The sequence below is a fragment of the Ursus americanus genome, chromosome 8 (assembly GCF_024610735.1).
Source record: "Ursus americanus isolate L20-20 chromosome 8, mUrsAme1.1.p, whole genome shotgun sequence".
Taxonomy (NCBI): domain Eukaryota; kingdom Metazoa; phylum Chordata; class Mammalia; order Carnivora; family Ursidae; genus Ursus; species Ursus americanus.
The window spans coordinates 13,572,996-13,717,174 of NC_142134.1; the positions used below are offsets into that span (position 1 = coordinate 13,572,996).

Here is a 144,179-nt window from a genome sequence, read left to right on the forward strand (position 1 = left end):
AATCATGGCCTACCCCTTATTGTACTTAAGAAGTCGGGCAAGTAACTTGAAATTCTGCAAACCTCAGAAATAAAACTTTCCATGTAATAGAACAGTGTAAAGATGAAGCAATATATATAAATTTCATGACCTGATACCCGGCACCCTTAAAGGAAATCAAAGGTGTTGGTTCTCTTTTATTGTTATTTACATAGCATTTTGAAATATGCTATTACTTTAACATTTGTACTTTTTAAAAAATCTTTGTTCGTTATCTTCTCCTTACTAGCCAGAAATGTCCATTGCCTCAGAGAAGTTAAATGTCTTTATAGCTGGGATACAAGCATAAACAAAAAGTTTATATCCATTTCTGGACTTGCAAAATAGTCGCTGAAGTCCATCTCTGGACTTTTCATGGTAACATCTGAGCCTTTTTTTTTTTTTTTTAGTGTAGGCTCCATGCCTAATGCTTGAATTCATGACCCTGAGATTAAGAGTCGCATGCTCTACCCGCTGAGCCAGCCAGGCACCTCTGGGCCTTTTTTTTTTTGGGGGGGGGGGTGTTATAAATCCCAAAAGCTTCTCTTTAAATACCAAGGAACAAAAGCTTGGAGACTAGAGCGTAGTGTTTTTAATTTAAACCCCAGACCAGAAAAGATGCAGGATACAGCACAAGCGTATACACTACAGTGAGGAGATTATAATAGCTGAGAAAGACAATTGTCATATGGTTGCACTCATTTATGGAACATAAGAAGTAGGAAGATCAGTAGCAGAAGAAAGGGAAGAAGAACGGGGGGGTAAACAGAAGGGGGAATGAACCATGAGAGACTATGGACTCTGGGAAACAAACTGAGGGCTTCAGAGGGGAGAGGCGTGGGGGAATGGGATAGGCCGGTGATGGGTATTAAGGAGGGCACATATTGCATGGTGCACTGGGTGTTATACGCAACTAATGAATCATGGAACACTACATCAAACACTAGGGATGTGCTGTATGGTGACTAACATAATATAATAAAAATATTATAAAAAAAAAGAAATGAAAAAGATTATAATAGCTGAAACATATGCATTTTGTATTCCAAGTACTTTAGATATGTTAAGTCCCCTCACCCTCATAAAAATCTTTTGTCAGGATAATGAAACTGATGCTCAGAGAAGTTAAATAACTTATCAAGTTTACAGAGCCTGTAACTGATGGCTCTGGTATTTGAGCCTACACTACTTGACTCCATCTTGTGTGCTCTTATCTATTGCCTGTGGTGCTATGCAAACTGATGCAGAAAACCACCAGGTGATGTCCCCTGGAGCCAGGGAGGGGGCCCTGTGGCTGGATCCCCTCTGCATGCACGCCCTTCTGGGGACCCCAGTCCTCACTGGCAGGGCTCAGTCCATGGCTGCCCTCCAAAAGCAGTGGCTTTCCTAGAAAGAAAGAAAGAAAGAAAGAAAGAAAGAAAGAAAGAAAGAAAGAAAGAAAGAAAGAAAGAAAGAAAGAAAGAAAGAGAAAGAAGAAAGAAAGAAAGAGAAAGAAGAAAGAAAGAGAAAGAAGAAAGAAAGAAAGAAAGAAAGAAAGAAAGAAAGAAAGAGAAAGAAGAAAGAAAGAAAGAGAAAGAAGAAAGAGAAAGAAGAAAGAAAGAAAGAAAGAAAGAGAAAGAAGAAAGAAAGAGAAAGAAAGAAAGAAAGAAAGAAAGAAAGAGAAAGAAGAAAGAAAGAAAGAGAAAGAAGAAAGAAAGAGAAAGAAGAAAGAAAGAAAGAAAGAAAGAAAGAAAGAAAGAAAGAAAGAAAAGAAGAAAAAAGGAAAGAAAGAAAGAAAGAAAGAAAGAAAGAAAGAAAGAAAGAAAGAAAGAAAGAAAAAGAAATGAGGGAGGAAGGGAGGGAGGAGGGAAGGGAAGGGAAGGGAAGGGGAGGGGAGAGAAGGGGAGGGGAGGGGAGGGAAGGGAAAAAAGAAAAAAAGAAAGAAAGAAAGAAAGAAAGAAAGAAAGAAAGAAAGAAAGAAAGAAAGACAGAAAGAAGAAAAAAAGGGGAGGGAGGAAGGAAGGAAGGAAGGAAGGAAGGAAGGAAGGAAGGAAGAAAAGATTGCAGTAGCATACAGCGCACCTCTGCTTCTCACTCCTAAATACCCCTGCATGCCAGTGGGGCATCAGGTGCTCCTGGAATTCAGAAACAGAGGAGGTATGCTGAAATGCACATGCTCAGGGAACACTGGTCTGGAGAGAGCTGGGGTCTGGGCAAGGAAAATGCGGAATTGCTGGCCGGGTCCCTATCAGGTTGGCATACTGCATACAGTGTTCACCACTCAAGGAGCATAAGGACAGCCAGATAAGGTTTACAGGAAACCCTGAAGCTTGTAGAATTTGGGGGGCCCTTGAGAGAAAACAATACAAGATGATAAATATAATGTTAAGAATGAAATTGAATATTTTTTTAAAATATTTGGGAATAGAGAACAAGTATATGAAAGCTAACAAATATGAGTACCATAAAATCTAGATAATAACAACACCTTTTTAAAATTATTTGTTAATATCTCAGTAAGACATTCCACATAAATTATGTGGTACACATTCGTTGGTCACTTCTTCATATGATAATTGTTTTACAATATTTTTTATAGAGGCAATGAAAAGGTAGATAGTTCAGGCTCTCATCAAGGATATTGGATTGACTTTTCAAAATTTTATTTGACAGAGAGAGAGAGCACAAGTAGGGGGAGCAGCAGGCAGAGGGAGAGGGAGAAGTAAGGCTCCCCACTGAGCAGGGAACCCAACTTGGAGCTGAATCCCAAGACCCCACGATCATGATCTGAGCCAAAGGCAGACACCCAACCAACTGAGCCACCCAGGTGCCCTGATTGACTTTTTTTTATAAATGATAGTTGGAAAGCATGAATCATGTGTCCACACACACAGTTGTACCTCCTTTTTGTGGCTGTACCTTACAAAAACAGGAATTCTAAGTTCTATTTTGCGTGATTTCCATCAAAAAACAATATTTATATGTCATAATTATCACCGTATATGCTGCATTACTGAGTGTATTTCTGACCTGAAAAATTTCTATGTTGAGTTGTCAATGAGAATTAAATCCTCTGCTTACAATTTTACCCCTCTGGTAACTGGAAGAATCTTCCAGAGGCTTTTTCCCAAGTCTTTTTCTCCTCCACTCCCCATACACTTCTAGTGCCAGGCATTTGCAGGCACTGTATCCTGATACCAGCCCAGCCCTGCGCGATTTTTTTGTTTTTTTAGATTTTATTTATTTATTCGACAGAGATAGAGACAGCCAGCGAGAGAGGGAACACAAGCAGGGGGAGTGGCAGAGGAAGAAGCAGGCTCATAGCAGAGGAGCCTGATGTGGGGCTCGATCCCATAACGCCGGGATCACGCCCTGAGCCAAAGGCAGACGCTTAACTGCTGTGCCACCCAGGTGCCCCCAGCCCTGTGCGATTTTGACTTGGTGCAGTAGATGATAGGGATATTTCTAGAGGCCATTTCTACCCAAGGTTGACCAGCATACAATTGAACTATTGTGTATCACACTAAATACAAACCGAATATATCCTTATCTCGATTTTCCCTTAGTCAGATCCACAAAATTCCTACAACCACCCCAAAGCCACTTATAGGAGGGAGAGTTTGGTGGAGTGGAAATCAATGGCAAGCAACAGTGGTCTTACTTGCTATTAAAATATTTTACTTCTGCAAATGTTACAAAATCAGTGAGCATGCGAACCCCTCACTGTATCCCCCTCCAAGGGCTCAAAAGAAGCTGAATGAGAAGCCCTGAAGTTTAAGCTTCATGATCTGTATTGTAAGTTCAACACCTCAGGCGACACCAAGGGAGACAGGATGTCAGAGCAGGACCCAGTGGCCTTCCCTGGAGTTCTAGATCCCATCCTGGGGGCAGGGAAGGGAGCTGTAACACTGCCTTACAATGGAAAAGAGGGAAATTTGAACTGAGAGTGGCTAAGAAAACGAGAAAGGACAACTTAAAGTCTGCCCAGTTCCCGACAAGACTGGGGAGCTCATGGGCAAGTTGAGTTCAGCCACAGAAAATAAAATTACATTTCTGCATTTCTCAGCGGTGACTTTAAATATAAACCCTGGGACATATGAGAAGAAAATGACTGAAACAGAGCAAAGCCAAAGAATTTACCCCTTTGTCCTAAAAGGATTGTGAATTAATATGAAATGCTAAAATAAGGAACAGATAACAGCTTGGATGGCTTTAAATAACTTTCTGTGGTAACCTCTAAATCCCCAAGGTTTTGAATGATTTTGACAGAGACATGGACCCAGAATGGGTTTATCTGGTCTTGGTTTGAATGTGACGTAACTGGTGACTGCTCCCAGTTGAGAATGGTGACTGGCAAGGACCCTTACTTCTAAGTTTACCCTTCTCTCACCAGGAAGAGTGACGGACACAGCTGGAACAAATTACCCCACCAAAAAAATAATGTAAAAGAATAAATTCAATCAGTCCTTGTTATGGGCTGTCTTGCGTTCCTCCAAAATTCGTATGTTGAAGTCCTAACCACCATTACCTCAGAAGGTCACTGTAGTTGGAGATGGGGCTTTTAAAGAGGTAATTAAGTTAAAATGAGGACGTAAGAGTGGGCCCTAATCCAATATGGCTGGTGTTCTTATAAAAAGAAGAGATTGATGAGAAAACATAAACAGAGGGAAGACCATGTGAGGACACAGTGAGAAGTCAGCTGTCTGTGAGCCAAGGAGCGAGGCCTCAGAAAAAAACTAACCCTACCTCCACCTTAATCTTGGACTTCTAGCCTCCAGAACTGTGAGAAAATAGATTTTTGTTGCTTAAGCCATCCCGTCCGTAGTCCTTCGTTATGGCAGCACCAGCAAATTTACACATTCCCCCACTGGGGTCTGGGTAGAATAGAAGGTGCCCTTTATGCTCATAGATGACCTTGATATGCAAGGAAGTTTTTATAATTTCACACCTACATCTACCCTCTCTGCCAAATTTTTCTCCCACATCTACCAATCCCTTCAGGGCACCGATGGGTCATTTTAAGGGGGAAAATGTCCTAAAAACTGCCATTGCAATAGGACCTATCCCCCACACCGTGGATCCCAGGGACTAAATTTCTACGTAGGAATTATCCTTTTTCTGTGATTTCTCTTGCTTTCTCTGGCAATTTAATTTTTCTCTAAGAATTTAATATTTTTATCTTTGAAGTAAATTTCTGAGTCTATATTTGGGATGGGTTTTCTTCTGTTTGTTAAAAAAAAATGTGTGTTGTGTGTGAGTATATTTTATATAAAATATCAACACTTCATTTTATAGCCAGAAAGAGTTGTTGGCATTTGAAGATGGGCACATATTTTAAACATCCTAAATCCTATATTTTGCAAGCTTTGGCATAATGTGAAGTCTCCTTATCTAGTAGTAGAGTTATAATTTAAGCACAGTTAGTAGGACCGTGGTGCCACACGTGCCATGGCAACAATGAAGATTCTCACTGGAAGACACCTACGAGGCCAGGCTGTCAGAGCCTGCTGTTTCCGCTGCATGAGCTTGCCCTGCTCCACAAAGCAGGGAAGAATACCCTCCCAAAGGAGCCCACCCCAGGACCTGTTACTTAACATGGTAAAAGGGACTTTGCAGAGGTGATTAAGAATCTTGAGATGGGGAAATTACCCTGGATTATCAAGTGGTAGGGTGTGATCGCAAGTGAAAGAGGGAGGCAGGAGACTCAGAGATGTGACCAAGGAAACAGGCAGAGAGAGAGGCAGAGAGACAGAGATTTGAAAATTTGTTAACTTTGAAGATGGAGGAAGAAGCCACAAGCCAAAGAACACAACTGGAAAGGGCAAAGAGGTGGATTTTCATGTAGACCCTCCCAAAGGACCGCAGCCCTGCAGACTTATTTTAGACTTCTGACCTCCTGAACTGTAAAATAATAAATGTGTGCTGTTTTCAGCCATAAATTTGTGGCAATTTGTTACAGTAGTAATAGAAAACTAATACTCATATGCTACAAGATCCCCCTGCGAGCCCAACCCCTTACCTGGTCCTGAAAATGACATGGAAAGGCCAGGAAATGTGTGAAGACCCTCAGTTCCACTCTCTACTAGAACCTGAATTAAATTGTGCCCTCAGCGTGACCCATTAAAGGCTCACTGGAGAGAAACCCTATGATTTTATAGCCTTTGAATCCATAGCACTTCCTACCCACTCCTTCTTCCTCCCCTAATCCATGTGGACCTCCTGTAAACCCTGAGCTATCTTGACCCCCATTGGTCCAATCTTGACCAGCCCCCAGCTTTCAGAACCACGACTGCTGTCACTTGTGTAAATCCTGCCACAAAACACACTGCAAAAGAGGGCCCCGTACTGACAGAGAGCGGGGTCTGAACAAAGATGAACCGAGAAGCCAAACCCTTTTAGGGAAGAATCAACATCACAGGCCACAAAGCTGAACTTCTTACGATCTAGTCTAGTGGAAGGACAGAAATAATAGCTAACATTTCTTTGAGTGCTCAATTTATGCCAGGAATTTACCTGCATCATCTTATTTGATCTTCGTGGCAATGTCGATGAGGGGGTATTTTACTAGCCTCATTTTACCAATGAGGAAACTGAGGATTCAGGAACGTAATTACTTGGCCTATCGTTACACAGCTGGGACGTGAGCCCAGACAATCTAACCCCGAACCTTTGCAGAGACTTCTGTCCAGCAGTGCAGTGAGGTCTTGGGTGGGTTTGTTTCAAGGCTACACAAGTAATATTGTCAGCAGTTATCACTTCCTAGGGGAAGGAAGCATTAAAAAGCTAAGTGAAGAGAAGGTGAGAGTTTTAGGGCCTCAGCTAATGGGGAGGGAGTCCAGGACAGGGCTCCTGTCCAAGAGAAGCAAAGAACAAAGGCAGAAGAGGAAGCAGCAGAGACGCCATCTACAATAGGACCTGGAACAGAGTGAGGCTCTTCCAGTGGGACCAAGGGGGAGAGCGGGAGAGGGAGCGGCAAACTTTTTAAGATTTCAAGTACAAGAGAGAAAGAAGTTCCCCTATATTTTCAGTGCTGTTTTCATTGACATGGGGCTCAAGAGGGGCTGAAGCTTTTGGTGTTTGCCCAGTTTTTGCCGTCCAAATGAAAGAGCTAGAATAGGACAAGGGGAATAAGAAGGTATATTGTGTAGGGATGATGAGGGTGGGCAGTGGAGCCCGTCTGCCTGAGTTCAAACTCTACACTAGTGCTTACTAGCTATGAGACCTTGAGCAAGTCACTTAGTCTCTCTGGCCTGTTTCCTGACTGCAAAATATAGGGTATTACAGAACCTACCTGACAAAGCTTTGGAAGGATTACATGAGAAAATACAGATAAAATGTTTACAACTGTGTACAACACATAATAAGCTTGCACTAAACGTTAACTATTACTATTACTTGTCCCTTGGAATGTTTCTTCTTACCTATTCCACCCCTCCTTATTTACACGTGGAATATCCCGCACCAGCGAACTCCTCCTCCCAGGTGCAGCAGGTAGGATCAGGTTAATTCTCTCATTCTCTACTCCCATTGGGTCTGGCTCAGCCAGTCTGGGCCGTTTCCATCTTTTCAACACCTGTGTTCACCAGTCGCCCACACATCAGTTTATTTAGGTAGCATGCTTCTCCGGGCTCCTCATTAACAAGGCTAGTCCCAGACAACAGAAGCAATATGAACTCTCAGATTTAGAATCTTGAGCTAAGTATTTGATAGGCAAAGTGCAAACTCTTGACCACGTTACACTTCTTTTTTTTTTTTTTTTTAAGAATTTATTTATTTATTTGACAGAGATAGAGACAGCCAGCGAGAGAGGGAACACAAGCAGGGGGAGTGGGAGAGGAAGGAGCAGGCTCCCAGCAGAGGAGCCTGATGTGGGGCTCGATCCCATAACGCCAGGATCACGCCCTGAGCCGAAGGCAGAAGCTTAACCGCTGTGCCACCCAGGCGCCCCTACACTTCTTGATTATAGCATGGGCTAGGACATTCCTACAAGCCTTAGGGAACATCGGATTTATCTATCACTTTAGGAATCCTTTGAGGGGAGGAGGGTTGTTGATGTGCAGGAGAATTTCCTCTGTCCTTCAGCCTCTAAAGAAAATCTGAATAACAATATAAATCATTTGAAGGGCACTTGCCAAGATGATTTTACGACATAAGATCCTTGTACCCTGCCCTGTAACGCCAGATTAAAAAACACCCCTCCTGGATAGCTTGTGTGTTTATGAAAATCCTCTGCCAGAAAACATACACAAACATATGCTTGAAATTGTCAGAATGTCAGAAGGTTCATGACACCCCCTGAAACGGGCCATGGACCCCAAGTTGATTTCTAATTGTTAGTTTAAAATCGTTTTCCTTTTTATTATCATTCTCTAATATTTCCTTCATTTTTCTCCCACCCCAGTTCACTTATACTTACCCCAACTTCGTAATCGAACCACCTACAAACACATACATGTATATTGTGCATTCTTACTTCTAAACAAGTATCCTAGAAATTCTTAGTGAGCAGCTAATTGTACGCTCAGCACAGGGCCCCTGGACAGATAAAACAGTGAATAAGAAACACTCCATGCCATTAAAAAACTTACCGACAATCCTATATATCAGTAGGAGATGTCCCTCTGTAAGGAAGAGGGATTGAGAAGGGAGTCATACAGGTTCAGGATGCTATCCATCCTGGCTAAGAAAACGATACTTGATTTAATGGAGAGCAGCAGGGAAAGAAATCTCAGAAGGGTGCAAATTTCATGTTGGCAACATCGCTAGTCTGACCTCACTTTGCCTTTGGTTTATGTTAAATTAAAATTAACTTCAGCCAGCATCCATACATTTAAAACTATTGGGGTTTTCCTCAGAGCTGAATCAATAAGAAGGTCTAATGGCTTCAGAACAAATTGATCAGAATTTCATTTAAAGTCTGACATTTAAAGCGGAGCATTACAAGTAACTTACTTGCCCTCAAGGAAGACTTAAATGTAGAAGTGCTGTAACTTAAACTGTTCTTCTGACAGTGAGAAAGGATGAGATTTATTAAAATGATGGTGATGATACCTATATCTGCCATTCATTGACCATCAACGAGACGCCGAGACAGAGACGCCGGACACTGTGGTAGATTCTTCACATGCCTTCTCTATAGTCCTTGCAACAACTGTGAAAGGGAGGGGCTATTATTTTATTTTACATATGAGAAAGGAGATGAAGTAATTTGCATAAAATCATACAGATAATATATGGAAGGGTACCCATAAATGTGCAATATTTACCTGAAAGTTAAGTCACTTTGATTTATTCACATGAATATTTTATAATGTGCATTGTATAAAGATCACCTACTTCTGTTTTTTCTTTCTCCTGCAACTTCTATTTTAATCTTTAGATTTTAAATCTTTATGTAGTATTTCCCCAAAATTCTGAGAAAAAATGGTAGACATCTGTTGTTTTTTCCTGCCCAGGATTCACACCCCCTTTGAGCATTAGCACCTCCTTCCACTCCCTTCCATGTGATTAAGGTGGGCCTGACTCCATGCTTAGCCAATCAAAGCACTGCATTATCCTGGCTACAGCGTAATGGATTCCAATCTTGGATTGGTCATATGACCAAACAGAGTAAATGAAGATTATCCTCCCAACTTTTGTTGGAACCCTGAGAAAGAGAACTTTCCTTTCCACTATGGTGCTAGAATGACAGGACAAAAGCTTAGAGACAAAGAAACAACCTGCTTGAATTTGTAACTAGCAGAGGAATGGCATATCACGTGATAAAGAAAGACCAATTCCTGGATCCATCTGTATCTGAAGCCGTTTGGATTTTTCCTTTTAATAACTTAATGAACATCCTCTTCCCCTCTTATCACTATCTCTTAGTTCAATCAAAAGACTTCTAATACAGAGTATAATCTGAGTCTATAACTTTCTGTTAGGTGCTAGTCAAGATTTCGAAAACACCAAGACAAGAATCACTGAGCAGATCCTGTGGTAAACAGAAAGATGAGCTCCCCCCAAAGAGGGGCACATTCTAATCCCTACAACCTGAGAATATGTTAGTTTACACGAAAGAAAGACCTTTGCAGATGTGATTAAGGATAAAGACCTTTGGATTAGATGGCCCAATCTAATCACATAAGCCCTTAAAAGCAGAAGAGGGAGGCAAAGAGGTCAAGAAATGGAATGGAAGAAAAATGAGGAAAGATTCTAAGCATGAGGAGAAGTCACCTCTGTTGTTAGCTTGGAAGATGGAGGAGAGAGGCTATGAGCCAAGAAATGTGGTGTCCTCTAGAAGCTAGAAATGATCCCCAGGAGACAGCAAGAAAAGGAGAAACTCAGTCCTATGACTACAAGGAAATGTGTTCTGCCAACAGTCTGAATAGCAAAGGTGTTCTCCCCTAGAGCCTCCAAAAAGAGACAGCCTGCTGGCACCTTGATTCTTGTCTGGTAAGATCCATGCCAGACTCCTGACCTATGAGCTATGAGGTAATGAATTTGTGTTGTCTTTGTTACAGCAGCAATAGAAAACTAATACAGATTCTGATCACTCTATTTGCCTTGCAGAGTCTGGGGAATCAGACCATACCACCAGAAACTCTATTAGCAGGATCCCCTGGGCATTAGGGGAGGAAACTGTGGGCCTCATCTTCAAGCTAATTACATTAGCACACCCACACAAAGAGGGAGGATGGGAGGAGAGAAATACAGCATAAAGAAGGCAGAGATACCGGTCTGACAAAATATGTGCCTCATTTTATGTCACTGAGGAATCACTGGCAAGGAGTACATTTGCTGTGCTACCATTGGGCTCTGGCAATCGTGTTCAAAATTCCTAATTTAGCATTAGTAAGGTTGAGCCTTGGGGACCTAGAAAGCACTAATCCATGATGGAGAAACCTCTCTCCATCATTGTTAGTACCAATGGCAGAGGTTCCGAAGGCAAGGGAAAGTAGTGACCAGAAAGGAAAACAATGAGAATGTTGAATGAGAACGACAGGAGAAGTAACACTGAGGGGCCTAGAATGATCTGGGCTTCTGTAGCAGCAAAGTTATAGCAGCCACTGGGGAAGAACATGAAGTCCCCAGAACACTTAAGTGAGGGTGGAAAGAAAGGAGACAGTCGGGGTCCCACTGAGAATTCTGCGGAGGGGCAGAGAAATCAAGGAATAATAATTGGAATTATTATACAGGTCCTCAGTGCCCTCCGTGATCCCAAGCCCAGCTGCATATGGGTTTTCACGCACACTAGTTCATATTTATGGAAACTCCTCAGAATATTCTAAATGAGCTCATGCATTTTTTTTTTCAATGATACCCTTGCCTTCGGGATGTCTTGGAGGCCCTCTCAAGGTCCACCATTCAAGGCTCTGTTAATAATGGTTTTATGCTGCAAGGGCGAGACAGGCATGTTCCCAGCTCACGACCCATTTGTGCTGATCTGACACAGTGAGAAGAAGGCCTCGCTTCTTTCTGGCAGGATGTTGGTCCACTCTCAGTTTACCTGGCGTCAGATGTCTTCTGAAGAGAATTCATCAGGGAGTGATTTAGTCATAAATCTCCAAAGAAAGTACTAGAGAAAAAGACACCAAGTTTATGAAGTGGAAATCTTCAGCAATATTTTGTTCATTCAAGGAAAATAGCTTTTGTCACTAAAGCATCCAAGCCAGCTTTCTGTCTTAGGTAAATCATGATTTTATTTTCTCTCTTTTTTGTAGTGTGCTATGAGTATACTGTTAAAATGAAAGGTTATGTTACATGAAAATGTTATGTTAGATGTGAAAAATCCTAAGAATTTTGAATTATTCATTTAACTTTTAAAAAATATCGAGACCTTACTTAAAGACACTTCTAGCTATTTGGACTTTGATGTTAATGGGCCAAGAACAAAACAACAGAGAAATTAACAATAGTAATAGCAACAAGAATTCATTAGGCTAGTGCTTGCTATATGCTGTGGAATCATAGGAATTCATAATGAATAAATACCATATTTTAAAAAGTCATAGCCTAGAGATTGTATCCACGTATTCTTTTGTTTATTTACTCATATACAGATACGATGTCTTTATCCACTAATGACTCAATTGAGCTGATCCCAGATAATCTACAAAATGGGAGCTAGTGACTCTTGATACACAATTTGGAAGAAAGCATTCGAGTTTGTATTTCTTACAGTGGTCTGAGCTTGGGAAATTTTAAAGAAGATGACTGGAAAGTGTTTTTTTTTTCTATAAAGCTATATTTAGTTTTATTTGTTTATCTTCCTTGCTGCTTAATTGAAATGTGAACATAAAATAATCTGATTTCTGGTTTACCAATCTCCATCTACTAAACAGAAAACAGTGGCATGTCCTCTCTAACCTGCAGGATTTTCTGAGTTGGGAAGGGCAGTTAATCACATTCATACAAATTACCCCATGGTAAAGGGCAATGCATTGCATTTCTTTAATCATTAAGATGAATTTTCCCCTGTAATTCTCAGAAATAGCAATCTGTAAGGTTAATAATATACAGTACCACAATGTGGGTTTTTCTGCCCTTTGTTGTTCTTAACAAATAAGGGCAAGAATTTGAAGTAATGTTAAGTGTTGCTCAGTAAACTCATGCACTCAATATAGTTGAGAAAGAAAATAATTTTGTGGCTAAATCCTGTTTTTCTATAAATCATTTTGATTCCTTGGCTTATAAGAAATCTATATTATCAGGACACTGGATTTTTAAAATACTTTTAGGAATTGTGTTCTTCTTACTAGTCAGTCTTTAAAAAAAAAAAAACCTAACAGAACAAAAAACAGGAATTTAGATTCCATAAAATCCTCTCACTTTAGCTTTGCTTGAGTAATGGTAGACAAAAATGTCTAAGATAACTCAGAGAATTTAAGAGGTGGAAAGAATCTTGACATCATCTGCTCTATGCTCTTTTGCTCATGCCCCTCAGCCCTGCTCTGTGGGCAAGAAAGATGCCTGCTTTGCTCTCCACTGAACCCCATTTCAGAAAAGAAGGTTGAGGCCCAGAGAGTGGTAGCCATTATCACCCCACTTAGCCAGTAAGAGAGCAGGACTCCTAACTTCCTGTCCAGTTTTCATTTCCTCCACCCAGAGTCCCTGGAGGATGTGAAGGATCAGAACAATAATTCAAATAACGATGTTGATATAATGTTAGGACTAGAAGGAATGCAGTCATCTAGTCCAACTCCCATATTTTCTAGATGAAAATTGTGAGACCCAGATAGACTTTGAGTTGTCTGAAGTCATATGCGTTGTCAGAGGGAAAACAGAATCCAGTGGTGTTTCTCCCTTACCCCCACTGTCATCAGAAGTCAACAAGCTCTCTGTAGCAGGACCTGGGAAAGTAAGGCCAACTACTGAGGACTCAATGGCTCTTTCACCTCTTTGTCTCTCAGACAAAGTCCTGTGTAAGTAACTTTCTCCAAATGAAGTGAGTAAAACTATTTAAAAATGAAGATCCTCAAGCCATTCCTAAATTCCTTGAGTTAATGATGGCCACCTAATTAATTGGCCTTTCAAAGAAAACACACTAACCTCTTCTCACGTCTCCCTTCCTGTTGCACACGAAGGAACAGAGCCATATTCTGCGTTTGGGGCAGATGTCATAAGTACAGCCTAGTACTCCAGCTGAAAAGTAGAGGTTATCAGGTGCCTTGGTGCATAGCTCTATGTCACTCTTTAGCTAAAAAAGAAAACATGTCCTAGGGAAGGAGCAAGTAGTACTTAATGGACCAAGAGAAAGACACCATTGCTTTTAGCTGTACTTTTTACTTAACCTATCTGCAGTGGACTGAATGTTTTTTTCCGCTAAAATTCGTATGCTGAAATCTTAATCCCCAATGTAATGGTATTAAGAGATGGTGACTTTGGAAGGCAACTGGGTCATAAAGGCACCTCGCAAATGGGATTAATGCGCTTATACGAAGGACCCCACAGAGCCTTCTTGCGTTCTCCACAGTGGAAGGATACAGCAGGAAGATAGCTGTCTGGAAACCAGGAAACAGGCCCTCACCAGACATTGAATCTGCCGGCACCTTGGTCTTGGATTTCCCAGCCTCCAGAACTGTGAGAAACAAATGTTTATTGTTTAAGGTATCTCATCTCTGCCCAAACTAAGACCCACGAGCCCTATGCTTTCAACAGAAAAAACCGTGAGACCCATATTAGTAGACTCTCAGACGTGGCAGGGCGTTTGGAGAGTCAGTGAGAAAAGCATTGAGTGGGTGTGATGCTGATGGCTTTCCAACTGTGTGCTGGAAAACACATCTTGTCACAGCCAAGCCCTTGAAACTCCTCTCACATTCACTTGATACTGCAGGATAAGGATGTGTTTGCCAGTGTCTCTGAAAAACTTAACTCTTTCTCAATTCATTGATAAGCAGGAATCTCTCCAAAGTAAAAACTAACAACACAAACTGCCATTACGTGAGTTCCACTTACGTGTTAGGTACTGTGCTGTGCGCTTTACATACATGACACCCAGTCTCGTGACAAACATACCAGATGGATCTCATGATGCTCCCTTTACAGATGGTGCGTCTGAGAAGCCCAGAATTTGCCTAACAGGTCAGTGAACAGGTAAGTCAACAAAATGTGACTTAACAGGTAAGTTAAGGAACGAGATTGCTTTCACTCGCCTCTCCACAGAGCCAGGTGGTCTTTACACATTCCTCTCCTCAGATCCTACTCCACTTTACAGTCCCCATGCTCTCACTGTATGACATCTAAACTGGAGGTGTGGAAATGGTGCCCAACCTCGGAGAGATGGCGCCTGCTCTGGCAGTTGGAGATGCTTTGCTCACCTCCTATTGTTAGGGCCCCCATAACAAAGAAGAATTGGAGAAGGCCAAAATGAGACTTGTGTTGAGTCGTGCTTTTTACCTAACCTGTAGTCAACATTTTCAATAAGAAAAATAGTGGAATCCACATTACTCGACTCTCAAAACTCAGCAGGGCATTTGGGGACCCTGGTGAGATAAGCATTTGAGTGGGCTTAGGAGATGTTTGAGCAAAGGAAAATTTGGAGATTGAATCTTGACACTTCTTAATCAGAATAATATTCAATCCAAAAAGTGGAGCAAAAATAAGTACTAACTATGGGATAGAGTGGGAGAAGGAAACAATAAGATTAAAAAGGTTTTAGAAATACTAAGTAAGATAGAAGGAATGTAGGAGGTGATGAGGGTGATAGTGTGGTTGGCGGGGTGGAGTTTTGGCATAATTTTAAGTGTATACCTAATAAGATTTAAACATGAGCTGTCAGCGGAATAGTTTCTAGGTTAGAACAAGGTATAGACAGAGACTCAAAAGATCAGAGATTTGTTACTGTTTCTTAACTTTGTAAAATATTACATAATTATGTTGATTCTTCCAGCAATAAAAACTGACCCTCTTCATATTAACATGGACTCTTCAATCTTGTCCAGGGTTGTTCAACAATCTTGTGACATGGAGTTATTACTCAAAAGGAATTAGGCTTTATGTTTTGGGTGAGACTATTGATTGAGTTGGTGTATATATAAAATTTGTGTAAAACTAGTATTCTGAATCCAGTATCTTTTTCCTATGATAGTGACGAATTAAACTCTCATCTTTACCCTAATAGGAGTGGCACATTTATTCTCAAAGACTATAATGAGCCATCGTGGACAAAAAGGTGACGAGTATATACATTGTAATCTGTAAGGAAAAAATGTATTGTTTTGATTTTCCAGGACTCAGTTATGAAGCAACATATAAAAGGAAATATTGTTACTATTCACACTGTCCTTTACAGATGTCGTCACTATTGTAATTATATTTTTAAAACTATACATTTTTGGCAATAACTGTTCTGGCCATTTGCTATAGAGCAATACATAGGTAGACGATCAACAGAGAGAGAGAGGTGGGGGCAAACATACGCACATGTCTGTAAGTATCTCTGTGTGATGCATGTGCACTCTATTATTTTCATCAAATTTTGGTTAACTGAAATATTTCTAGACTTCAGAATTTTTAAATACCCATTACCAGGCTCATCTATGACTATTTGTAATCTTGGGGAGGAGTGGTATTAAAAGATCTTATAAGTTACAAAATTAATCTGTGTTGCTACAAACAGAGAAGGAAATATCAAAAAACCCCCCACAGAAACGATTACTCTGCCCTGTGTCACCCCGACAGACCATTCTCACCCTGAGATAACTTTTGTTGTCTTCTCACCTCTTTGTGCGGTGGTCAGGTGGCTCAGGTTTGGGAGGAGCTCGTTTTTCTTGATGCACTTGGTAGTTGTTAATGCGATTTTGTAGCCCCTGGCTACAATGTGTCCCACATGTCCCAAGGCTTGCAGGCGTGCTTAAAGTGCTAAAGTTAAACATCAAAGAGGTGTCTGTCCACTTCAGGAAGCCCTGTGAAAGCTTAGATTTCTCTGTCATCAGGTCAGTAGAATATTAGGAAATATCCGAGTTGGATATCATCGGTTTTATGTCTTCATCCAAAGACAGTGTAGAGGTTGAGGAGACCAGCTCTTCCAGCCAGAATCTGGGGAGGCTTCAGAAAAAGAAACATTTTAAACCCTTTGATCTTGGGGCGCCTGGGTGGTTCAGTTGGTTAAGTGATTGCCTTCAGCTCAGGTCGTGAACTCAGGATCCTGGAATCAAACCCTGCATTGGACTCCTCTGTTCAGCCAGGAGCCTGCTTCACCCTCTCCGTCTGCCCCTCCCCCTGCTCGTGCTCTCTCACGCTCATTATCTGAAACAAATAAATAAAAGCTTTCAAAAAACAAAAACAAAAAATATTTGATCTCATCCATCTTAACCTGTGTGGTCAGTAATGCACTCAGTGAGTCCAGAATAAGAGAGGTCTTTCTTACCAAGCAACGTTGTGCTGTACTCATTTTCATATTATATATATATATATATATATATATATATAATTTTAGGTAAAAGATGAAACACAAGATACCACTCCATGCTTCATAGATTTTTCTTCTCTTATTATTGATTATTTTGTTGCTAGGCAATACACTTTAAAATCACTAAAAGGACAATAGAAAACCAGTAAGTACTTTATTCTTACCCCTTTGCCTAATTTTCTCTGTTTTCCACAATGCCATTTTTGGGCCTTTTTGCCCATTGGGCATCCTCTCCTTTAATGAGCCCGGAAAAGCTGCAGGAACCTGCAGGTAGGATCTGCTGAAGTTCTTGTCTCTACACGGAAAATCTACGTGAAAGCCTAGAGAAGATCACAACTTAAGACTTAAGAAGGGTTCGACAACAGGTGGGGGTTGGTCTAAGTGGGGATTGAGGAGGAGATGGGGAAGAATCTGTGAGACGAGGCCACATTTAAGAAAGTAGTATGGACAGAAATCTTTCCCACCCCAGGAGATGACTTGTTGGGCATTACCACATAAGTCAACAGCTCGCAACCATGTTTTGTAAAAGGCAAACGAGTAAATACTTTAGGCTTTGTAGTCCATGAAGTCTCTGTCACAATGTCACAACTACTCCACTTTTCAATGTTCCAATTACACCAGAAACAGGTGGCAGCTGGATTTGGCCCAAGGGCCATAGTTTGTAGACCCCTGATATAAATAATCACAGTTTCAAACCTGGATGTGGTTTAGAGACTGATATAACTAATAGAGAAAGAAATAGAAAGAAATGTGGGTTTCATGAAAATAAAATGAGTTTGGCATCAATAAACATTTGATTTAAAATGACAAATATTTCCTGAACACTTACTGTGTGATGTTAGGCATAAGGGATGAGGAAATGGATAAAATATGAGCTCTGCTCTCAAGGAACTCATGGTCTGTCATACAACGGATAAGATCATGACATGGAGTCATGGCTTTAGGAAAGTACTGTCCTGAAACAAGCAAGCCATGTGTGTGGGCTCAGTGACGTGCCTCATTCAAATCACATTAGTTCACAAAACACACTCATGGTTCAGTGAGCTGGGCTGAGAAGGATAAACTGAAAAAGCTGCAAGTGCACGTTGACAAAGGAAGTAAGTTCTTTGGTTTCAAATACTGAAAAAGTGTGGCAGGCTGACAAGTGTGCCCCCTCACGAAGATGTCCACATCCTAATCCCTAGAATCTGTGAATATGTTACCTTGCGTGGCACAGGGACTTTCTGATGCGATTAAATTAATAAACTTGGGATGGCGGGATTACCCTGGGAGGCCCAATAAAATCACAAGGGTCCTTCTAAGAAGGATGAGAAGCCATACAGAGGAGAAGGTACTGTGATGATAGAAACAGAGTTTGGAGTGATTTGGCTGCCAGGAGAGGAATGCCAGGAACCTCTAGAAGCTGGAAGGGACAAGGACCAGATTCTCCCCGAGGGACCCCAGAAGGAGCTGGCCCTGCCAATACCTTGATTTTAGTCCCCTAAATCTCATTTTAGACTTCTAATCCCCAGAACTGTAAGATTAAATTTGTGTGGTTTTAAGCTAAATTTGTGGTAATTTCTTAACATAGCAACTGTAGAAACTAATATAAGTAACACCAAGCTAAGTTATACTGTAATCAAATTTCATTTCTTCCCCAAGCTCTGTGAGAGCAGAACTTTTACTTTTTTTCAAGATTTTACTTATTTATTTGAGAGAGAGTGAGAGCATGAGCACAAGCAGAGTAGAGGGGCAGAGGGAGAAGAAGGAGAGAGAGAAGCAGACCCCCACTGAGCCAGGAGCCTGATGCAGGGCTCAATCCCAGGACCCTGAGATCGAGACCTGAGCCAAAGGCAGATGCTTCACTGACTGAGCCATCCAGGCGTCCCCAAGAGCAGAAGTTTTATATTGCTAGCACCTAGAATAGTGCCAGAAGCAGAGAATATGCTTAATTAAAAAACAGTGAAATAATGAGTGTCTTAGTAGTGATATTTCAGAAAGATAAGAGAGTTAAAAAACTACAGGAATGTTCCTACAGGGAGAAAAAAAAATATTTAAAATGCTGTTGGGAACTCTAAAAATAGCCACATGTTTACATCTGAATTATTATATAAATTTTAAGGTAAATTAATTATTGAGCCAAATTCTCCAATACGCAGTCCTTTTCTCATATACACTTTTGTTATTTATAAATGAGGTGGTCTAAACTTCAGTTCTGTTTAATAAATAACTAGGTTTTCTTTTTCTACACTTCTGATCTCTCCTGCCATTCCTCTTGAAACTGGGCAGGGAAAGAATTAGGGGATCATTTAGGGTTTGTTGTGGGAAAAAGGCTGAACCTGATGATTCCTACAAGCCTTGAAGTTCATGGCCACATCCCTCAGCAACGCTATGCAAAGAAGGGTAACTATCTCCCCTCTCTTAAAAACAAAAGCCTTTGGGGGCGCCTGGGTGGCTCAGTCGGTTAAGGGTCTGCCTTCGGCTCAGGGAATGATCTCAGGGTCCTGGGATCGAGTCCAGTGTTGAGGGTCCCTGCTCAGCAGAGAGTCTGCTTCTCCCTCTCCCTCTGCCCCTCCCCCTGCTTGTGTGCTCTTCTCTCTCATAAAGAAATAAAATCTTAAAAAAACAAACAACAACAACAAAAGAACCATCAGACTGATCTTCTATGGCCACTTTGCTTCTTTAAAGTTTTCCTAATTTGAGGGGTGGTGGATATAAGATAAAGAATGAAGAAAAGAAAATGGACTCAAATATCAAATTCAATAGATGCCTTTTTCTCAAACGCCACCAGCCAGCAAAGCTGTATTAGTGAGAGTCAATGACTGCTGTAACGTACCTAAATCTTGGTGGCTTAGCAGAGTTAACTGAAGTTTGTGCTTACGGAAAAAAAAAAAAAAAAATCCCAAGTAAATGTTCCTAATCAGTGGTCAGTCTTCTGTGTGGTTAGTCAGAGGCCCAAGACTTCCCAGGGCCTTGTAGTCCCCCATGAAATCAATAGAAGAGAGAGGCGTGCGGGGCGTTCGTGTGAGTAAGTCTGGAAGTGGTAGATAGCACTTCCACCATTCGCTGGGAGTCAGAACTCTTTCTTATGGCTGCATGCCTCTAACTGCAAGGAGTTCTGGGGACCACAGTAGAGCTACAGAACTGGGAGGTAGAAAAAACAGATTTGGTCAAGATAAAGGCTCTATGGAAGTGAGCCTCTGGCCACCCCCACCAACTTATTTCCTGTCGTCCTTTCCCTCATCTGGTGTACTCCAGCCATTTTGGTCTTCTTGCCTATGTTTAAATGTACCCAGCCAAGGTCCTGCCTCAGAGCCTTTCTGTCTGAAACGCTGTCTAGCTATTCCCTAGATATGCACACAGCTTGCCCCCTAACTTCCCTCTGCTCCAAACCACCTCGAGAGGATTTCCCTGACCACCTCCACCCATCTAAAATAGCACCCTGCCTCTCCGTCTCTTACTCTGTTTTCCCCCCTTTATGACACTCATCACTATCTGCCATTATAATGGGTATTTGTTTATTCCATTTTTATCTGTTTCCCTACTAGAGGGTAAGCTCGTAAAGTTGGAGATTTTGTGTTTTGTTCATTGCTGTATTTGGAGCATCTAGAACATTGCCCGATGCATCATAAAACACTGAGTACGCATTTTATTGAATGAACTATGTTTCTTAATAAGGACCTGAAATAGGTAAACACCGCAGAGGCTCTACCCTCTAAGCACAGGCTCTATCTTTGAGCACCGGCCAGGGCACCCTGTCTTTGAAATATCTCTCCTACATTCCACTTCTTCATCCCACTACCTCCTCTCCATCTTGAATTTAAGACTCATTTCACGGATCTTCTCTTTTCTCAAAACGCCAGCTGCCCCGTGTTCCATAGTCCCTCCTGCTAGCTCATGCCTGTGTGGAAATCAACTGCTTCTGCATCTGTCTCCCCCACGGAACCATGAATCCCTCCTGGGCGGGGCTGTGTATTATTCAACGGTGTGTCCTCATGGCTTTGTACCGTGTCTGGCATATGGGAGAATCTTAACAAATATCTGCTTGTCAGGACTGTTCGATGATTTTGAAGACTTCTTGCTTCAGAAAAACTTGAGAAAAAGGAATATCCACTCAAACTTCCCTAAGCAGTTTTATTAAGAATTTGGCAAAGCATTATTCCTCCCAACTCCTTCTGAATCGTAAGAATGCAAATAAAATTATTCCTTGAGGGGCGCCTGGGTGGCACAGCGGTTAAGCGTCTGCCTTCGGCTCAGGGCGTGATCCTGGCGTTACGGGATCGAGTCCCACATCAGGCTCCTCCGCTATGAGCCTGCTTCTTCCTCTCCCACTCCCCCTGCTTGTGTTTCCTCTCTCGCTGGCTGTCTCTCTCTGTCAAATAAATAAATAAATAAAACCTTTAAAAAAAAAAAATTATTCCTTGAATCATCTTTAATTAGCGCAATGGCTATTAGAGCTGGATTATTTGTTTTAAATAAGTCATTATGATACAGCAATATAATAGAGTTGTAATATGCTGCTGTATATGTACCTAGTATTTTGAGATCCCTTGAATAATTGATGTGCTCATCCATAGTTTGGCTATTGTTGATAACGCTGCTATAAACATCAGGGTGTATGTACCCCACGTCCTATTTATGTCATTTTATAGAATTTAGAACATAATCTTATTTTAAGTGATTGTAGAGATTTTAGTATTCATTCGTTTTTAATTCTGAATCATTTTGTTGTTAAATTCATGATTAGAGAAATTAGGCCTAATGGTAGTTTTATTGCTATGTGGAAAAAAGATCCATTTCATACTAATATGCGTTTTTTTTTTTTTAAGATTTTACTTATTTCTTTGACAGAGGGAGCGAGCACAAGGAGGCAGAGCAGCAGGCAGAGGGAGAGAGAGAAGCAGACTTCCCACTGAGCAGAGAGTCTGATGCAGGGCTCCATCCCAAAACCCTGAGGTCATGACCTGAGCTGAAGGCGGATGCTTAACCTGACTGAGACACCCAGGCGCCCCTCATACTAATATGCTTTCTGATATGACTTTTAGAACTGTCTTATATAGAAAAAAATGGAGAGATTCCTTATAGTAAATGAATCATTAGGGAGATAAGTCATCCTGGAAATTACATATAGAAACAGTGAACAATTTGGTGATTAGGAAAATCAAATATTTTTCTTAACTAGAAAAGTCTTGGTAATGCTTAGAAGAATGTAATCTTATCAGTGATACTTTCAATCTATAAAAAATAGAACATATTATCAATATATCTAGGCTTTATGGATCCCTTGTGTATATGTATATATTTTCTGTGATACATACACAAATATATTCTTACATATATACACACATACATTGTATACATAAGAATATATATATATATGTAATATATATCACTATATATAGAAAATAACTTTGTGTGTGTGTGTGTGTGTGTGTGTGTGTATAAAATTTCTTCATGTTTACCATGGTCAATAACCATGTCTCCCAGGAAAGGGAATCATGACTTTTAGAAGTTCTGTTCTACCATGTTATTTGCACTTCATGGGCTAATTAGGTGTTTGGTCCCATCTTCCCCCATGCCAAAAGAGCGGGTTTAAGACATGGCAACCAAACTGGATGTGAATCCATAAAATGGATTCGATTTAGATCCTCACCTAAAAATCAGTAACGTGTAAGCTATCACATCATGGTGAATACCAGCCATAGACAATTAAGTTAACTGGCTATTACAATGTTAACATAGCTATCAATGAATATGATTCCATAAGAGCCAAAGATAGCCTAAATCTCTCTGGCATCTTGAATAGGCATCGACACAACTGACTTGTCAATAATGAGTACTATAGGGACTTCAGGTTTCAGGAAGTGAAGTAAGATACATGGTACAATCCTACTACTTTAGGTGAAGTAAGAGGAAAGATAGGATATGAGGACCCATTTTTCCTTTGAGGTTCCAGGTTCCACTACCATTCTAGAAGAGCTGTTAGATAAATCAGATTTTCCATTCTGCACAAATCCAGGTGTCATTTGTATAGAGTACAAGTCATATTCCTTGAGTTGTGCAATTTTATAACTAGATCAATTTAACCAGTCTGGAAAAACTGAATACATTCATCAATCCACAATGTGATTATAACGTGAGTTTATTCATTCATTAATTCAGCCCTTATTAATGACTGATGTAATGGTGATGCTAAATCCCAAGTCACTGTTTATTCTTGCAAGGGCTTCATATCCATCACGGAAAACAAAATCAGGAACTATATCTTATTTTTAATTTCTTTCTGTTTTATTTTTCTTTTGTGATGCAATACTGCACATTTCCAACAGGAATCTTTATAGTTCGGCATTGAAAAATAATATTCCATGCAATATATTGTAGGTTAGAGCTGTCCAAAAGAAAGAGCAAGAGGCCAGCTGGCTGACCGGTTGGCTATTTTAGGCAGGGTCTCTTGGGGCTATCGTACCTGTATGAGGCTAACACAGGCCAGGTGTTTAGCTTTGCAGTTTGCTAAAATCAATTCTATCTGTTCACCCCAAGTGACTGACTTCTTTCACTTCGCATTTTTTCAGAGTTTATCCACGCTGTAACCTATATCAATACTTTCAAATTCCAAATAAAATTCTATTTTATGGATATATACAGTTGATGGGTATTTGGTTTGTTTCTATTTTTCAGCTGTTACGAATAATGCTGTTATGAACATTTGTGCACAAGTCTTTGTATGAACATATGTTTTAATTTCTCTTGGGTATATACCTAGGGTGTAATTGCAGGGTCATATGGTAACCCCATGTTTAACCTTTTGGGGACATGACAAACTGCTTTCCAAAGGAGCTGCACCATCTTTATTTCCCTTTGGCAACTATAAACATTCCAATCTCTCCACATGCTTGCCAGGATTTTCTGTTGTGTAACAGTAGACATCCTAATGGGTATGAGGTAGTATCCCATTGTGGTTTTGATTTGCACCTCCATTAATTGTGGCTAATGATATTAAACGTCTTTTCATGTATTTGTTGACCATTTGTATTTCTTTGGAAAAATGTCTATTCAGATCCTTTGCCTGTTTTTTTTTTTTTAATTGGAACACATGTAAGTTTTTTATCGACAAGTAATATTACATTGTATAGATATACAACATTATATGTATCCATTCATCAGGTGATGAGTATTATGAAATAATTTTTGTGTTTTTATGGAGAATGTTGGTGATCTCAGCGGATGGGGAAGGGTAAAAATTTGGGCTAGGGAAACTAACTTGATTTATTGGTCTGACTCAGAAAAAAAGTAATGGTGTTTGAAAGAATGGGCAAATTTAATTTCATAGAGCTAACATCATTAAGGTGGGAGGAGGGGAGAGCAGACTTAGAAGTGAATGAGGCAGGGCAGTCAGTCTCTAGATAGTGGTTGTATTTGAAACCACATGCTAGTTGCTTCCTCTTCCTAGGAGGGCCATCCAATTTAGAGCTGGACTCCACCCAATTACCAGAAAAAGTTGTACCTAAAAAAAGTTGCCACGTAGAGGGGCAGCCCACTGCTATTGGAGAAAAAGGGCTGGCAGGAGCTAAGAAGGGTCAGGGTCTCAGACAAGCATGTTGGAGTAGCAGCAAATGAAGCTTTAGTGAGAAAGCAGAAGTAGGACCATATGAACCAAAAAGAACGTAATGAAGAACAGGGAGGAAGATTGATCATCATTGCAGATATGGTGGTTTGTGACCCACCTCAGTCATTCCATGTCAGACATGGAAATTCAGTGAGGTTATTTCCATATGCCGTCAGCTGCAGGATGTGAGTCTAGCTTGGGGACTGGAAATCTTGAGGACGTATAGGGGAAAACCTGAGGTAACATGGAGCAAGAGAAAGGCAAGGACATCCAAACCTCTTCAGTCAAAAGATATATGCAACACTAGCTTATCTGTCTATCTATCATCTGGGTTTTGTTTTTTCTTTTTCTTTCTTTCTTTCTTTCTTTCTTTCTTTCTTTCTTTCTTTCTTTCTTTCTTTCTTTCTTTCATTAGTAGAAAGTACTAACTCCTCCTTTGGACCCTTCCAGCATTAGAACAGATTTGTGAACCTTTGATTTAATACCAAATGAAATGGTTAATTTGTGTTTAGGGGTCATATTGTATGGAAAACAAAGTACCTTTAAATACCAGAATCATCCCCAGCCTGCTGAGAAGACCCCATTATGAGAGCCAGTCTTGAGGGAACAGCAGGGATTTGGCTCCCAGGTCAAATGTAAAATGGTGGAATATCATGCCAAATGCATACTATATGCATTGTTATTTCTGTATTTTTCTCACTACCTCTCTGCAATACTGTGCATTTATATCGACGTAAGTTAAATGTGTGTATGAACTTTTGGCACTCTACTGCTATCTTGGCATTAGTTATACTCTAATTCCTTTCCCCGATGTTACACCCTAGATAAATTGAGAGAACCGACTCTGGAGTCCCATTGCTATTTTGGTCAATGAAATTTTTAATAGAGACTTAGGATAGACCATAATCTCATAGGCAAATATTTTATTCAGAACTTAGCCAACATTGTTTTTTGTATCTACTGTGAGCTAGGAACTGTGCCAGGTGCTAAACATAAACCAAGAAAAAAATTCCTAGCCACAAAGAAATTACAGTCTAAGAGTCTAGTAAAGAGGCAGACAAGTAAATAAGCAATGAAATTCCCAGCGATGAACAGGTAGGTGCTTTATGAACACAAAGCGGAAGTACTTAACTCAATCCCAGGGACTAGAATAGCCTTTCCAGAGAAAATGGCTTTACCTGAGACTTGAAAGTTAAATGGGTTTAAGCCAAATGAAGGGATGAAGGGGGTAGATATGGAGTGGTAAATCATGCCAGAGGGAACAATTTGCAAGAAAGCACTCGATACCTTTAAGCACTCGATACATTTAAAATACATTTAAGGAAATGTATGAAGCACTCGATAGAATGTATCAAGCAGTCAGATTCTCTTCCCTGGTACGTTTGAACGCAATGTGTGCAGAGAAAAAAGAAGGGTTCAGGTAATAGTGGTGAAAGCAGAGGGGCAAAAAAAAAAAAAAAAAAAAAAAAGTATTTCAAAGATTGTTCAGAGGCTTCAGAAAGAGAAGCACCAGCAGATGGCTGCTTCTAAAGGGATAGTGTGACCAAGTCACCAGAGAATTTCTCACTGGACCGTAAGCGTCACTGTCGATCATAGGTCTGCAGCTGTATCCTGAACAATATATAAAGTTTTTCCACGCAGCTATTGAGCCTATAAGAGCCTATAAGAACTCTTCAGTTGTGGGAGACAAACACAATTTGAAAATGATTAACCAATGTAAAAGTCAATGGCGGAACTTGAATTCAAGGATGACTGAATGTAATGGTTTAAATTATATCACCAGAAAAAGAAGCGCTTCACTTTCTCTCCATCTCCCAGCTCTGCTTTCCTTTCCTTCGTCTTCGTGTCTCCCTCATACAATCTGTCTGAAAATGGTCCCGATTAACACCTCCACTTTTACACTTTACTAGCCAGGGGACCCCATCTTTCCCAAGAGGTCCACCATTAGTTTGGGTCTGGCATCCATCCATGAACCAATCATTGTGGCCGGGGACACGTGGTTTTCCTATCGCTCCACCCTAAGTCACATTATTTACCCCCGGGGTCAGGGTCAGCCCCATCTAATCACATGGACTGAGGTATGCGGCTCTTCTATGTAAAGTTGATAAGCAGTCATCAGCAAGGGATGAAAGGACACCGAGAGGACAAAAACAACAGGTGTCTTCCCTAGACAGTTCCCTGTGCACCCTTATTTCCCTTTAAACAAGTTCTCAGCAGCGAAGGTGAACTGAGCCTGATTTCTATCGCTTGTAGCCTACAAATACCTAGCAGAAATAATCATTTGAAAAATGGTCCTGTATGAAATAGACTTTCCATGTATGTCGTGCGGTTTTTAAGCAGAAGGTGAGGGTTATCTGCAAGTATATATAACTAAAATGGCCAAAGGTAAAACCCGAAATGCTTCTACATTGCATACGCATGACAACAGTGTAGACACAACCCGGGTTTCCGAGCCTAAAGTCCTTTAGACTCCTCCTTTGTCTTAGAGTTAGCTAGAATCTTTTGTTATGAAATGATTACTCTGTCTTCTCTCACTTTAATTAGAGTAATTGATTTTAAAATGCCTAGCACAACAGCTGGAGCAGAGCCAGTTCTTTAAAAAAGTGTTTGCCTTAAACTCCACAAATGTTAACAATCAACAGGCAAAGTGCTAAGTTTGATAATAGAAAATAGTATAATACAGGGGCGCCTGGCTGGCCCAGTCAGAGGAACGCACCACTCCTGATCTTGCAGTCGTGAGATCGAGCCCCACATTGAGGGCAGAGATTACTAAAAAAATTAAATTAAAAACTTAAAAAAAAAAAGAAAATAGTATAGTACAAAGACTTGGTCCTCACAGAACTCTGAGTTTATTAAGGAGACAGACAGACAAAAACACAAATTATAGTACAGTGTTCTATTAACTACAACAAAGACTGATACTTGATACAGGCATATCACAAAGGAGGAAATAATTAAGTATGAGAATGGGTGGTTTTGGCAAGTGTTCCTGTAGGAGGTGAAAGCTAAACCGAATTTTGACAGGTGAATAGGAATTTGATAAGTGGCTATAAGGAAAGGACATTTCAGGGGGAGGGTGGGAGTAGGGCACAAATAAAAGCAAAGTCCTTGTGTTGTAGGACAGTATACTAGTGTGTTCTAAAAACTATTACAGGAATAGAAAATGTGAGTTTAGGGAGCAGCAAGAGATAATGCCAGTAGGACAAGCAGTGATTTGAGTTTCTCTTATCCAATCAACTGAACAAGACTAGTTTAAGAATATTCGAGATAAAGACAATCTAAACATTTGGCAAGAGGATATTGATTAAATATACAATGGAATACGAAGGACGCAAGGAATAATGCTACAGAAGGCTATTTAGTATCAGAAGAGCCTGGACAGAAAGAGGTGGTTGGGAAGGGAGGGAGGGTGGAAAGGAGGGAGGAAGAGAGGAAAGGAGGGGAGGGAGGAAGATAAGTAGGAACCTGACTTCTGTGCCTTGCTGTGATCATTCAGAAATCCAAACGCAGTCAGGTAACATCAAAATGGACCTGAATGTGAATCTTCAGTGTTTCTATACTGATTCTCTGTGAAAGACACTGCTAAGTGATGATCCCAGAGACGATCTTCCTTCTCTCTTACTGACAGAACCTCAGTTTTGATTGGAGCACCAGGATGTTTAGCCTTAAAAAAAAAAAAAAAATCAAGGGGAGCCCATTCCTCCCTCCTAGGTGCTCATTTTTAGACCCCCCCCTGGGTGATCTTGTGACTGAATTCTGGCCAAATACTAGGAGAGTGGGTTCTGGAAAAATTATTTTTCTTGCATGAAAAAAGTAGACATTCCCTTTTCCATAGGAATTGTTTTCTTCCTGTTGTAGAGGAGGAAAAAAATCCCGTCCTTCTACCCTCCTAGCTTCTCCAGCAGAGGCCCTACAAATGAGACTTCAAAGACAAATTAACAAGGGAAAAGGAAACAGAACTTTTTGCATGTGCACTCTGCATCGATGCAGTAGAAACTCAGTGGTGCATAACCCAAACCAGGGGGCTTATCGTAACACAGAAGAATGAGTTTATAGAGAAGTGACAAGACAAATGAAAAGGCAGGTATAGGCTTTTAGGGACAGCAAACTGTGGGAAGGTGAGTATATGAGGGGAGCCTAATGAAAGACCAGGGTTATGTTAGTAAGATTTGTTTGCAGACCCATCTTGGAGTGGGTTCTCCATCTTCTCCATGGCCATAAAACTTCCCCAGGAAAGCGGGTTTATGGCATTCCTCATTTCTCAGAAGTTTGCTTTTTGTCAGATAAGGAAAGCTCCAAGAAGCCTTTCTTTCTGCATCTGTTGATTCCCATTGGCCTCCAGCTCAAAATAATCCTTATTGCCAAAGGGGCATATTCTGCAGTGGCATATTCGGATCCCCTACAGTGTTCTGAATGTAGTTTGTAATGCTAGAATTCGCGTAGCTTTGGCAGCCTTCTTGTAGCCACGCAGCAGTAAGTCTCATTAGAGCCCAGTACTGGGCCGAATGCAGGGATATAAAAGAAATTGAAGTTGTGGTACCTGAGACCAAAAAGTCTATAATCCAGGGTGTCAAGACATGTACCTGAATTAACAGAGAACAATTAGAAAACAACTTAGAGTGTTACTCAGTGCCGACTAATGTAGCACTCACTGATGGCAGCCCTCCAGAATCTACTGTCGGTAACTTGGTCCTTCCAATGCTTCTTGCCAATCCAGCTAAACCGACGAGGTTTTTAGGAAAGACGTGACATTTAGAGAAGATTCGAGTCTCAAATTCTCATCTTTTAAAAATACATTGCTGCTCCTGGTTAAACACGATTAACAGCTTTCACTCAGAAAGGAAATATACCATCAGATAAGCATTGGGCTAGACGTTGGGCTTCAGTCTTGGGAAAGGCACTTTAGCTGTGGGACATCGTGAAGGTTATTTGAACACCTGATCTGTAAATTGGAGATAATGATCCATCCAACAAATATTTCCTGAGCACTTAATAAGTGTTGGAAACTATTTTAGGTGATAAGGATATAGAAGTAAACTAGAGACGAAGTCCCTGCCCTCATAGATAATAGATATCAATAAACAAATATAGACTCCATCAAGATGCAGTGGTAAGCCCAGTGGAAAAACCTAAAGAGGGGGGGCGGGTAAGAAGGATTAAAGAGTGGCAGGTAAGTGGGGAGGGGAGCTGCAATTTTACATAGAATGGTCAAGAACATCTCTTGGATAAGAGGCTTACATTTCCTTCCCTGTGGGTGTTTGTGCACAGGCGTGTGGGGGGGGGGGGGGGGAGTGCGCTTGCATGCGCATGCGCAGGCCTGCTTTTCTGGGGGCTTAGGCGAGGAAGTCAAATGACTGAAAACATGTAAAAAGTGCTTGGTAAATTACTGGGCACTATGTGAGCATAAAATGTTATTATCATTGTTATATTGCAGGGGAAGTTTAAACTCCTTAGTTTAGCATTTAAGATCCTGAGTGACACAACCTTCCAACCTACCTTTTAGTTTTTATATCCACTCTCCTGTATAAACCTAACTTCCAAATTTACCTAATGCATTTGGTAATTAATTGTGTACCATCTCCTGTTGCTTCTCCATTATTTCTTCTGTTGAAATCCTTTATTATTCCACTTTTCATAAATTCTGTGTCCCCAAAAAAAAACATTTCTATATCAGAGTGTTTTTGTAAATGCCTTGAGCATAAAAGGTGTTCAATAATTTTTTTGACCTTGTTTGACATACTGGTTTAAAGTATCTCATCACTTTGAAATCTCATACTCAATTTTGCATCAGTTTTGACTTGCCTTGTTTATCCTGGAACGGTGTATTCTTTGAGAAGCGAACTTTTGAAAAATTCTCTATTGCTAAAGAGGGCCTTTCATGGTGGTTAGGACGTCCCCTAGGGATTACCTCAGTGTCATTCAGACCAATAAGCATGCCCTAATCCTCTATGTCCTTTTCATGACCATATTCTTATGGATCTTCATGGCCTTTTCATGTTCTTGGGGTGTTTCTTGCAACTACACATTTTTTATGGTCCCTTGAAGGCTTTCAAGTGAATTTTTCCACTGAAAGAAATTTCCAGCAGTTAGAGAAATCAAGCAGAAGAGAGGGATGAGTAAGGCATAGTGGAAACTATAGGATAACTACTAAGTGAGGTTTTGGTAGGCATAATAATGATCCTCCAAAAACATCTACATCCTAATCCCTGGGACCTATGAATATTTTACCATACACGACAAAACGGCCTTTGCAGATGTGATTAAGTTAAGGATCTTGCAATGGAGAGATTATTCTGAATAATCTGGGTTGACCAAAAGTAATCACAGTGGTCTTTATTTAAGGGGTGCAGGAGGATCAGAATAAAAGGAGGTAAGACAATAGAAATCAGGATCTGAGTGATGTGGTCACAAGCCAAGGAATGTAGGCTGCCTCTAGACGCTGGAAACCATAAGGAAGGAAAAGATTATCCCGTCAGTGCCTCCAGAAGGAATGCAGAGCCCTGCTGATCCTTTGATTTTTAGCCCTATAAAGACCTATTTTTCAGGCTTTAGACCTCCAGAACTGTAAGATAATACATTTGTGCTGTATTAAGCCACTAAATCTGTGGTAATTTGTTACAGCTGCAGAAGGAACCAAGGCAGTGGTTTAGTAGAAACAACTCCTGGACTCGAAATCAGTCACGGTCTAGCCCCTACTGCCTGCATGTTAATTGTTAATCTCAGGAAAAATCACTCTACCTCAGTTTTCTCTTCTGTAACATGAAATTATCCCCGCCTTACAGTGTTGTTATGAAGACAGATAAAATGGTTTATGTGAGCACTTGTAAAGTGTTTCGTGCTACACAAATGTTAGGTGTAAAACTTTGACAAAGCTTTTCTTAGTGAGGGTGAGAACTAGAAGAAAGACATCTGTCCTTGGTGCACCAATACCTTAAATGAGAAAATGTAAACTATAACCACCATAAAAACATAACCACCCTGTTGTTTCAGAAGGGGCCTACTGCAGGGATGGCCACTCTGCTCACTTGTCACAACCCTCTCTCCATCAACCAAATTGAACATGATGAACTGATTACTGCATTGTTTGACCAAGAGCCAAGACACAGTCTTAGAGATCTTCTTAATCCACCTTAAGAAAGCTGCTCTCGGGCACGAAATAATTTATTTCAAAACACTGGCCTAGTATTTTAGAAAATTTGGTCCTTTGGCCAGCAGCTTGGACATCACTGTGAGCCTCTTAGAAATGCAGATCCCCAGGCCCACACAGGACCTGCTGAATCAGAATCCACCTTTCAACAAGATCCTTGGGTGAGTCCTGTGCAGTGGTTGAGAGGATATATTTTGGAGTGGTTTGAATCTCAGCCGGGCAGGTTACTACGGTGTGACCTCAAGCAAAGCGTCTAAATCATGGAAGCCTGTTTTCTTGCAGTGGAGAATAATAATCCCCTCACTGAGTTGTTGTGGGAATTAGAGAAGGCACATATAGGGCATTTTGCATAGTGCCTGCCAACAATATTCAGTTAATAATAGTGCTTTTCATGGTATCATTTACACCATCTACAGCTGCTAACCATACTACACATCCATTTAGTATTACTGAAGCCACTCAGCAGGGACGATTTTCAAAGCCATCCACGCCCATGGATGGGGGCGGGGGAGTGAGGAAGGACAAGAAAACTGTCCGCAATGCCATCTCCAAATACGCAGGACACTGTACATTTTGCAACACATATAAACGTCGGGGGATTCCTTGCTTTCAGATCTGCACTGCACGTGGCTTGATTAGAAACCGTCTGCTGGAGTCTAGACACAGCCATGGAGTCTGGTGACCTGTGGGAAGGAGCAAGGGCCAGATTTCCCGCTGAGTCGCTCTCGGTCCCATCCTCTACCTTAATCTCTTTCTTAACTTCCATCTGCCTCTGGTCACCTTGCAGCAGAACCGTAACCCTTCAGCCTGTACCCAGCTACGCCCCTGGCGCGCAGCGAGTCGCCGCCGCAAACCCTTCCCGGGGGACCTGGAAGGCTGGGCTGGGGTGCGGCGGGGGCGGAGCTCGGCGTCCTGCCGCCGCCGCCGCCGCCGCCCGCGAAGCTGCAGCCCCTTCCTCCGAGGCTCTGGCCGGGCGGCGCTGCCCTGCGTGGACAGGTGGGCGCCTGCCGGGCCTGACGGAGGAGCAGTCGGGCACGTGAATGCCCACCTCCAATTTGGCTCCGTGCCCGGCAGCGGCAGCGGCGGCTGCAGCCCCGCGGTGGGGGCGGCCCCCGCGGTCTCCGCCCGGCTCCTGCGCGCCGCCTCTGCTCTTTGCATAGTAATTTCAGTTCCTGCAAGCACCCAGCTCGCTCCCGGAACGGGTCTGAAAAGGACCGCCGCTCCAGAGCCCGCCGGAGCCATCCGTGTGGCGCCGAGAGCCGCCGCTTGGGATATGCGACGGGAATTCCAGCCCCGCCACAGCGCAGGCAGTGGCCCCGCCGCGCCGGGGAGAACCGGGCGAGAGCAGGTAGGCGACCGGCGGCCGCGGGAGGAGACGCCCCCCCGCGCCACCTCTGCCCGGCGTCCAACCCGTGGGACCGGCGCTTTGCGGTGTGCTCCGTACTGACGGGGGGTGGGTTCAGTCCCACATTTTGCCCGGTGATCGTTTGCCTGTTGCTCTTGTCCCCATCCCATCCTGCGCTCCAGGAGCGGCCGTCTTTCTCGCAGGTGATGAATTTCTCTGCAAGGTCATTGCTCCCTTAGGCTCTGGCTTTGAAGGTAAATGGGAGCAGATGCCTGCTGTTCTCGTTCTTGGGCGGGGGGGTTTATAATCAATCGGGTCTGCACACTGTGAATATCCAAATAGATGTGTGTGTGTGCGTGTGTCTGTGTGTGTTTGGTAATACTATACTTGCATTTTTCTCATTTTCTGATGCATATTCTCTTTAGGGTCAAAACACTATAGTTTGTGTGTGTGTGTGTGTGTGTGTGTGTGTGTGTGTGTGTGTGTGTTAATACACGCACACATTTACATATATAGTTTTTCTTGAAATAAGTGGTGAGAGAAGGAGGGCAGGCAGAGGTTGAAAAAGGGAAATCATTGTAGAGACCTGTTCAGTATCTAGAGGTGAACTTTGGAACCACATTAAATCAGGGTAGAGACTAGAGGCTATAAATGGTTCTTTGGAGATGGATTTTAGAAAAGATCTGAACAGTGCCAGCCAATACACACAACAGATTTTCATCCTATCCAGGCAGATCGAAAAGATATACGCAAAATTTCAGACGCAACAATGGACAATGAAAGGGGGGGTGCAGGGGAAGCGGGGGGGGGGGGGGGGGGGCTTGGCCACTGGGAAGTGAATTTTGGGTGGTGGGAAGACAGAAAATCACTGTTGGATTTAAAGGGCCTCCTAACGAAGCATTGGGAGAAAGCACTGCTTGAAGTGTAGGCAGTTCAAGGTTAAGATGTGAGTGTCCAGAAAGCAGCAGAGGCAGTGGGGAAAAGGCAAGCAAGGGTTTAGGGGAGGAGGGGAGAAAAAGGCTCAGAGTCACCAAGAAGCAGCTCCCTTTGGTTAAGGTATCTTCTTCCAGCTAAAGCAATACCTGGTTATGGCCCATCTGAATATTTTTCACAACACATTTGTTAAAGAACCATCGGTCCATATTTTCATTTTATTTTTGCGAGGAATCTGGGTCATGATGGGACTGAAAGAAACTGAAGTGTTTACAACACCAGCAAGATTTGGAGAGAGAGTTGATTAAGGCTTAGCTTCATGAAATATTTACACATCTCTTGCGTGGGCTTTTGTTTGCTCTTGTTGGTGCTGCTGCATATTTTACTTTGATAATGCTTTGAGTGTACTTCTCTCGAATGTGCTTATTTTCCAGTTATAAACTATTCTTTCTTTCCATTGTGTTCACCATTGGCCTGCCCTGAGTCTGGGAATAAAGACACATGAGTCACAGCATAGAGAAGAAAATCTGCTCTGTCGCTATCTGCGAATGACAGGAGTTTGTATTAGAGAATGTTCTTTAAATAGAATCACAAAGAGCACTTTTCAAGTTTGTATGTGTTGGGGGGGGAGAAATGGGTTGTTGATTCATAAACAGAAAAAAAAAATAGTAATTGCCATTGCAAGTCTAGATGTTATATCCCTGGGATTTATTTTGGAAACAGAGCAGAGGAACTCATGGTGATCCGTGCAGAGTGTGTTGTGTTGTGGCGAGACTTCCCCTAATCACTAACTAGACTTGGATGGAGATGATGAGGACAAAATCAAAAGTGCAGAGCTTCACATGGGAAGTGGAGGCCTGAAGCCTGGCCGGACTCAGATCTGTCTCAATGGGAGGTCGGGGTGGGGTCCAACAAGCTGTTTTGAAATTTGGGTGTTTTTTCATTGCCTCAATACACTTGCCTAAATTATTTGATCCTGCGACATTTTCTTGGTTGTGCCTCAAATATACTTGAAAGAATATATTAGACACAACTCTCCTTCACTGTATGAATTTCCAGTCAGAAAATGTACAGCTGATGGGGAAGGCTTAAAATATCAGTCATGGAATCTCACATCCTAAAAGATGGGCCTCCGAGATTCAGGACACGGCATTCCAGCCCCAGCTCACACTTGAGTTCCTTCAGTGGTAACGGTTTCTGCCCTCTGGGCACTCACTCACTCATTCATTGATTCATTCATGCATCCAGCATTTGTTTATCCAGAACTCACCGTGGTCCTAGACTGTGGAATAGAAGAGTGCGCGAGACACAGCCTCTGCTGGTAAAACTTGGGAGACCGGGAGTACCAGCTAGTTAGGTGCTCTGACAGGGCCTGCACAGGGTGCCGTGGAAGCCAGGTTGTGGAGGTAGAGGACAAGGACAGCGCCCGGAAACCGAAGGACCAGAGGAGCTGGTCTGGTAAAGAGAGAGGAGCAGTCCTGGTACGGGGACCAACGGGTGACTAGGCCCGGGAAGAGCAAGTAGCTCTAGGTGGGTGAAAAACTGCGAGGAGACAAAGACGGAAAGATGAGGCTGAAAGGAAGCTGTGCGACCCTCAGACTGAAGTCCGGCCGAGCCGCTGACTCGTCTGCCCAGTAAACCGTTCGGCCTGGCCAAGTAGGTAGGAGCATTTATATGGAGGCGCTCCGTTGTTCACGTCACCCAACTTTATACCCTTCAAATATCTAGAAACCTCCTGTCTTAATTTGTAATAACCTGACTGAAAGACAGACGTGCCCTTGAGAGAGTCGTAATTCTCTGAGCCTCCATTTCTTCATCCACGAAATGTCTACTCCCTACTTCGCGTATTGTGAGAATAAAAGGGAATGAGAGAATGGAGATGGGAGTTTTATAGAAATGCAGAGAATCTTATTTTTATGATAACAGTGCTCAGGGGGAAAAGGTGGAAAATATGGTATATGCCAAGGATTTAATTGTCCCAGAGGACTCCAAAAGGCACAAGCATGATGGTCTGAAAAACTGAATGGAAAAAAAAAAAAAAAAAGTAACTCAGAAACACGTGCTAAAGAGAGCCAAAAGGTCTCCTACAAGTTTCAAATTATATTTTAAGTGAGGGAAATATATACAGTGGTCCCATAGTAATCAGTAAGCGCCCTTCCAGAACTGGTCACAACCCATTGTGAAGTCAGTTTACTGGGTCTGTTGGCATTTTCATTTTCAAAAACATAAAATAGAGTAAAGCAGAATGGAAGGGTAAGTAAGTATAGTTCATGGAACTTTTTAATTAAATATATATTTATTTATAGGTGTATATACACATAGGACTATGATGTAGAATGTATATCTGATTATGCATCATGTTCCAAAAAGTCCAAAAGCTACTGCTTTAAGTGACAAAGAAGAGATGCTCCCAGTTTGTAAGACCCCAAGAGACAACCGGGAGATCTGATACCCAACAAGCATTTACACAATATTCTGAAGAGCCGAACTGCCTTGAGAAAGGCAAGACATGACGACGTACCAGTAATTCACGGCAGTAAAGTCAGGTGAGAAGGAGACCTTTCAGACTGCATGAATCTAGAAAGCCTTCAAGGAGGAGGTGGAATGTGAGCTACTTTATGAAAAGTGAATGGGTCTGGGTGGGCCGTGAGGAAGGGGTGCTGTTCTAGGAGGAGGAGGTAAAAAATGAGGTGGGGTGATGTGAGCTTTATTTAAGAATCGTTTAGAAAAGAAAAAAATACTATCGAGTTGGGGAGAGAATTGCAGCAGAATTTCTGTTTAGACTCTGACTCAAGAGTTGCTATTTATTTTATATCTAAGATTTCTCTTCCTAATACTACTGCTTTAAGAAAATCTAGACAGAATGGCCATCACGTCATACATCTGTCATTTCCTGCCTTTAAAAAAATCTCTTTTGCAATAATTTACTGGCTAGACCTCGTTTCAATTGAATTTAATAAACAATTGAAATCACGTGATACACCACGTGGTAGCATGAGCATTTCATTTCTCAGAACACAAGTACCATCATTGGCACAGAGGGTCAAGGGTGATCGAGTGACTGTCACAAATCGGGCAAACCTTTCTATTGTGTTCTTTCTCTAAGTCTCCTTTCCCGCGTTCCTCGTGGGTATAAAGCCCTGTGCTAGAAACCCACAGCTTCATGAAGATGAAACAGACTGCTTGGTACTCACAACCCCAAAAGGAAGGGCAGAACCTGGCAGATTTTGTTTTTCAGTTGCTCTATGACTTCTTCATCATTTTAGTTAAATATTTAAATATGATCGTATGCATTTTCAGAAGTTAACATAGTGTGTTTTGCTGCAACCTGATAGCTATTTCGAGGAGATAAAATCTGATGCGGAAGTGTTTTTTAAGATGTTTGGTGGGCTCCTTTCAGCTCGTGCTGTCTTTCCTGTGGACTCAAACAATGTTATGATATTGATACCCTTTTGAATAAGAGCTTTAACCAGAAGAAGAAACCCAGGTACCTAAATTAGTTGATTTGGAGTTGAGTCTAATATAGAGATTCACTTTTTTATAAAGATGTCCTGGACTCCTCTTTCATCTTCCTTCTCCACATCAGAATGTTTAGATCAGTGAAAACCTAAGTTTTTTTGCATAAGAGTCAAGTCCAGAATAATAAAAACGTTTAGAGGCTTCATTTGAATTGAAAAGACATTTATTGAATTTCATGGGGGAAAATGTAAACGCGCGTACCATTTAGATTACTTACTGTCTTGAATGCCAGTGAGGAAAATTTTCACAGCTTTTTATCTGGGCTTATTGGAGTTGGCAACACAATAACAGCTTTCTAATTTTTCATGTCTGTAATTAGATTGTCGGCTTTATTTTAAAGCTAGCAGCGTAATTGGGGGGCTGAACTATTATTTTCAGGCAATGATAACTGACCCTTAGCTGGAAAGTTAAATGCTATGACCCATTGACTCTAAATCCGAATCTGGAGGTAGGGCTTAGAAATCTATATTTTATGCTGGTCCTAAAGTGATTCCAATACCCAGGCTTGAACACCCCTGTTTAGTCCTGCCTTTGCTTACAGGGAAATAAAAAGACAACGGGTGAGACCCAGATGAGTGAATAACTTGTCCTAATCATTGTTAGAGCTGGGGCTAAAATCTAGACCTCTTCTTTCTAATTCTCTACTGCTTTTCTGCTAAGGGCAGAAGGAACAGGGTCTGAGGGGAGGGTTTGAATGGTTTCAGAGTGGTAGGGGGAAGGGAATCTAATTATTCCTGCAGCCCTTCCTCCCAAATTGAGAGTCAATGCAGTGAGCCTTTCTAAGTGACAGTGCAGTGATCTCTGTCCCAGGGGTCTGATGTGGCAGGAAAACTGTGGGCATCAGCTGTGTGATCTGAGGCAAGGCGCTTTCTTGGCCTTACACACCAAATTCAATTTAAAAATGTTAATTCTTGGGTCTTAAACCCAGTGGATACTCAAGCCAGCCCTGGAAAGATTGCTTTAGTCAGTAGTCACAGCTGGTGACACTTGCAGACCCAAGCAAACCCTGAAAAAACTCAAGGCTAGAGAATAAAAATTCCCGAAGTCACAGGCACCTCCAGGGACCTCGGCGCTCTTGCTAATTCAGTAACAGACAGCTGGACAGAGAGCTCCAGAGCTCCTTAAAAAATCACATTTGCATCTACTAATTTTCTGGGGAAAAGGAGTTGCAGAGGATCCTTTTTTAAGCCTGAATTGCAAATGGTCCAGCAAAGTGGGAGATCTGGTTTAGGGGGAATAATCAAGATGTTTTATGGGGATAGACTCTTGATTGTTTTTTTCAGGATCTTGATTTCTAAATAACCTAAAATTAAAACAATCATATTAGGTCTATGGGAGACTCTTCTCTTTCTTTATAATGTACAAATTTGGGTAAATTAAATGCTTGAGGGAGTTAAGCATTTGTGTTCCCTGTATTTTCTCAGTAATCAGAGCATCTTTTTTGTTTCAATTCTGTTGACAGTTTGTCTAAAATGTAATAGTCTGTGACTATACGTCTGCCTTAATAAGTACAATATGGCAGATATCATCAGGATTCAGAATTTTGCATCAGTTCCAGATTTTTATTCTGAATTATGGCCGTGTAGGACAGGGCTGCTGAATATTATATAGAATTATTTCATTGTTTCCCTTCTTTTTTCCTCTGATGTGAATTTCCTTTCTCTTGATACACTTTTTTAAAACTGCTGCTGTTCAAAAATGCAAGAGGTACTTGACTCGTTGTGGATTCCACTTTGTTGGATTTTGGTCATTGCCTTTGCCGTTACATCATTTTGGAATGCTCAGTCCTTCATCCTAAATCAGCTTCTCAAGCCCGTCAAAACATGGTTTAAAGATCAATTATTTCAGCAAACCCTCCGTGATTCTTATGCCCTGTCTCTAACGATTTTCTTAAACATAGCAAGAATTTTTAATTTATACTTAGTTATATTGTTTCCTAAGCATGCCTTTCTTTGAATCCTTAAATTATTTCTCCTTGAAAAATGCAGGTAAAAATGAAGTGACTAGAATTTTAATGCTAATGAGAATTTTAATCAGCGCTAAGGTTAATAAATGGATGTGCGTTTTCCCTTGCATCCTTGAATGAGTCAAAATTGCTTATGACAAATGGGTGTGGAGGGTTGGTCTTGTTTCCATGTTGAACATGTTCTGAAAGCAGTCAGAGAACAGAAATCGGTCAATGTCAGGGTCAGGGGCTGAGCTCTCATTAAGTGAGTGAAATGCCTATGCAGTCTCCTTTCACATGGGGATGATTTCATGTCTATACATACAGACTCTCAGAGCAGAAGAATCCCTGGCTGCGAGCATCTGAGAGACCTGATGCACTTCACTTAACCTGTCCAGTCCTCGGGTTTGAAGATGTATGTACCAGATCAGAAATTAAAAGCTAGCAGTTTGTGGGCCCAGCAGGAAGATCATGTTTTATTTGGCTTGCAGGTATTTCTTTTTAATTCAGCCAGTATTTAAAAATCAAGAGCTATATTGTACAAAATGAAACACTGATGCTTATTCTCTGGGTAGGAGCTAAATAAGTATGTGCTATCTCTTTATTTCACATTAGTCCCCACCACTTCCTACCGTCTCTCTGACACTGAGGCTTCATATAAGTCACTTGTATTCAACAACTTCATTTCATAGGAATTGAGTTTGTGACGTCTGGACTAGATGTTTCCTAAGTATCATCGAGCCCTCCAGTGCTGCGACTGCACTCAGGAAACGGATGTGCCTCTACCAAGTAGAGAGATCCTTGCATGAATGTGGTTAACTCCCATAAACTATAATGAGAGTCTAAAAAGTTTCCATCATCAAAATATGTAGATTCTGTGAAAGGTTAGGAGATACAAACTGAGTTGACCCCGTCTGTTAGTAAGAGAATAGGGAATTTTGTTTGTTTGCTTGTTTGTTTACCATCCACATTTGGCAACAAGCAAACAAAAAGAACTGTCTAAACCACAATTTATTTATTCTTTAACTTAACCTTTAATTTAACCAACAACTACAATTTTACATCAGATTGCTTTATGTATTTTTATTATTATTTTTTAAGATTTTTAAACAGATTTTATTTATTTATTTGACAGAGAGAGCGTGCCAAGCACAGGCAGGGGGAGTGGCAGAGGGAGCAGCAGGCTCCCCGCTGAGCAGGGAGCCCAATGTGGGGCTTGATCCCAGGACCCTGGGATCATAATCTGAGCTGAAGGCAGACGCTTGACCTACTGAGCCACCCAGGTGCCCCTAAAGATTTTATTTAATTATTTGTCAGAGAGAGAGAGGAGTGGGCGCGAGCGCGAGCACAAGCAGGGCGAGCGGCAACAGAGGGAGAAGCAGGCTCCATCCCAAGACCCTGGGATCATGACTTGAGCCCTTGAGCCAAAGGCAGAGGCTTAACCACTGAACCACCCGGGTGTCCCAGTGTATTTTCAAATGCACCATATGTTTATGTTATATACACCTCTTCCGGTGTATACCAAACGTGCATAGCCTCCTGGAAGCCCAAAGCATATCGCAATCTTTCAAGTACTGGTGCGTTCCATTCAGTCAGCTTGGCGGTTGAGAACCAACTGTCAGAAGTAGTACCAGCTCCTATCCCCACTTGTGGCGCCGTCTGTGCAGCTGAGAAATGCTCATCTAATGATGACAGTTGGCTGGGCTCTCAAGCCATCGCCCAGATCGCCGCACAGTCTGGCCCCTGGCTCCCGTGGAACTGCGCTGCCGACATGGCCCACCGCGAGCTGACTGTGGCGGAGTTGATCCATTCGTGTTGTAAATAAAGACAGATGCCCTTTTGAGACAATAAGATGAAAAACTCAGGCAGAGCTCTACCGTAGAGAAAGCTCTTAATTAATAGCTCTCTGCAATCTCAGTCTTTCTCAACAAGTGCTGCCACTTTCCCTCCTCGTGCACACTTCGCTGCGTGCCACCCCCACATCGTGCCTCCCACCTCGCTTCTAAAAACGTCCTCACATCGAATTATTAATCCCAGAGTGCCGCCGTCTTGGCAGCTTCACTCCAAGAAGACGGTGCTGAGAATAGTAGCCGTGGAAGCCAACAGAGGACACAGCGCCACCTCGACCCCATGCTTGCTTTGGACAGGGTGCATTTCCCTGTAGGATGATGTCCACGTCTGTAAGTATTAGGCCTCCTATCACCTAAAATGTATTGGTAATATATAAAAGACCACGGGTGTTAAAATTTTTTAGGGATAAAGTTCATTTTTCCTCAGTGATTTTAAATAACATAGATTTAGTGACACTGAAACTTTCATGCTTGTAGGAAGAACCCTTCTATTCCCCTGGTGGTTATATGGATGTTTAATATTGTAATGATGAGTTTTTAAAGATCATCCCTCTGGGGTTTGTGGCTTTTGAGTAGTGAGTCTAACTCTCAGGGAGGGATGATAAAAGTTGATAATGTGAGCTTGATGGATTGGGGATGTATCAGTTACTTCTGCTTTGCAAATGAAATAAAAGCAGTCCTCAAACTGGAAATAGGAATTTACTTAAGAGATGAACTATAGAATGTGAAAGGGGGGCTGGCTGAAGCTCTGATTTAAGAAAGGCAGATGCTTGGATCACTTAATAGATTTGTATTGAGTACTTGATATATATGTTGGGCCCTGCGCTATGTGCTAGGGATTCAAAAATGAATAAAATATAGCCTGAACTCTGAAATATCTCCCAGACTCCTGGCCTACATACACATGTTCATAAATATGGCTCAGCAAAGTTAGAGTGGGCTCTCTTCCTGGGAATTCCCAATTCCCAAGGATTTGGGAATTCCCCCAGCAGCCTCACAAGCAGGCTTCTTTCTCTGTCCCAAACAGACACCTCTGAACCTCTCTCTTCCTTCCTCGAGGCCCTAGCAATTCACTTACTTTCCGTTCCTCTTCGCAGCTTCACCACCTGCTCGCCACACCTGGTTCCTTCCTTCCCAGCCAGGCCAACTTGAAAACGAGAGGAAGCCTTTCCCACACTATACTTCCTTAATGTCGTCAAAAATAAAAATGTAGACATATGTACTTTCAACTTCATTCCGCTAAAAACAACTAAGACACAGAGGGTCGCAAATGGGACCAAGATGGGGCAGGTGTAAGATTAAGAAAATTTGTAAGTTTCTGCTGGCAGCTGGTTTATATGCTATAGGAAATTTCCTGCCTGTGAGTATACCAGAACCTCAATGTAACTTCATTCCCTCCCTTTTTCTTCTATTCGAGAAAACATCTACAAATGCAAGTGAGATAAATGAGAGTAACATTTTTATAGAAATTACTTTATCATTGAGATTAGCGTAGCTGACATTAGAGAAAACTGCTCTAAATTAGTCTTTTAATAAATCACTTGCTGTCAGTGGTACTTTACTATTGCTCATAAATGGTTTGTGATAGGCTAGTGTATTTTAAGACAAAGGCCACTGTTTTGGATTATTGCTGAGACCCTCGATGATCACCTCCACCCTTGGAAAATGATCTTGAATCAGATCATTATTGGATAACGTGCCCATTTCAGGGTACTGAAAACACTTGGGTGTTTTCATAATTGCTCCGTGAAATACCCCATGTCCTCATTCTGTCCTTTTTTTCTAAAGTGGTCCTTACCCTCTTCCCTGGTCTTTCTCTTCAGCGCGTTAAGACCCTGGAAGGTCAAGCGGTAATTCATGTCTCTAGAATGCTTGGTGAGTGATTCTACCTTTGTGTATTCACCCCCCACTGTGAAGGGACCTTTCTTGAGGCAGAGGGGAAATAAGAGAAGAGGGTGGCACCTAGATTTCCAAACTAATGATGATAAGTGGAAACCAGCCAAACACATGGGGGCAAGGATGTAAAGTGGGGTAAAGGGGAGAGAAGGAGCCTAAGGGAACCACTCAGGGAACTTTTGCCATCTTGGTTCTAGGACGTAAGAGAACCCTAGTACATTTCTCTTCATCCATCTACTTTACACTGTAAGGACACAGGAGATGGAGAGACTACAGATCTGTATAGTTAATGAATTCCAACTCTTTCAAAACTGGATTCTTTAGGCTTTTCTGTTAGTGATATCCTGCTAAACCCATTTCTCATCGAGACCAATCTATGAGGTTTGTACTATTACTTCCCGCATTTTAGAGGTGAGGGAACAGATTAAAAACCTGCCCAAGGTCCCTCAGATAGTAACCAGCCGAGCTGTGTGAACATTCAGTTGTCCAACTTCAACGGTCACAGGCTTCACTACTGGGCCACACTGCAATGCATTAACATTATTAATTATTATCACCACTGGGTCAAAAGAAGCAGAAAAGGTTGGATTTTATAGACAGATTTCTTTTATCTCGGATTGCAAGTGCTGAAAAACCAAATTGAAAGCTTCTAAATCAGAGATAAGTCATTCTTTAAGTAAACAGAGTGAGTTCAAGGACAAACATTTTAGGTTAAAACTTTACAAATCATTGTATAGGCGGTTAAGATGAAAAACAAAAATTTTTATCAAAATATCCAGGTGACACATATGTTGAGCAAACAACGTTTCTTTGTTTCTCGAGAGAAGAACCAAATACATATCAGATAGTCACGTGTACACACACGTTCGCAGACACACAGAGAACAAGAACAACGAAGCATGTGCCTGTGTTTAGCCCTACCTATGGACTTTGGACTCAGACACTATTTATAGAACTAGTGTTTCCGTGATTGATGTTTTAATCATAGATACTCATTTACTTATGAAAGTTGAGCAATTCCTCATTATAGCTTACAGCTAAGTGTTCTACTTGCAAATTAAAGGCTGAAAAAAAGGCAGTCTATGTACAGAAGGCTCATTTGAGACAAGTTCCTTCTTAAAACTATATTTCTAATAATTAATGATACTTGACAGGAGGATGAATAGATCATCTCTGTCCATTTTGAAGATGAAAATCCACTAATTGTTTTTAAAGCCATGACTTCTGATTTAATTTATTTTTAGTTCCTTAATAAGCAATTGATTTTTTTTCTAGTTAAAAAAAAATGGGCCAAAGTCACCTACGGGCATTGGTCTTATTACTGGACTCTTGTCATCAATCTGGAATGTCTTTACCACTTCGTGTGGTTGCAAAATCCGAATGCTTTGTTCTGAGGGATGGCATGGTAAAATGCACCAGTTCTCAAAATGTGGGAGTTTTTGATCGGTGCCCTGCAAGACGATCTGAGATAGTATACAGATATACTTTTTACTTTGATAGTTATGAAATTGTTTTAATATAAATATATTAAGAATACATTTAAAAGTATATTTTTAAAATATGCTGTATTTTGAAAATATGCTGTATACTAAGAATACTATGTGCTTTATGAAAAATACATTACTAGCACATCAAACATGTGGTTTTACCATTTTTTAAGACCAGGCTAATATTTTCAACTAGTGCACCAGTTAAAGTCAATTGAATAAAGAAGGTTAGGTAAAAAATAGTGTCTGTAGATAAGAAGCACCATAAGGCAAAAATCATGAAAGTGGCACACAAATGTCGCAATCTGGGAAAGAGGTACTTGAAGTCATGTCATTGCCCAAGGCACCTCCGGTTTTCTCTAGAAATGGAAAGCTTGGTCCAAAAATTCCTAAGAACAGCTCTAGTTTTAATGTCTGGGTTTTTAGGAACGGTCTTTCATTTTTTTCCTTCTATCTTGGGCCTGTTTTCAGCATTTGGGGCCTCTTCAGCCTTTTCTGATACTTGGAGATGCTTCTCTTATCCCCCCTCTCCATCACCACCGAGAACTTACGCATTCATTTATTTACACATGTACTCATAGAACAAACAGCCTGTGGGGACTTTCTGTAGTAGGTGTTGTAGACATGCAAGGGGGCTGACTTCTGTGTTTAATGGGTCTGGATGTCTGTGATTCCCATTGAAGTTAAAGTCGTTGGAGCCCTGAACTTCTGCCATAATCTTTTCTTTGTACTTCCTAAACAACTAAGAGATCTTCATTGGAAAGTCCCTTCATTGATAAAACACATTGTCAAGGCTCATATTACAAATTTAAAACATGTGCGGTGCAGCTCCTGAATGGAATGATACGTGAGAATGGACAAAAGGGGTTTGTACATTTCACTGATAGAGAGGTCTAATTCTTGGGCTCTTTTGAATATAAAGGGAAAAATTAGTACTGTCATGATTTTTGAGTACAGAATAATGCATCTTTGGCTAATTAGAAATTGTTACAAATTTGAGTGAAATGAAAAAATTTTAGCATTTATCAGTTTTTTAAAAAAATCAGTAACATTGAGGGAGGAGTTGCGTTTCAATGACGTTTGTTGTTTTTCTATATAATTTACCCCTAAACAAGTGGCTACAGTATAAGGTTGTTATGACTCCTTTTTCCTGGGAATTTGTCCTTGAGAAACGTTGTGGAAATGTTGTAAAGCACCTGGATGTGGTGAGTAGAAATTGTCTCCACTATCTGTGTAAGTCAATAGAGGTGTTTTATGCTTGCCAGCAATTCATAAGATTTTTCTATACTGGTGAAAAGGATATAGCTGTGGTTTCCTGCCGAAGTTTCTATATAATAGTGAGAAAAGCATCAGAGGGTGCAGTCGGTTGTGGTTGTTTGCTCATGCACGGCTGCTCTTTTCTTTTTTGTAAAAAACAGGAAGCTGAAATTTGCTCTTTACTTAGATCCGTCGATGTTTAATAAGGTCTTATCTATGTGATAATACGTAAGGATGTAAAGATGAGAAGATGCTTCTCTGCCTTTAAAGACCATAAAATCTTACTATTAAGAAATATTAAAGTAAAAAAGTTGAAGCTCTCATGACCGTATTTATCTACTCTCAATGCACGTACATTGTGATGAAAATTGATGACTTGGAATTGTTTTTCAAATTTTTAATGTTCATGTTTTTTCGTGAGTAGATATAACTTTCCAAATGTCACATTAAAATGTATTTTGAAGAAACAGCTCGTTAGCCAGGTGGTTTTTTAACTCTAGTAACTGCAACAAAGTTCAAATCAGTTTGTTATTCTCTGTTCTCTGCTCATGGACCAGACTCCCAATTCCCCAGCCCCAGTAGTTTTGAGAGGAATTGAGCAGAGAGCATATTCCAAGTCTCTTTCTCAAAAACAAGGTAAGATCAAATGACATGTTTAGGCTGAATAAATCAGTACTATTTGCTTTTGATACTATCGTAATTTTTCTTAAAAAGAAAGCCATGCACAAAAAGAATATTTGTAACCAAGTACCTATTCTAAATAGGAACAATTTAATGGAAGCCATATCAGTTAGGAAAGCAGAACCACTACGGTGGATATGGAGTAATGAATTTATTATAAGTTTTAGACCTTACACAATCCTGGGAACTTATAAAAAAAAAAAGTCTGTGGGAAGCATCTGGTATTAGGCCTGAAGTCATCGTAGGTTCGCGGAGCTGGCAGTGGTAAAGAAAAGCTGGAAAGGAAGTGGAGCCCAGCAAGGACAAATTGGAACCCGCAAAACAAACTGGAACGTGTAAACACAAAACGGAATCCATGTTGGACTCCTCTGTCTCCTCCAAACTCAGTGACCTGGGAGCACTGTAGAAGAGCTGGCCCGCTTCACTGCAGAGCTCTTCGGGCACCCCGGGGGCAGAGGCTGAGGGAGAGGACGTGGTGGGAGGGTAGGACCAGCGGCCTGGCTACGGCGTGCCGTCACCACGGCGAGCGGGCAGATCCACGCGCAGCCGCTGTTGCACCGCCCCGCCCTTCCAAGCCTGGTAATGCTGCAGCCCCGCTTCTGCCTCAAGGTCTCACGCCGTTTGCCCTTGTAGCCAACTAGACGGAAGGATTATTTAGGGAAGGGAATTCTGGGAATGGATTTCCATCTGAGCTAAGTGGACACTTAGTACAAAACCACCCCAGAAACTAGATAATAGAGAAAGGTCTAATGTTAGAAAGTCCCTTCTTTTGGAGTTCTGCAAGAATCTTTTCCGCTGAAGGATTCAGAGTCCGGTCTGCTTGTTGATGATATTTAAGACATTTTCTTCTGTAGACTTATATTAATTTTCTTCTACGTACAACTATAAGTTGTTGGTTTACTTCCATTCAAAAACTAAAGTTTCAGAAAGAGTTATTTCTTAAAAAAAAAAAAAAAGTTTCCAAGATTCATGTCCTTTAAGCCACTGAGCTCATCTCCTCAAACTATATCTCATCTTGCAATGTAATAGTTAGTGAAATTAACCCTGCTCATAGCTGGATGATGCAAGGACAAACATCTTTTCTGCCACAGTGTACTCCAAACTCCATTTTTATTTTTATTTTTTAAATTTTTATTTATTTATTTATTTTTAAAGATTTTATTTATTTATTTGACAGAGATAGCCAGCGAGAGAGGGAACACAAGCAAGGGGAGTGGGAGAGGAAGAAGCAGGCTCGTAGTGGAAGAGCGCGATGTGGGGCTCGATCGCAGCCGGGATCATGCCCTGAGCCGAAGGCAGACGCTTAACTGCTGTGCCACCCAGGTGCCCCTATTTTTATTTTTTTTTTAAAGATTTTATTTATTTATTCGACAGAGAGAGAGAGACAGCCAGCAAGAGAGGGAACACAAGCAGGGGGAGTGGCAGAGGAAGAAGCAGGCTCATAGCAGAGGAACCTGATGTGGGGCTCGATCCCATAACGCCGGGATCATGCCCTGAGCCGAAGGCAGACGCTTAACCGCCGTGCCACCCAGGCCCCCCTCCAAACTCCAGTTTTAGACTTCCATAGGTGCTACGGGAGGTTAATGTAATATAATGTTACAGAAAAACAGAAACTGCCTTCCCTGTGTTTCTTATTTAGTCGTTCTGTTCTGGAACTCTTGGGTGTAAGGGTGTGCGCAGTGGTGCCATATGAAGTGGTGAGCTTCCCATTGGTGGAGCTGTTCAACCAGATGCCATGGTCAGGATTCCCTTAACGACTGAGAGGTTGGCCTATGGCACTTCCAAACACATCCATTTTTGAGATTCTTTGAGTCTTTATCAGTGACTCTCAACCTCTTTTTTTGCCACAACTCACTAGATAAATGATGTTTACAGACAGGTTCCCCCCTGTAATTCCAACTTTTTCTTTCTTATGTAAAGAGTACATTGAAGTGCAAGTAAGTGGGAAAAAACGAAGACAAAAAAACAGTCAACCCAATTTTTAAAAAACTAGGCAGAGGATCTGAACAGATATTTTTCCAAAGAAGACATACAGATGACCAACAGGTGCTCAGCATCACTAATCATCAGGGAAATACAAATTCAAAACCACAATGAGATCACCTCACACCTGTTAGAATGGCTATTATCACGAAAGAGAAGAAATAAACATTGGAGAGGATATAGAGAAAAGGACACCTTTGTGCGGAATTGGTGGGACTGTAAATTGGTGCAGGCACTGTGGGAAACAGTATGGAGGTTCCTCAAAAAACTAAATTAAAAATAGAAGTACCATATGATCCAGCAGTTCTACTTCTGGGTATTTATCTGGAGGATATGAAAGCACTAACTTGAAAAGATATCTGCACTGCCGTGTTCACTATAGCATTATTTGCAGTAATCAAGGTAAGCAACTTACCTCATTGATGGATGAATGGATAAAGAAAATGTGATTACACACACACACACACACACACAGGAATATTATTGAGCCATTAAAAAGAAATCTTGTCATTTGCAAAAACATGGATGGACCTCGAGGGCATTATGTTAAGTGAAATAAGTCTGACAAAGACAAATATCATATGATCTCACTTATAAGTGGAATCTAATAAAACGAAAGACCAAAAACAACAAAAATGAGCTCAGAGATACAGAGAACAGACTGTGGTTGCCAGAGGTGGGGGTGGGAGTGAAATGGGTAAAGTGGGTCAAAAGGCACAAACTTCCAGTTATGAATAAATTGGTCCTAGCGATATACTGTACAGCATGGTGACTATAGTGAATAATACTGTGTTGCATATATGAAAGTTGCTAAAAGAGTAGACCTTAAAAGTTCTTATCACCAGAAAAAAAATTATAGCAGTAGGGTGATGCATGTTACCTAGACACTGTTGTGATCATTCCACAACATATACAAACATCAGATCATTATGTTATATGTCTGAAACAACTGTAACGATATATGTCAATTATAGCTCATTTTTTAAAAAATGCAAGTAAGTGATCTGATTTGTAAAATAAATAGATCGTAATCTCTTACTTAAGAACTAGTAAGAAAAATCTTGTTTTTCATGTTGGCACAAATCTGTCACTCAAATATTTCACCGTCCTAACCATATTTTCTAATTTGCCCCTTGATAAAGCAAGAAAATAGACATCTGTAATTTAGACAAGTATCCACAAAAACAAATGAAAATGGAAATAGCCAATATCCATGAAAAGGGAGGAAAGTGCATAGTTTTTTTTAAATTTCTATGTCATCAGGCAAGTAATAAACTTGGGCAAACGAGATTAGGTTTGGATACATGAGTCGTGGCGGTATGTGTTGATCTAATCTGATCACATTGGAGCATTTATTTCAGTAGCACGTGTTATTTGCAAGTCCCTGTACTGTTGCAAGTCCCTGCACTTGGGGTGGCAGGACAGCACATCCTACCTACAAAGACGGTGAAGACTTGTTCTTTACCCACAAAGGAATCCGTCATCTCGTGGGAAGGATAACACAAAGTCCAAGTGAAGAGGGAGGAGGAAGTATAGAGTGTGGCCTAATGTGGAAGCAGAAATATTATGGTTCTAAAAAGAAGTCTTAAAATTCTATCTCACTATAGAACTAGAATGACAAAAACAAAAGACCAAAACAGCGACAACAACAACAAAAGCCATGAGAATACCAAGCATTGGCAAGGATGTGAAGCAACTAGAACTCTCACTCATACGATGGAAAGTATTTTGGCAGTTGATTGTAAAATTAAACATTCACTTCCCATGTGACCTGGCAGTTTCACTCCTGTTTACCTAAGTGATGTGAAAACCGATGGTAACTCAAAAATCTGTCTGTAGTGGCTTTATTCATAGTCACCAAAAGCAGAAAACAACCCACATGTCCCTCAGTTAGAGAATGAATAAGCAAACAGTGGCAGATTCGTGTGATGGAATACTACTAGGCAATAAAAAGGAACAAACTATGGATACACAGAACAACACAGATGAATTGCAAATATGTTATGCTAATGAAAGGAGCTAGACTGAAACAATGATGTACTTTTATATTTACATGATGTTCCGGAAATGAGTGGAGGACAGATGAGTGGTGAAGAGTGGAGGAGGGTTGACAACAAAGGAATAGTCAAGGGTGTTTCTCTAGCAGGAGATGGGACTGTTCTGTATCTTGATCGTGATGGTGGTCATACAACCATGCATTTGTAGAACTCCTAGAACTGTACACCAAAAAGAGTAAATATAGCCATATGTGATTATTTTTAATTCTTACGAAACAAATTCGGCCTAGAATCGTGGTCCAGAGTTTAGCATCCTCCTGGTTCTGGAGTCAGAAAAGCAGACCATATGGGGAAGATGCTAATCCTATTTCCTGCTTATTGACACAGAAAAATGTGCAGACTGAACAGATCTGTGCTCTGATGTCCAGAAATCTTGGGTTAGTTTTGGTCTCAAAACTCTCTTTAAATGGAGGAAGGCGAGTGTCATGGGACCCTGGATATGAGCTGACAGATTCTGTTGCCTAAAATCATGTTATGTTAACCATCTGGTGGGGGTGTGTGAGAGGAGTGTGAGCTTGCTGTGTCCTCTGTTGACTGTGTGTGAATGCAGTGTGCTGCTCTCTCTCCACAATCTCGTATTCACAGACTCTGAGAGAAATTGTTAATTCCAGTATCATTTATTGAGGTCTTATTATATGCGGAGTCCTGTACTAAGTGCTACGAAGGCTAAATAACGAGATACTTAGACGGTACCTTACGAATAAGTGACCAAGACAGCCAAGAACCGTTATCAAAAATGGAGCTTACAACCTAGGGTGAGAGATAAGACTCAATAACTTCATTCAGTCAGATTATCATAAATCCTGCAATAGGTTTTCTCACTGTACTATGGCTGTTGGGAGGAGAAGCCATCACTTCCTGCTACAGGTATCAGGAAGGACTTTTTTTTGCCAAGAGTATGGCCTTTGTCCTGAATTTTAAGAACCCAGTAGATTCGAAGGTCCCCAAGAAATGGATCCTTTCTTATTCACCATGTCTGGCCCAATCCCTGATACACTGTTCATACATCAATGTTTTGGAATTAATTAATGAAAGAAAGAAAAGACAGCGTTTTCAAGGAGGATGGATTATCTGCCTGAGCAGAAGCATGCAGGCAAATGCTTCAAGCATGCTTGAGACCCTGAATATTTATCTGGAGTATGGGGGGGTTGTGGGAAGCAGTGTTCCAAAATTGTGTTGAAATCAGACTGGAGGGCGTCTACAGTGCCGGGTTAAGTAATTGGAACATTTTTCCGTAGAGGAAGGCACTGAAGGATTTTAAGCTGAGCATGAGGTGATCAGATCTGTGTTTTTCAATGAGGTCGTTTGTCAGTGATATGAGACAGTGACGGTTAGTGATTGTATAAGCTGTGTTGGAGCCAAGGAGAGAGATCGTGCCTGAGGCAGCTGTACCAGCTCGAGCAGGACTTGGAGAGGCAGTTGTTGCAATATTCCACCTGGAACACAGGATTCAGAAGCCCTGGGATCAAGTCCCAACTCCGCTTCGAAACTGTGGGACAAATCACATAAATTTCTTCATATTTTTAAAAGCTATAAAATGTGAGAGGTGTGTTCCTTGAGTCCCTGTTATTGGAAAGAAAGTTGCAGATATTTCTAGCAGAGATGTGACAGGAATCGGGACTACATAAACATCAGGGTCGAGGCAGTCGGAGTTGTCAACACGGTTCCAGGATTCTAAGCCAGATCTGACTGGGCGAACGTTGGTGCCATTAACAGAAATAGAGATGTCAGGAGGAAAAGTTCATTTTGGCGGAATGATTTCGAATCCTGGGTGGGACGCGATTTAGGATACTGGCATGACATGCATGTCAGATATCTGGCCTGCTGGTATTAAAATGGAGGAGAATGGGGTGGGGGGGATGCCTGGGTGGCTCAGTCGGTTAGGCATCTGCCTTCGGCTCAGGTCACGATCCCAGGGTCCTGGGTTGGAGCCCCATGTTGGGCTCCCTGCTCAGCGGGGAGTCTGCTTCTCCCTCTCCCTCTGCCATTCCCCCTGCTTGTGCTCTCCCTCTCTCCCTCTGTCAAATAAATAAATAAAATGGAGGAGGATGGGAACATGGGGGAGAGGGTGATGCCAGGAATTACAGCTATTAGATCAGCACCATTAGATAGCCCAAGTGTGGAAGAGATTTCCAAGGACAGGAAAGAAGAGGACAGAAGAGGAAAATTCCTGCTAACACCCAGATTTAGGGGTCAGAAAAGGAATAAGTTTGGTCTAAGGCTACAAAAGGACTGTCCAAAAGTGGGAAAGAAAGTCTCAAAGGACAGTTTCAGGGAGAGGGGATCAGTGGTGAAAACAGAGCCAGAGTTCAAGGGGGATAAGGAAGAAAATTGAGTTTCCTTATTTTAAAATTGAGAAAATAATACTTTCCTTGCTAGTGTGTTGTGGAGAGTAAACAAGATACAGTACTAAGTCTAATATCTTATAAAGAGTAGGCTTAAAAATTGGAGCTATTATTTGTGCTGTTATTGGAAATTAATTCTCATTTTCCGTATCCTTTAGGGATTTTTTAAAATGTAACCCAAACCTTGTGGGTTTTGTATGTGTGGGTTGTTGCCTTCCTAAAAGATAAATCATAGGCTAAATTTGCTGCATAATAACGTCTCCTGACCTTTAAAGGGTAAAATGTAGCTCCATCCCAGTTTTAGAAGAGCTCCATACCGTTCTTACAAGAGCGTATTGTTTCTCAGTAACTCTCATTAGGGTGCCCTGCATGGAAAAACAAAATTCGCCTATCCAGGCCAATGTTGAAGGAGCGCAAGTTACACAGGGTAAGAAGAATTTGCTCATCTGCCCTAATGAAGAATGCATCATTTGTATGGATGCATCATTTGTATGGAATTTTTTTTTCAAAGATTTTATTTATTTATTTGACAGAGAGAGACAGCCAGCGAGAGAGGGAACACAAGCAGGGGGAGTGGGAGAGGAAGAAGCAGGCTCATAGCGGAGGAGCCTGATGTGGGGCTCGATCCCAGAACGCCGGGATCACGCCCTGAGCCGAAGGCAGACGTTTAATGACTGCGCCACCCAGGCGCCCCCATTTGTATGGAATTAATGCTAAATTTCAGTCCTGAAGGTGGCACTGAAAACCTAGCTGACCCAGAAAATCTTTAAGGAATGGGAAAAAGAGAATTGGTTTGATATACACACTTACACGGTACCTTACGAATAAGTGACCAAGACAGCCAAGAACCGTTATCTAATCTATTTGTGTTGTGTTGATTCTTTTTAAATTTTTTATCTAAGAGGCTGAGCATCTATGCTTTGATTCATATAAGAACCACTTTGCTTTTTAAAGAGAAAAAAACAAAACAAAACACGAAAAACCCTCCCTTCCAGAATCACACCTTCTGTCTCACCTCAAATCAGCAACCTTGAAAATGTATGCAGTTAGGGACACACAGTGAGAAAGCAGAAAAGGCTCAGGGACCACGGCAGTTATCCTGTGGAAACCTATCCAAGGCAAGAAGCAGAATTCTGTGACCTTTAAGGACCTGTATGGCTCTGAAATTCGATGGCACATCATTCCACGTGTTCAAATTATTAATCAAAAGTGTGTAGGGACGCCTGGGTGGCACAGCGGTTAAGCGTCTGCCTTCGGCTCAGGGCGTGATCCCGGTGTTACGGGATCAAGCCCCACATCAAGCTCTTCTGCTATGGGCCTGCTTCTTCCTCTCCCACTCCCCCTGCTTGTGTTCCCTCTCTCGCTGGCTGTCTCTCTCTCTCTGTCGAATAAATAAATAAAATCTTAAAAAAAAAAAAAAAAGTGTGTGAACTCCCAAGGAAATTGATAAAACTCCCCCCCTCATCAGTTCACATGTTTGCTGGTCCAACACTGAGACCAGAGCAAACTTTCTTCTATATTTGCAATAATTACTAAAAATCAAAGTTATCAGGAATCAGCCTATCAAATCTTTCTTAACTTCAGGTTTTATTATGATTTTCCTAACATTCAAAAACTCTTCTAAACACACACATTTATTTTTCCTCTTTCATTCCACATTCTACTTAATGGAATCATTCATTTTCCACATATTTCAAGGTATAGAACTTTGAAATAATTTCTGAAATAAAATTTAATTCCTTAACCTGGCATTGAAGTCTATTCATCAAGGACTTGGGCCTAGAGCCATGTTTCCCAACGAGTATCTCAACCAGGACCCCATTTACACCCCTACCCAGCTCTTCTCCTTCATATGCTCTTAAGCTCCAGGCACAATGGTCCATGATGGACCACAGTAAGTCTATGATTTCTTGTCTCCGAATCTTTTGCTTGGGCTCTCCCCCTCTGCCCCAAATGCTCAGTTTTTAAAACCTAACTCAAATCTTTACCCTGGGCTAGGAAACAGAGCACAGTCCAGATTGATCAGTTTCGATGTAGTAGCCACAGTAATGTAACTTCAAATGACATATAAACCCCAAATTTCAATGGCTTAGGGAAATAGAAGTATTATGTATTTCTCTTAAAGTCTTTACTGACACCTCCAAAAATCCTTTTAAGTTCACCCTAGTGTTAATTGGACATTTGCTCTTCTGCATTCCCAAAGCCCTTTCCTCTCCATGTCTAGTACAAGCCATTTTTAGGGGGATATCATCCCTGAAATGTTCAACTTTGAAGCACATCCGCCAGCTTTTATATATTTTTTTATATATTTGTATAGTCCCCACAAAGCTTAGCACAATGCCCAGTACATGGGAATCCTCCATAAATTTTATTGAAATCAGTTCAATTTTCCATTGGGTTCAGTATTGAATTCTTTAAGAATTTGAGGCTGGAGTAGGCAATTTAAAAAATAACTTGCTTTGTTAAGTATTTGTATGGTACCACCTTGCAAATCCTTGTAAAGTTAACTGTTGGATTTTTTTAAGTGTCTTTATTGTATCTGAGGTATTTATGATATGTAATATCATGAGAGAAAGCACATAGTTTTCCTGTCGGTACCTGCTGTGACTTTTCTTCTTTGAGATTTTTATTTTCAAATCATCCTGAAAGTTAAGAAGCTTCTGGAACCAATGACCAAAACTACAAGAAAGACAGGAAATTAATGTAGAAGAAGAGATGTACATAGGAGATGGAAACAAATTGAAATTGGAGTCACATTCTAAAAACAAAAGAACTGTAGTATTTCTAAAGTAAGCTTCTGAATATGAAGTGGATTTTCAGATGAAAACAAAGTATATCTGATGTGATAAAAACAGAATATAGGAAAGCATCACTGAAAGGTAAATTTGGCTGAAACGGAAATATCAACGCTGTTTTAAAGAAGCCCCAGACAGAGAATAAGAAATCAAAAAGTGGAGTATATGATTTGGGGGATGATTATTATACGGTGGTTATAACGAGCATCACCTGGGACACCAGGGTGGGTCAGTCAGTTGAGCGTTTGACTCTTGATTTCGGCTCAGGTACTGATCTCAGGGTCATGGGATCGGTCCCCAAGTTGGGCTCCAGGCTCAGCAGGGAGTCTGCCTCAGAATTCTCTCCCTCCCTCTGCCCTTCCCTCCACTCACTTGTGCTTGCTCTCGCTCTCTCTCTTTCTCTCTCTAAAATAAATAAATAAATCTTTAAATAATAATAATAATAATGAGCATTGCCCACCTGACACTATCATCTGTACAACTTTAACAAGATTAGCGAACACCATAGTTCCGTTGAAGGAATTTGGGCTTCTGAAGTGAGCATTTTTATATTTTGCAAATTAGCGTTCTGCCTAACTTCTACTTCCTCCTACCGCTCTTGTTAACTCATTCAGAGAATACGACAACTCCTCAAACATCGTGTTCTCTTGATTTTATGTCTGTATGCATAAGAAAAACATATTCCTTCTATCTGAGAAAAAAATGAGTGTGGTTGAGCCACCTGTAGAAAATGGAAAATGTCTAAAAGTTAAGGGAAAAAATAGGTTCTGCAAAAGAAAAAGGGAGCGAGGGAGAATATGAGCAACTGGTGAAGTCAACCTAGAAAATGGTTAACTTAAGTGAAAAACTAGTGTATTACTTCTTTTTCCAGTGAAGGGAAGTTAAGCAGCTGGGACAGCCGAGTTGAAGATGTAGGCGGCGTGGACCTTCCAACAAGCGGCTTGTCTAATGAGTCCCGCCCGGGCGCCCCGTCCTCCGTTGTTCTTCTTGGCTACATTGACGTGCTTCATCTGCCTCTTCCCGTCAGTGTCAGTTTCACTCTGCGCACGGGAGAATCTTGAGTAGTTTGTTTTAGGAACATCTATGGAGAAAGGAGTAAGATCTGAGAAAAATAAAAAGAAGTGAATTGTATCAGAGTAGAGAATTGAGAGTTTTGCAAATGTAGCCTGAGGTTTCCAACACATTTTGTTTTTCAAAATTAAAATTTCGAGTTATGGACCCCTGATCCTTGGGTTATTCCATTGCTATGGAGAGGGGAGGGTGAGAAGGGGGGGATACAGTGGGTGGATACAGTGGAGACAGGTGACTTGCAAGGTAGACCTGGTAGTAAGTTCATATGAGTAAGAAAACGCAAGTACTTCTGCCTCTCTCAGCAGTACTGCTGTTGCCTGCTCGCGAACACTGAGCGCCAAGCTTTCTTCGGAGAGCTTACAGCAACCCTATGAAGTATATGCTGTTTTCGTCTCTGCGTTGCAGGTGCTACAAGCCTTAGGCACTGAGGAGTTAAGACATTTCCCCAGGGCCACACAGCTGGTAAGTGGCAAGCTAGGTGTGAATCCAAGCCATCTGATCCTAGAAGCACACTCTTAACCACCATGTCAGTATAGCCTCTCACGCAGAGAAATGTTTCCAGAAGGTAAGGGACATAGGAATTCTGAACTGCCGATCATTCTCTAATGTATTGTTTTCGGTCTCCTCCCCTCTGCTCGTGCTGCTTCCTTTGCCTTGGGCGGCCTCCTTTCATCAGCCCTCCCTTTTGCTTGGATTACTCTACATCCGTCTGATCTCAGCTCAGGGATCACTTTGCTCAGCAAAGCTTTCCAGAACTCTCCTCAAGGTAGGCTGGGTCCCTTCCCTCGCAGACTTAGCCGGGTACTCTGTGAATACATCTGTCGCAGCACTGACCATGGCATCCTGTTACCGTCCTGCCTCATCTCGAAGCTATGGATGTTCCCTCTGTCTCCTCCTTCACATTCAATCAGAGTGCACAGGTGACTTGACCTTTGATATTGCTAGATGCGTTGCTTCCTCTCCATTCCTGCGATCACTGCCCTAGTTCTCACAGTTCCTTCTGCAGTAGCCTTCCCACAGGTCCCCCTTCTTCCAGTCCTTGCACACCTGCCCCATCAAGCCCTCAGTGACAGCCCGTGACCTGGGGTGAAGACATCCCCGCCCAGCACAGTCTCCCTTGCCTGCTGCCCTTCGCCCCATCTCTTGACAGATGGCTGCTTTAAGCCACCAGCCTTGCATCTGGAGCTCTAGCAATGCTAGCTTACTTATGGTTCCAACCCCACCCCACCTGCAGCCACTCCTCCCAGCAGGCACTCTCTCACTTCTGCACATCTGCTTGCACGCTGTCGTTCATGTGCACCTGAAATGCCCAGTCCTTGCCACCGGCAAACTCCTGCTGGACTCGCAAGGCGGCTTTGCTGTCGTTTACATTCCGGGGCCCTGGGTGGCTCCGTCAGAGGCATTAACAGTGTGCTCTCAGAACACCCTGTACCTCCCTCTTTCAAGGGGCTCACTAGCTTGTTTCCGACCAATCCTTTCTGCGTCTGCCTCCCCCACTAGAGGAGAACTTCCTGAAGGGGAAGACTGGTATATTCACCATCATATCCTCGGTGCCTGGGACACAGCAACTACTCAATAAATGTTTGATGAGTGAGTTAATGAGTCAGTATACATGTTTAAGTGTCACATATATAAAATATACCTAAATAACCTTATTTCCACCTATCAGGCCTGATGTCTTACTATTTCTCCTTCCTCCTCACTCTTCAGTAAACTTGCAGCTGTTCCCAAAGCCTGTCTTGTGTGTCCCATGATCTGTGGGATTGTTTACACTGTTTCGGAAGCTTTTTCCTTCTCAGCATTGTCGCAGATCTCCCCAGGGTCCCCAGGAAGCCTTCCCTGACTGCACAAGATGGACAGAGTCATTCTCCTCTGTTACTGTTGAAATCTTTGCCTCTGTCCCCAGCAGATGCCAGCCCCTGAAGGGAGGGATTGAGTCTTGCTCATCTTTGTGGCTCTCTGGGACCCCCAGCCTGGTCTGTGTTCAACAAGTTGTCAGAACCAGAATATGTAACCTATTTCATGGTCCTTCAGGCCCTTTGTTTACCTGCACAACAGTTGAGTGAATAAGAAAAAAGTAATTATTGTGAAGGCCCTGCTTTAATCTCATCTCATAGCCTTCAATTAAGCAAGATCTACAATCGAATACTAAAGCCCTTGGCAACCTTTGTGAATTTTAATCACAGGTGGTCTTCTGAGACCAGTGATGTTCTTATCGCTTTTAGAAAAAGTTGGCCTGCCTTACCGTCTGAGGGAAATGTAACTGTATGGATGGCAAATAAGTAGATTAATGAACTCTTCAAAGTAAATGAGTCCAGCTTTTCATATCTTTATTAGGCAATTTCCACATATTTGTGAGGTCTTTCACATAAATGCTGAGACCGATTTATAATTCCCGTAATTACAAAGCAGCAAGAGCCCACAAAGCCACTTCAGGCCATGAAGAGGTCATTTTTAGTGAATAAAGTGCCGACACTTCTGACAAGTGAGTCTCAGGCTGACATCCTACACACTTTGGATGGATGCTTCCCTAACGAGCTCCTGTAAATCTGTGGGTTTACCCAATAAAGAGTGCACACCCCTGAAGCTGGTGAGATCACAGCTGGCCAATGTCATAATGGCATAATGTCGAGTTTCCTGACTTCCATTTATTTTATTGTTCATGAAAGGTAGTTCTGTTACTTAGATATTCATATGGTATTTATTCTTATTATAAACTGCTAGTCTAAACTTCTAGTAAAAAAATGCAAAGCAAATAATTCATAATTTGAGATAGCAGGAACACAATTCTCATTGGTACTAGTAAATAAAATTAACTTCAGTAATACAAACAGCTCTTCTTTCACGTTAATTAAAGTAATTTCATTACCAATGCATTGCACCTTGTTGATCTAATGTGAGATCTTATTTTTCCCATTTACTTATATTCTCTCTACTTGATGATTTGTAACATTCCATTTGAAGGAAATAAAATCACACTTCTCTTGAGGCATGTTCACATTCACTAAATGTTAACTGCACACCTTTTTTTCTTGCCAGTACCCTGCAAGATCCTGGGGTTGCCAGGTAGTCAGCCTCTCAACTCTCTTGGAGCTTATCATCTAACAAAGAAAACACAAAGAACAAATACCTAACAATGACAGCATAGTGATGGATTATAACAGAGATACACACAGATGCACTGGGAAAACAGAAGAAAGGCATCCAAGGCTTGAGTGTGAGAAAGCACAGGGAAGGCTTGCCAGAGAGATGCTAAGCCGAACAGAGGTTAGCAAAGGAGAAAGAGTAGGGAGGGTGCGTTAGTCTCCTCGAGCCGCCATAATCAAACACCACAAACTGTGTGGCTTCAAACAATAGGAATTGATTCCCTCACTGGTCTGTAAGCTAGAAGTCTGAGATCAAGATGTCAGCAGGTTGGCTTTTTCCCGTGACTCTGAGGGAGAAAGTGTTCCACGTCCCTCTCCTTGCTTCTGATGCTTTTCAGCGATCCTCAGTGTTCCTTGGTCTGTAGATGCACCTCTCCAGCCTCTGCTTGTGTCTTCATGGGACCTTCTCTCCGGTGTGTCTGTGTCTGTGTCCAAATTTCCTTCTTCTTAGGACACCAGTCACCCACCCTAACCCAGAATGACCTCCTCTTCACTAGCTTACATCTACAAAGACCCTGTTTATAGGTCAGGTCACATTCACAGGTTCCAGGTGGACCTAAATTTTAGGAGACAGTGTTCAACCCAGTATACAGGACATTCAAGAAACAGGAAGCAGTATGGATGAAGGTGGAGAGACTTCGACATGTGTGGGCAACCATAGATCCTTCTTTTTTTTTTTTTAAAGATTTTATTTATTTATTCGACAGGATAGAGACAGCCAGCTAGAGAAGGAACACAAGCAGGGGGAGTGGGAGAGGAAGAAGCAGGTTCATAACAGAGGAGCCTGATGTGGGGCTCGATCCCATAACGCCAGGATCACGCCCTGAGCTGAAGGCAGACGCTTAACCACTGTGCCACCCAGGCGCCCCAACCATAGATCCTTCTTAATGGTTGGATTGAAACCCTCAGGATCCTACCAAGTTATGAATCCTCAGAGGTAACTGGAGTCTCATCACAAAGAACCTATGTGCTGAGTGCAGGAATGTGAACTTCCTTGCGGAATGTGTGGGTGTCAGAGAAGGATTTTAATTCTGGAAGCGATATAATCATATTTGCATTTTAGAAAAATCTCTCTGGCAGCAGTATGGAAAACTGAAGGAGGTACAGATTGGAGGCAGAGAGATTATATAGGAAGTCCTTAAAACAATTCTGGCAAGAAATAATAAGTGCCTGCATTATGCCAGCAGTAGGGAGACTAGAGAAGAGGTGGTAGATAGAGGAGATATTAAAAAAGAAGGATCTGTAAGACTGGATGGTTAGTGAGATGTGAGACAGGAAGAGAGAGGCAATAATGGTCTCGAAGTTTCTGGCTCAAGTGAGAAGATGAAGGTAACATTGGCAGAGATAATTAAGAAGAAGGAATATGCTTAGAGGTAAGAGTGGATGAGTTTTTGGACATACCTAATTTGAGGTGTCAGTAACACTTCTAAGTGGAGAGCTGCTCTTTTGGAAATTTTGTGAGGTCTCCCGTTCTGGCTGGAGATGAATTTGAGATTGATGAATACATGAGTAATTGTGTCCTCCAGGTTGAATTATGAAGTGAGAAGAGCAGAAGTTCTAGGAAATGCCAACATTTTGGAAATGAGCTGAGGGAAAAAGAACCAAAGAATGGCATTAAGAAGGACTACTTAGAGAAAAGAGGAAAACCAAGTGAGCATATCACAGATAAGAGAGCTTCCAGAAGGACAGAGTGCTCAGAATGTCAAATGCTGTGTGCAGAGAAGTCAAGATAAGGAGAGAAGGTGTTTATTTGTTTTGGCAAAATCCAGTCTTTGGTGACTTTAGCAAGGGCAGTGTTGACAGAATGCAGGAATGACAAAGGAAGAATCAAGACGATAGTAGATTGGGGAGTAACTGTGCAGGAAGGGGGATACAGGCACTGTAGCCTATCTTTTCAAGAAGTTGGACTGTGAAGGAAGCAGAGCTATGTAAGAATTATATAGGAATCAGTAGCTGCATGGGGTTAGGGAAGAGTGTTTCATTCAGTGATGAAAGATATTCAACCATTCTGTGATCCAGCTCAAAGGGGAAAGCTTGGGCTCCATAGAGTGGGCTTGGAGCAGGGGTAGTAGCAGCAAAGGAGTACAGATATCTCTTCCAAACAAGGTTGTCTACTGAGGACGTGTTCTTAAAGGAATTGAGGGATCTCTCACATGAATGCCACCATGAACTTTTTGTTAATATGAATAAAAATCTTCTTTCCTTCAAGATCCAAGTAATGGACATTTTTACTGCCCACTTCTCCCAAATCCCCATGCTTTTATAACAACACTCCCATTTCCTCTTGGGGAATTGATTTTTCCCCTTTTCATGCAGCCTTAGGAGAACTATCAGTTAAGGTGCCCTGCCCTGTCCTATTTAAGAACTAATTGGGTCTCTCTCCCAGGACTGTGAGTCTGGAGCCTTGAACTGGTACAGGTGTTTGGAGCGTAATTAGAGTCCATTTATCCCTGATCAGGGGTAGACCCTTGCTTCTACCGTCTTCTGAATCTATCTTTGTAGCCTTCCCTTTAATTCTAAGACTTCCCCATAATCTTGGATAGGCCACACAGCTTGGATTTGGGTTTTCTAGGAATTAATGAGCCCAATGCTTAAAACAGTGGCTAATCAGAGTAAATGTGATAGGTGTGTGTTACTATTATTCCAACAAAGTTCTCTTCTCTGTAAGTTAACCAGGATCATTTACTGCTATGTGCTACCAAGGAATCCTAACGGATACCTCCTTTATTCCAAATGAGTCACATTTTATTATACCAAACTTGAAAATGTAGATATAATGAATAATTCCATAGGAACTGGCCATTTACAGTGGTTTGAAGAAAGAAGGAAAGTTGAATATATTATAGTTGTGGCAAATGGATGAAAGTTCTCATTGAAGAATTAAATAAAAAAGATTAACAAGAGACATTAAAGGCACTTGTGATTGCTTGGCAGTGGCTGTTGATAGAAGTAAGGTGGCTATGATGGTTTCTTTCTTTCTAAGCTCTCTTAAGACAGTGGAAAATGCAGTAATCAGGTTTAGAGGCTCATGTCACTTATGTCTCCTAGAATTTTTCTCGTAGAGCCTCAGTTTTCTCACTCTGAAAATACTCACTGGTGTCTGACACTGCATTTCAGGGTAGTTTGTTACATAGCAATATTGCAGCAATAGGTAACTGATAAGGTGGGTGATGAAGCTGTGGGGTGGCCTCACGCAGGGAGGGAAGGGGGTGGTGGAAAAGGCCAAGGAATAAATCTGCTGAACTCTGGCATTCAGAGTTGAGGACAAAAAGCTACCCAAGATGAACAAGACAGAAAGAATAAAACCCAGTAGACTCAGGTCATGGAGGCCATGAAAAGCAAGTATTTCAAAAAGAAAGAGGCATGTGTTGAATATGGCTAAGAAGCCAACTAATGTAAAAGCAGAGTCTTTTGGATCCATCCACCTCAAGGTTACCAGGGATCACACTATGACACTGGGTGGAATCCAGTGATGAAGGTTGGGTTTTACGAGTCAAATAATGGGCAACTGGTGACAAGATGATACATCCTGGGGCCTCAGACACCCAAGGGCAGACAATGGAAAAAAGGCATTTGGAATGACTAAGATGTCCATGTCAGGTTGCCCGGGAGACGGTGGACAGGGCAGACAGGACAATCTCCTGGAGATAAGTAATCTGAAAGTCAGTATTGTTGACTGACTCTACAAGGTTTCTGGATAAAGGGGGCAAAGCTAAGCTGTAGATCTGATTAGGGGAGTGATGATAAGTAGGCAGCCACATGGAGTGACTTCTGGGTCAGCACAAGCAAAGCACCAGTGGTTCTGAAGCAGGAAAGAATTCAGTACTGCTTTTTCTGGGGGTCCTGGCCCCTCCCCTGGCCTGTCCAGTTTGTAGACTGCAGACTGAACCGTGGTGATGGGTGTTCTGCTCTTGCAGGTCTCACCTGCCTCCCCCTAGGATCATCTTGCCCCTCACCCACATACAGGGCCCACAAGGGCAGAATCTGCCACTTCTCCCAGGGGTTTAGCTCACAAATAAAGGGAACACTGGCCAAATGGTCACCATTTGGGCTGGGATCTAAAATTCCTGAACCATTCTGAGAACCCAGCTTTGGCCTCAAAAGCCACTGCGATGGAGAAGGAACTCTTGGGAGGCCACAATGCCTTCACTAAGTTTAATGGTTCTAGAAGAAGGGCGCCTGGGTGGCTTAGTCGGTTAAGCGGTTAAGCATCTGCCCTCAGCTCAGGTCATGATCCCAGGGTCCTGAGATCAAGCCCCACATTGGGCTCCCTGCTCAGCGGGGAGCCTGCTTCTCCCTCTCCCTCTGCCCCTCTGCCTGCTTGTGCTCTCCCTCTCTCTCAAGTAAATAAAATTAAAAAAAAAAAATGGTTCTAGGAGAAAAAAATTTCTTTGAGCTGAAGGCTCTTCCCAAGATACGTGAGAAGCTTCTGTATCAGAATGAATTGTTGAACAGAAAAAAAAAAAGGACATTAAAAATTGTTACAATGGAAAACTTTTATACTTAGGTCCATCTAAACAAGCATATTTGACACATGTCCTTATGAGCTATCATTTCATAAACATATTCTCCTTACCGCCCACCATGGGAATTTTTTATTGATTGATTGATTGATTGATAGAGAGAGAGAGAGAGAAAGAATGTGTGCATGGAGTCTGGCGGGGGGGAGGTGGGCAGAGAGAGAGAGAGAATCTTCACCATGCTGAGTGTGGAGCCCAACAGGGGAGCTCAATCCATGACCCAGAGACCATGACCTGAGCCAAAGTAAGAGTTGGACGCTTAACCAACTGAGTGATCCAGGTATCCCCACCATGAGAATATTAATTATGGGTTCCATCTAGAGCTGCAGATGCCCATCTTCTGCTGGATTCTCAGCAGGCAGAGCTCTACCCAGCCAACATGCCCACTCCACAAATGAGAGTAAGAGAAATGATACCGTCACCCTTGAACTCCCATCTTGGGAGTAATAGGGAAGAGGCTGGAAAACACTGCACTATGTCAATATGCCTGACAGTAATAATCTGTAACTTTTTTCCTCATTTCTTTACACTTTGCAGTGCACACACATTTTTTCTTAATGCATTTATGTTTCTTTGCTTTTATCCTTAAAGGCTTTAGGGTGGGTGAAGGAAGGATATAGTTCTCATGTGTAACAGATTACTGTGATTTCTGTAGAGGAAATAAGAGAGATGTCTAGCTTTTTAAAAGAAATTAACTGCCTTTTACATTAGCACCCCAAATAAGTAAAATACTTAGGTATAAATCTAACAAAGTATGTACGAGATCTATGTATGGAAAACTAAAAACTTGGTGAGCAAAATCAAAGAACTAAATGAATGGAGAGATATTCCTATTCATGGATAGGAAGACTCAACATTGTCAAGATGTCATTTCTCAATTTGATCTATAGATTCAATGCGATCCCAATCAAAATTCCAGTAAGTTATTTTGTGTATATCGACAAACTGATTCTAAAGTTTATATGGAGAGGCAATAGACCTAGAATCGCCAATACAGTATTGAGGGACAACAAAGTTGGAGGACTAACTCTACCCAAGTTCAAGACTTACTATAAAGCTGCAGTAATCAAGACAGTCTGATATTGGTGAAAGAATAGACAAATAGATCAATGAAAAATTGTTTTGTTGTCAGAAACTAGCAATAGGCCCACATAAATATAGTCAGCTGATCTTTGACAAAAGAGCAAAGGCAATACAAAGGAGCAAAGACAGTCTTTTCAACAAATGGTGCTGGAACAACTGGACGTCTACATGCAAAAAAAAAAAAAAAAGAAAGAAATGAAAATGAACGTATACACAGACCTTAGATCCTTCACAAAAATTAACTCAAAATAGGTCATAGACCTAAATGTTAAATGCAAAATTACAAAATCCCTAGAAGAAAACCTAGATGACCTTGGGTAAAACAATGACATTTTAGATACAACACGAAAGGCATCATCCGTGAAAGAATTGATAAGCTGAACCTCATTAAAATTAAAAACTTCTGCTATGCAAAAGATAATGTCAAAGGAATTAGAAGACAAGACACAGACTGATATTTGATTTAATAAGAGACATTACTGCAAATATTTGCAAAGACACCTCTGATAAAATACTGTTATTCAAAATAGGCAAAGAACTCTTAAAATTCAACGATGAGAAAACAAACAATCAGAAAAATGGGTCAGAGGGCTTAACAGACACTTCATCCAAGAAGACATACAGACAGCAAACCAGCTTACAAGAAGATGCTTCTTCACATTACATGTCATCAAGAAAATGCAAATTTAAACAAAAATGAGATACCATCATACACTAATTAGAATGGCTGAAATCCAAAACAATGACAACACTAAATGCTGACAAGAATATGGAGCAATGGGAACTTATTCATTGCTGCTAGGAAGGCAAAATGGTACAGCTGCTTTGAAAGACAATTTGGCAGATTTTTACCATACAATCCAGCAGTTGCACTGTTTGGTATTTACCCAAAGGAGCTGAAAATTTATATGCCCACAAAAACCTGCACATGGATGTTTATAGAAGTTTTATTCATAATTACCAAAACTTGGAAGAAGCCAAGATGTCTTTCAGTAGGTAAATGGATAAACTATGGTACATCCAGACAACAGAGTATTATTCGGCGCTAAGAAGAAATTAAATCCCATGAAAAGTCAGAGGAATTTTATATCCATATACCTAAGTGAAAGAAGCCAATTTGAAAAGGCTACATACTGTAGGATTCTGACTATCTGACATTTTGGGAAAAACAAAATAATGGAAGGCAGTAAAAAGATCAGTTGTTTTGCAAGAGTTGGTGGGGCAGAGGAGAGGTAAAGAAAGGGATGAACAGGGGCGCCTGGGTGGCTCAGTCGTTAAGCGTCTGCCTTCGGCTCAGGGCGTGATCCTGGTGTTCCGGGATCGAGTCCCACATCAGGCTCCTCCGCTATGAGCCTGCTTCTTCCTCTCCCACTCCCCCTGCTTGTGTTCCCTCTCTCGCTGGCTGTCTCTATCTCTGTCAAATAAATAAATACAATCTTTAAAAAAAAAAAAAAAAAAGAAAGGGATGAACAGGTGCAGCACAGAAGATTTCGAGGGCAGTGAGAATACCCTGTATGATACCGTGATGATGGATATATGTCATGATATATTTGACCAAACCCATAGAATGTACAACATTAAGAATGAACCCTAATGTAAACAACTGTCATTGGGTAATTATGATGTGTCAATTTAGGTTCATCAGTTGTAACAAATGTACCAGCCTGGTGGGGAATGTTGATAGTGGAGGAGGCTGTGCATGTGTGGGGCAGGGGTACGTGGGAAATCTCTGTACCTTCTCCTCATATTGCTGATGGTTGAATTAATCATATTTCTCAATTCAGTTTATGAGCACTGTCCTATAAAGGACCCTCTTTGTTTAGTTAATAAATAATGATTAATTTATCCTTATCCTTCTACCTCACTTCTATCCCTCTGCTCATGGGCCCATCCTTCTGTTTTATAAATTCCTATAAAAAGGGTATCATATCAAATATATCAGTATCTATTTCTGTTGTAAACATTTTTTTTAAAGAAATGAACTGCTGATGGCATCTTTTCATCTAGTCTCTTTGCATGTATAAATAATAAGGGAAAGGAAAATTCAAATTCTAGATAATAATAGAAGTGGCTAGTACAATAGTAATTAATGAAGGGGATCTATAATTAAGAAAGATTGCATTAAAATATGCATTAGGATACCATTAGCAAAAGCTATGATAATTGAATTAAAATAAATATTCCCAAAGGGACCTAAAGGTCACAGTATAGACAATTCGCAGAATAAATAAGAGTAAAAGTTGTATAAAATGTAATTATACACGATCATACCTGGTGCATAATAGGTGACCGGTAAATATTTGTGAAAGGATGATTGGTGTGTTCAAAATTCATTATTTAGTATCAAAAAATACTCTATGTAATTTTCTAAGTGACCCGGGGACAAGATAGTTCTAGGCAGCAAGACAGGTCACACTGTTTACCCCTGTTCTAATTTAAGCAAGAATTTCCTGGAATTCAATTCTCCTGAGGCAGGTAAGGCTCACAGAACTTTCCCTTGAAATTGTCTGCCTGGCCTAGGTTAATTGTAGACATTATTCATTATGGAACTGATAGCTCTACATAAAACTGGTCCACTGCTAAGATCAGTTAGACAGATTGGGGTTTTGTTTTTCCTGTTTCTTTGTGAAATGTATCTGCAAATATTAACCAGTCTGATTAAGATCCCATATTGCATTACAGTGACGGTGTTACAGTTCGTCATTACTGGTGACGTGGACAAGGAGGCAAACAAAGGTCTATTTCATTAAGGAAGGTATAAATAACAACCAAGGAAGGGGCTGCACAATCATTTTTTCTGCAGTTCCTTGAGGAGCTGGCAGGAAGGGAGTAAGGAGGAAGGAGGGCTGCATTCCGCTCCTCCTCCAAAAATGGATGCAATTATTATCAGGTTGGCCGGGGCAGAAAACTGCCAGAGCAAATCTTATCCAACTGTCAAGGAATCTGTTCTGAGGAAGGAAGAGGAAAGTTATCCTTTAGCCTTTTATCTCTGTTTTTATTCCTTTTTTCTACTGATTCCAAGATACTCAAATACAACCAAAGGTCAAAGAATGTGCTAATTCCTTCTATCATTAAGTGGCTGCTGGCTCTAGGCAGGATGTTATTATTTTGTTATTGATTATAATATCTTGAATAGTAAAATGTAGACATCATTGGTAAAAATTTAAAATTAGATATCCAGCTTCTGTTCTATTACTCAAATCAGAGGGCCAACCCTATCTTGTATTCAAGCTCTCTTCTTAGACAGCGGCACTGTTTTACTCTTAGATTATTTGCCTTCCACTCCCACCCCTATAGTCCCATGTGTGGGTGCACACACCACACACGCAACATGCACACACATGCACACAGTTTACCCAGTCTCTTACTGGTAAATGTAGAAGTCACCAGGACATGGTACTTGCCAAAGAGACTACAGCTCCTGTGGCCACAACTATAGCTCCCATCCAAGGTCCATGACCTTCTGGAGATGTAAATCCAATTTGTAGGGGCGCCTGGGTGGCTCAGTCGTTAAGCTTCTGCCTTTGGCTCAGGGCGTGATCCCGGCATTCTGGGATCGAACCCCACATCAGGCTCCTCCGCTATGAGCCTGCTTCTTCCTCTCCCACTCCCCCTGCTTGTGCTCCCTCTCTCCCTGGCTGTCTCTATCTCTGTCAAATAAATAAATAAAATCTTTAAAAAAAAAAATCCAATTTGTAGTGACTGTTGGACTAATGCTATAATTGGGATTATCCATTAACTTGAGTTTAAGACTTGGGAGCAAATTTACTAAATTTGCAGATGAAATAAACTGAGTAAAATTGCCATATAATGGATTTACCAGATCTTTTTTAAATTAAGAAAAATAGGGGCGCCTGGGTGGCTCATTCGGTTAAGCATCTGCCTTCGGCTCAGGTCATGATCCCAGGGTCCTGGAATTGAGCCCCACATCAGGCTCCCAGCTCCATGGGGAGACTGCTTCTCTCTCTCCCTCTGCGGCCCCCACCCCCCCAGCTTGTGCTCTCTCTCTCTCTCAAATAAATAAAATCTTTTTTAAAAAATTAAGAAAAATAAATGACCTACCAAAAAAATATGATTCCCTCCCTCTTCCTTGTTTTCATCATTTCTAAAGGTCTGTGTGTTAGATTCTGCGCTACGCACCAGAGGCTCAAGCTAAACACATAGTTACCTCTTATATGGAGCTCTGAGCTAATCTCCCTGTTTTTCTATCTGTGGTCCACTATGGATATCAGTTTGGTACATTTTAGTCAGCATTTTTAAATGGAATGGAATTAAATAGAAAATATCAGAAGATAAGTATGTTCTTAGTAACATTTTGTTTTAGTAGACTAAGCATTTGGATATGAATGTGTGTACTGGGTTGGGATACAATTTTTTATATATTTTATATAATTTTATATATTTATATATTAATATATGTCTTATATATTAATATATACAACTGATGTATTTACAGAAAAAAATTGTGATATCCTAAATATTCCAATGAAGCAGAATTCCCATTAATCACAATTATTTAAAAATAATTAGAAACACTTCCTGAAGTCTTCTGTTAGAAACAACTTTTACAGCCTTCCCACCAACATTCAGGCCCAGGCTCCAGGTCCTTGTTTTCTCCATCATCCTCCCCAACCAGTAAGAGTCCAAGTCCTGGTAATTCTTCCTTCAGAAGATGTGCTGCAGCCATGTTTTTCTCTTTCCACTTCTGTTTTCACTGCTTGTCCAGACTATTATTTTAACCACTTGTCCATCGTTTTTACTCCTCTCCCCCTAATATGTCCCATATTTCCCATGTACTGCCAACTGGTCTTTGTGCTGCCATTCCCATCGTATGCACTTCATTCCTTGTCCTAGCATTTCCATGAGCTGAAAGAATTTGAACTCTGCAGTCAGTGATACCGTATATTAGCTATTGACTTTGGGTAAGTTAATTAAATTTCCTGAGCTTCATCAACTACAAAATGTGAGTTAAATGAGTACTACCTCATAAAATTATTGTGGGTTTTAAATGTTATTGTGGGTTTTAAATGAGATAATGCTCATGAAGCCTTTAGGACATAAGAAAACCGGGGCATAGTTAAGTGCTTAATAAAATATGTTTCCACATCGATAACACATCGCTAACCTATACGATGGAGCATACGCTCTTCAAGACAATATTTCAACTTTCCTCAGGCTGACATATTGTATTCACAATATCAGTCAAATCCTCTTGATTCACAGCCTGACCAGTGTGCCTATCCCGGAGCATTGCAGCCTCTGTCATGTTTGCCTTCTCCCTCCGTTGCCACTTCTGCAGTGCACACATCTTTCTCAGCTGCACCTAGTTCCATCTTCTGCACTGTACTTCATGTTTTGTTTCATTCACTTGGCCCTTAGCAATCTATGTGATTAGTTATTCTTTCTCCTGTGTGTATGATTATGCATGAGATTTGTAGGATGGATGCCACGGTAAGCAAACATCTGAAAATGCCAAATATGGTGAAATACATACAGGAAAAACAAAGTGTTTGCAAGAATAAGAATAGATAAACCATTTGTAGTCCTAAAGTCAGTGAGATACTACATTTGTCTGGCAATTTTGGTAAGTTACTTGGTTCTAGTTAACTGACCTTTGTTTCCTTGGTATAAAAGCAAATTACAGGGAGATTTATCTAGTCACCAGATTTTATATAAATCTCAGAAGTCATCAGTGTTAATCCACCTTCTTCATCCCCGGAACGCAAGCTGTACTATCGCTGCCAGAGCAGAAGCCCTTTTCTCCGTATTTCTCCCACTCCTTTGTCCTTTTTATGGTGAATAAATTTACCCCCTCCCCTTCTTTACTTCCTTTAACTTTTTAATGTCACTATCTGTTCTATTTTGGTAATTTTAAAATGATTAATCAACAAATCCTGTGAAATACTTTCTCTCCAAATGAGAAATAAAGATACTGAAGGTGACTGAGAGAATGAACAAATGCTCAAGATTTCCATGTTGTTGATTAAATTTACCTGACAGTTCTAAAACAATATTTTAAACAAAAGGGACATTTATTCCCATCGTTCCTCAAATATTTGTTTAAAGCTTCGTGCAGTGGAGCCCTACTGCTACAGAAAAATATTCCTTTCTTTCCAGAAACATTTTTGAGCACAATTATGTATCAAACCACATAGCAAGAGACTGGATTCTTTTGTAGCACCTAATAATTTCCTTGAGAATAAATGGGAATCCCTATTGCACAGTCTGTTGTTTTTTCCAATACTTGAGTAGGCTTGAAGAGCTGCATTTTGCCCTGGGTAGGAGATTATGGTTCTAAATAATGGGTATCTTATCTTAATCCAACCAAAATGTCATTCAGGCATAATCACCTTTTATATCCTTCCTGCTCTAATTAACAATTTCTGTGGTAAATTTCACAGCTGAGGAATTAAGCATTAGAAATCATTCATTATAAGGAGTGCATACAAACTACAGTAGCCTTTTGGACGAGGGAGAAGACCAAGAAGATGAGGTTGTATTGGGGTACGGTGGGCATTTTAGCACACACCTAGTTCCAAAAAGGTGCCCTGAAAACGTTTAGTGGTATACAGTGTTGAGGTGATTTGCTCCTTAATAACTGCTTCACACACTCAGCATGCTAGCCCACTGAAAAAAATTCATTATTACTCCGTTGAATTGTTAACCAGATTTGTAGAGGAAACCCAGTAGGACCTTTGCAATAGGGAATGTGAAAGCAGGAACCACCCACCGTGGTCATCTTTGAAAAACATAATTTGTGCCAGAGTATTAAATACTGTTTGAAAAATCAGGAGATTTTCCCTCTGGGAACCAGTGACTAACTTAGAAATGTTCAGAGATCCCTCTGGGTGGGAGTAAATGCCTTGATAGCCATGTATAGCAAGCATACCTCAGATCATATGTGCTGCTCCTTCTTCTTCCAACTGATATTTTTAAATGTTGCCTTATAATCATTCAAGAGCTTTTATAAAATTTCACTTTTAAAAAAAATTTCATAGCTGATTACTCAAGAGAGGTATAAATATTCAACAACAGTCTCACTGGGAGAAAAACTTCCAGATTTGCAGTTTGCCAATTTCTTTGGTGTAAATATTCCCTCCTTGGTCCATTTCAGGCTACCTAGATGGTGCTCGTGATCAGCGTAGGGAAGGGATGGGCACAACCAGTTGTGTGCGCAGCTCCAGCACACTGTGGCTGTAAGCCGACAACTTCCATCGTTCGCTGCTCATGCACCCTAGTCATGGCAACAGAATTTTTTTTTTAAGGTTTTGAGAAAGTCATTACTTCTTCTTTTTTTTTTTTTAAGATTTTATTTATTTGAGAGAGAGAGAGCAGGAGCAGGGGGCGGGGGGCGGGCGGGTGGAGCAGCAGGGAGAGGGAGAAGCAGACTCCCCACTGAACAGGGAGCCCGATGCGGAACTCTGTCCCAGGACCCTGAGGTCACGACCTGAGCCAAAGGCAGACGCCTAACCGTTGGAACCACTAGGCGGCCTGCAGAATTTTTATATGAAAGGGAATTGCAGGACCAACGAAATTGGAAATGGAAGCTGCATATTAAGTGCACTATTTTTATTGGATTATATGTGTATTGGGAGTGAGTTGGAGACACAGAGAAAAATGGCAGGGTAAGAGTGGCTTCACTGACCCTCCCCACAGCCATCTGTTAGGAATCTAGTCCTGCTTTGCTTCCTGTTTTGAGTCATCTTGGTGGCCTCCCTGAACATTCTCCTAATCACTGATTTGAAATCTTGGAATCATCCTTTTTTTTTCCTAGCCTGGCTTCCTGCATGCCACCCATCATTAGACATTCCAGTGCCACCTCAGCCATAGTTTTCCTATCCCTTTTTCTTTATATTTACGCAACATCAATGGATTCCTCCTTTCCTCTTATGTAGCAATAGCTTCATAATTGATCTCCCTACCTGTGGACTCTTCCCTGCTGGTGGGTACAAATTAAAATCTGCTTCCTTTAGAAACTTCCTAATTGCTTCACTGGCCTGTTGGAAATCATGTAATAACTTCCTACTGCCTACCCAAAAGCCCAAATCTGTTAACAATGCCATTAAGACTTTCCGGTCTCTGCCAATCTAACATCTCAGCTTTTAGTTCCCAGTAGCCGCTTTTATGTAACTACATTCCAGTATCAGTTGTTTCAGGAAGAGCAGCCAAGCTGGTAAGTCAGGCACATCCGGGTGTGTACTAGCTGATACATATTTTCAGTGATACCCCTGCTGATGAGTATACACTGTGCCTGAACTTCCAGGGCAACCCCTGCCCTCCCTAAATGAATGGTATAGTCTCCTCATATCTGCACCTTTCTCTTTGTGAGTTTCTCTGCATTCCTTCCCCAGCACAGCTCAAAGATTCCCAGTCGTTCAAGGTCAAAGCATGGAGCACTTACGGACATTAAAAAACAGAGAAGATAGTACTTCTTAAAGCCAGAAGTAGAAAATAAGTAACTGTGGCATCTAAATGGCTTAAACCAGATGCCAGAGACTGACTGGGGCCCAGATAGGAAAGAATGTCAAGGACCAAGGAGAAGCCGTGATAAGCAACCCCCAGGAAAGTCATGTTAATGTTCTTGAATCAGAGCCATCACGTGCCTCTAGGTCAGGGTGATTGTTGACCTTCTAAAGCTGGTTAAGTTCTCTAAAGCAGCAACGTATAGGACTATCTCAGCAGAGCAAGCTTAACCCCAGATTTCTTCCCACACACCTAGTGGAGTCTAATTATATACTTGGGACTCATGCAGAACTGGGTTAGGCAAAGAGCAGGTGTAATATCTGAAAACTGGGAGAGAACACTGAGATAAAACAAGATGTAGAAGTGCAGCTTGGAGAAGGAACAACCTTCCCACTTTTTGCACTGTGAATGTTCTTAGCAAGGGGAAGCTCGGAGATTTAACACAGATTATAAAACGTGAAACCTTGGGGCTTTGGGGTCCAATTTGGTAGGAATCTTGTTTCTCCGTTCTTACTTTTCTTTACATTTTTTGCTACATTTTACACCGTTGAAATAAGACTACATTTACAAGGTTTTAAAACTATAAAAGAATAAAGTTTTAAAAATCACCCATCATCTCACCGTGAATCAGCCCCGTATATTTTAGTATATTTCCTTCTAATATTTTTCTTCGTATATATTTTCTGCATATTATATTAGATGTATATTTCTTGCAGCCTATAGCATCATAATTCGTTGATACAATTGATCAGCAATTAGAGAAAAATGAGGAATTACAAAAACAATTCATGTATTCTCAAGATTTTTCTTCCAACTTAAAACATTTGAATTTGCATCATTCACTAGCTTTTGCACACAGGGCAGATATTTTCTTTGAGAATGGAACCACTGGTTGGAGTTTTGTATACTCTTTCTTACGTAGATTTAGAATGGACCCTCAATATTTTTCTACTTCAGTTTTTACAGTGAAGCAAAGTATCCCTAATTAAGAATAAGATTGTTAAGTGTTTATAATTACTTTCCTCTTTTACAGCTGTCTCACTCCTAATTCGATAGCTACATTTTTTCAGGGACCCACCTTTGTCAGATTTTTATCAAAGCATTCAACTTAGTTTCAAAGAAACAAAAACACTTCTGCACTCTAGTCTCACCTTTTTAAATGTAATCTAGTCAAATTACGTGGTGACAAGAACGAAGACAACTGGTATGAATTCAAGAAGAGCCACTGACTCAGTTTTCTTATAGCATGAGTAACAGGAGCAGAACCAGGCAGACTCACCAGCTGCCAAGGTTCCGTGAGTCATGAGCTCCATCAGTAAATCTTACACTGGGAGTAGAAAGCTCATCAACTAGGTGGAGGTTATTTAGAGAGCTTCTACTTACAAGCCTACTGAAACCCACTGGTCATAAACCCTTTACAGTTCTTTTGTTTGCTTTCTTAGGCTCAATTCCTGGTAGAATTATTGGTTCAAAGAGTATAGATATTTGCAGTGTTCTTCATCAATTTGTGCACCTATAACATGACTGAGAATGGCATTCTCACCCCACCCTTGCAAACATTGAACATTATTTTTAATCTTTCCCAATTAAATAAGCAAATATGGTGTTTTGTGTTAATATACGTGACGATATTATGATATAATACAGTGGTTCTTAACTCTGTAGACTTGTCAGCTTCACCTAGGAAGCTTCTTAAAAATTTTCATGTCTTATAATTTTGGCTACAAAGTATATAAGGTGGTTATAATGTAAGTAATGAAAAGCAGCATATTAATTTATTTTCTTGCTTTATGATTTATTATAAAATATAGGCAAATAAATTATATTAGATTTATACCAGCTAAAAAAAAAAAGTGGCAAGGGGAGAAGAGGAAGGAAAAAGGGAAGGAAGGAAGATTGGTCCAACAATAGTATAGTAAATAAGCATCAGCTGAAATGTTATTAGAAACAACATTTCAGCGTTTAAACTTGTACCAAATCATAGTGATCTGGGATTTTAGTGTTAGCATATGTTCCAAACCACTATTACCTTAGTGAATTTATCACAAAGTTTTAAGATGTTTTAAATGTTCCAAAAAAGATCTGAAGAGCAAATAGAAGTATTCTCTAGGTTGGAAAGACATATCTGAAACAATTGTGTTTAATGCTTGGTATTTTTCTGTTAATTTATTTGTATATTACATGTTTTCCTCAGTATTTTAGGCGAAAGAGACATTTAATCAGTTACTTACAAGCCCCCAAATAAGAGGTACCCCATCTAGGGTTGGAATTAGGAGATGCCCATCTCTGTACACTGTGGATGTCTTTGGAGGAATAGAATTTGTTGTCTAAATTAGCCAACAGGAGAAAAGAACAAAAGATATATACGTATCATGTTTTCCCCTTTTTGTTAAGATCACATCTTCTTAAAGCAAAATTGAGGCATGTACAAGATTATTTATGGTAGCACTATATCTCAGTATTTTTAACTACACTCCTCCCCCAAAATGTCCAGAATATATGGTTACCTTGGCTGTATATGTAGATCCTCAAGGAAAAATCTGTCTTCAAAAGCTAGTAGAAACTAAATGAAAATCATAGAAACTATGGCATACGATGAAGGTAGGCTAAAATGTAAAAGGCAACATTCATTCATTCAACGTGTTTGTGAGAGCTTATTATGGGCCGTTCATTTCACTAGGCACTTGGGGTGTGTAAATGAGCAAAAGTAGATAAAAGTGGTGCCGTCTTAGAGCCTGCATTCCTGCAGGGGAAGACAGTCAACATGTGATACTCACAATAAGTGGGTAAATGTTTCAGTATTTTAAAAAGTGATTAGTGCTGGGGTGCCTGGGTGGCGCAGTCGTTAAGCGTCTGCTTTCGGCTCAGGGCGTGATCCCGGCATTCTGGGATCGAGCCCCACATTGGGCTCTTCTGCTGGGAGCCTGCTTCTTCCTCTCCCACCCCCCCTGCTTGTGTTCCCTGTCTCGCTGGCTGTCTCTCTCTGTCAAAATAAATAAGATCTTAAAAAAAAAAAAGTGATTAGTGTTATGGGAAAAAAAATAAACCAGTATGCATAGAACTTCCGAAGTGACAGAGTGGGATGTCTGAAGACTTGCAACTTAGCAGTAGCCTAGTCTAGAAGGACCTCCCTGAGAGGATGACAGACACATGCACAAAGACCTGAAGAAGCCCTGTGTGATCCCTCCATGTTCCTTCTCTAACTTCCCCTCCTACACAGCTCCAGCTGTCAGGCTGAACTCTTCACTCTTCCCCACAAGCTCCTGCCTTGGGATGGGCTGTGCCTCCTGCCTAGAGAACCAAGAATGAGGCAAAATGTCCTCAGTGCTCTGAGGGCACTAAAACAATAAAGAAGCTGCTACAGGAGATGAGAGACCAGATAGATGCTTTTGGGTGATGTTATCAGAGAAGGTCTTAGGGAGGAACTATCTTTCAAAAGTGCTTTTCAAATTTACTCACTTGCTATCTTCTCTTTTATCTGCATATATAATGAGTTCATGTTTAGTTCCCATTCCCATGCTCTTGGAGGCAATAGAGTTTGGAATCGGGACTTGGTTTTGAATTCCAACTCTTCCACTTATTAAACAAGCAACTTGGGTGAGCTGGATTTTTCAGAGCCTCAGTTTTCTCCTCTGTAAAAATTAAGATCAACCTTCTTCGAAAGTTGTCGGAAGAAAAGTAACATAGGAGGTCTGGCAAGTGATAATGAGAGAGGACACCAGTCATGAAAGGGAAATGAATCAGAGAGTGAGGGACAGTTTTTTAAACTGGGCTAAGGAGAGTGTATCTTATTTTATAGGTAATGGAGAACCATTAAATTGTTTTGCACCAAGAAGGGTCGTATCTGTATGTTTGTTTTAGAAAGATAACATTAGCAGCAAGTAGAGGGCAAGTTTTTGGGAATTGATGAAGCAAGAGCAGGTAAGGTGGCCTGATATTGCCCTGCTGTGAGATACGATCCATTCAGGGAAGCCTCGTGGCGTTTGAAGAGGTGGACTTGACAACTGACAATTAAAATATGTATTCTAAACTTTATATCCTTACATTTAATTAATTCTCATCATACAGACAAAATAAATAATCATTTTCATCGATGTTTTGACCTAATTTCGTAGAATTTGGCTTTAGGCCATTCTTGGATTTATTGCTTGAGGGATGTATATAATTGGAGAACCAGCCGCCAGAGCTACCTGCAATAGGAAACAGGTTGAAAAAGAAATCAACTGATAAACAGGAGTCAGAGAGTCTGGGAAAAGAAACTTCAGTAAACTTTTTTTTTTTTTTTTTTTGATGGCCCAACAGGCATCACTTTAAAAAGCACTTTTCAGCTGTTGACTTTGAAAAATAATTACATTGCTCAGCTTGGAGCTTATAGATAGCCAGGATAGATAAGGAAATCCTGGTTTCCTTTAACTAGTTTCAGGGCCAGGCTAACCTGCTCGCATAGCAAAGAGCAGATAGAATTAGTGTGGGAGGAGAGACAAGCATAAGTCCATCATCACTGATAGAAAAGCCTCAGCGCGCGTCAATGTTCAGTTTTGCCCGGTTGAGAAGCACCAGCTTTTAATTTTTTTATTATGTTTGAATAGGCAATACATTGATATAGTTTAAAATTCAAAAAGTACAAAAGGCTATAGAGTGAAAAGTCTCCCCACACATCCTGTCCCCCAGGGACCCAGTTCCCCTCCTCTGATAGCAATTTCTTACCCTTGCGGAGATAATTTGATGTATACACAAGCAAAAGATATTCTTTGTCCCCTTTTAATACAAATGCATATTAAACATACTGCTTTGTATCTTAAGATTTTTAAAAATTATCCCTGGGTGTTTATTGTTTAACTTAATATATTTTGGAGATTATTCTATATCAATACATAAAGAGTTTTCCCTTCTTAAATATGGGTGCTTAGTATACCATTATATGAAAGTACCATGATTTTTATAAGTCACTCTCTCCCTATTAGTGGACTTTTAGATTGCTTCTAATCTTTTATTTCATGCAATGAATAACCTTGTACGTACTTCAATAAGTACGTTTATTTACTCATAAGGTTAGCACCTAATGTGGAATTGCTGAGTCAATGTGTATATATGTGACCTTGTATTTTTTGACAAGTATTAGCATATTGTTCTCTGTAGAAGCTGTACTAATTTGCATTCTCACAGGTAGAATACAAAGAACACTGTCTCTGACGGGAGAGCAGAAAACTACATCATTAATTTCTACCTAGCTGGAGTAAGTCCGAAGTCTCTCACACCCACTCACACACAGGTCTTCGTTCTAGGGATGTTCCTTATTATCACAGGTGAGTAAGCTCACATGCTCAGTCTGTGGTTGACAGGTTTGCCTCCCAGGAGCCCTTTGGCAATGTCCAGAGACATGTTCGATTGCCACAAATGGGCGGGTGGTGGTGCTGCTGACATCTTGTGGGTAGAGGCCAGAGACGCGGTGAAACTCTTACAGTGCACGGGGCAGTCCACCCACCTTGCCCTCCCCACAGAGCTACCTGGTCCAAAATGTCAGTGGTGCGGGCGGGAGCAACTCCGACCTAGATACACATCGACTTCCTCTCCATCACATTAAATACGTCTTTTCAACCTTAGGAATTCTTCATTCTCTCTAACCTAAGTTCTCTGCCAGATAAAATGATGTGCTTCCATAGTACATTTTTTAAATATTTTGTTTGTTACAACGTTTATATTGTATTGAAATTAATGATTTGCAGGAATTTTGGGCTCCTCAAAAATGTGACTATGTCTTATTTATATTTGATCCCGAATGTCTAGCACAAAGAAGGCACTCGGCTTATATTAACAGAATGACAGGATTTAGCAGTGCTTCCTAATTGTCTCAATGTGACTTAAGGGATGATAGTCTTTTTAATCAAAGACCATTCTTTTTTTACTCTTAGTTGCTTCACCTTTCTCTTACTTTCAAATGTCCATTTTTCGTTAGACTACACAGGCAATTTCTTCTAGCCTACGAAAACATTGTACCAGGAAATGTCAATTAAATAAAAAAGTATTGGCCTTTCCCCTGATTTGAACTCCTGTAGAGTTTATTACCTACCACAGTATTAGTCACTTAATTATATACTATCTTGCTCATTTATAACTTCTGACTGCATTTGTCTTGTCTCGTCAAATGGATTGAAATCTTCCTAAGGGCAAAAATCAAAACTTGTAAGTAGCTCATGAGGCCTAACGCGGTGTTTTACAGACTGTAAAGCAGGAGAGTGACAGGCTGCTTGATTCTTTTTTTTTTAATTACAACTCACAGACCAAACCCAAAGAAGATTCTGACCTCAGCAAAGAAAATTGTGCATTCTCAAAGAGCACTGAGGTTCTCCTTACAAACACCAGAAAGGCAGCTCTGCAGAAGGTCCAGACGTGAGGTTCCGAGGAATCTGTCTCCTTCAGAGTTTTCCCTCTCCCTGGTTTCCCTGTTCTCTCGAAGAGCACGAGAGCCCCAGCTGACCAGCTCTGTGCACAGCTTTTTTCCATTTCTGTTTCCTTCACCGCAAGTCCTGCCACCAGGCACGTTCCCATCGTTCAACATGATTAAAGACCCAAGTGTGGGAGGAGAGACTCCTGGCCCGTGTCTGACGTGAGCTAAAAGCAGAAATCACTAATAAGCTTTCAGCCTGCAGCTGGGTAACAAGGGTCTCCGCTTAGGTTCCCGCTCCACACACACCGGAGCTGCCTTTGCCAGAGGGAAAGCAGGTGGAGTGGAGGCCTGGTTTTAATGAGATCACCATGGTGTGTGAGAGGGGAAGTGCAGCAGCCAAGGAAAAAGGCAAGGTCAGGGAGGAGCGAAGCAAGGACAAGAGTACTTGTTTGTAAGGCTGAGTGATGCTAAATTTATCCTGAGAATATTGGGATGCAGGGCAGCTTTGATAATATCTCGCACAGGATTTTAAAATGCAAATGCAGAGCTGCTTAGTTTATTGCTAATAGCGTGTTGTTTAACCATCAGTTAGCCCCGAGATCCTGTTGCATTCTCTTTGCAATTAAAATAAGCTCGCAATCTAAGTCCCTCAAAGCTGAGTTGCAAAAGAAGAGGAAAACATTCAGATTTGAATATCTATCAGGCAGACCAAGGAAATGAGAAGAGCCAGCTTGATTAGAGAAGGGAGACAATAACAAAACAAATGTTTTAATCATTTTTCCCCAGAAGAGTTCAATTAAAAAAAAAAACTTACTTTAGGCATTTTTTTAAACAGCAGCTTTGATATTTAGCTATGAGTTATCTCCACAGGTAGGAAAATGGAGCTATTCATGGGTTACTTTTTCAGGTCATTAAAACCTGAGTCTTGATTTTGCTAAGAACCCAAAAGTTCATGTCTCACACACACATGCTTTAAAAAGGAAAACCTCATTATTGTGTTAATTTTTGAATTAACTAAAAGTTTCTTCTTCAAATGATATTCTTTAGACAGGGGTTTAGGAGAATATAAAAAGTAAACATTATCGCTGGACCATTTAAAACAGACTCCTAAAATATATTGCACAGTTCCTGCCTTCTTAGGTAAATGATGCCAAAATAATAATTTTTAAAATAATAATTATTCATAATTATCTGTTATCTTCCCTAAACTATGCTCTGTCTTTATCTCTTTTAAATGCTGTAACAGTAAAGCAAGGCAGGTAAATTGAGTTTTGTGAAATTTTTCCTCAGATAAAAGGATGTTAATGGATGGTCTGGGGACGATTTCCAGGCGTGAACCCCCTAAAATTATCTGCAGGTGTGTGTGTGTGTGTGTGTGTGTGTGTGTGTGTGTGTGTGAACATCTGTGTTTCTAGAGAAGGGGTCCTTATTTTTCATCAGCTTCTCAGAAAAGTCTGTGGCCCTTAAAATGTCCAAATGACTTCTGTTCGTTTGAATTAGGAATAGGGTTTTGGAGCGGGAGAGCAAGGTTCTGGTCTCATGGAGTCGAAGAAAGAATCTCGTGGACAAAGGAGAGTGAGCAAAGCGATACTGTTTTATTACGCAAGGATACAGGAAAGCTCTCAGGAGTGGGAGTGGTGTAGTTTTGAATGTCGGTGAAGTTTGATGGGGTGAGGTCCGGAACCGACAGCCAGAAAAGAATTCCTGAGATGTCATTGGTGCAAAAGGTGGTTTTATGAAAGCACAGGGACAGGACCCACGGGTGGAAAGATCTGCAGCACCGAGGTCAGGAGGGGTGGCTGATTATATACTTGGGAGTTGGGGGTAAGGAAAAGAGACGTTTTCAAAAGAACTTTCAAAGAACTTTCATATGCTAAACAGGACCTACGAGATCCTGGAGGCCTTGCTGTAGTTAAGGTTGTTTTTCCCTCTAGCAAGGCATATTAACCTTAAGACCATTGGGAGCTTCCTGCCTCAAGTATTTGTCAGTGGGCTGCAGATTATAAGGACATTTAATTTTATCTACATTTCCTTCTGGAAGTTAGGCCATTGATAAGAATGCTAAGACATTTGTAAACTGAGGGAGACTCCTGTCCTGCAGGACTGTAATCTCTAGAAGTTAACTGTTTTTTCTTTCCTTAGCTTTAGGGCAGCGGGCAGTGCCTGAGGAATGTCACACAGTCCCACCTGGGAGGGGGGACGTGCTGGAGTGTCAGCGTGTGTTTTGCCCTCAGCTTGCCTTCTGCTCCCTCATCAGTCTCAAGGCTCTGTTTCCTGAGTTTTGTGTTGTTTCCCTTGTCTGATGATGCTTCCTCCCCGGTTCATGGCACTTGCCTCCATGAAAAGTGCCCTGTTTGCCCCCTTCTGTGGACTCTGGAGTTGGAGGGTCACGTGTGTGGTCTTGCCTCAGTTTCCAGACCTGCAAAGTGGGACTCCTAGTAGGTCCAGCCTCAGAGAGTTATTCTGAGGATCAAACACGTTCACCTACAGAACAGTGTCTGGAAGACAGAAAGCAAATCAGTAGGCGCCTGCTGATACCTGTGATTCTGTCCCTTGTGAATTTAGAAGCCGCCTGTTCCAGTTTTTGTGTTTGACAAAAGAGGGGGGATAGACTTGGGGTCTTCATGCTTCTTAGAGCCCTCTTTTCCTTCTAGGTTTTCATCGGGCCCTGCTTACAGTGGGATTCAATGAGGTAATAATAAGCCGTGCGTTTGTTTTTCTAGAACAGCATTGAACAAAAAAACTGAATAGGCAGAGGAATGGAGCTTGTTTTCCTGTGCCTTTATTACAGGAACCATTAGGGTTGAAAGTCTACCTGGCGCGGTGAGTGGCACTAGCCGAGCCGCCTTCTTGTCTCTCCAGCTATTCTGACTTGTTTTAGATGCAGTTCGAAGGGAAGAACCAGTGTTTCAGCTAGTATCTTTGAAGTGCATTTGAGGCAGCTGTTAGTGTGAAGGTATGAATTTTTAAAGAAAGAATGAGTTGCTTTTCCTAGCTTGTGGGTGTTTCTTGGGATTGAATCACCTCTCCTTAAAACTGTGCACTGGCAGGATCTGCTGGGCTCAGAATGCAAATATCTAGGCGAAGTTTCTCGATAAAAGGGAGAAGAAAAAATCAGGTTGAATAGGATGCCAGATGACATTTTTCTCTTTATCCTTTTCTTAAGGATTAATAGTCTCTTACCTCTTGCCTCCCTGTTCTTCAAGCGTCTTTGCATACCCACCTGAAGGCTAAAAGCTGCTGTCGGATGCCTGGAGACAGAGGTATCACCAAGGTCTCTGTAACACTTGCTTAAAATGTCACTGAAGAGATGCGATGACATCCTGAAGTCCTTGTTCTAGCAGTGCGGCAGTTCTGAAGGAGGCAAGGCTAATTGCTGCCCACGGGATTACCCCCGCGACCCGCAGCCTATCGGCATCCTGCTGGTCCAAGCCGGCCAAGCCTCTCTCCATTCTCTCTGTCTAATGCTCTTTCCACCAGAGCAGTTTTGGAGCAAATCACAAAGGGCTGAGATTCCCTGCTGCTTGTCTTATTAAGCGTGGGTGTCTGTTATGAAAATAGGCAGCGTGGCATAGTAGTGGAACCCACTATTTTCAGGATCAATGGTGGTTGTGGCAGCCTTCAACAAGGCAGGCTGTTCATAAAGTGACCAGTTAGGAACGTCATTGTTTCTGTGTCAATGCCATCCAGGCTGCCCCTGAGTTGTAACCACTTGCAAAAAAGAAGTCTCTTTGTCCTCTAGAGATGATATATATATATATATATATTTTTTTTTTCCCCCCTTTCTTTCCATTTTCTTTCCACAGTTACGGATAATAAGCAGCACAGAAGGAGCCCAGGCATTTGCATCCATTAAAATTCAGTTCAATAGAAATTACAGCTGTAGGAGCGCCTGGGTGGCTCAGTCGTTAAGCATCTGCCTTCGGCTCAGGTCATGATCCCAGGATCCTAGGATCGAGCCCTACATCGGGCTCCCCGCTTCTCCCTATCCCTCTGTCTGCTGCTCCCCCTACTTGTGCTCACTCTTTGTCAAATGAATAAATAAAATCTTTAAAAAAGAAAGAAAGAAATTATAGGTCTTCAGCCTTGAGTAGGTCATTTAACCCCTGAGCCTCAGTTTCCTCCTTGTAAAAGGTGGATAATGGGTACCTTGCAGGCTTGCTGCATTGCTGCAACAAGGCCTTAAATCCTTGCTCATGATTTTATGGGCAGAAGGAGCAAAGGGACATGCTCTTAAGGGTCTAGTACCCATCAAACTTAAAGACAAATTCAGAGGTGCCATTAGCTCCTATGCGATTCGTGGCCAATTCAGAAAGAATTCATTTTGTTACAGAGAGTCTCTTAAGAGCATTCATATTCACCAGTGCAAATGACAAAGACAAAAAGGGCTTCCTCTTGAACTGACTTTAGTCAGTCTCCTCTGAGCCCTTTTTTTTTTTTTTAAAGATTTTATTTATTTGAGAGAGAGCGCCCACTAGAGAGAGAGAGCAAGCATGAGTGGGGGGCAGAGGGAGAAGGAGAAGCTGAGCAGGGAGCCCAACGAGTGGTGCTGGATCCCAGGACCCTGGGATCATGACCAGAGCCAAAGGCAGACACTTAACTGACTGAGCCACCCAGGCACCCCCTCTGAGCCTTTTTTACTTGGCCTAGGTCTTGGGCTTCCATGCCTGTCCTTGCAGAGTCCAGTTTTGGCAAGAATCCTGCTAAGCCAGTTTATCCTCCTACCCTTAATATCTGACATCCTCAATAACAGATCAAATTTCTCACCCTCCCACTATCCCCTAGTTGATAGCTGATCATCTGGCCTGCATTCAGTAAGAATCCCCCTACCATTGGTGTCTCCTCTCAGTAATTTTGCATCCACTGACACCCCCCGCATTTGCTCCTTAGTTATAAATTCCCACTTATTCTTGCAATTGTATTTGGAGTTGAACTTGATCTTTCTCTCCTTATGCAATAGTCTTGACACCTATCCCAATAGTCCTGAATAAAATCTTCCTTACCATTTTCACAAATGTCAGAATAACTTTTTCTTTACCACAGATCAAAGCCTAAATACCGAGGTTTTCAAAAGAAACTAATGCTCATGAGGTGTTTAATATGTACCAAGATGCTGTTTGTTCTAAATGCTAAATCTATTCTGTGCAGCACCTGCGTGGCCCAGTCCGTGAAGCGCCTGCCTTCGGCTCAGGTCATGATCCCAGGGTCGTGGGATCAAGTCCTGCATCAGGCTCCTTGCTCAGTGGGGAGTCTGCTTCTGCCTCTGCCCCTCTCTCCAGCTTATGCTCTCTCTCTCTCTTTCTCAAATAAATAAATAAATAAATAAAATCTTTTAAAAATAAATAATCTGTTCCTCACAACATCCCAGTGAGGCAGTGCTATTATTATTACCCTCAATTTACAGATTAAAGGGCTTCCCTGAGATGTTAATTTCTTGCCCAAACACACAGAGCTGGAGCTAGCTGGTGGAACTGATACTCTAATCCAGGAATTCTGGCCCCATGGTCCATGTTCTTAAACATAATGCCAACCTGCCCTCAGAGGACCAAAAATTAGGTTGGGAGGTCTATTCTGTCAGTGTTCTTAGAGCAAAGTTCTCAAATGTAGCTGCCCTCACAAGCCTAGGTTAGTAATATTAACTAGGAAAGCAAGGTAGGTGGGGAATGCATCACCCCGGAAGTCCAGCTCATCAGGGTGGCCAGCTCTCATCATCACCACCTAGTGGTTGCTGTCTGGTAATGTATGCCTTCTGAGTTTTTAAAGATTAACAAAAAGAGAGAAATCTGAGTTTTTATGAAAGAGCTCTTCAGTTTGAAAAAAAAAGAAAGAAAGAAGAAAAGAAAGAAAGAAAGAAAGAAAGAAAGAAAGAAAGAAAGAAAGAAAGAAAGAAAGAAAGAGGAGAGGGAGGGGGGAAGAGACAGGGCGGGGGTGGGGAGAAAGGGAGAGAAAGGGAAACCATGCAGTACACACCCGGCCTCCTGCCCTCACACATGTGTGCATTTGCTCGCTCGCTATCCTTCTCTCTCTCTCTCTCTCTCTCTCTCTCTCTCTCTCACACACACACACACACACACACACACACACACACACCTGCAGCAGGGATTTATTCCGCCTGTGGACTACCTGTTTGTAATTTCATTTTTAGAGGTTATTAAACCTTACCTTAATGGACTCAGCTTGATTTTAAAAGATAAATACTCCTTACTCTAAACCACCAAGTGATTACACTTTTAAATGTCCTATTTGTCTAACCTATTGGAGACGATAGATTTCTGCTTTTGGTTGCAGAGAGGAGGGGAAAAGAGGGGAAGTGGGTTTTTTTCTGGGTATATGAAGATGCTGTGACAATTACTTTAGCAGATTTGTTTGAGAGAAATGTTGATTTCTTATCTACCCATGAATCAAGAGATTTCAAATTACAGGTATTAGCCAAGCAATCGGGTTTTTCTTTTTGATTCTTGAGCTGTTGGATAATTTTACTTCTATTAACAAATAAAAGAAAACACCCTTTCAAAGTTAAAGTAGTATAAGCAGCTAGCTATCTGTGGAAAATGGAAGTCAGTGCAGTGAATTCTGAGAGTTTTCTGAAATCCGTCGTCTTTTTCTAAGTCTGCCAACTTCTCTTGCTGAACTTTGAGCTGTTTCTGTTTCACAGTCATCTTTGGCAAACCAGGTCTCTTGGCCCCCGCTATAGAACACAGGAGATGTTCTGTACTCCCAGCTTCATGAAACCTTTCAGCTTTTGTAGCAGGTGTCCACTGTCCTTGCTTTTAATTGTCTAACCCTGAATTGCAGATAAAGTTTCATAAATAAGATATAACCATTTTCTTTTAAAAATAGCACTCTTTTGTGTTTTTGTTAATATTCCATGTCATGGGTTAAAATTTAAAATCCTATTATTTGGACGTTTGGCAGGGCTTTAATAATGGCCATTTTGGAGGGAAATGGGATCAATTAACACCTTTTTATGCACAAGACTTTGCACTGTGTCCTGTGGAGTGAACAGAAAAGAATCAATAAGCCTGTACCCTTCCCTCCTGGAACTTGAAGTCCTTTTGGAGAAATACAACATTTATACCAGTAACAAAGGTACGAAAACAGTGCCTAAGGAGGATGCAGATAACCACAGCTGTATGATTTTAAAAAGAGAAAGAAACTTTATGACTTGAAAGCTTTAGAGGCCTCCAGAAAGAAAATGAGATTTGAGTGGAGTCTTGAAGAAGGGATAGGCTTTTTGAGCATGAGAACAGAGAGTGGGAGGAAAGGCATACTAAAGGCAGGTGAGAAAGGAGAGGAGAAGATGGGTTTGGGGCCCAGCAAGTGATTGCAACAGAAAATTCCAGTAAGGAAGAAATGGAATATAAACCTGAGGCAAGGGTTTGAGTGAGCAGAAACTAGTCAAGATCAAAGATGGGAAGATATTCAACCGGTTCATATGCATAATGAAGTTACAAGGAAGAGCTTGTTTGGAGGAGAAAATAAGCTGGATATATATTTTAAAATTCAGATATACTTTTAAAAATTTAGTCTTTTCCCACCTTCAGTACCTCCATCTCTCTTCTGTCTTCAACTCATCACACGCCTTCCATTAAGACCTAATATGTCTCATTCTAAATATTTTTAGAATTTATATACTCATACACAAATATGTCTGCCCACACACACAGCGTGTATTTTAGGTCATTGTGTGTTTAGGTTAGTGTAGTATTTTAGGTCATTATTTTACAAAAATGAAAACCTATATATTCTTTTCCTTGCCTTGCCCTGCTTGCTCAGGCAGACCTGGGGGAAATCCCTCCCAAGTGAAAACTTACAGTCTAATTAGCTATTTCTTTTAATGGTTGCATAACACTCCATAGTAAAGATATGTCATGATGTGTTCCAGTAGTCCCCCTATTCGTGGAGATCAGTTTGTTTCCAGTTTTTTGCCCCTACAAATAGTACTTCAAGCATATTGGATCTCTATCTAGACATGCTAGTATTTTATTTCTGTGGATAGAGTTGGGATCACCGAGGACATGTGTATTTTTCATTTTAAAAACTAAACTCCTTCCCTAAGAAAGCTGTAACAGGACACAGTTTGCACCTACAATTATTAAAAATACTGCCTTTCACTAGGTCTCCCCAGGCCATAATGTTATAGCTCTTTTTTTTTTTTAAGTTTTTGCAAGTGCTATTGATATAAAAGTAAAATTTCATTGTTATTTTTTTGCATTCCTTTGACTACAAATGAATTTGATCATCTTTCCATGAGTTTGCTGTGTGGCTTTTCTATTTTGCAAGCTGCATTTTTGTATTCTGTGTCTATTTTTCCAACGAACTATTTTGTCTCCCTGTAAATTTTTTTAAGAGAAAGAGAACACACACGCAAGCCAGCGTGTGAGTGGGGGAGAGGGGTTGGGAGGGGAGGGGCAGAGGGAAAGAGAGAGAGAGAGAGAGGGAGAATCTTTTTTTTTTTTTTAAAGATTTTATTTATTTATTTTGACAGAGATAGAGACAGCCAGCGAGAGAGGGAACACAAGCAGCGGGGAGTGGGAGAGGAAGAAGCAGGCTCAAAGCGGAGGAGCCTGATGTGGGGCTCGATCCCATAACGCCGGGATCACGCCCTGAGCCGAAGGCAGCCGCTTAACCGCTGTGCCACCCAGGCGCCCCGAGAGAGGGAGAATCTTAAGCAGACTACATACCCAGTGTGGATCTCCACACGGGACTCAATCTCATGACCAGATCATGACCTGAGCCGAAATCAAGAGTTAGACGCTTAACCAACAGAGCCCCAGGCACCCCATCTCCTGTAAATTTTTAAGAGCTTCTGCTATATTATACATATTTTGTCCTCTAGGGTTTTAAACATTTGTTTTCCACAACTATCGTATTTGTTTATGGTATCTTTTGCCATACCGAACTTTTGGGTTTTATGCAATCACTTATGTTTTTGGTTTTTCTTATAATTTCTGTATTTTCTCCCTTGCCAAAAGAAACCTACTCTCTCTGCCCCTAGATTATATTTACGTTTCCTAGATTTTCTTACAGTATTTTTGTTTATTTAATTGTTTATTTTACATTTTAACCTCTAATCAATCTAAATCCATCTAGGATTTGTTTTGGGAGATGGTGTAAGATAAAGATCTCGTTTTCTTTTCTTCCAGGTGTGTTAACAGTTTGCCACCTCCTTATATTAGATAATCTATCATTTTGCCACTAAATTGAAATGCCTCTCTTGTCATATATTAAATCTTCGTTTATATGTGGATCTATTTCTAGATATTCTATTTCGCGTATCTGTTTAGGCCTATTTCAATACTGACTGATTTGATTACAGTAGCTTTATAGGATTTTCTGATAGCAGGTAAATCAGACTGCACAAATGACTTTTGGGTAGTTACCATATGCTTAAGTAAATACATTAAAAACCTATTTCCTAGACAGCAATGGGATGCAAGCAGATACTAATGTACCGAAATAAGACTTGTATAATTAAAATAGTTTTTTCAAAATCTTTCTTCCCAAGATCTATTTTTATATCAACAGATATAGGAGAAAAAGTTTTAATGTGCTTATAAGATCTTGTACAAATGACCAGTTGGTGTATTTTCGGTCCTTAACTGCTGTACCATATTAATGATACTGTTTCTCTCATTTGCAGATTGATCCCTCAGATGAATCATCCCTGACTGAGGCTTCGCTCTGAGCTAATACTGCTTCCCAGAGGGAGCACTGCTCTGGGGAGAGCTCTGAGGTTTTCCTGAAGAAAAATTCCATGGGGACTGTACCTGACCCTTTGAGATCGGCTAAAACTTCCTTGATCACAGCTTCTGGAAAAGAAGAGGATCTAGGAGAAGTGCAGCCTGCCTCACCTCGGCCTCAACCAGCCCTCCTCTGTAAGAACACCAATGGCCTTTCTGGCCCTCCTGAAGAGCCAGTCCTCAGCCCCAGGGCAGCTGCTGAGGCCCTGATGCAGGCCTTCAAGCATGAGACCACCCAGCCAGACATGTCTTCTCCTGGTGTCTTCAATGAGGTGGAAAAGGCGTCTCCTCCATGCAACTCTCCTGGCAATACCCAGCTGCCAGGAAGCAGCGAGCCCACAGCACCAGCTCCGTGTTCTGCAGCAGGAAAGGATATTCTAGACGAAGCATTTACAATGCCAGCCAATCAGCACACCCAGCAGGGCATCCCAGGTGACCAGCTCCATGCCAGCCCCTCAGCAGGACCTGAGGATACACTACTGAAAACACAGAGAACCTCAGATGGGGAGCAGCCTGAAAAGTCAAGTTGTCCTGTGGGCAGCAGCCGGGGCAACAGCAAAGCTCAAGTGCCCTGTGATTTCCTTTCTCAAGAAACAGTCCAGGGACTGATGCAAACTGCAAATACAGTGGCCAGGGAGTTGAGCCACACCTCCTCTCCTGTTGGCAGACCTGAAGGGGAAAGGCCGGGAGCCATTCACGACTCCCAGACAAGGTCCTGTGAATCTCCAGCAAGAGAAGACACATGTTCTGGGCACAAACAGCCCTTGGCCACCCCCTCGGACAGCCAGGCTGTGACTTCTGTGACACCTCTACCACCCCACCTCACTAGCCAAGGGTCCACATTTCCTCCAGATCTGGGAAAGGGGCCGCTGCCCTCACAGCACCAGGTGTCAAGGTTCAAAGAAGCAAGTACAATGACCAGCCACGCTGCAGGTGAGGTCGGGGAAGTTCCCAGCAGGGCTCGGCAAGATGCCGAGGTGCAGGCGGTGGCGAGTGTTGAGAGCAGATCCGTCTCCACCAGCCCCAGCATCCTCACTGCGTTCTTAAAGGAGATCCCCGTTCCTGAGCGTGTGGAGCTACAGGAGCGGCTGCGAGTCGTTTGCCGCGGCGGTGGCCATGGGAGCCACACACTGGAGCTGTCTGACGACATCCTAGCCCCCCCGGAGTCGAGCCAGTCCCCTGGCATCATGCCAGAGGTGCACATCCAGGCAGCGGTTTCCACCGCTTGCCAAGGGGAATGTAAACTGGTGAGCCTACCAGGTGAGCGCCTGCAAATCTCCTCGATCACTGTGGCACCCGGGAATGCTCGGGGTCTGTGTGAGGAAGACGGGAGGTCCGCAGGAATGACGCCGACGAGGGAGGAGCCCACCTCCAAACAGCTTCCAGGTGGGAATTCTGGCGCCCGGAAGGCTAGCCCCACTGACCAGATTTCCATCCGCGCGGGAAGTCAAACTGAAACAGATCGTGAATTGGGGAAATTTGAAACCAGGCCATCTGAGTTTGCAGTGAAAACCACAGATGGTCCCCAAACAAACCCAGATTGCAAACCCTCTGACTCTTGCGGCCCTGCCAGCAAAGCCAACCAGCCCGGGAGCTGGGCTCCCGCGGACAAAGGAGATGCAAGAGAGCAGCAGGCAGCATCTCCGCACGCAGACAAACAACAGGAGTGTCGGGGCCCCGCTAGCCTCGATGCCAGGGCCGGCGCAGAGGCCAGAACCCTGCTGCTCAATCCTGCATCTCAAGACAGTGGCGGCGCGGGGGCAGCTGCCAGTCCGACGCCGTCCCCGGTCAGGAAGAACCAGGAGGGTACCCTGGAAGAAAATCGGCAGACCAAGCCGGCCACCAGCCTGAGCCTGCCGTCTGATTCCCTGGGTGACTCCAGTCCAGGTTCCGGCAAGCGGACCCCTTCTCGCCTGGTCAAAGCCAGCCCGCGCCGCGCCAGCCGCGTCAGCGAGTTCCTCAAGGAGCAGAAGTTAAATGTGACGGCGGCGGCCGCGCAGGTGGGACTCACCCCCGGAGAGAAGAAAAAGCAGCTGGGCGCCGACTCCAAGCTCAAACAGTCCAAGCGCGTCAGGGACGTCGTGTGGGACGAGCAGGGCATGACCTGGGAAGTGTACGGCGCCTCCCTGGACCCGGAGTCCCTGGGTATCGCGATCCAGAACCATCTACAAAGGCAGATCAGGGAACACGAGAAATTAATCAAAGCTCAAAGCGGCCAGACCCGGAGATCCATTTCCTCAGATACTTCTTCCAATAAAAAGCTCAAAGGAAGGCAGCACAGCGTCTTGCAGTCCATGCTGCAGAACTTTCGACGCCCCAACTGCTGTGTCCGTCCTGCCCCTTCTTCTGTGTTAGATTGAAAGGAACGTGTGTATGGGAGCCTTTGTGCACAGTTACGGCATTCCCGAGTGTCTGTGTATGCCAGAGCTCACTTAGTTATTTTCCGGGAGACCAGGAGGAGAAAGCAAGTATTAACTATAGGAAGTTGCTATGAAGCATTGTTGGGTCCTTCGGTTGGGGTTCAATAAATATAAATATTTCAATTCGAAAGAAAGAACAAGAGAAAAGAAGAAAGCTTCACTGAAGTTTAATGACCTTAACTAAGAGGAGATAATATTCACTGGGTTTTTTTATTCTGATGTTGCTTCTGGAACTAGCATTGTCATTAAACATGTGTCATTTTGTATTACTGCCTCAGTTTATCACACTGTGGTGTTTCCATTGAAATCCCTGCTTAATATTAAAAATAGCAAAAACACTACTAGCAAAAACACTGTTAGACTTTCTAGTCATATTGCAATAAGAATGCCATGATCACAGAAAATTTAAATAGATGATAAGAACTAAAATGTAAAAAATGTGAAACAAATTTTGACTCACTCTTAGGCCAGATGACGTTAAGTGAAAGTATTTAAATGCATAAAATATGAAACATGAATTAATATTTGTAAACATCTGCAGATAACTGTTTTGTAAACCTTGTTATACGTTAATAAATGTAAGAAAGGTATGTTAGGAAAATTAGCTAAGCTTTTGAATATGAATACTGCCCACATTAAAACATGAATTTATATATACAGATATCCCCTGCACTGAAGGCAAGGGACATCTCTATGATTCTGACTAGATTAAATTCATATTTCTTTAGAGGAAGTACATCGACCGAATTCTTAGGAGTCATCGAATTATTAATAATACTAAAGTTTGTGTTGTACAGGTGTTCTCCAAAAACATTCTACTGAAACTGTTAAGGTTTCAATAAGGAATTATAAATAGCCAGTTTACCACTCTCTTTTCTGTGTTGAAAAAAAGAACTAACAAAAGCAATATATTTAATTTCGACTCCTGTAAACAGGATGCAGTTTCTATTTTTCTTTTGACTTGCTTGGTCAGTAGCTACTTGTTCAGTAGCTTCTAATAGAAATGTAGTCAACACCAAATAGAACAGAAGCTTCCTCACAGTTTTTGTTATGCAGACGAATATTATCTAATTGCTAAGTTTCTAATCTGTAGTACAAAGGTAACCTGTGCGAACTTAACTGATTTTAAGAGAAATACCATCATATTCCATCCTTCAAATTCAATAACAGAGGCCTTTACTAAAACGTTGTTTGAGCTTCGGGCGGGCTATAGTTTTTGAGAACGTTAAGTGTCTGAGCGCAGCCTGCACCTGTCCTCAGGAGCGTGTCCTTCATACCAGTGCGTGTCTTGCAGGGCACTGGGCTGGGATGGCCAGCAGTGGCTTGAGAGCTGGGGGAGTGTGGAAGAGGGAAATGAGATAGGGCCCTGGAAAAGTTTCCCCTCCTAGATTCACTGTAGAGAGATCGCTGGCCTCCACCTTGCATTTAGAAAATCAGATTGTTCAATGTGGGAGGGGTGCTCGCCGGTTGCCTTGTCTGAACTTGTTCCCCTTGACGAGCCAGAAAAGAGTGTCTGGCTATGGTATTCTTTCTGGAGACTCACAAATGCCATTGGTGCAGGAAGCTCACGCTCTCTGTTTTGGCCTTTTTTTTTTTTTTTTTAATTCTCTTTTGCAGATTCTGCATATCTAGGGAAGAATCGTACCTGAACTTTAACACCACATGCTAAACTGGGCACAACCCAAATTAGTATATAGCCATTGGTTTCTTTCAAAGCAATTGGAGTGTGTATGAAGACTGCCTAAATAGACTCCAGTCACAGCGCTCCGAGCCTAAGAATGGTAAAATTACGGTTGTTATCCTTGGAACTTACAATGAGTTTTTAATGAGGTGCATTTTTCCATTTCTTACCAATTGGCCTCTTTTAAGAACACTACCTGAGGTAGAAATTGCCATCAAATTAGCAATCAAATTATTATTAATGGTTAGAGATTTAGTCTAAAACTCTCTCTTTTGGCCCTGAGTACCCATTCGTAGTAGTGTTCGTGTGGCTTTTGTTGGAGCTGCCTCGGCCAGGATGTAATCTCCCCCCACTTCCTCCCTGCCTGTCTCCCTCCCACGTTGGCATACGTGCTGGGTATCCGCAGAGAACACCCTGTGTACACAGCAGCAGCTGTCGGCAGTACCCGCTCCAGATGGGTGGGCCCCAGGTAATCCTCTGCCGGGAAGTGGCTAGAACAGGCTGTTCCCGCATTAAAATCGGAGAAAAAGAAGAATTTAGCACCTGGTAATAATATTTATTTTCGTGAGTTTGGAGTAAGCACGTGAATTATAAATAGCTAAAGTTAAATTATAAATTTGTAATTCTAAATTTATAAATTACGAAATTTATAAATTATAAATAGTCCAAGTTAAAAATGAAGCAGAGGCCTGAGAGAGTTGTCGGCATGTGTCGCGCATGAAACAAACCAATTAAGAAAATTACATTGAATTCCTTAAAACTAAATTTAGCGTTGCGGTTGTGCCTCTCCAAGTTAAGTCTTCATGTTTGATGGAGTACCTTTAACTGGTTGTCTTTGGTACTGGAACTAGGCTTTCCTCCTTAACCTTTAATTGTTTAACTCTTCATGCTTACTTCTCCCACACTCCAGAGATTGTCACAAAATAGTACAAAAGCTTTCTTGTTTGGTTGTTTATTGACTCTTAAGGAAGGAAGAGCTTTTCAAAACAGTAATGAAATAGACCATCCAATGGCGAAATAAGGAACCTATTGAAGCCAGCCATGCTTTTGCTGTATGATACCCTAGGTACTCACCGCATAAAACCTTGACTTGAAGATTTTCCTTCCCTTCGGTCTGTGACACAGCATTGACGTTCAGTACGTCGGTTGTGACTCCCTAGGTTCCTTCAACAAATGAAAGTGCAAAACAGTTTCGTGGCAGATTCCTGGAGCTTGCTTGGCTCTATCTTAGCTTACCCGTATGACGCAGAACAGGTTGAAGGTTGGTTTTGTCCTTAATTTCTTTTAAATGTTTTGCTCCTCCTAAATGCTTTTTAGTCATTGCAATATATGGAGGAGATATCTTATTGGGTAAATAAATATAAAATATTTCTTAAGCCAGTAGTAAAAGAGAGATGAATCAGAACACAGTGTCTGGAAGATAATGAGACATTTAAAATGTTAAGACATTATACGTCATACCCAGAGAATACTAGAATTTAAATATTGATTTTTTTTCCTTTTTTAATGACCACAAGGAAAATGTCATTGCTTCAGCTGTCATATGTTTATCTTCAGTGCTTTCCTAATTATGTCTTTCTGGATTATTGGCTTTGATGCCACAGACCAACTCTTTTACATACAGTAAAATCCTCATTTATGTTTGTGTTTTGGACCAATGGCATAAGTTGAATATTTTGTTAGGTCAAAGAAACCTTTTTGTTTGCATCCAAAATGAAGTATTTATAAAATATATTAGTATGTTTTCCTACCTTGACAAGCTCAGCCATATTGAATATAATTTGATTTTTGATGATTTCTTAATCTTTAGACTAATCTGATAATTGTTATTTTGGATACCAGTATTCTTCATCTTATAATGCTTACATATCAAAAGTTAAATAAACTGTATGAATATGCATGTGTAACATATACACTAGAGACTGAATTTTGGAACCGGATTCTTGGTAGGAGCTTGCCATTTTAAAGTAGAAAACAGAAGAAGAAGATGACTTTTGGTTGCATCCGAGAGTATTGAGGTTTTATTGTTCCTAGTTTATTCCAATGTTTTCCCTCTCATTTCTAGGAGCTCCCATCATTCTGGGAGTACCTGTATATACCACATGAAGAATATAATATAATGTGACTTTAAAATTTGTTTACAGAGGATATATATGAGTATGCTGTTAATGTAAATTGTTTGGCCTTTGCTGTATCCACTCTGTTACTGTTTTGCTGCCAAAATGTGAAAAATTATCTTCTATTCCTCCTACATATTGTGCAGGTGTTAAAAAATTTGTCCATTTCTAGTACCATATAATTCACCACATCCCTTGTCTACTTTTTAAGAATCAGTATAAAGAAAAACAATACCTTAGGATAAAGTTTGCATATACGTATATGTGTTTTTACTGAAAATTGGGCCCCTGCAGCCTTGTGTAGGCCTCTACCTGTCTGATTGACTCCTCATCTACAATGCTGCCGTGGAGATGATGCTGTTTACTCTCTCCTGCTTTGTCCTAAGTGGTATTTGAGAAATGAGGCCTGTGAATTTCCCTCTGTGATAATAACACGGTGAACTCAGCAGTATCTTGGATAAATGAGCTAACCATCTTGTCCCCACCCCTGTTTTGTCTACACAGTGAATCAGAAGTCTTGTCCATGTCTGCTTCAGTGTTTGCTATTTTATATTGATATCTGAGCATTTTGTTTTCTGTTAGCAATGTTCTTTGATGCCACGTGTAGCCCTTTTGGTTGAATCTCTCCAAACGTGGGTCAGCTGCTGCCACCTGGCACGTAACAGGTGATATGCTGAATCTCATGTCCATTCTTGTAACTATATCCTTCTTCATGAAATTTTGCAACTGCTGAGTAATTATAAACGTCATTCGTGCAGACACCTGGGCTTAAGGATGTCTACAAAATTTTAGACATTTTTGCAAAAGGGGAAAAAATAGTCTTGTAAATACTGAGACATTTCCATGAACTTTATCCTACTCTTGGGGAAAAAAAAAATTCTCCTTGGCTACAGAAATCAGATAAACTTGATTTGTGATGACCAAGGACATAAATGAAGATGGATTGAGGTGGAAAAATTCTGTCTCACAAGTAATCAGTGACATCTGCCAGAGGTCATTACAGCTACTTTTAACTGTGAACACTCACCAGCTAAACTACTCACTTGCCACAACCAAATAACCTCTCTCAAAGTAAATCCAGTACATCTGTATATACGTGTAGATAGAAAAAACAAAAAATCCTGAAAAATTACTGTCGACTATCAGTTAAATCAAGGTGATGATAATTCTAAAGAACATTTAAATCACCATGGGCCTTGGTGAAATGACCTTGGAGTCCAGAATGGTGCAACAAGATGTTATTCACAAGTTTGGTTTTTTTTTTTAAGACCCAGATATCTCAGATACTCATCATGAGAATAAAGACTGTTGAAAATGAAATTAAAGCCAAGCAATAATGTGCCCAAAAGAGGCAGTTATACCAGCAAGTGCATCTATGTGGGCACACCGTTCTATAATATGGTTTGCTCCATGAGGACTGACTGTAACCCACAGGATAAACTAAGCAAAGGCATAGTTTCTGCTTTCTTGCTAGAAAAAAACTTGTTTAGGAGCTCCATAAACAGGTGCGGCACTGGTGAGCATTAGCAGGGATATGGTTGACATCTCTGTCTTAATTCTGGCCAAGACAGAAAAGGAGTCAGAAGTCTTGCTAGCTTAGAATTCAAGACAGCTCCAACCTGAAACTTTGTTGAAATGGAGGGGTTAGACATAATTACTCTTCCTGGACACTTGCGTGTAGAAAAGCAATTCAGTTAACTCTGCCCAGAGGATTACCAGCCTTAGCTATGGAAAAATGGGTTCCAAATGTAAAATAACTAAAACATGAGTACTCGTTTCAAAAGGGGCCTCCAATAATGCCTTACAGAAAATGATATTCCAGATGAGCGTTTCTAAGTACTATTCTACATTGAGTCTTTTTTCAGTTCAAGCTCAGAATCGATTGGCTGCAAAACAGTAGGAATAAGTCACATATTTTGCACTTCAGAAAAAGATTCTGATGACCAACCAGCATGATAATAATTACGATGAGAAATACCCTACTGATTTAAGTGTGTTAAGGAGAAACGAATGGGAGAGAAATGCTAACTTCCTTGATCTCTTATGATGTGGGTATGTCATCCATTTATTTGCAGGGTGAAAATTATAGCTTGCTTTTTGACATTGTGGCTAGCATTACTCTTTGTTACTTTAAAAAATTAAATTGTCTATTCTTTAACAAAACTTTTAAGCAATTAACAATTTTTTTCTCATTCGTATCATTGCTTTAATATCATGTAAAGACTATGTATAGAGCAAACTATGTTGAATGGGTAGAAGGGGCATACCCAGGTTTATGGGGATCTCTTAATGATTTTAGTTGAGATTCCTTAGCATTTATTTTAGGCCACATCTTTGAGTAAATTATTTTTCATAATGTTTTTCCATCACATCTTAAAACGATGTTGGTAAATCAGAAGATTGCAGTATTATGGTCACGCTCTCCATCCCTAGAGGAGAGGAGAGACTAATTTTTGTTTTAAGGACATCTGGAGATAGCTTTTCCTGGGGCTGAGAAAGGTCAACTGGGCCTGAAAACTCAAGAAAGAAATATACTAATAATTACTACATTTCTAAATGTATTTATCTCTGCTGTATTAACGTGTGAACAATATGTCGTGCATAATACTGTAGCTGGTCGTGGTATGTCAATACATTTTGTAAGTGTGTACAGTCTGTGAGTGGTTGGTTTTCTCTTTTTATGTGTAGAAAAAAAATCACATTCTGTGTCCCATTTCAAAACCCAGTTCTGCCATCAAGTAGGCACATGTACAAAAATGAATAAAGCCAACGGAAGTGTGCATATGTATTCAGTAACAGAATTTGTCCTTTATTTTTGAAGGTCAGAAAGGGCTGTTTTGGGTTGTTTTTTTTTTTTTAATCATCTCTGAGAGTCGATAACATAATTATCTCAAAGGCTGAATACGTTGGCAGTACATTGGCATGTTACTAAATATGCCAGGTTAATGAACCATGCCATTCGTCACAGGTAAGGTCAGTTCTTTGACCACCGGGATGATTTACATTCCTCACACATCCTCTCCGTGTTAAGTGTGTGACTAGGATGTACATACTATGGGTGTGATTGTGTACATACCTTGTATGAATTATCTAAATCCTCCAAGAGTCATAAGAAAGCAGGAAAAAGAAAAAGTTGTTCAAAAGCCTCAAAAGGGCTAATCAATGAGTATTTTCATTTTCTACACATAAAAATGTATACATGGCATAACTGTAAATAGCTTACTCATATATATATATATACGCACACACAAATGCATTTTATTCATACTGTTAATATTTAAATAAATCACAAATTAAAACAACTAATTGAAAACTGCATCTTTCCATGACTGTTCTGTTTTACATACATTAATATTGAATCAAATACTCCCCATTAAATGGTGTTATACTCCCCGGTAGCAGATTTGGTGCTTAGGAAAGCCCAGCCTCACTATGAAAATCTAGTTAGTGTCTTACTCAGGCATAGACTGGCACCGGAGCAGCTTCAAAGGTTTAATGCTATTGTTTAAGCACCTGATTTTATATCTGGTAATAACCAACACTGGGGAAAATCAATTATGTTTCGTAGGCTCCATTTGTACATTGATTAGTGTATTTATTTGCACAGGCTGGTAAAAGCCCTACTTTTTTTAGAGAACTATCCCTAGATTTCAGAACCGTGTATAATCACTTGAAGTGGAAAATGACAGTAGGCATTCTCTTGAGATTGGCAAAATAATGTTTAGCAACACCAAAGAGAAGTCAGGGTAAAATTTTTTCAAAAAACTACAGATGATGTTGGTAGGATAATAGAATATGAACATTCGGGAGTTCCTTAAATGGACCCAAATAAATTACTATTATGGATAACAGGTAATACTGTGTGGACTAGATAAGATGAGAGACATTAGCCGGCGAACGTCAACACTGGAAAACATTTGTCGATTTATCACAATTCCAATTGGTGAACTGATGGTGTTTGAGTTTCTCCCACTTGTTCTAAAAAGAAATACTCTATTAGAGATCAAAAAGTCTGATCTGGCTTCTAAAATCTAATAAAATTTGATCCTGATTCCCTGACACCAAAAATTATGTTGGCTGGGTATTAGGTAGAAGATGTAAGTGGAAATATGAGAGTTGCCATTAATAGAGAATTCTGTGTGGCAAAGTGCAAATATAACCACTTCTCAGTAGAAAATTAATGATATGTAATACAAACTTACATTTTAGAGAATGAATGTGCCATCTTTATATCTTAGATAAAAATAAAAGGTTAACCAATAATAGCACTACAATTGTAACTACAGCTGGCTATGTTTTTTAACTGCTAAAAACATACTTGTTTATAAGAGCAGGCTACCTGAAATCTTGATGTTTGTCAATATTTACTATTGCTTAAAAGATAAATTCACGTAATTATTTTGTAAGATGTGTATTAATTTAAATGCCACCCAGAAAAACTATAGCTGTCAATGTGAAAATCATTTATGTGTGTAAATGCTCAGCTGAGAAAGACCAAAAGTATAGTGTAATGTAAGTCTCTGAAGAAACAGTAATATTCAAAATGTATTCCATTTATGAATGTATCAATATTAGAATCTAAATGTATGTCTTTTCATGAAGTCTGTATATGAAAGTCATAAAATGGTTTATTCAAGAAAGCCTCCATCCTCCAGAAATTGACCTACAAATAAAATTTCATTTCCGAAAAAAAGATGGAATGTCAAGATTTATATAAGGATAGATCAAGATTTTGGAATTATATACACTTCTGCTCTCATTTGGATTTGATTTTTGAATAAATGAAGGGAGGAAATTCAATGGATGACTTAGTTTTACCCTCAAAAAATTTTAAGTATGATTTTTTTTGCATTTCATTTTCCATAATAAACATACTATAGATTAAATTTTACTGACTTTGTTTTTTGTTATCGCTTCTGCCACTGCTGTCAAAAATGTTCTTTTAACTCCAGATGTTTAGAATCAATTGATTTTCAACGTGACACACGTCTGCTAGAAATCTGCAGCGGAGTTGAAAGTATTTACAATGAACCCCCCCCTTTAATTAAAATAGAATCCGCGTAGAATCACCACCACCTGCAGGTCATCAGAAGCAGCGCTTTTTCCTGTGCTTGGCTTATCGCGCGTGCGTGCATGCGTGCGTACGTGCGTAGGTACTTTTGCTCTTGCTTGGAGAAAGTGGTGAGAGCTCGACATTCATGGAAATACAAGAGGGGGTAGGGTACAGGGTGCATCTGTTCTTGTGGCAGCAGGAGCACCTATATCAAAGCTGGTATCATCTCGCATCTAGGCTTAGCTGCCTCTTGCCCAGAGCCACCCAGGTATGTGCTGTGTAGTTCCAGCCTTTCTGCCTACTCCTGGCTAAAGAAGTTGGGTTCCTGCAGTCTAAGTTCCTAGAAGAAGATAGAAAGCCCAGCCATGTCCTCCAATCTAGCTTAACCATTATAAAACTAACACTATACTTAGATCCCTTTGTGCCTCCTCGAATCTGTCTTCATCGAGGAGCTGTAGAGTGGGAGAGGGCTAAGATTTATGAACCCAGACTCTCAACAAATGATTTAGGAAATTTTCTATGAACTTTAAACAATGACTGTTTCAAAACTTCAAACTGCTCTGTGGGTATAAATACACACTATTTTGGCCTAAGATAGGGCTGCCATGCTCTAACTCTGGTATACATAGACGTTCATTCTTGGCAAAATTAAAACTCATGAATTTCCAAAGCTATAAATACTACTCGTGGAAAAGTTAGAGCCCACAAAGGTCCTCAGGGGGCCAAGAGAGTTTGTCTTCTGCCTGTAGCTGTTTCTGTCCCACCGACCGGGTGTTCATCTCATTAGGTGCCATTTCCAGCTAACTGTTCTCACCCATCCACATCTTTAATGCTGAGTAGTGAATACAAGAGCAGCCTTCTTCACATAATCTGACTTCACTGCACTGATTGTGAACTCAAGATACCTCTTGTTTCCTGTAAAGAATCTGCCTTTATAAACCACATAGGATCACATTCGGTCTACCACATTCTTTATGAACTCATGAATACCAACATTGTTTAATTTTCTTCAACGCCATCCTAGACTATCAGTCAGCTGATGTACAGAGTTCTAAAATCTTTAGACCCTTAGAACTATCTTAATGTTCCGCAGCCAGTTTTTCTAAATATACCATAGAGCATAGTTGAAATTCAAATTGTCAGTATGGAAGCTGAAAGTGCTCGAAAGATTTCTGGTGGGAGTACTGGCATCTCAGGGATGATTATTTCCCTACATCTTTTTGTAGTCCCACTTGACACCTCTCAATCAAAACGCACAGGAACCTTGGCCTGCCATTTAAAAAAAAAAGAAAAGAAAAACTAAGCAGAATGTCATTGTCAAAGATATTACTGGTAGTTAGAAGCAAGATAAGATTTCTTAAAGGGCTGTAAAGTATTTGCCTGTTATCTATGTTCTTTTTGCCCGAAGTCGATACAAAGAATAATAAATATGTGCCAAATATTCTGCTGGGCACTTTCACATATGTCTTCACTCTTGGGAGGCATTGTATATAAATGCACACTGTTTTCCAGTCAATTTTTTTTTCAGATTAGATACTTGAGACATATAAATCAGATGGTCAAAGGGATATAGCGGTAAATACCCAGGCTTAGAGTCAGGGAAACCTGGTTTCAAATTTCAGCTTTAAAGCTAAATTCCTTGGCCAAGTCATTTAGTCTTTTTGAGGCTCAGTGCATTCATCTGTAAATTGAGGATAGCAGTACCTACTTTGCAAAATTGCATGGTGGATCGAATAACATAGGCAAAACAAACATGAGTTCCTTCCCCTAGTCCTCCCAGTTTTGCTTTCTTCTTTGCTTGAACTTTATCACTCAGTTGTAAAAAGGCTGGCATTTTGCCATTTTCTTCTATTTAGTAAACTTTCTTCTATTTAGTAAATCTAGATAAATAGTAAGAATGCTTTTAATGTTACTATGAAATACCTACATTGCGACTTCAAACGCATTTCTCTTTTTGTTTAAAGCACGAGGATAATACAGTGAAGCATTTAGAGTTGTCAGATCTCTAAGAATTAGGAAAAGATTTCTTTTTTTTTTTTTAAGATTTTATTTATTTATTCGACAGAGACAGAGACACAGAGACAGCCAGCGAGAGAAGGAACACAAGCAGGGGGAGTGGGAGAGGAAGAAGCAGGCTCATAGCGGAGGAGCCTGATGTGGGGCTTGATCCCATAACACCGGGATCATGCCCTGAGCCGAAGGCAGACGCTTAACCGCTGTGCCACCCAGGCGCCCCCGGAAAAGATTTCTGATTCAGTTTAACTTGGTCATATCAGATATGATTTTTAAAATAAAAAGTTAAATGCTAATAAAAAATATTACCAATTCAAAAAAGGAGGGGAAAGGGAAACAATTGGTAAATTTACACTAGAACACTTAACTAGGATTCGTATGTAAATTAAAAGAGAAGTCATGTACATAACAAAATAGTAGAATCTAGAAAAATAGGAAGAACATCTCCAAATCAGTTACAAAAAGATGAACAATACAACAGAGAGATTTGTCAAACCCTATAAGCAAGCATCATAAATGTATGAAAATATGCTCAATGCACTAACAAATCGCTATCCCCCACAGCTGAATGCTGTTGGAGGAAACCTTCCAAATGCCTGGGGGCTGAGTTAGAAGCTTTATGTCCAAGAGCCAGAAGATAGTACTTCACCTGCACTAGGAGATCTGCCAGTTGGAGCTCCCCGCTGATGTGTGTAGGTGAGTGAGGAGGGGAGGGAGGAGTGTGTGGGCACGTGAACCTGCACACAAACCTGTGAGCAGCGCCCATGCACACTTCAAGGCAGAGGAGAGACTGGAGGGGGAGGGTTCTCTCAAGAATCTTCAGACAGCTCATGAGAGCAGGTTAGATGTAAACACCTGCCAGGGTGTGCAACACTAAGGAAATTATGACCTTTCCAGATCCACTGTTTCTCTCTCTCTCCCTGGTCTTCAACCAGATTATTTGGCAGAATTAGAATCTCAAAGGGGTGGAAAGAAACAAGAATCCCAGTTGCAACCCCCTTCTTCATGTGAATCTGTGGGGCTGATAAAAAGAGAACTTTATAAACAAAATAAGGGTGATTACACGACACTGGGCATTTTAAATTTCCGTTGAGACTGCATTTACAATTTTGAGCGACCTGTATCTGTTGAATCTGGGGGGCGGGGCAAGACTGAAATAAACGATGTCACCAATCATGACCTTGCCACCTGACATGAAGCTTTGCGTGAACAGAAAATACTGGAAATTGATGTGACTGAGCCTTGCTACCTTCCTGGCCCCTGAAAGCATCTGCATTTGCAGCTCTTGCTAGTTTGGAGACCCCAAAATCCCATACATTTTAGACCCTGCAGAGCTTGTGGTAGGAAAGTCCCAGATGATTCCACTTTGATGTACTGGGGCCCACAGTGGTAGGCAGCATTCTAGGATGGTCCTCAAAATTCTTGGCCCCTGACGTACACACACCTTCCTCCAGTGATTCACTCAATCACTGCCGTGAAGTGATTTTATAAATGTAGTTCAGGTCCCAAATCAGTTGACCCTAAAATAGAGGCTCTGCTTGAGCCCTTTAAGAGGAGCGTTTTCCCCAGCTGGTCCCGGAAGTCAGAGAGACACTCCAGCGGGCCCGTACGAAAACAAGCCTTCTGTGCCGCAAACTGCTAATGGAGGCCACATGGCAGGGAGCCGCGGACACCCTCGAGGAGCTGAGAGCAGTCTCCAGCTGGTAGCCCGAAGAGAAACAGCTACTTGGCTCTACAGCGACAAGGAAATAAGTTCAGCCAACGACCGGTGAGCGTGGATAGAGACACCCCACACTCAGGTGAAAACCGCAGCCCTTACCCGACACCCCGATTCCTGTCAGGCAAGCTCCACCCCCACGTCTGCATCCGGGAGAACCCGGAAATGCCGCACCCGTACGTCCGAGCACAGAAATTGTGAGGTAACAAATACGTACTGCTTAAATTTGCGGACTTTCTGGTGATTTGTTCCACAGCGAGAGAAAGCTAATACAGCACTTAGTGAGGGATTCGAAATTGCGAAGATCAACTTCACAGTCAAGAATTTGTTTCTTTCTATGCTCCCCGAACCGGGACACACGAACCCTTTCGTCCTGAAGAATCAGTTTTCCTGAAACGCCAGATGGTAGTTTTAACGGGTAAGTACTGAAGTCCCTTTGATGTTGAAGCAAACATAAATGTACGTCGATGTGCTGGAGATCTTCCGGTCGCTCTTGTCCACCCGCGTTCAGCCTTACGCACCTCGCTGTGTGCGCTTACAGGCCGACGTGTATAGACAGCCGCACAGGCCCCCTTGCCAAGCTGCTAGACCCAGTGCTTTCGGCCTCTCCGAGGTGCAGGCTGGAGATGGGTGGCAGGGAGGAGTAAGGAAGGTTGGGACACTTATATCCCGGATGCACCCCTTCGGGTGCTTTGTGCTGTCTGTGTCGTGTTCAACAAAGCCAGAACCCCTACCAGGCAGACCTTTCCACGAGGCCGGGTTCTGGTTACTCCTCCTTTCCTGGACTTCTCAGGCCTCAGAGTGATATGCGTGAGGTCACTAGACCCATGGTACTACTTTGTGATTGCCCTAAAGCCTACCTACCCTTTATACATAAGCTCTTTGTAAAATTCTTCCCAATTACCCAGTTTGAAAATGCCAAATGTTTCCTACCAGAATCCGATTGATAGAGGAGTCAAAGGACACATTCACCATTTTTAAATGATAAAACGAGATTTCGGATAAATTTCTCTCATTGGGCTGGCTTCTTCTAGCTATGCCCCTTCGGCTTCTAGTATTATTGATTATTCTTACCTACGTTTAGGGATAGTACTCTATTTTGAAAAACATTTCTTGGTGTAAATAATGTAGATCATATGCATATAAGATTTTCTTTACTATGTGATACAATGTCATTTTCAGTAAAGGCGAAGCCTTCTGGTATGAAATAGGCTGTAATAGGTTGTTACAAGATGTCTCCAGGGCCTAGTGCTTATGTCAAGGCTTTTAGGATAAACATATAAAGACATTATATAACTCAATTTCCCCATTCACAAAATGGGATAGTTGGAATTATTTTTCCGTTACAATTAAATTTGTATATAAATGATTATACCCTCGTATTCTGGACTGTTACTATTAATAATAATAGCTAAGGTATACTGAGTGTTTCCTATATACTAGTCATCATTCTAAGGTACTTATATACATTATCTATTGCTCTTTACAATTACCCCATGACGTCAGCATGATTATTATTTACCTTTCCATTTTACAAATGAAAGCTGAAATGCAGAGAGGTTAATTACATATACCAAGTCAGTGGTGGCAGCATGACCAAAAGCCACTCAAGCCTGGTGTCATCATCTGTTTACCTAACTAGTTCACTATGGCTGCTTTACTGTACATGACATGCTCATGACAGGATATCAGATATCACTTCAATAAAACGTAATGGTTTTCTTATTATGACCTAACTCATTCTTCCTTTAGCCCTTAGGAAGTTTTATTAACTCTGCTGCTAGATTATTTCTTGCTGCATCACTAATAAAGTAACAAATCTTTCCAAGTCAAGGGTGAAGTATAAAAAAAAAAGGAAACAATTACTTCTAGAAGAAAATGATTTACTCAAATATATTTCCTCTAAATAGTGTGGTGGGAAGAAGGAAGGAAAAAAACAAGTTATGGTATCAAAATATCCATTTTCTTTTTCTTTTTTTAAAAGATTTTATTTATTTGAGAGAGAGAGAGAGCAAGAGAGAGAGAATGAACAAGGTGGGGGCAGAGGGAGAAGCAGACTCTCCGCTGAGCAGGGAGCCCAACTTGGGGCTCGATCCTAGGACTCAATCCCCAGAGTCCAGAATCATGAGCTGAGCCAAAGGCAGACGCTTAACTGACTGAGCCACTCAGGTGCCCTAAAATATCCAATTTCTATTCAAATCTCATATTCACAATAACAACAATTAGTTGTATGCCAAGGCGGCAAAAAAAAAAAAAAAAAAAAGAATACCTACTGAAACTGGGGCGCCTGGGTGGCGCAGTCATTAGGCGTCTGCCTTCGGCTCAGAGCATGATCCCAGCATTATGGGATTGAGCCCCACATCAGTCTCCTCCACTATGAGCCTGCTTCTTCCTCTCCCACTCCCCCTCCTGTGTTCCCTCTCTCTCGCTGGCTGTCTCTATCTCTGTCAAATAAATAAATAAAATATTAAAAAAAAAAACCCTACTGAAACTATAAAATTACTTATCCTTTTCAGGGGACAAGAAAAAAGATCTCAATGTATTAAGGCGTTATTTTTTTTGTCACCTGAAGTACTTGCACAAATTGACTAAAAGCTATTTCTTGTTAGGGGGAGTTGTTTGTTTTTGTTGTTTGTTTGTTTTAGTGGCCAGTATTCTTTATTGTTGAGTTCTGCAGAATGCGCAGCAATGCTTCATCATTTTCCACTATTTTAATAATAGTATACTTATTAACTTGTGTTTATTGTTTGTTATAAAGGTGATACTGTGCAAATTAGCTCATTAGATCGTCAACATCTACAACAGGTTATTAAACCATGTCACAGAGGAAAAATGTGAGGTTCATAGAGAGGAATTGTTTACCCATAAACAGAATTACATGTCACAGACAATGAATATTGCTTGCTTTGTTATGAGCCTGTGATTTACTTGAAATTGATATTCTCAAGTTCAAAACTTATAGTAATATACTATATTATATACACCAATCTGTAAGTGAGAATTATCACTTTATTATGGAGTCCTATGTTTCCTTATTGATCTTTGCTCTAGTTTTTCTCTTCGTTAAAAGTGGGATATTGAAGTTTCTAAATATTATTTTGCAACTATCAATTTTATTTTTCTTCATATATTTTGGACCGCTTTACTACATAAACATTTATAATTGTTATATCTTGATGAATTTTTCAATTTCTCAATAAATGATGTCCTTATTTATCACTTTAATTTTTTTTGAAGTATAGTTGACATACAATTAGTTTCAGGTGTACAACACAGTAATTCTGCAAGTTTATATGTTATGGTATGTTCACAAGTGTAGCCACCATCGGTCACCATACAACACTATTACAATACCAGTGACTATATTCCCAATGCTGTACCTTTCATCCCCATGACTTACACTTGCCATAACAGGAGGCCTGTACCTCCCACTACCCATTACGCCCATCCCACCCTCTACCCTCTGGCAACCACTTGGCTGTTCTCTGTGTTTATGGGTCTGCTTCTACTTCTTTTGTTTGGCGTGTTTTGTTTTTTACATTCCACACGTAAGTGAAATCATAGAGTATTTCCCTTTCTGTGTCTGACTTATTTCACTTAGCATAATACCGTGTAGGTCCATTCATGTTGCCACAAGTGACAAGATTTCACTTTTTTTATAGCTGAGTAATATTCTATTGTATTTATACACCACATCATCTTTATCCTTTTGTCTCGACAGACACTTAGGTTGCTTCCACATGTTGACTATTGTAAATAATGCTGCAATGGATGTAAAGGAGCAAATATCTCTTTGAACTGGTGTTTTCATTTTCCTCAGATAAATACCCAGAAGTGGAGTTGCTGGGTCATATGGTATTTCTATTTTTAATTTCGGGGGGAACCTCCATACTGGCTGCACCAATCGACATTCCCAGCAACAGTGTACAGTGGTTCCCTTGACATTCTAGCCAACACTTGTTAGTTTTTGTCTTTTTGATAAAAGTCAATCTGATCAATGTTAGGTGATATCTCATTTGTGGATTTGATTTGTATTCCAAGACAATTAGTGAAACTGAGCATCTTTTCATGTGCCTAGGCCATCTGTGTGTGTTCTTTGAGAAAATGTCTATTCAAACCCTTGTTTTTATTGTTTTGGTTTTTTTGGGGGGGGTTGGGTTTTTTTATTTTTTTTTTCAATTTTTTATGGGATTTGGATTTTTTTGTTTTAAATTGTGTAAGTTCTTTATATATTTTGGATATTAACCCCTTATTGGATATATGATTTGCAAATATCTTCTCCCATTCAATAGATTGTCTTTTCATTTTGTTGATGGTTGCTATTACTGCCCAAAAGCTTTTTACTTTGTAAACCCCATATAATCCCATTTGTTTATTTTAGCTTTTGCTGCCCTTGCCTGAGGAGATTGAGCCAAAAATATATTGTTAAAGCTATATTGTCAGAGTTTACTGACTATTTTCTTCTAGAAGTTTTATGGTCTTAGCTCTTACATTCAAGTCCTTATCCATTTTGAATTTATTTTTGTGTATGGTATAAGATAGTGATCCAGTTTTATTCTTTCTTTTTTAAAGATTTTATGTATTTATTTGAGAGGGAGAGAGAGAGCACGAGCGAAGGGAGAGGCAGAGGGAGAGGGGAGAAACAGATTCTCCACTGAGCAGGGAGCGCAGGGCTCGATCCTAGGACCTGGGGATCATGACTTGAGCTGAAGGCAGACGCTTAATCAACTGAGCCTCCCAGGCAACCCCTCCAGTTTTATTCTTTTGCATGTAACCGTACAGTTTCCCCACCACAATTTATTGAACAACTGTCTTTTCCCCCATTGTATAGTCTAGTCCACTTTGTCATAGATTAATTGACCATTTACACATGGGTTTATTTCTGGGCTCTCTATTCTATTCCATTCTTTTAAGTGTTTGCTTTCCTACAAGTACCATACTGGTTTGATTACTATAGCTTTGTAGTATAGTCTGAACTCAGGGAGATTGATACCTCCAGCTTTGTTCTTTCTTGAGATTGCTTTGGCTATTCAGGGACTTTTGTAGTTCAATAGAAATTTTAGGATTCTTTTTTCTAGTTCTGTGAAAAATATCATTGGTATTTTGATGGGGATAGCATTGAACATTTAGGATGCTTTGGGTAGTATGGACATGTTAACAATATTAATTTTTCCAATCTATGAGCATGGTATATCTTTTCATTTATTTGTGTCATTTCAATTTCTTTCACTAACGTCTTAGAGTTTTCAGAGTACAAGTCTTTCACCTCCTTGGTTAAATTTATTCCTAGGTATTTTATTCTTTTTGATGCAGTTGTAAATGGGATTTTTTTTCTTTATTTCTCTTCTGATAGCTCATTATTAGTGTATGGAAATGCAATGAATTTCTGTTTATTAGTTTTGCATCCTATAACTTTACTGAATTCATTTATTAGATTTAACACTTTTTTGGTGGAGTCTTTAGGGTTTTCTAAATATAGTATCATGTCATCTGCAAATAGCAACAGTTTTACTTCTTTTCAATTTTGATGCATTTTATTTATTTTTCTTGCCTAATTTCTGTGACTAGGACTTTCTAATTCTATGTTGAATAAAAGTGGCAAGAGTGGGATACTTGTCTTTAACCTTTGTTTGGCTAATGTGATGTATCACACTGATTGATATGCAGATGTTGAAATATCCTTGCACCCCTGGAATAATTCCTACTTGATCATGGTGAATGATCCTTTTAATCTATTTTTGAATAGAGTTCACTAATATTTGTTGAGGATTTCTGTTACTATGTTCTTCAGGGATATTGGCCTGTAATATTCTTTTTTTGTGGTACCATCATCCGGTTTTGGTATCATCTTGTTTGTGACTCTCTGTGCTTCCTGGACCTGGATGTCTGTTTTCTTCTCCAGATTAGGGAAGTTTTCAGTCTATTATTTGTTTCAATAAGTTTTCTGCTTCTTTCTCTCTCTCTTCTCCTTCTGGAACCTCTATAATGAGAATGTTAGTACACTTAATGTTCTAGAGGTCCCTTAAACTACGCTCACTTTCTTGTTTTTCTCATTGCTGTTCTAATTGGGTGATTTGTAGTATTCTGTCTTCCAGATGATGGATTTATTCCTTTGTTCATCTAATCTGCTATTGATTCCCTGTAGTGTATTTTTCATTTATTTATTGTATTCTTCAGCTCTGACTGGTTCTTTTTAATATTTTCTATCTCTTTGTTGACGTTCTCACTGTGTTCCTCCATTCTTCTCCCAAGTCCAGTGAGCATCTTTATGACTTTTAACTTTGAACTACCTGATCAAGTAAATTACTTCTCTGCATTTCATTATGGTCTTTTTCTGGGGTTTTTATCTTGTTCTTTTGCTTGGAACATATTCCTTTGTCTCCTCATTGTGTTTGACGTTCTGCATTTGTCTCTTCAAATTAGACAGAACAGCCACCTCTCCTAGTCTCGAAGGAGTGGAATTCTATAGGCTCATCCCCTGTAGACTGCATGTGCCTGGCAGCTTTGGCAAGGCAAGTGGAACTGGAGTGCGCACAGGTCAGGGGGTCCCCAGGCATGCTGTACTGGGGCTACCCTGTCAGGGTGGCTGGAGCCAAAACAGTTGTGGTCCGGAGGGTTCCTAGAACTCACTAGAACCCACTGCCACTGCCTTGGTGGGACAACTGGGTCCAGAGCAGGTATAGCCTGGAAGTGTCCCAAGGTGCTACTCCAGCGGTGCCCTGATGGAAAGGCTGGAGCTGGAGTGGGCTTGGGCAGTGTGGACTAGGGCACCTGTGCTATCAAGGTAAAGGGGGAATGTAAAAATGGTGCTCACCGACACCTCCAAACCCAGAGGGAAATACAGCAGTTCTTCATCCATTTGGCAGACAGTCAAAGGTTAATAAATGCATTTCCTTCATTTATAATCTAGCTGTCCTTTAGACCACTGTTTTTTCAGTGTGCCTTAGGGCAAGCAAGTCTGTGTGTAGGCCCCTCAGTGATATGCATCCCTACTGCATGTTGTAGCATTAGGGTTGGGGTTCCAACTATTACTGTGTCTCCATATCTCCTCCTTTTCATGTGGGCCCTCTGTTGTCTGTTGTGTGGAAGCCATTGGTTCTTTCTTAGGAGGAATTGCTCCATATGGAGGTGTAGATTCAGTGTGTCTCTGGGAAGAGGGGAGTGCTGGGTCTTCCTACACCACCATCTTGGATCTACTCTCCTGAAAGTTATTTCTTATCTGTTGTAGAAATGAGATTGCTTTCTACACTCAAAAGTATTTTAATAATTAATTATTAAATTTTTATGAACTTTATAAATGTAACTCATAAAACATATGAACAAGCCTTGAGCATATTTTGAGAGAATTAATAAAATTATTGGAAGGTATAAATTTTTAATTATAGCTTCCTTTATGAAAGAACCTAAGCTTGGTGTAACTTTCTCCCCCTTTAAGGTGAAATGCTCATCTAAAGATATTAATCCTCATAACATTGGCCAGATGTATGGACTGAGATATTTAAAGTCATTATGAATTTATATGTGATGTAATCATTTAATTTTGAGAAGGTTTTAGTTTATCTTTCAATCAGTTATATGTAATAAAACAGGAACCATCAATAAGTTTGTGGATAAAGAAGGAAAGGAAGCACAGACACAATATATTTATGCTTCTTCTCAGAAAAATAATAGAAATTCTAGAAAAAATAAGCACAGACACAGATGACTTGGCAGATAAATTCTCAATTTTGTAAAAGCAGAAACAGATTATATTTACTTCTGAGAACTTTGCAGGGCATACCAACTCTGCCTCTAATTGGGAGAATTTTTCTACACTAAGTTAAATGTCAAACAGAATCTTAATCCTAGAAACCAAAATAGATTTAAACAAAATGACATCAAAAGAACCATGCTCCCATTCAGTAGACATAAATTAAGCATCTGCACCAAGCACATATGTGACATGCGGGTATTAGAAACATGAATGATACGCAGATCTTACCTTTCAGAGGTTCCCAGATATGTAAACCATAAGACACCACAGTATCAAAAACAAAAGCAAAAACAAAAACAAAACACAAAACAAAACAAACAAAAATCCCCAGCAACAACAAAAAACCAACACACACAAAAAAGCAAATTTTCAGTTACTGTAGGAGCTCAGAAGATGAACTGCTAACCCCTGCTTATAGAGTTCAGTCAAGAAGATAAAAATAGAAATAGGAAAAGACAGTGCATAGAATATTAGAGTGTATATTTGCACAACTGTGTATTTAGAGTATCATGTACTATAATGTCACAAATTATTTGCCACTAGATGTATAATATCGCCATATTGGTAAATTTTAATGTATTTTTTTAGTCACACATTAATTGGTGAGATGTAATAGTTTTAAGTGATAGTACCCCAAGAAATCATTGTGTGAACACTGAAAAAAAAATAGAATTATATATATTGTATAAAATATGCGTAGATATAAAATATGAGGAGACAATATAGGATGAGATATGATATGAAGAGATAGATGAAACTTCATTATGCAAAGCTCCTAAATCATGTTTGGAACCAGTAGTTGAGAAAGACACATCTGGCCAAAAATAATATCTAAGAGTATCCTTTTGGTTTTTTTGGTTTTTGTTTTTTTGTCTATACAACATGTGGGGACTATTGTTTTCTTTCACTTTTACCTATTGTGTTTGAGATCTCTGGAACATAAGCGTAACAAAGAATGCCAGATGTCAGTGCAGGAATACAAAAATGACCTGCCAGTTCTCGATGTTTATTAATACAAAAACAATAAATCACATGATGTTCCTGAGTGAAGAAGCTATGTGGATCAACACAAAAATGGAGTGAAACAGGAATGTTTACTTCCCATTGTGCTCAGCTTTAAGGTTCTCTAGTACAATATACCCCAAGATGCTCAGTATGCCCCCTAGGAATTACGGGACCTCCTCAGTATGCCTCCCGTCCACACACAGCCATCAAGAATTTGGTACGTGAAGATTTAAGGCAGGAGTAATTTAACGGCTATGCTCGTGTAGTAAAAGATACCAGTGAATGTTAGCAGCCCATTCAGATGACAGGGCTCCTCACTGTCTGTGCCTTGCCTGTTGACCCTCAAAATGAGTTTCCAAGAAGCAACAGGAATAAATAAAAAATTATGCCATTAATTGAAAACTCTCTAACATGTCCTTTCAAGTTCTTGAGAGACATCACAGTTGTTTTCTGACCTTGAGCTAAATGGTCAATGGTTGCACAGTTCTATCTCATGATGCTTATCTCATGTGTACCACGTTTTAGTCACTGAGAAAAAGGTTACCGTGGCCTGGGTTTTCTTTCTCAGTCTTTACTTCTACTCTTAGGATATTGGAGAGTCTTCAAAATGAAAACTGTCTCAGTTTAATTTAAAAGGACCAGTGAGGAGCAAGCTTCCTCTTTTCACTATTTGACTAATCTATAGATTTCAGAGAGTTTTTGCCCTCATAACATGAATAGAATTAATGCCAAAGTCCTTTGAGCTTCTATGCTACCTACAGTATAAGTTGGCTCCTCAAAAATATTGAAGTTTTTGGCTATCAATGCCACTCCTCTCTCAATACGCCCTACACTTGGGAACACAACTCCTATATTCCTCCAGAAGAGAGAGAGGAATAAACTGTTTCCTTTTTATGATTTAGGATTAGAAGTTAATAGAATCCCTTCTGAGATATTTCATTAGTTGAGGCAGTCGTAAGCCCTGCCCAAATGCAAGGAGGGAAGGAAGCATAAACCTCATTGAGAGGAGTGTTAATCACTTTGTAAGAAAAGCATATGAGATTGAATATAATCTATAATCTGTCACACCCTCCCTCCAAGGCACGGAGGGCTCAGTCCGTAGAAATATAATGGCCTTTCTCTCCTACTCAAGGGTAGGAACAATAATCATATTCATCTCCTTACGAGAATAGACAAAACATTTCCTCTAAAAAAATTTAAAATCGTATATTTATATCCAGCTGGAGGTATATAAACTTGTTTCTGCCAAATCCATTGATGGGACTCTTTAAACCGAGGTTATGGTTAGGAGTTGTCAGAGTTAGGATATAGATTGTGGACTCAAGTTTCTAATTGGATTATTGTGGTATTGTGATTTATAATAAGAAATACATACAGTTCACCCTTGGACAACATGGGTTTGGATTGCTTGGATCCACTTACCCATGCATTTTTTCAATAAATACAGTACAATACTGTAAACGTATTTTCTCTTATGAATTTTTTTCCTAGCTAAATCAGGGTTATTATTTATTTCCTTATTTATTTTTAATGTTTTTTTATTATGTTAGTCACCATACAGTACATCCCCGGTTTCCGATGTAAAGTTCGATGATTCATTAGTTGCGTATAATACCCAGTGCACCATGCAATACGTGCCCTCCTTACTACCCATCACCGGTCTATCCCATTCCCCCACCCCCCTCCCCTCTGAGGCCCTCAGTTTGTTTCTCATAGTCCATAGTCTTATGAATTTTTAAATAGCATTTTTTTCTCTTGCCTATTTCTCTATTTCATATAACATGCAAAATATGGCTAATTGTTTATCTTATCAGTAAACCTGGTCAAACAGTATGCTATTGGTAGTTAATTTTCTAGGGAGTCAAATGTTATATGCAGATTTTTGACTGCCGGGGATGGGCACCCTTAACCCCCAGTATTATACAACAGTCAACTGTATTTGGTTTTGATCCCATTACTGAGACACAGCTCCTAAAATCCTCAAAATTTCCCAAGTGGTGAGAAATATAAGGGTTTCTTTTGTTAATGAGGACTTTTGGACCCAACTTGTAAGGGCAGGGGCTGGTTACAAAGGGATCCAACCATGTGATTAGAGGGTTGAAATTTTCAGTCCCACCCTCTGACCTCTGGAGAGGGAAGAGGGTCTGGAATTTGGGTCAGTCGTCAGTGGCCAATGACGTAATCAATCATGCTTAAGTAATGAGGCCTTCATAAAAACCCAAAAGGACAGTTGAGAGCTCAAGCTTTCAGGTTGGTGAACACAGGAATTTCCAAGGAGAGTCAAACACTTGAAAAGGAATGAAATCTCCCCACCCTTTCCCCATACTTTCCTCTATGTATCTCTAACATCTGGTTGTTCCTGAATTATATCTTTTTATAAAAAACTGGTGAGGTAGTAAGTAAAATGTTTCTCTGAGTTCTGTGAGCCACTCCAGCAAATTAATCAAACCCAAGGAAAGACTGTTTGGAACCTCTATCTATAGCCAGTTGGTCAGAAGCACTGGTGAAAACTTGGCCTTGAAATTCATACCTGAAAGGGGAGGGGAAGGGGGCAATCTTGTAGACTGAGCCCTTTACCTGTGGGATATGATGCTATCTGCAGATAGTGTCAGAATTGAGTTGAATTACAGAACACTCAGCTGGAATCCCAGTTGCTTGGTGCTGTAGGGAACAGCCCCCCCCCCCCGCCCGTAATTGGGTGTAGAACCCTTGCGATATATTACAATTTGGAACCAAAGAGTTACTTTACTGTGTTTTAGCATCAGTAACTAGTAACTTTATATCCATCCTGAAAGTACGGCAAGAAATGAATAACATTTAAATGTACCCAATTAAGAATGCAATAATTAAGACTTTATGATAAACTGCTTGGCAATTTATTGGAGGTGAGTCTCTTGAATTAATTTCCCTTTAGAATCAGAAAAAAAGAGTGAATAATTTGGCTAAAATACACACTGAAACCTAAATTCAAATAAGAGAAAGAAACAGGAATTGATTGAAATATTTTACGCAACATAATGATCTAAAACCTAGTTGCTGGTAAGAATGGCATAGCATTCCATTTTCTTATTTTTAAATACAAAATTAATTTACAGAGTTGTAGACTGTGGACTTAAGTAAGTTATTATAGGGAAGGAAAAGTAATATTCCCTTTACTTTTCTGAGTTCTTAGCTGAGACCCCTTTAGTAATAGATCAACAAGAAAAAAATGTTATTAACACATATACCTTATACCTATGTGGGAGAAACCCAGGGAAAAATGAGTAACTCTCCAAGGTGACTTAAAATTCAGGCTTAAATATCATCTCAATAAGAAAAGAAAAGGGGGATAGTAGACTTTTTAGGAGAGGGCATAAATGATATACAGGAAATATGAATGGTCCCTTAGAAGAATAGATGAGGAATCTGATAGTTTGTGAGAAAGCTGGTTTGGGAATGATATGGACTTCTACTCTTCTCTCACATTACAAGACTCCTGGAAAGAGATAATTGAGTTCCTTTTGGAAGATCTGTCTTTAGGCAAAGAGCATCCAGAGAAAGCCCTTCCCTGAGTATACTGTTTTTCAAGTGCCTACAGCTGGAAATAATCAATATACTAAAAGTGACATATTTTTAAATAGCATATTCTGCTACCCTTCAATATCAAGAATCACAACCAAATACTTATTTAAACAAGTGCCTCCTGGGTGTCTGAAGTCTTCAACAGGTAGGTTTTGGGTTTTTTTTTTCATACATTTTAAAAAATCTGTTAAGATACTTAAAAATGTCCACCTTCAAGCATCTTTATATTTTTCTCCCTTGCAAGACACTTTTAATTAAGCAACCATATCTTCAGTCAGGACTTTGTCTAAAACATTGAAGGCTGAATGGACATATTCCAAATAGCTGATCAAACTTGAAGCAGGGAAGCAAAAGGAAAATCTGTATGGATGGACTCTCAGTTCCATGCCCCGCACAAGACAGTGGAGCCAGATTTCCACCAAGATCCTCTTTGGAATTTGAGACCCCCAATAAAAATCTCTTTCCCCCTCTACAGATTGGGGAAGACACCACCCCCACCCCCACCCTCCTGCGTGAGAGGGAACTATCCTCCACCCGGTCCTGGACTCCAGAGTTAGCTCAGACCTGGTAGTGAAAGCCAAGGAATGAAACCAAGAGCTGCCTGAGAAAAAGAACCTGTGACTGCCCTCTACCGGAAAGGCCGGGATGGCCAGCCTCTCTGCGACTCCTTGGGACCACCAGATGCCAGTTCTCTTCCACTCTCCCTCAGCCAGCTAAACCCATAAATATTTTCTCTAGACTACTTGCTATTGTCTCCATTCTCCCTGCTCCAATTTGCCACCATGCTGGTTCTCTGTTCTCCCAAGATCTGTACTGTGGCTTCCTAAGCAGCGTTAAGTAAGGAAATCTTGGAATTCCTGCTTTCCCTAATTACTAATCATGGTTACATTCTGCCACAAGTCTGCTCCATCTCTCCCTCCTCCGCCTCCATCCAAAACAACAAAATACTTCATCTTTACAGCCGAGATGAGTGACATGGGCTACAATTGCTGTACAATTCACGCATTGCTCTATCCATTTGCTGAGTTACTTTCTTGTAACACACAACTATGGGGTATGGATATTAAAAAGGTTAGAAGAAACAGTATGAGACTGAAAAAGAAAACAGCACTGAGTTAGAAAGGGTGCTGAGTTCTAATACTAACTTTATCATTGCCCTATTTATCCATGTCTGAATGGAAACCAAATCACTATTCCCAATTTAAGGTCCTTAGACCCCTAGAGATCCAAGAATGTAATAAAAAGATCTATGAACTCCAAGGGCCTATGCATGAATGACAATGCATATGCTAACTAAAACATTATAATTCTGAAGACTTTAGTTGTAATTATCTAATTTTTAATAAAAAATATATAAAATAATTTTATCCTAGATTAATACATTTGATTATTTTTGTTTTAATTTTAATTCAAAAATCTTGGAACCTCATCTCTCTGTGGATTTAAATGACTATAGGTTATCATTGAAGCCAAAAATTATTTGATTTGTCACCCTCATCTGTATAGCTTTCAGCTACCTCCTTAATCATCTCTCCCATAGTTACTTCTGAGAATACCTGGGGAGTTCCCAAATGCCCACAAACCAGTGAAATCCTGTTCTTGTCCTCCTGTCAACTAGATGGTGTCTGCTATCTGCAAATCTGTCTGAGATTGTGAACACCACCACCCTGGCTGCAGACGCTTTCTAGCGATGTCTGCCAAGCTCCTGAGGTTGTCTCCTTGAATTGCTGACAAGCTCATATACTTTATAGATTTTATTGCACTTAGGCTAAGCCAGATTCAGCACAGAAGGAGGGGGAATGGCTTCTTTGTATAAAGCTCAGATAGAGCTATGGACCTTAGCCAAGCTGAGAGCTAGAGAAGAGTCCCCATGCTTTCCGTAGTCTCTGAGGCCCTACCTCACCCCTTCTTCATTCTCTGGAGAGGAGAAAGGGGGAAAAATCATTCTTCTCTCTAAACTCCATTCAGCCACACAAATTTGTTAATTCACTGGCACATCAGATCTCTTGGTGAACAGATTTACTCAATGGAGTCAGTGGAGGAAGAAGTAATAAAAGAAAATCTTGGTGGTGATAAAATTTGAGAAGTCTGAGCTGGATAATGCTTAAGCTCCCTTTCAGGACCTTCTTGATGGTACGGTCCTCCTGGCATTAACTTGTCCTCACGAAGAAGTGGGAGTTTTCCTAATCGGCTTTCCTGAAATACTTCTTCCCTATCACCATTCCTACCACTACCACCTCCCACCATCCAAAACTTGTTCTCGATTCTTCCCTCTCTTGCCTAACATGCATTAAATATCTTCTCTATGAAGTACAGTCTTTATTGTCTACACTGTTTTTGGTTTTCCTACTCTCCAATATCACCAAAGAGCAATTTGAGAGATTGATATTGCTAATAAGCTTCTTTATTATTATAAAAAAAGATGATAATATCCACAAATTTGCTGAGTGCTTATATTAGTTGTTGAGAGATACCCTCTTATTTTATGTCATACTGTGATAAACACATCTCTGTCCTCATTAGAGGATAAAGAAATGGAGTCATTTATTCACAGCTGATCAAATGGCAGAGCAAGAATTCAAAGCCAAATCCAATTTCAAACCTGTAGTCTGAAATCTCTCCTCAGAAGAAACTAAGAAGAAGGAAATAAAAAGACGCCTCAGCAACCAAGATATATTTCACATAATCTATGCACTAAGGTGTATTAACTCGTCTCCAAAGGAATCTCCCAGGCTCTTAATCAGAGCCTAAATATTGAATCTAATTCTAGCTTATCTGTTTTTTAAATCTATGTCAGGTAGGAAACAGGTTGAAAGCAGTGAGAGGACTAAACGATGTAATTATCAGATTCAGAGAAAAAAGAGACGAGAAGACTATAAAAATTAGTCTCACAAACTGAAAAATCCCCAGGAAGATAGGACTATTTAGAGGCAAATGGCTCTACATTCTAATAACAAATTGGTACAGTAGTTGATGTTCATAAATTCTAGGGGCATCTGGGGGCAACTTTTGTCACTTATAATTACTCTGTTAAATCTTCCAAAAGACAAGAATCAGCTGCTACATGTTCTCATTTATACTCTTTTTTTAAATATATATATATACTTAAAAATAACTTTTGGGGGCGCCTGGGTGGCACAGCAGTTAAGCGTCTGCCTTCGGCTCAGGGCGTGATCCCGGCGTTGCGGGATCGAGCCCCACGTCAGGCTCCTCCGCTATGAACCTGCTTCTTCCTCTCCCACTCCCCCTGCTTGTGTTCCCTTTCTCACTGGCTGTCTCTATCTCTGTCAAATAAATAAATAAAATCTTTAAAAAAAAATAATAACTTTTGTGTGCCTGCCTGGCTCAGTCAGTAGAGCATGTAACTCTTGATCTCAAGGTCGTGAGTTCAGGCCCCACATTGGACATGGAGCCTACTTAAAAAAAAGAAAAAGGAAGGAAGGAAGGAAGGAAGGAAGGAAGGAAGGAAGGAAGGAAGGAAGGAAGAAAAGAAGGAAGGAAGAAAGAAAGAAAAAAGAAAAAGAAAAAAACTTTCTGTGTTAAATATTCTACTACCACTGTTGGAAAACAGTTCGTTTTACCCAACATGAAAATTGAATTTATAAGAACATTTAAGATTCTATTAATGAAGACTATATACAACATAAATCCATTTTTTAAAACTTAAGATGGAGCCGAACAATGTTTTGTTTAGGAATTCATGATAAAATAATTTTTCAATGCAATACATTATGAAAACACTTTTAGGTGTGAGGGAATAATAGCCCTAAAATTTGAGGTAGGGCTGTCCTCCAGGAGGAGACAGGGAGATGAAATAAGCAAATAACCCAATTTTAAAATGGACAAAAGATTTGAATAGACACAGAACCAAGGAAGCTACACCAATAAACTGTACCGAGAAGCCAATAGAAACAGGAGAGGATGCTCAACATCATTACTCATTCGAGAAGTGCCTATCAAAGCCATAAGGAGATACCATTTCTCACCCACTCGGATGAGTACACCGCAAAACCAAACAATAAGAAGGGTTGCCAGAACCGGAATCCTCGTATATTGCCGGTAAGAACATAAAATGAAGTAAGCCACTTTGGAAAACAGCTTGGCAGTTTCCTAAAAAGTCAGACTTACCATTTAGGTGCTTACCGAAGAGAAATAAATTTATGTCGACACAAAAAAACGTGTGCATATATATTCGTAACGGCATGATGCACGATAGTGAGAAAGCAGACAAAGCTCAAATGTCCATCGGGTGGTTTATAGATAAAATGTGGTAAATCCAAAGAATGGAAAACGACTCAGGGATAAAAAGGAATGAGGCTCTGATGTGTGCCACAACATGCACGAAACTCAAATGCTCTGTGACAGAAGCCAGACACAAAAGAACATCAACACATATGATTCTATTTGTGTGAAATGTCCTAGAAAGGCAAACTATAGAGAAAGTAAACCAGCGGTTTGCTAAGCATTGGAGGTGGGGAAAAAGGGAGTGGCTAAATGCGCACAAAGTTTTTCTTAGAGCAATGGAAATGTTCGAAATTTAGATTCTGGAAGATGATTGTACAACTCTGCAAACATACTAGTATTCATTGGATTATCTCCTTAAAATGGGTGAATTCTGATATGTAAATTATATCTCAAACTCTTTTTAAAAGTGTAACAGATTTGACCTTTTTCCTCTTTAACATTCCAGTAGACTCCCCATGTTATTCAAAGTCCTCATGAAATTTTTCCTAATTGAAGCAACATTTGACTATGCTGTTCGTGTCCTTGTAGTTTGCATAACTGACAGGTGGAAAAGAGAGGCTTAATTGCCCACAAATTACTCTCATTATCATTCCTTCCAATTTAAACAACCATAGTGTGGTTATGAGTAATGTCGCTAAAAATGTGCCCGTTTGCAGTTTCACCAACAACAGGAAACAGTGATGTCTGGTGACCTTTGAATCATTGTCCATGATAACGTGGGTCCACCTGGCTCGCAGCCCTGCCTTTGCATTGGATCATGCCAGAATACGTCACATGTTTTAAAGTCAAAGAAGGGAAGCTGACAGTAACCTTTTTATTTAAAAAATAAACTTTTCTTGATTCACTTTTACAGTTATATAAACCGATGATCCATTTCCAGGGCAACATGGAAAAGTAGGTAAATGTGGCTGAAATGCATCAAATCCAATAAGAACAAAGGAAGTTTAGTTGGAGACATATTTGCTATTTCTCTGAGAAAGTACTCTTTGGGTTCTTCACATAGAACTTGGCAAAGTTAAGAGTTCCCGTCATTTATATTTTCCCAGAGACTTAGGTGAATGTTTCTGTCATAGTTGTTTTCAATGGAGACATTCTCTAAATTTATGTCTAGTGTATTACTGCCCTATGGGGCTCTTAGTTGTTGTTTTTTTAATATGGCTGTTTTGAAAGCCTTTTAAAAGACCTACAATGAACTTAATAGCTTTGTTTATCCTTTTTGGTAGAGCAGGTTCCTTCTACCCTGCAAAATGAAAAAGTTATTTGGGGAAACACAGCATAGACTGGCATATTTTTCTCAGATCTGTGATATGTTGCCGTGAAGCGAGAGCTGTCAGAGCAAGACAGAAAAGCCATTGAGAGTGCATTAACACGGAAATGTGCACAGCCTCATTTTGCATTACTGGTGATGCAGAAGGAAAGTACAGCAAGGGAATAACACAAATTATTTTCCTCTTTATTTATCACTTTATGTTCAGCCAGACAGAGCTGACTGACAGGAAGGAAAACAGCAGTGGGGAATTCTCCACTTGCTAGAACAATAATTTCAATTTAATAAATGTTATTGATCATCTTAGAAGTGCCCTGGACCTTTTTGGTTTTCATTGTTCAGGGACGTCTCCTTTCCTGGAATATTTTCCTCTTCCATCTTCTGATCAAATTCTATTCCTTGGAGACTGGAACAGAAAGGGAACGTTAGTGGGGAAAATCTGAATAAAAGATGTAGTTTAGTAAACAGTACTGTATCAATATTAATTTACTAGTTTTGATCATTGTGCCAAGGGTGCGTAAGATGTTCACATGGGGGAAATTGGGAAAAGGGTGCCAGGGGGCTATCTGTGCTATCTCTGCAAATCTTCTTTAAATCTAAATATATTTCATAATAAAACCAACTAAAGAAAAAAAAAAACTTGAGGACAGCTACTAAACTTAGAACAACAATAACAAAATTCTACTCCTCATGTAGGAGCTGAATCAGATCTCTTCCCCATGATGTCGGCTTTGATCCGCTCCCCAACCCTGGTGGTGAGGGGTAAACCCTGACATTATGTACCCTCATGACCTTCTGTTTCCTTAAGCACATATCATGTTCTAACTTTTATCACTTCTGTACATGTTCAGTGTCCCCTATTAGGCAGGCAGAATGGGTTAGAACAACAATAAAAAAAAAAAAAAGAGAGAGAAATTTAAATCCTAATTCTACCAAACTTGGGCAAATGCCTTAATCTCCCTGAGCCTTAGCTTCTTCATTGAAAAAAGCAAAAATAATTAGTTAACCACAGTCAGATGCCATATATGCATAAAGATCTTTGGACAAAGCCTATCACATAGTAATGTTCAAACTATTTATGTTATTGTTCCCATTACCATTATTACTAGACTAGGTTTCTTGGTGTCAGGGACTTTCTTGTTCAAGTTCACAGAAATTTGAAATGCAGATGCTCAGAAATGGGTTAGTGAATTGAAATGGTTTCAGAATGTGTTTCTACAGGTATCAAAAGCTTGTCATTCTGATTTTATTCAGTATTCTGCTCTAAATTGTTATCGTCTTTATGGTGTTTTCAATTCTCAAAAGTACACATTCATGTTCTTTTTTTTTTTAATGATTTTTTATTATATTATCTTAGTCACCATACAGTACATCCCCGGTTCACATTCATGTTCTATCATATCTAGCCCAACCCACAGAAGTTTCTCATCAAACTACAGTAAGTAGGAGAAGAGTGGTTTTTTTTTCCCCCTGCAAAGTTATTGAGTAAGCCCTAAATGTTTCCCTTTTCTATTTCTGTCTTTGAAGCAACTTTATCTCCCACGGCCTGCTCACTATCCTGTGTCACATTCTTGCGCCTGTCAGTACCTCTTCGAGGGAACCCCACTCAAAATCTGCCATGCTTGCTTTGGTTTGTTAAGACAGTCATTCCTAATCATAAAACAAACTGTGTATTCTAACCCTACTCATGCCTCTCTGTGCTTTGGGACTTAACAAAAAATGGGTAGTGTTAGTGTTAAATAGGATGAGATTTTCCCTTTTTATATGAATATTACTCTGAAAATGTTAACATTCGTTGTTTCTCGTTCATTCCTTCATAAAGAGCGATTGATTGTTTAGCACCTACCAGCCAGTAAGCTAAATAGTGAAAATACAAATTTGAAAAAAAACACAGTCCCTACCCTAGAGGAGCTCATATCCTCTGGGAAGACAAACTTGTAAACAGCTCATTAGACTGCATTGTGAAATGTGCAATAATAGAGATATTACAGAACATTATGGGATCGTAAAAGAGCATTTCAATCTGGAGAGAACAGGAGCTTCATGACTCTGAAGCAATGTTCTCAGCCTTAGCTCCACAGAAATCACCTGGGGAACTTTGAAAAAATACTCAGTCCTGGGAGCCATCCCATAAATTCTGTCATATTGGCCTGGGGTATTGCCCAGGCATTAGCACTTTTTCAAGCTCTACCATTCTAAAGAATAAGCAGAGATTAACCAGGCTGAAAACAAAGAAGGTGGGGACAGGCATGGAGAGAAGGTATGTCAGGCAGAGAACAGCTTAGGCAAAGGCACGAAAGATTTTGGTATGTGACGCCTAAGACAGGTTTCAGTTTTGTGAGAGGGCAGCGTTGTAAGTATGCTTTCTGTGTTCTGAGTGCAGTGGTGGGAAGTGAGGCCAACGGGGAGAGCAAGGAAGCCATGTGCCGCTGTCAGGATAGCAGATTTGGGGCAAAGATATGACATGGTCAGATTTACATCATAGATAGCTTTCTCTGCTAACAGAGTAGAGGGGGAAGTTTAAATTGACAGGACTGGAGCAGGGAGATGAATCAGAAGATCCAAATGAGACATGATCAAGGCCATAATCTTGAAACATTAGGAAGAGATTCCTAAAAACTGCTAAGGAAGTCATATTAGCTGTCCTCAGATACTGTTTGGACGTGGCAGGAGAGGTTGAAGGAGACATCTGGGGAACAGGTGGATGGAGATTAATACCTACTGAGACAGAGACAGTAGTAATGGCAGTAGGTTCAGGAGGAAATTTGATATGCTTAGTTTGGAATACAATGCATTTGAGATGCCTGTGGAGTGTTCCGGTGGAGATATTATACCAGGCCACCTGGCCCAGGTTTAAGGATGGATGAGAATATTGACTTGGACACATTCAAGGTTGCTCTTGCTTTGGCTTTCTCTGGAAGCAGCAAATTAGCAATGCAAACATAAGGATGAAAATGGCTGATACAGTTCCTCGTTGTCTTCTTTTTACCTCAAGGAAATGCAGTGCAAATGTAGAATCTCAGCAATCTATAGGGACCCTTCGTCCACAAGGACAAAGGAGTTCTAGATCTCTGGGCTCACTGACATTTTTACTCCCAGCCGTGTCAGCACCCAGCAACTTAGGGTAACATTTGAAGCTATCATTCTGCTATTCCACAACCACATTGCACAGGCCTGATGTCTAGGTTCTGAGCCTTGAAATCCTGGCTCTGGTAGCACTGGTGGAAATGCCTTATCTCCCCAAGTCCATTGGGTCACGTGCAACGCTTAGGTTCTTTCTGTTGTATCTCAGTAGCCAACGATATGTGGAGGTAGGTGGATAAAGGCTAAGTCTCCCCACTACTTCAACACCAGGTTAGAAGGAAAGCAAGTCTCAGACCAAATTCTGCTGTAAATGCAGGCATGAGTGTTAGGCTATCAATTCTCATAATGGCTCTAAAATTTAGGGGACTGAAAACACAATCTTACTATTAATCTCTCATCATTCTGAGGTATGACTGATCTCAGCTGGGTGGTTTTTTCTTTGAGCCTCTCAGGAGTCTTGTCTCCTGGGGCTCTGGAGACAGATGGATTGAACATCCAAGGTGGCTCTTCACATGGTTGGTTTTGATGCTGGCTTTGGTTGGGAGCTCAGCCAGGGCCAGAACACCTGTGCATATCCTCTTTATGTGGTGTGGGTTGCCCACAGCATGGAGTCTGAAAGTAGGGCAACTAAAGGCTTTACCCATGTACACAGTCATTTCTGCCATATTCCATCACTAGCGCTGCCACAGGGCCTATCCATATTCAACGGGGTGAAGAAACAAGCTCTTGTAACTTGATGGGGGAGTGACAAGGTCACATTACAGATTATTTAGTCTTCCATGGAAAATACAACCTACCACTAATTAGCAAACCAGCACAACAGAGATATGTAACCTGTTCTTTAAGAATGATAAAGTCTCAGCTCTTTGTCCTTTTTGTTGCTCCAAAAATACTTTTCATGAAAAGCTTCACCTGAGGCAAGTGTAATACCATTCCAGAGATAGGGTTTGGCTAACTATTATTATTTTTTTTTAATATATGGTATCAAAGAATCTGGACTATCTGAGGTCTGTGGGCCACTTTAGAGCTTAAACTTAGAACACCATCCCAAAAGTTACAGTTTATAAGGCTCATTAAACTTAGATGCTCTGTTTATGAAAGTTTGGTCAGATCTCTAAAATATATACTTTCACAGTATCTATGAGACAGTATTTTTAAGTAATATACCAATATCATCATAAGGCACTAGGAATTTGCCACATATGTCTACATATGGGTTTCTGAGAGTAAGTTTGTTCCTCACCTAGCACAAACGCCTAAGAGACCACTGGAAATGAAAGTCTGAACCTTTGCAGAGACCTCAGGTTTGGGTGTTTTATTTTTTTTAAAAGGTATGGATTTTTTATTTTGTCTTTTTTTTTTAAGATTTTTTATTTTATTTATTTATTTGACAGAGAGAGACAATGAGAGAGGGAACACAAGCAGGGGGAGTGGGAGAGGAAGAAGCAGGCTCCCAGTGGAGCAGGGAGCCTGATGCAGGGCTCGATCCCAGGACCTGGGGATCATGACCGGAGCCGAAGGCAGATGCTTAATGGCTGAGCCACCCAGGCGCCCCTGGGTGTTCTAATTTAAAAGATATTAGATATAAATTTTTTAACCATCTTTTACCAATTTCAAAAAAAAAAAAGTAAGAGAATGTATAAAGTCACCCAGGAAGAGCAAATACAATGAGAAAACTGTGATTTTTGGTCAATTCCTGGGACTCACCAACATTTTTTTTTAATTCCAGAGGAAGACAAGCCAGCAAAGGAGTCAAAGAAAGATTATGGATGTAAATAGAAATGGTATAGGGAATTCCCAGAAAAATTGCTAATCAGCAATTTCCAATGCAGTGAAGTAGTCTAGCCAAGTCAGAATTAAAATGTTTTCACTGGCATTGGCAACTGGAAGTCACAAGTGAGCTTAACAACTGCACTTTCAATCAGTTGTGGTCAGAAGACAGCTGGTATTAAGGCATGGATACGAATGTAAGCAAGTGAACACGGACTCTTTGAGGATGTTTGGATATGAGAAGAGAAGTGGGCAATACTCAAAAGGACATGCAGTTGGAGGGCAATTTTTAGATAGGGTGAGACTTAGACATGTTTCTAGGATGAGTAAAGAAGAGAGAAGTGTTGAGGATGCTACAAAAAGAAAATTCATTCCTGATCAAGTTTTCATGGGAGAAAAAAATAAGATAAAAGTCAGGATTACTACATTACCTTAAACCCAGAGAAAGGAAAGCAGGATAGATGTAAATGCAACTAAGTTATAAATTTGTGCTTTGTTTCTCCTTTCCAAAGAGGTGGCCTCTTTCTTTTCTTTTTTTTTTTCCCTATTAAACATAATGTATTTTGTTCCTAAAATAAAAGTCTCATATTTTAAAATCTGATATATCCTTATTAAGGAAGTGACACAATAATGGCAAATCATAATGGAATACAAATGTGTTGCCTCACAATGAATTTGCACCAGAGTTGGAAACAATGTATTTTTCTAATACTTATAAGTAAAACATTTACAATAATTTAAAATATAATTCATATAAATGAATGGCATGGATTAGAGTATGAGCTAAATTGTGATAACGAAGAGGCCCTAAAGTGGAGCAGCTCAAACCAGACGGCACATTAATTCCCTTCCTTTTTTTGGGATGGGGGAAGGATATAATTAATATGTGACATTATAGTAGTTTCAGGTATACAACATAATGATTCGATATTTGTATTTGGAAAGTGATCACCACAAGAAGTCTGGTTTATATCCATCACCACACAGAGTTAGAGTGTTTTTTTTTTTTTGTGAAGGGAACTTCCAAGGTCTACTCTCTTAGCAACTTTCAAATATGCTCTACAGTCTTATTAACTACACCATGTTGTATGTTACATCCCCATGACTTATTTATTTTACAACTAAAACTTTGTACCTTTTGATCCCCCCTTGACCATTCTGCCTCACCCTACCCCTGCCTCCAGCAAAGCCAGTCTGTTCTCTGTATCTATGAGTTCAATGTTTTTTGGTGGGTTGCTGGTGGTTTGATTCCACAGAACAAGTGAGAGCATGTGGTCTTTGTCTTTCTCTGTCTTTGTTTCATTTAGCATAACGCACTCAAGGACTGTCCATATTGTGCGATGGAAAGATTCCTTCTTTTTTCCGGCTGTATATTGTACATTTGTACCACTCCTTCCTTACCCCTTCATTCATCGACGGACACTTTAGTTGCCTCTATATCTTGGCTACTGTAAATAATGTGGCAGTGAGCCTATATCTTTCTGAAGTAGTGATTTTGTTTTCTTCAGGTAAATATCCAGAAGTGGAATGGCTGGAACCACCATATGGTGGTTCTATTTTTAATTTTTTTGAGGAACCTCTACACTGTCTTCAATAGTGGCTTTGCCAATTAACATTCTGCCAGTGGTGCACAAAGGTTCCCTATGCAACATTCCTGCCAACATTGGTTATTTCTTATCTTTTTAATAATAGCCATTCTAACAGGTGTGAGATTATGTCACTGTGGTTTTGATTTGCATTTCCCTGATGATTAATATTGTCGAGCACATTTTCATGTACCTATTAGCCATCATATGTCTTCTTTGGAAAAATGTTTATTCAGATCCTCTGCCCATTTGTTAATTGGATTGTTTGGTTCCTTTGCTATTAAGTTGAATGAGTTTTTTACCTACATATTTTGGATATTAACCCCTTCTTGGATATATGATTTATAAATATTTTCTTTTATTCGGTAGGTTGTCTTTTTTTTTAATTTCTGCATTTATTAGTTGAGCTGAGGATTGAATTCTAGGCAAGGCAGGGGGAAAAAACCCAAAATGTAAGTCATTCATTTTTATTTTTTTTAAACTCTGGTATAGTTAACATACTGTATTGTGTTAGTTTCAGGTGTACAATATAGTGATTCAACAATTCTACACATTACTCAGTGCTCATCACAATAAGTGTACTTTTAATCCCCTTCACCTATTTCACCCGTCCCCTCATTCACCTTCTCTGGTAACCATCAGTTTATTCTCTATATATAGTTAAGAGTCTGTTTTTTGGTTTGTCTCTTTTTTTCCTTGCTTGTTTCTTAAATTCCACATATAAGTAAAATTATATGGTATTTGTCTTTCTCTGAGTGACATATTTTGCTTAGCATTATATCCTCTAGATCCATCCATGTCATTGCAAATGGCAAGATCTCATGTTTTTATGGCTAATATTCCATTGTATATACCACATCTTCTTTATCCATTCATCTTCTGATGGGCACTTGGACTGCTTCTGTGTCTTGGCTGTTTTAAATAATGCTACGATAAGCATAGGAGTGCCTATATCTTTTTGAAGCACTGGTTTATTTTATTCAGATAAATCCCCAGAAGTGGAACTTCTGGATAATATAGTTGTTCTATTTTTCCTTTTTTGAAGAAACTCCATACTGTTTTCAACAGTGGCTGTAGCAGTTTGCTTTCCCACCAACGGTGCACGGGGTTCCTTTATTTCCACACCCTCATCAACACCTGTTGTTTCTTGTGTCATTGGTTTTAGTCATTCTGGCAGGTGTGAAGTGATATCTCCTTGTGGTTTTGATTTGCATTTCCCTGATGATGAGTGATATTGAGCAGCTTTTCATATGCCTGTTGGCCATCTGTATGCCTTTTTTGGAGAAATGACTGTTCATGTCTTCTGCCCATTTTTAATTGGATTATTTGTTTTTTTGTATGTTGAGTTGTATAAGTTCTTTATATATTTTGGATAGTAACCCTTCATCAGATATATATCATTTATAAATATCTTCTCCCACTCAGTAGGTTATCTATTAGAATTGTTGGTCATTTCCTTTGCTGGGCAGAAGCTTTTTATTTTGATGTAGTCCTGATAGTTTATTTTTGCTTTTGTTTTCCATGACTCAGGAGACATATCTAGAAAAATGTTTTTATGGCAGACATCAGAGAAATTACTGCCTGTGCTCTCTTCTAGGATTTATATGGTTTCAGGTCTCACATTTAGGTCTTTAATCCATTTTTAGTCTATTTTTGGGTATGGTGTAAGTAAGTAATCCAGTTTCATTCATTTGCATGTGCCTGTCCAGTTTTCCCACCACCATTTGTTAAAGAAACTGTCTTTTCCCATTGCATGTTCTTGGCTCCTTTGTTGAAATTAATTGACCATACAAATGTGAGTTTATTTCTGATGTTCTTTGTTGTTTGTTTTAAGTGGAAAAGCAGTGTTTCAGTCACTGTCATCACAGTCCAAGATGGTAGAGACAACTGTCCCTGAAGGGTGCCTTCCAAAAGTGACCCACGGACCTGGAATGCTTCTATCTTATACCTCTGCCATCCTGGGGATCTTTATATCCAATTAATAGGAAAAAAAAAAGAGAGTGTATGGAACCCACACCTACCTTTAACTGTCTCAAATGGGAGGCGACACATTATATTCACTCAAATTTCTGTTGACAAGGACTCAGTTTCAACGTAAATACAAGGGAAAGGTAACTTTCTTTGTCCCAAGAAAGAGAAAATTGTGTGGCAAACATAATTTTTATTAACTCAGCCACAGCAGTAGGTGTGAGGACGTAAAGATTTCTAAAGTGAAGCCAGTCCACACAATGAAAAATTACCCTGGAATGTTTTGAGGTTAGTAAAAGAATAATGCTTGAAGAATTAAGGGCTAAATGGTTGGGTGGATAGTTGTAGGGGATGCTGTAGTGTGCCGCCCAGATTCCCCTAACCGCTGTGAGATAACCCTCAGCTGTAGACTCTCTATGGAATTTCCTTGGCTGGAGTCAGCCCTCCCAAGGCTGTGTTGTTCTCTTGGGGAATCTCACATCTGGTAACAGTTAACAGTTATATATAGAAGCCTGGGTCCCTTGCCTCAAGTTAGGACAACCCTAAAGGGCACTCTGGTGTCAGAGTTCCCTGTGGTGCCAGGGAGGTCCTTACTGAAACTGCATCAGAACCCGGTTTCTCCCCCTACCCAGTGGTCACACCAACAACAATCCCCATAAACCTCTATGCTAATCTGCATCTCCAAACCTGCTTCCTGGGAAACCCAGCTTGTCAGGTCACTGAGAGAAAAGGGACTTTGGTGGTTCTAGCTAGATGCCTAAGCTTCACAAAGGTAGAATTGCCAAAGTCTGGAAGCAAAGGACAGCCAGAAGAGTGTCAGACTCACTTATGACCTTTTGGAACATGAGATCTGGGAAAACAAACCGCTGCGTAGAAAGTAATATCCTCTGTCAATCAAATTCTGGTCAAGGCAGTGAATAGTTAGGTGAGTTGGGTGCAATTTAAAAAAATATATAGACCTTATCTCAGAAAGTAAGTGGCTAAAACATGGTTAATTTTGTTCAACTACCTGGTGTCTGTTTTCTACAGATTCCCGTGTAATAATTGCAATTGCAATGCTGCCACCCCCACTCTCACCCCCTTGCCACCCCCCCACCCCCCGCAACAAAGCCTTGACACTTGGGACTATGAGAATATCTACTCTGGCAGAATTTGATCCATTCATCTTATAAACTACTCTTATACAAAAAAACTTACTAAAAAGGGGCTTCATTTTAATTACAGGATTGTATTTTAGATGGTAATTTTTTAATTGTAGGAGAGATTTTGGAGATAAATGTTTTATTTTCTCTTGACGATATGCTTGTCCCAGTCTCATCTGTTGCTTACTTTTTTAGTAAATGTACAATATATTGAAATTGCAGTTTCCAAGGAATGCTGTTAAGCTAATTATGAAAACAGTCTGTATAATACTGGAGTGTTGCCTCTCTGTGTGTCTTTCATTTGAATTACAAAATTGGTGCCCCCTTTAATGCCTTTGCTTGGCCCAGACCATACAACCTTTGTGAGATAGATTAGGTAAGCAGCAAGCATGGTTTTCCATTACTTTGAAAATGAAAAAGGTGACCAACAACTAAATAACTTGTCCAAGGACAGTAATGACAGGAATTATTACAATGCTCAGAATCTCAGATTTATAATTCCTTTAGCTAACATTTGCAGTGTCTGCTTGGCAAATTTTTCCATTTTCTGTTACCAGAGGAGAGGAGAAACAATTGACCTTGCTTCTTCCAAAAGAAAAGATCTACTTGCTAAATATGCTATCTAAAATTCATGCAATTTTTTAAAAAATTGATAATGTGGACATCATCGGTGAGCTTTATGCACAGCAGTATATGAGTCTATAAACTGCACTCTGGCTAAGCCTGGAGTTAATCGTTCTTTAGTTTGGGACAAACTGGCATTGTGTGCTCCTCATAGAATGTGCTGAGGATGCAATACCAATTAGATAATATTTCCCCCAAAATTATTGCCACTGACTGAATATGACCCCCCAAAATTAATCCTAACCTCGATGTGATGGAGGTGGGACCTTTGGGAGGTGAGTAGGTCATGAGGACAGAGCCCTGATGAATGAGATTGGGCCCCTTATAAAAGAGGCTTCAGAGAGCTCCTTCTGCCACATAAGGACACAATGAGAGGACAGCTGTATATGAACCAGGAAGCAGTTCCTCACTAGATTTGAATCTGTCGGCACCTAAATCTTGGACTTAGAGCCTCCAGATCTGTGAAAAACTATTAGAAAAAAATTTTTGCTGTTCATAAGCTACCCAGTCTATGGCAATTTTGTTATAGTAACCTGAATAGACTAAGACATTGATCAACTGGAATATAATGATAAAGAAGCATTCAGACAAATCCTAATTGAGAGACATCGTGCAAAGCAACTAGCCTGGACTTTCAAAAATGTCAGTGTCATGGGGCGCCTGGGTGGCACAGCGGTTGAGCACCTGCCTTCAGCTCAGGGCGTGATCCTGGCGTTATGGGATCGAGCCCCACATCAGGCTCCTCCGCTATGAGCCTGCTTCTTCCTCTCCCACTCCCCCTGCTTGTGTTCCCTCTCTCGCTGGCTGTCTCTATCTCTGTCAAATAAATAAATAAAATCTTTTAAAAAAAAATGTCAGTGTCATGAAAGAGGAAGAAAAGGGGTGGGAGGCTGCCTTAGATGAAAGGAGACTGGGGAGATATGACAAGCAAATGTAATGCATAATTCTTGATTAGATCTTAGTTTGAAAAAGATACTGATAAAGAACATGGTTGGGCAACTAGTGATGTTTGAATATGGGCCATATGTTACATAGTAGCATTATATTAATGATAAATGTTCTGAGCGTGGTTTTGAATAGTGTTTTTTTTTCTTATAAGACACAGACCAAAGTGCTTAAGGATAAAGTAGCATGATGTCTACAACAAACTCTCAAATGGTAGAGTGAATTTTGTTTGTTTGTTTGTTTGTTTGTTTATAACACACACACACACACACACACACACACACGGAAAGAGAAAAAAAACCAATTTGGCATACTCCTAACAAAGGCAAATCCAGTTGAAGAGTATATGGGTGCTCATTGTACTGTTCTTGAAAGTTTGAAGTTTAAAAAACATGCTTGAAAAAGTGCTAATTTGATAGGTCAAAATGATGTTATTGAAATTTGCATTTTTATTACTGGCGAGGATGACTATTTTTCCATATTTTTGTGGCAACTTAAATTTATTTCTCTACTATCTATCGGCCCATGTCAAGAACTTAATTAATTCATTTTAAAAACATTTATTGACAAGCTACCAGAAGCCCAGTGCTGTTCTAAGCACCAAGGCTGTTGCAGTGACCAAAACAGTGATTCTGCCCTTGGGGGCTTGCAGTCTAGTAGAGGCAGACAGCACACAAAAAGATAATATTTGGCTTTCAACAGGTATGTTTTCAGTGCCTATGTGTGCCAGGCACTGGGGAGAGAGTGGTAAATAAAAGAGCATTCCTACCCTGTTGGGGCTTACATTCTATAGTAGGATAATAGATTTAAAAGAAAAGCATCAAATCCCAGTTCTAGGTATATAAATCTAAAAGAATTACTGGGTCCTAAAGAGATATGTAGACATCCACGTACACTGCAGCATTATTCACGACAGCCAAGAGGGGGAGGCAACTCAAATGTCAATTGACAGATGAAGGAATAAAGCAAATATGTATATATATGTTTGTATATATATACATACAATGGGATACTATGTAGCCTTAAAAAAGAAGGAAGTCCTATCACATGTAGCAACACAAATGCTCCCAAAGATATTACTGCTAAGCATAATAATCCAATCACAAATGACAATACCATATAATTTCACTCATACAAAGTATCTAAAGTAGTCAAAATCATAAAAACGGTAAGTAGAAATGTGGTTGCTAAGGACTGGGGGGAGGGGAAGCTAATGTTTAATGAAGATATTTTCAGTTTTGCAAGATGAAAGAGTTCTAAAGAACCTTTCTGTTTTTCTGTGTCTATTGTACAAGAATGTGAATATATTTAGCACTACTAAACTGTATACTTAAAAATGGTTAGGATGGTAACCAAAAAAACCCCAAAAAGACAAATGGAAACATAAGAGTATCAGATGGGAATAAGTGTTACAGAGAAAAATAAACCAAGTAGGAAGAGCTAGGAAGCACCTATTGGCAGGGTGGATATGGGCTCCAGAGGATGGGGTGCTGAAGAAAGGATTTGCTAGGTTTAGGGAGGTCAGGGAAGTCCTCACCAATGAAGTGACATTTGAGTAACATTTAATCTCCATGGATAAATGAGGGAAGAGTGTTCCAAATAGGGGGAACAGCAAATAGAGGGCCCTGAGGTTTATGGGTCACATCTGGTATGTCCTAGAAAGAGCGAGGCTGTCAGCATGGCTGGAACAAAGTGAGTGCTTGAGTGAGGGATCAGATGAGGTAGAGAAGGCTTAGGAGGACAGAAGGGCACAGATGAGGTAAAACCCGGAAGCATTGGCTTTATCCAAGTGACATGGGAAATACCCTGAACAAAGGCAGAAACAGGCAGAACAGTCTGGAAGCTATTAAAATAATCCAGGAAAGAACTAGTGGAAGGGATGACTGAGAAAGGGTTTAATTTAGGATATATTTTGAAAGAAGGACCACAGACTATCCTGACAGAGTGGATGAGAAGGGAGAAAGAAAGAGAAGAGTCAAGGATGATAAGGAGGTGGATGAAGTGGCTGTTTACCAGTATGTGGGAGGGGGAACCAAATCCCGTGCTTGAACATGTAGTTTTGAAAGGACTATTAGGCATCCATGGGTAGATGCTCAGGAGGCAGTTGGATATGTGAGTCATATTCCCTTCCGGTCTCAGGTGAACTATGCTCCAGTCAATATCTAAACTTTGGTGTGATTTGCTCAGATCTATCCTTAAAAATTCACTACCTCTCAAATCTTGTCACCCAACTTGAAAAGTGAACCCCCCTCCCATATAAAACAAAACTAAAATCCCAACTCCTAGTCACAGCTATAATCCAAAGCTAAATTCTGATAAAATCTAAGAAGTCAAATCGGTCAGAAATGTATTTGGGTGAACCACCACCACTAGCAAGAACAGGAGCAGACAGACCCATGCATGCCCCAGGAAATCATCTGCACAGAACACATCAAAGGAGATAGGAAGTTTATACTAATACCAAACCTTAATAGAGTGGAGTTAAAAAATCTAATTTCCTCCAAGGTAGTTTAGATTTGCTCCTCTGTCCAGTCCTCTTTCAGAGTTTCTCTTTAGAAATGGAATGAAGAGGGTGCCTGGGTGGCTCAGTCAGTTAAGCGTCTGTCTTCAGCTCAGGTCATGATCCCAGGGTCCTGGGATTGAGTCCCTCATTGGGCTCCCTGCTCTGTGGGGAGCCTGCTTCTCCCTCCTGTACCTCTCTCTCTCTGTGTCTCTCATGAATAAATAAATAAAATCTTTAAAAGAAAAAAGAAATGAAATGAAGAAAGAGAGGTCACAAGTGAATGATTAAACCCCCTCTAGTGTCAGAAAATTTAGCCCAAAGAAATGCAATAAGGTTCTCTTTCCTTATAAATAAAATTTCCTGTATATTCTAAAGAATGTATACTGAGATTTATATGCATCATGTTACATACTTTTGCTTGTTTCCACTGCTTAATTCTGTATACATATAAAATAGATTAAAAAAAAATCTAGTTTCCTCTTCAGGTTTTTTGTTTTTTGGTCACTTCTTCGTAAAGGATGTCAAATTCCTGGCATTGTCTCTCCCCTATAGTGACCATGGCAGGAGGAAACCAGATTGAGTCATTTCAAGTCCTTTATTTTAAATGTCTAGCTAATCATAAAAACAATTCTAAGTTAGCTGATAGCTGTCCTGGCACATTTGAAGGGCTTCCTGAGACATTTAAGTAACTGTATTTTACTATAAGAAATTACTGGGAAAGTCAAAATAGGTTCATTTCAGTGACAGCCCCCAAATCTGAGCACCTTAACACAAGAAAGATGTTCTTCTTGCATACACCCCCAGTCCCAAAGCAGATGTCCCCAGTTATCTTGCTTTCCTGGGTGGTCTCCTTCAAGTGGTGACTCAGTGACCCAGACTTTTTTCATGTGATTGTTCTACCATCTCACAATCCTCCATTTCCAGGAACATGGACAGGGAGAAATAGGGTAGAAGATGGCCCAAAATGGCCCGTGGCCAAGGCTAGAAGTGGCAGAAATCACCTCCACTTACTGTTTCAGCCAGAACTCAGTCACCAGCTCACAAGTAGCTAGAAAGAAGGGCATAACTATAGCCTCCTTGTACCCAGAAGGAAAACAAAATGATTTGGTGAACATATAGTGTTGACTATGCAATAATCTCCTACTGGGGCCTTTAGTATATTTTCATTTATCTTCTCACTTAAGCTCTAAGTACCTACTTAACAATTCTTAAGAATCATAAAGATATGCAACCCAACACAAAATCTCTAACTTTCTCTTTTTGAAATTTCACAGAAAACAAGAAAACATTTAGTCTCCTATTGGGAACTTCCTTCTATTTCTAGCGCCTTTACCTTTAGCCTTAAGACCCCATCTACTCACAGAATGCCTGGAACTGGGGCATCTGGGTGGTTCAGTTGGTTAAGCATCGGCCCTCAGCTCAGGTCACCCTGGGATCATCGAGCCCCCACATTGGGCTCCCTGCTCAGTGGGCAGCCTGCTTCTCCCTCGGCCCCTCCCCCCTCTTGTGCTCACTCTCTCTCTCTCTCAGATAAATAAATAAGATCTTTTTTAAAAAATGCCTGGAACCTAAAATGCTTGTGCTTTAAAAGCATTTCAGTGAGAGAATTTGGTGAGAGTGTTTCCTACACCTGCCGTGATACAAGGTCAAATGAAACAAGTGGTTAGCACAGAGCCAGACTGAGACACCTGGGCATCGTGACAGCCCCTTCAAATCAGGTGGTGTTTTTTTTTTTTTTTTTCAAATCCATTTATGCTGAAATGTTTCACAAACAAAGCAAAATTTATAGAGAATAACGTAATGAACTTCTGTCTACCCTAATATGATCAGCTTTAACTTTGATGATACGACGAATACAAAACGATATCTCTGTGGTTTTAGTTGGCATTTCTCTGATGACCAGTGCAGTTGAGCATCTTTCCATGTGTTTATTTGCTGTTTGGGTTCTTGGGGAATTGGGATCTGCCAATTCGGTATCCTTTCTCTATATTTCTATTGGGCCATATATATTTTTTCATATTCATTGATAGTCATACAGAAGTGATGCTCAAAGCTTCATGGAGAGCAGGTGGCCTTTCTCTTATGATCTCTAGCATTCCACTTAATACCCCACTCAGCAAAATCAAATCTTCCATTCGACCAGGGCCACCCTTCTGAAAGGCAGCCTGGCAAGTGCAAAGTGCATGGCTAACTGGAGGGTGTGATATCAAAGTATGTTTCCAATTGCATACGGAACCCCTCCCTAGGAAGAATTCTGATGAGTATAATTTTCTCCATGTCAGTATATTTCCAGGGAAAATTTAATGCACCAGTAGTATTTCAGTATCTATTATAAGCTGGCCTGTAGTCAGAACCTGAATCCCAATTTGGGTTACTATAATAAAGTCTGTGTTAAGAAGCACAAAAAATAGTCTAAAAACCAAGAAAATATGTGAACTAAGAGGGGGTGCCACAGGCTGGCTATTGCTGGCGATCATGTTGTGCTGCCTGGTAAGTTTGTTAAAAAGGGGACGACTGTTTGCAAAAGTGTTAGCAAAACCTAAATAGAAGGAGCCCCTTACTCTGATGTGCTTAAAGAAAATATGTATATTTATATTTTATTACAAGCAAACATACATCAAGAACTTGTATTTTATTACTGCTATTGGAAGCCATAGTAACCCAGATTTCTGCATCTAAAAATGCAGAACAGGTAGGTAGCACAGCATGCTTGACAAAGCAGGTGCCTTGTCAAAGCCTCCTTTTATTCTTTTTTCATATGCACAGTCACCCATGTTCTATTTGCTTTTCAGCATGAGCAGATAATACTGTCACATATTTGCCTTCAGACCAGCAAACTTGTCTAATGAGACAGACATCTACTTGACAGGTCATTGAAGGTCACACCAACTTACCCATATTGCAAGAATTCTGTTTTTACAAAGACAGTCTTCACTGTCAACAGAAAAAGATGTAAGAAGATGCACAGCAGGGTCAGAAGAAAACCTTTTTTTCTACAGATACCACTCTGACTTAGTTTCCTAAGGCAATAAAACAAAACACACCCTCTTACCTCAATCCATTTACCTTGGGTGGTGTCTCTAGAAAAAGGGGGAGGAACATGGATGAAGCCGGTGCTCTTACCACTCATTTGTGTTCAGCACCCTTTCTTGATCAGGAGAGATGAGGAAGCTGTTTCTCTTAGAGGAATTCTAAGTTCAAAAAGCTCTACTTAGATGTGAAGGATATCAAGGTGTAGAGGGGGAAAAAGTTTTCCTCAGCCTTCTGAGGGTCTCTGTCTGGGTCTGAAAAGTAAACTGTCAAAGACAGATTAACAGAAGAAAAGCTTACAAATTTATCTAGTTCCGGATCCTTCATAAGGAAATGAAGACACACAGAAACAGATCTGCTTTATACTAGGTTGGATGAAAAGCGAATGGTCATGGAGGACTATGATAGGTTAAGGAGTATGAGGTGAGTGTCTTAAACTGGGAGAAACTTAGCAAGGCCTCTTTGTTCACATTCTTCTTGGTATCGCTTTGTCTTCGAAGATAAGGAAGTTCCTTTCCTCCAGGTATAGGGAGAGCATCTCTCCCATGAGGATTTCATGATCTGATTCAGTTCCATTTCTTTACTGATTCTGCCATTTTCTCAAATTCCTTCAGCTTAAAATGTTTCATATGCCAACGAGCCATATTTTGAAGTAGGGTGTCCTGAGCTCCATCAAAGAGAACCCTATATTTTGAACTAACATGCAAGCCACCAAGCTGCTACTACACCTCTGAGTCTCCTATAGATCTTCCTAAGACTCGGTTTCTTTCTTCAAAGTGCTACATCCTCAGCATCCTCTGTCCTCTCAGGGAAGACTGCCTGGACTCAATCAGGTGGAGTCCTGGAAACCCTGACCTGGGGCCACAGTCATCCTGGGCTTGAGAGGACTCCATCGTGATGGTGTAATCGTCCCCTCCCTGTCCATGACATTATTTGGTGCTTGACCAACTCAAGACCTACAACAGCAATCAACCAAAAATGAAATTTCATTGGAAGAAAAAGGAATGTGGAATCAAGGGTAGTTTCTTATCACTTCTTTTTCAGATTGTTACATTTTTTTCACTTTTATCACAGATGGGTATGTAACTTTGCTTCTTTAGTTTGCTAAGGCTGCCATAAAAGTACCACACACTGGGCGGCTTAAACAACAGAAATGTATTGCTCACAGTCCTGAAGTCTGGAAGTTTGAGGGCAGTGGGTTGGCCAGGTTGGTTTCTTCTGAGGCTTCTCTCATTGGCTTGTAGAGGGCCATCTTTTGTCTCTATCTTCATATGGTCTCTTGGTGCACATCTGTGTCTGATTCCCCCTCTTCTTATATGGACACCAGCTATATTGGATTGGGGACCACTGTAACTTAAATACCTCTTTAATACCCTATTCCCAAATACAGTCACATTCTGAGGCACTAGGGATTGAGACTTCAACATTTGAATTTTGGAGGGCATATAATTCAGCCCATAACAATTTCCAAGTGATCTCTAGGGTATTCTCATATATTTTACAGCGTTGAGTTTAGAAGTCCTCTTTATTATTATAGCATTATGAAAAACATTCTTCACAATTCTACTCCTTCCTCTCTCTTCTGACTTTTTGCCTTCCTCTTCAGATTCTTTTTTCATTCCACCAACTAAAGTTGTACTGGTACTGTCACACCAGATTATAATACCACCCTCCCATCATGCTAAGAGGAAACCACATCTCCTTATTTTTCTAACTGAAATAAATTCACTTTAAATGCTATGAGTTCTTTACCACCAACTTCCTTAAATGCATGTACATCAGTCAAAATACCACAAAACTCTGTTCTTTGACATAAAAACACTGGCTTATAAAAATTTTTAGTAAACTGAGTTAATTGAAGTTAAGTCTTTCAGATTATTTTCATTTTATTTTTTGTCTGTTTTTCTTCCAGGTCCTATAAGTAAGTGAAGGGATAGCTCTTAATCCTAAAATCCAGAAATGCACCCATTTATCTGAAAATTGTCCATTTCCCTGAGAAGTAGAGCATTAAGTATTCCTTAATGTACTCCACTTCTTCACCCTCTTACCCCTTCCCCCCCTCCGAGACAAAATAAACAATGGTCATCTGGCCATCTGCTGTAACTAAATACAACGGTCTGAATGTTTGTCTTCCAAAATTCAAATGTTGAAATTCCAACCCTCAAAGTAGATGTACTACCCCCCAAAGGTGGAGTCTTCAGGAGGTGACAAAGGACTGGGATTAATGCCCTTAAAGAATGGGTCCCAGAGAGCTCCCTAGCCCCTTCCACCATGTGAGGTTACAGGGAAAAGAAGAACATTTATGAGCTAGGAAGGAGACTCTCACCAGACATAGAACCTGACCATCCAGGCACCCTGATAACAGACTTCCAACCTCCAGATCTGTGGGGAAAAAAAAGTTTCGGTTGTTTATAAGCCGCACAGTCTGGTATTTTATAATAGCAGCCTGACTGGACTAAAACATCAAGTAGTCTGACAATTATATTGAAACTAGTCTGAGATAACTAAACTGGATTTAGAATTTAAATGGGCCATCAAAGAAAGACAACCACAGGACGGTCTAGGAAAGTGCTGACTAACTCAGTCTTTATTATGCCAAGGTAATTGACAATCTTCCTGATGGAATGACTCTGATTTAAACTTAACAGTCAAGAGCTTTTGCGCACCTGGGTGGCTCAGTCCATTAAGCGTCTGCCTTCAGCTCGGGTCATGATCTCAGTGTCCTGAGATCAAGTCCCCACATGGGGCTTTCTGTTCAGTGAGGAGTCTGCTTCTCCCTCTCCCTCTACCACTCCCCCTGCCTATGCTCTCTCTCTCACACACACTCTCTCTCCCAAATAAATAAATAAAATCTTAAAAAAAACACAGTTAAGAGGTTTGGAAAATGTCCGTGAAATTTTCATTTCTCCAAGCTAATACTACAGTTTTTTCACTTTTTTAAAAATAAAACATGATTCTTGTAGTTTTCACTGTGTTTCTTGTTCTGTAGGTTGAAGACTTAGTAAGCAGAACCATTTCAAACTTCTGGGTGCTTTGTTTTGGAAACCCATCAAAGTGCTTAACTTGGGGAATTATCCCTCAAATAGTTATATTCAAAGCTATTTAATGCATAGAAAATGTAAGCAGCTCAGATTTTTGTAAATCAGATTTCTTTTTTATAATTTCAGAATTCCTGCTTTTCCTTTTCCTTCTAATTGATCAAAAATTGATTCTAGGTATCTAATCAATTATTTGAATCAGTTTGCCTATAACCATTTTTCTAAGAGATTTATGATTTGTTACATGCTGTAAGGGGCTACAGGAAATGTCTTACTTTAAAACCCGTAAGTGTCACACTATATTGAAAGAACAATGTATCATGTAAATAAAGAGTGCATTCCAGTAATATGGTTATAGTTCAAGATTATAAGATAGACTAATACTACATACTAACCCTTTCAGAATAACTAAAGATTCGTCAAACAGGCACTGGAATCAGACTATATGGTGAAAAGTTGAACAGTGACTCTGACCCATAGCCTCTGACCTAGTCTGCCAGGGTGTTTCAGATCTATCTATCTATCTATCTATCTATCTATCTATCTATCTATCTATATCTACCTATCTATCTATCTATCTATATGCAATCTATTATTTTCATAGTTAAAAAAAAAAAGGGCTGGTGACAAAGAATCTCTCCTTGACCAAACCTTAGTCAGGCTCAATCTGAGCTCTCTTCTCACCTAGGCCCTGATTTTGGGCTTCCATGTTTGTCTCTACATTGTCCAATTTTAGCAACAATTCTGCTAAGTCAGTTTAGTGAGAATCCCCTACCCTCAATATCTGATCAAATTGCTCTTCTTCCTCTATCTCCCAGGGTATGTCTGATCACCCAGGTCTGCCTTCAGCAAGAATCTTGTGAGGCTGATTTAGCCAGAATCTCCCTTTCCTCCTGATGTTTCCTCTTGGTAATTGTCCATCCACTACTCCCCCCCCCCGTTCCTTGGCTATAAATTTCCACTTTTCCTTGTCATATTTGGAGTTGAGCCCAATCTTTCTGGCCCCTTGCAAAATCCCATGGTGGTGCTCCCTACACCTATTGCAATAGCCCCCCTGAATAGTCTGCCTGATCATTCTTTAACAAGCATTGTGAATAATTAAATTTTTCTTTAACACCAGAAAGCAAAAATTGACGTTTTATTTGGTGTGAGAAATACAAAATGTAGAATGATAAGGTAATTAGGAGCTTTGGCTTTTGAAAAGTTAAAAAATGTTGGGGCACCTGGGTGGCTCAATTGGTTGAGTGTGGGACTCTTAGTTTCAACTCAGGTCATGATCTCAGGGTCGATCAGTGGAGCTCTGAGTCTGGCTCCATGCTTAGCATGGAGTCTGCTTGAGAGTCTCTCTCCCTCTGCACCCCCCGGCTTGTGCGTGTGCATGCACACGCATACACACACACTCTCTCTCAAATAAATAAATGACTCTTTAAAAAAAAAAAGAAAAGGAAAAGTTAAAAATGCTACCTTAATAGAATTTGATTGAAGTCAGGATAGAGACAGGGCTGCTCATTTATGGTGGGCTTAGAAATG

The 144,179-nt window shown here is 40.5% G+C and overlaps 1 protein-coding gene across 1 annotated transcript; it reads left to right on the plus strand.

Annotated features, from left to right (window-relative positions):
• Positions 1 to 32,589: 32,589 nt before the first annotated feature.
• GPRIN3 (GPRIN family member 3) lies at positions 32,590 to 101,231 on the plus strand. The gene is made up of 2 exons (XM_045791919.2): positions 32,590 to 32,968; positions 90,028 to 101,231. The coding sequence occupies exon 2, from the start codon at positions 90,142 to 90,144 to the stop codon at positions 92,485 to 92,487; it is 2,346 nt and encodes a 781-aa protein (XP_045647875.2). The 5' UTR covers positions 32,590 to 32,968; positions 90,028 to 90,141; the 3' UTR covers positions 92,488 to 101,231.
• Positions 101,232 to 144,179: the final 42,948 nt, after the last annotated feature.

What these genes read in the sequence shown, in the direction of transcription:
- GPRIN3 (XM_045791919.2), top strand. Translation starts at nt 90,142, where the DNA reads ATGGGGACTGTACCTGACCCTTTGAGATCGGCTAAAACTTCCTTGATC.